This window comes from Macaca nemestrina, chromosome 15, assembly GCF_043159975.1.
Source record: "Macaca nemestrina isolate mMacNem1 chromosome 15, mMacNem.hap1, whole genome shotgun sequence".
NCBI lineage: Eukaryota > Metazoa > Chordata > Mammalia > Primates > Cercopithecidae > Macaca > Macaca nemestrina.
Window position 1 is genome coordinate 66,362,458 of NC_092139.1, and position 144,179 is coordinate 66,506,636.

The 144,179-nt window shown below is 40.9% G+C and overlaps 2 protein-coding genes, 1 long non-coding RNA gene, 2 other non-coding genes and 2 pseudogenes across 9 annotated transcripts; 4 read left to right on the forward strand and 3 right to left on the reverse strand.

The window, feature by feature from the left end:
- Positions 1-1,388: 1,388 nt before the first annotated feature.
- LOC139358909 (uncharacterized) lies at positions 1,389-2,254 on the reverse strand. Its single transcript, XM_071080943.1, has one exon. It carries the CDS (start codon positions 1,932-1,934, stop codon positions 1,539-1,541), a length of 396 nt encoding a protein of 131 aa, XP_070937044.1. The 5' UTR covers positions 1,935-2,254; the 3' UTR covers positions 1,389-1,538.
- A 1,450-nt stretch (positions 2,255-3,704) lies between these two features.
- On the forward strand, positions 3,705-40,942 carry LOC139358593 (uncharacterized). Of its 5 annotated transcripts, none has more exons than XR_011613775.1 (11): positions 3,705-4,046; positions 4,643-4,740; positions 8,083-8,210; positions 12,873-12,940; positions 14,755-14,954; positions 16,001-16,150; positions 19,582-19,660; positions 22,444-22,533; positions 23,426-23,476; positions 27,772-27,895; positions 40,798-40,942. It is a non-coding gene; the product is annotated as an uncharacterized lncRNA (long non-coding RNA). The 5 variants fall into 5 exon arrangements; XR_011613776.1 differs by lacking the exon at positions 40,798-40,942 and adding an exon at positions 40,648-40,787; XR_011613779.1 differs by lacking the exon at positions 27,772-27,895 and having other exon boundaries at positions 40,798-40,823.
- On the forward strand, positions 26,485-26,588 carry LOC139358975 (U6 spliceosomal RNA). The gene has a single exon (XR_011614476.1). It is a non-coding gene; the product is annotated as a U6 spliceosomal RNA (small nuclear RNA).
- Positions 40,943-57,942: 17,000 nt separating the features above from the next.
- On the reverse strand, positions 57,943-59,564 carry LOC139358592 (cyclin-dependent kinase 2-associated protein 2 pseudogene; annotated as a pseudogene).
- Positions 59,565-63,203: 3,639 nt separating this feature from the next.
- Positions 63,204-94,919, forward strand: LOC139358379 (POTE ankyrin domain family member G-like). The gene is made up of 14 exons (XM_071078917.1): positions 63,204-63,973; positions 68,376-68,490; positions 68,650-68,823; positions 71,655-71,761; positions 73,088-73,225; positions 75,676-75,746; positions 81,591-81,661; positions 83,030-83,074; positions 84,107-84,273; positions 91,176-91,299; positions 92,959-93,148; positions 93,681-94,121; positions 94,217-94,383; positions 94,479-94,919. Exons 1-14 carry the CDS (start codon positions 63,324-63,326, stop codon positions 94,917-94,919), a joined length of 2,901 nt encoding a protein of 966 aa, XP_070935018.1. The 5' UTR covers positions 63,204-63,323.
- LOC139358987 (U6 spliceosomal RNA) lies at positions 74,451-74,557 on the forward strand. Its single transcript, XR_011614487.1, has one exon. It is a non-coding gene; the product is annotated as a U6 spliceosomal RNA (small nuclear RNA).
- A 37,201-nt stretch (positions 94,920-132,120) lies between the features above and the next one.
- Positions 132,121-133,135, reverse strand: LOC139358380 (uncharacterized; annotated as a pseudogene).
- Between the last annotated feature and the right edge of the window lie 11,044 nt (positions 133,136-144,179).

A 144,179-nucleotide genomic window follows, 5' to 3' on the forward strand; every position in this document is an offset into this window, starting at 1 on the left:
GGTCTGGCCTTTTGCCATCTTGCATTCTGTCTTGGTCTTCTGCCCTCTGGAAGTCTGACCAGGCCTTTGGCCATCTCACCTTCTTGCTTCCTTCCTGGCGTTCTGCTTGCTGGTCTTCTGGCCTTCTTGCTTCTTGGTGCTCCGGCATGGCCATCTGTCTTTCTTTCAGTGTTCTGTCTTCTGACTTGGCCTTCTGACTTTTGGCATTCTTGCCTTATGGCCTGGTCTTTTGTTTTCTGGCCTCCATCTCTCTGGCCTAGCCTCTGGCCTTCTGCTCATTTGGCTTGGCTTTCAGCCTTCTGTTTTTCTTTCTTCTGGCCTTCCTCCTTCTAACCTTCTGGCCTTCTGGCTTTCTGGCACTCTGGCTTGGCCTTCTTCCTGTTGGTGTTCTCTCTTGTGGTCTGACCTTCTGCCTTCTTGCCTCATTTTCTGTTTTCTGGCTTTCTTCCGTTGTCTACTTTTTTCTGGCCTTCTTCCCTGGCCTTCTGCATTCTTTCCTGGTGTTCTGTTTTCTGGCCTTCTGGCCTGCTGCCCACTGACCTTCTGACATTCTTCCCTGACCTTCTGCCTCCTGGCCTTCTGGCCTGATATTTTGCCTTCTGGCTATGTGGCCAGGCCTCCAGCCCGCTCACCTTCTTGTTTCCTTTCTGCCCTTCTGCTTGCTGGTCTTCTAACTTTCTACCTTCTGGCCTTCTGGCATGGCTTTTCCTTTTCTTCCCTCTGACCTGGCCTTGTGGCTTTCTGTCTTCTGGCCGTCTGGCCTGGCATTCTGTCTTCTAGCATGGCTTTCTGCCGTCTGCCGTTCTGGCCTCTGTCTTCTCTCCTGGTCTTCCGCTTTCTTACCCCTTATAGGTTCTGGCCTTTTAGCCTGGTCTTCTGCCTTCTTACCTTCTGGCTTTCTGCCTCCTGGCCTTTGGCCTTTTGCCTATTTAGCCTTTTTGTTTGTTTTCTTTCTTTTTTTTTTTTTTTCTCCTGGCTTTCTCCCTTTTGGATTTCTGGCTCTCGGACTTTTGGTCTTCTGGACTGGCCGCCTTCTTATCGCCGTTCTGGCCTCCTAGCTTTCAGCCTGCTGACCTCTGGCCACTCGGCCTCGGCTTTTGCCTTCTTGCCTGGCCTTCTGCTTGTTGGCCTTCCAGCCCTCTGCCTTCTGGCATTCCTGCCTTCTTGCCTGGTCTTTTGTTTTCTGGCCCTCTTCTCTCTGGCCTGGCCTCTGGCCTTCTGGCTTCTGTTGTTCTGCTCATGTGGCCTGGCCTTTTGCCTTCTGGCCTTCTGGCTTTGGCTTTCTTTTGGCTTTGGCCTTCTGCTTTCTGGCCATCTGGCCTGTCCTTCTGCCTCCTGGCCGCCTGCCTTCTTCCTTTTGGCCTTTGGCTTAATGGTGCTCTGCCTGGCCTTCCTCCTCCTGTTCTGCCTTCTTGCCTTGCCTTTTGTTTTCTGGTCATCTGGCATGTTGTTTTCTGGCCTCCTGTTTTCTGACCCAGTGCTCTGTTTTCTGGTCTTCTGGCCTGCAACCTTTCGTTCCTCTGTCCTTCTTCTGGCCTTCAGGCTTTCTGGCGCTCCAGCTTGGCCTTCTTCCTTTCAGTGTGTTGTTTTCTGGCCTGGCTTTCGCCCTTCTTGCCTGGCTTTCTGTTTTCTGGCCTTGTGGCCTGCTTCCTATTTACCTTCTGGCCTTCCTCCCCGGTCTTCTGCCTCTGGCCATCTTGCCATCTGCCTTCCGGCTGTCTGGCCGGGCCTTTGGCCTTCTCACTTTCTTCCTTCCTTCCTCTGCTGGCTTGGCCTCCGCTTGCTGGTCTTCTGGCCTCCTGTCTCCTGGCCTGTTTCTCTGGCCTGGCCTTCTGCCTTCTGGCCTTTTGACTTTTGTCTTCTGGAATTCTATCTTCTTGCCTTTGCCTTTCTGGCTCACTGGCCTGGCCTTCTTTCTTCTGGTCTTCTGCCATCTGGCCTGGCCTTCTGCTTTCTGGGCATCTGACCTGCTGCCTTCTGGCCTTGTGTCCTGGCCTTCTGCCTTATTCCCTGGTCCTGTGCCTTCTTACTGTTTGCCTGTTGGCTTTCTGACCTGGCCTCCTGCATTCGGGCCTTCTGCCCATTTGGCCTGGCCTTCTGACTTTGACCTCCTGACCTTCTGTCTTCTTGGCTCTGGCTTTCTGGCTCTCTGGCCTGTCCTTTCTTCTGGCCTTCTGTCTTCTGGCCTCCTGACTTTTTGGAACTCCGGGCCTTCTTTTGTTTGGTGTTCTGTCCTCTGGCCTGACTTTATGCTTTCTTGCCTTGCCTTCTGTTTTCTGGCCTTCTGGCCTGCTGTCTTCTGGCCTTGTGCCTTCTTGCTTTCTGGCTTGGCCTTCTGCTTTCTGGCATTCTGTCCTGCTCTTCTGCCTTCTGGCCATCTGGCCTTCTGCTTGCTGATCTTCTGGCCGTCTGGCTTCTGGTTTGGCCTTCAGGCATTCTGATCTTCTGGACTGACCTATTGTTTTCTGGCCCTATTCCTTCTGGCCTGGCCTCCTGGCTTTCTGCCTTCTGGCCTTCTTGGCAAGCCTTCTGGCCTGGCCTTTTGCCTCCTAACATTCTGGCCTTCTGACCTGGCCTTCCTGCTCTTTCTTTTGGTACAGTACCTGTTCAGGTCTTTTGCCTGTTTTTTTCCCGATTGGGTACTCTACCTTTTTCTTATTGGTAAGTGTTCTTTATATATTCTGGATATTAGTTCTTGGTTGAAGATATTATTGCTAATATGTTCTCCATTCTGTAGGTCGCTCTCTCATTCTCCTAATGGTGATATTTGTTGGACAGATATTCTCATTTGTAATATTATACATTTTATTTCTTTTTTCTTGCAACAGAATAGAATTTTCTTAAGGATATTTAAATGAAGAAAACAGCATCTTCCAGTGGATGAAGGGGTTTGAGCAGAGGGAGGGAGGTGGGAATGTCAGGACCTTGGAGGACACAGGTGTCACCTGACCCTCAGGGATGTGTAAGAATCTGGAGCCGGGGGGGAGGCTGCAGGAGTTTTGGTTGGGACAATCATGGAGGCTTTCCAAAGCCATGCTGTGGAGTTGGTCTTCCTTCCTGAAGTCCACAGAGAGCTGAAGTTTTGAGCAAGGGCTGTCAAGACCAGAGCTGGGGTTAGGATTATTCATTCAACAGCAAATGCCTGATGTGGTGAAGTGGAGTCAGAGAGAGCCCCGCCTAGAAAGACTTGGGGCAGCCTCATAGAGAGGGCTTAGCACTCTTTCTCCCCAAAGGCATATAGGCTGGGGATGGGGTGTGGAGACACATTCATGGATGCTGTGTCTTTGAGGATAATGCCACAGCCCTCTCTGGCTCTGACTCAGTCTAGAGCTGTCTTTCTGCTCTATGGAAAAGCTCAGAGAACAAGCAGATGAGTCAGAGGTTCACAGGGCAATCCTTCATCCATCAGTGCTCTGGTAGCATTGGAGGAGATGGGGCAAGTCTGCCAAACTCCTCTCGCTGAAATCTAAACATCTCAGAACCCAGATAGGGACATGGAAATCATACGTTTTATTTTGAAAAATATCATCACTCTTCTAAAAATATTTAAGGTGACTAACAAAATAATAGCAGTAACATCTGTACTGTATCCTTAGGCCAGACCCCATACTGGTCATTATGGTAGGAGACGCACTTGGAGCTATGCACAGAGAGGATGCCAAAAGCAGAGGCATGTGATGGAAAATAAGGCAGGAGCTCAAAGAGCCTGTGGTGGGGAGTTGTATGTGTCCACCTGGCCAGGCTATAGCACCCAGTTACTCAATCCAACACTCATCTAGGTGTTGCTCTCAAGGGATTTTGTAGATGGGCTAACATCTACTATCAGTTGACTTAAGATAAGGAGATTACCTTCAGTAAACTGAATAGGCCCCATTTGATCAGTTAAAAGGCCTAAAGAGTGGAACTGAGGTTTCTCTGAGGAAGAAGAAATTCTTCCCCAAGACTGCAGCATCATCAGCTCCCGCCTGAGCACTTGCAGCCTGCTGACCCGCCCTGAAGATGTCGGAATTGGCCAGCCCCACAATTTCATGAGCAGATACATTAAAGTAAGTGTTTTTTAATATCTCTCTCTTTTTTTTATGTCTCTCTCTACCTCTACCTCTACTTCTACCTCTTTATCTCCATCTGTACCTCCGTCTTCATCACCATCTCTATCATCTCTATCTCTGTCTCCATCTCTATCTCTAAGTGTGGTTTCATATCTCTGTCTACATATCCTGTTCTTCCTGTTTCTCTGGAGACTGCAGGCGAATACTTAAAGCCAAGGTCAATGGAGCAGTGGACAATGAGGACCAGTTCTCTGACCTTAGTGTCTTCTTCAGTTTCTCTCTCTTACTCTGCTGTAGCTACAAAGACCCTCTTTCTGGTCTTCAAATGTTCCAAGCATGTTGTAGCTGCCAGACTTTGGCACTTGTTCCCATCACCCAGACAGCTCTTCCTCACAGCCTGAGCATCCACTTCATCTAGGGGTCTGCATAGAAGCCACCTCAGGGAGAGGTCTCCCCTGGTGGCTCGAACCTACAATATCCATCACCATCATCCTGTCTTTACTCAGATAGTTTTCTTCCCAGTGCTTATCACTGCTGGCTAGTAGATAGCTTTTATTTATTTATTTATCTATTTTTTATTTATTTATACCCAGGCTGGAGTGTAGTGGCATTTTCTTGGCTCACCGCAGCCTCTGTCTCCCAGATTCAAGTGATTCTCCTGCCTCAGCCTCCTGAGTAGCTGGGATTATAGGTGAGTGCCACCATGCCCAGCTAATTTTGGTATTGTTATTTTTATTTATTTTTTGTTATAATTTAAGTTCTAGGGTACATGTGCACAATGTGCAGGTTTGTTACATATGTATACATGTGCCGTGTTGCTGTGCTGCACCCATTAACTGGTCATTTACATTAGGTATCTCCTAATGTAACATATCTCCTAACATATCTCCTAATGCTATCCCTCCCCTCTCTCCCCACCCAACGACAGGCCCTGGTGTGTGATGTTCCCCACCCTGTGTCCAAGTGTTCTCATTGTTCAGTTCCCGCCTATGAGTGAGAACATGTGTTTTGTTTTCTGTCCTTGTGATAGTTTGCTCAGAATGATGGTGTCCAGCTTCATCCATGTCCCTACAAAGGACATGAACTCATCCTTTTTTATGGCTGCATAGTATTCCATGGTGTATATGTGCCACATTTTCTTAATCCAGTCTGTCATTGATGAGCATTTGGGTTGGTTCCAAGTCTTTGCTATTGTGAATAGTGCCGCAATAAGCATACGTGTGCATGTGTCTTTATAGTAGCATGATTTATAATCCTTTGGGTATATACCCAGTAATGGGATGACTGGGTCAAATGGCATTTCTAGTTCTAGATCCTTGAGGAATCACCATACTGTTTTCCATAATGGTTGAACTAGTTTACAGTCCCACCAACAGTGTAAAAGTGTTCCTATTTCTCCACATCCTTTCCAGCACTGTTGTTTCCTGACATTTTACCATCTGACTGGTGTGAGGTGGTATCTCACTGTGGTTTTGATTTGCAATTCTCTGATGGCCAATGATGATGAGCATTTTTTCATGTGTCTGTTGGCTGCATAAATGTCTTCTTTTGAGAAGTGTCTGTTCATATCTTTTGCCCACTTTTTGATGGGTTGTTTTGATTTTTTCTTGTAAATTTGTTTAAGTTCTTTGTAGATTCTGGATATTAGCCATTTGTCGGATGGATAGATTGCAAAAAATTTCTCCTGTTCTGTAAGTTGCCTGTTCACTCTGATGCTAGTTTCTTTTGCTGTGCACAAGCTCTTTAGTTTAATGATCCCATTTGATATTTTGGCTTTTGTTGCCATTGCTTTTGGTGTTTTAGACATGAAGTCATTGCCCATGCCTGTGTCCTGAATGGTATTTCCTAGGTTTTCTTCTAGGGTTTTCATGATTTTCAGTCTAACATTTAAGTCTTTAATCCATTTTGAATTAAGTTTTGTATAAGATGTAAGGAAGGGATCCAGTTTCAGCTTTCTACTTATGGCTAGCCAGTTTTCCCAGCACCATTTATTAAATAGGGAATCCTTTCCCTATTCCTTGTTTTTGTCAGGTTTTTCAAAGATGAGATGGTTGTAGATATGTGGTATTATTTCTGAGGGCTCTGTTCTGTTCCATTGGTCTGTATCTCTGTTTTGATACCAGTACAATGCTGTTTTGGTTACTGCAGCCTTGTAGTATAGTTTGAAGTCAGATAGTGTGATGCATCCAGCTTTGTTCTTTTGGTTTAGGATTGTCTTGACAATGGGGGCTCTTTTTTGGTTCCATGTGAACTTTAATATAGTTTTTTTTTTTCGGATTCTGTGAAGAAAGTCATTGGTAGCTTGATGGGGATAGCATTGAATCTATAAATTACCTTGGGCAATATGGCCATTTTCATGATATTGATTCTTCCTATCCATACGCATAGAATGTTTTTCCATTTGTTTGTGTCCTCTTTTATTTCATTGAGCAGTGGTTTGTAGTTCCTCCTTGAAGAGGTCCTTCATATCCCTTGTAAGTTGTATTCCTAGATATTTTATTCTCTTTGAAGCAATTGTGAATGGGAGTTCACTCATGATTTGGCTTTCTGTTTGTTATTGGTGTGTAGGAATGTTTGTGATTTTTGCACATTGATTTTGCATCCTGAGACTTAGCTGAAGTTGCTAATCAGCTTAAGGAGATTTTGGCTTGAGACTGTTGGGTTTTCTAAATATACAATCATGTCATCTGCAAACAGGGGCAATTTGACTTCCTCTTTTCCTAATTGAATACCCTTTATTTCTTTCTCTTGCCTGATTGCACTGGCCAGAACTTCGAACACTATGTTGCAATAGGAGTGGTGAGAGAGGGAATCCCTGTCTTGTGCCAGTTTTCAAAGGGAATGCTTCCAGTTTTTGCCCATTCAGTATGATATTGGCTGTGGGTTTGTCATAAGTAGCTCTTATTGTTTTGAGATACATTCCATCAATACCTAGTTAATCAAGAGTTTTTAGCAAGAAGTGCTGTTGAATTTTGTCAAAGGCCTTTTCTGCATCTATTGAGATAATCATGTGGTTTTTGTTTTTGGTTCTGTTTATTATGGATTACCTTTATTGATTTGCATATGTTGAACCAGCCTTGCATCCCAGGGATGAAACCCACTTGGTTGTGGTGGATAAGCTTTTTGATGTGCAGCTGGATTTGGTTTGCCAGAATTTTATTGAGGATTTTTGAATCAATATTCATCAAAGATATTGGCCTAAAATTCTCTTTTTTTGTTGTGTCTCCACCAGGCTTTGGTATCAGGATGATGCTGGCCTCATCACACGAGTTAGGGAGGATTCCCTCTTTTTCTATTGATTGAAATAGTTTCTGAAGGAATGATACCAGCTCCTCTTTGTACCTCTGGTAGAATGCAGCTGTGAATCTGTCTGGTCCCGGACTTTTTTTGGTTGATAAGCTATTAATTATTGGCTCAAAATTTGAGAGCCTGTTATTGGTCTATTCAGGGATTCAGCTTCTTCCTAGTTTAGTCTTGGGAGGGTGTATGTGACCAGGAATTTATTCATTTCTTCTAGATTTTCTAGTTTATTTGTGTAGAGGTGTTTATAGTATTCTGTGATGGTAGTTTGTATTTCTGTGGGATCAGTGGTTATATCCCCTTTATCATTTTTTTATTGTATCTATTTGATTCTTCTCTCTTTTCTTCATTATTAGTCTTGATAGTCTATCAATTTTGTTGATCTTTTCAAAAAAACAGCTACTGGATCCATTGATTTTTTTGAAGGGGTTTTTGTGTGTCTATCTCCTTCAGTTCTGCTCTGATCTTAGTTATTTCTTGCGTTCTGCTAGCTTTTGAATGTGTTTCCTCTTGCTTCTCTAGTTCTTTTAATTGTGATGTTAGGGTGTCAATTTTAGATCTTTCCAGCTTTCTCTTGTGGGCATTTATTGCTATAAATTTCCCTCTACACACTGCTTTAAACGTGTCCCGGAGATTCTGGTATATTGTGTCTTTGTTCTCATTGGTTTCAAAGAACATCTTTTTTTTTAAAATTAATTATTTAATTAATTAATTATTATTATTATACTTTAAGTTCTAGGGTACATGTGCATAACGTGCAGGTTTGTTACATATGTATACTTGTGCCATGTTGGTGTGCTGCACCCTTCAACTCATCACCCATCAACTCATCAGCACCCATCAACTCATCATTTACATCAGGTATAACTCCCAATACAATCCCTCCCCCCTCCCCCCTCCCCATGATAGGCCCAGGTGTGTGATGTTCCCCTTCCAGAGTCCAAGTGATCTCATTGTTCAGTTCCCACCTATGAGTGAGAACATGCAGTGTTTGGTTTTCTGTTCATGTGATAGTTTGCTAAGAATGATGGTTTCCAGCTGCATCCATGTCCCTACAAAGGACACAAACTCATCCTTTTTTATGGCTGCATAGTATTCCGTGGTGTATATGTGCCACATTTTCTTAATCCAGTCTGTCACTGATGGACATTTGGGTTGATTCCAAGTCTTTGCTATTGTGAATAGTGCCGCAATAAACATACGTGTGCATGTGTCTTTATAGCAGCATGATTTATAATCCTTTGGGTATATACCCAGTAATGGGATGGCTGGGTCATATGGTACTTCTAGTTCTAGATCCTTGAGGAATCGCCATACTGTTTTCCATAATGGCTGAACTAGTTTACAATCCCACCAACAGTGTAAAAGTGTTCCTATTTCTCCACATCCTCTCCAGCACCTGTTGTTTCCTGGCTTTTTAATGATTGCCATTCTAACTGGTGTGAGATGGTATCTCATTGTGGTTTTGATTTGCATTTCTCTGATGGCCAGTGATGACGAGCATTTTTTCATGTGTCTGTTGGCTGTATGAATGTCTTCTTTTGAGAAATGTCTGTTCATATCCTTTGCCCACTTTTTGATGGGGCTGTTTGTTTTTTTCTTGTAAATTTGTTTGAGTTCTTTGTAGGTTCTGGATATTAGCCTTTTGTCAGATGAATAGATTGCAAAAATTTTCTCCCATTCTGTAGGTTGCCTGTTCACTCTTATGGTAGCTTCTTTTGCTGTGCAGAAGCTCTTTAGTTTAATTAGATCCCATTTGTCAATTTTGGCTTTTGCTGCCATTGCTTTTGGTGTTTTAGACATGAAGTCCTTGCCCATGCCTATGTCCTGAATGGTACTACCTAGGTTTTCTTCTAGGGTTTTTATGGTATTAGGTGTAACATTTAAGTCTCTAATCCATCTTGAATTAATTTTCATATAAGGAGTAAGGAAAGGATCCAGTTTCAGCTTTCTACTTATGGCTAGCCAATTTTCCCAGCACCATTTATTAAATAGGGAATCCTTTCCCCATTTCTTGTTTCTCTCAGGTTTGTCAAAGATCAGATAGCTGTAGATGTGTGGTATCATTTTTGAGGATTGTATTCTGTTCCATTGGTCTATATCTCTGTTTTGGTACCAGTACCATGCTGTTTTGGTTACTGTAGCCTTGTAGTATAGTTTGAAGTCAGGTAGCGTGATGCCTCCAGCTTTGTTCTTTTAACTTAGGATTGTCTTTGCAATGCGGGCTCTTTTTTGGTTCCATATGAACTTTAAAGCAGTTTTTTCCAATTCTGTGAAGAAAGTCATTGGTAGCTTGATGGGGATGGCATTGAATCTATAAATAACCTTGGGCAGTATGACCATTTTCACGATATTGATTCTTCCTATCCATGAGCATGGCATGTTCTTCCATTTGTTTGTGTCTTCTTTTATTTCACTGAGCTGTGGTTTGTAGTTCTCCTTGAAGAGGTCCTTTACATCCCTTGTAAGTTGGATTCCTAGGTATTTTATTCTCTTTGAAGCAATTGTGAATGGAAGTTCATTCATGATTTGGCTCTCTGTTTGTTTGTTACCGGTGTATAAGAATGCTTGTGATTTTTGCAATTTAATTTTGTATCCTGAGACTTTGCTGAAGTTGCTTATCAGCTTAAGGAGGTTTTGGGCTGAGAGAGTGGGGTTTTCTAAATATACAATCATGTCATCTGCAAAGAGGGACAATTTGACTTCTTCTTTTCCTAACTGAATACCCTTTATTTCTCTCTCTTGCCTGATTGCCCTAGCCAGAACTTCCAACACTATGTTGAATAGGAGTAGTGAGAGAGAGCATCCCTGTCTTGTGCCAGTTTTCAAAGGGAATTTTTCCAGTTTTTGCCCCAAAGAACATCTTTATTTCTGCCTTCATTTCGTTATGTACCCAGTTATGTACTTCAGGAGCAGGTTGTTCAGTTTCCATGTAGCTGAACAGTTTTTAGTGCATTTCTTAATCCTGAGTTCTAATTTGATTGCACTGTGGTCTAAGAGACAGTTTGTTATAATTTCTGTTATTTTGCATTTGCTGAGGAGTGCTTACTTCCAACTATGTGGTCAATTTTGGAATAAGTGCGATGTGGTGCTGAGACGAATGTATATTCTGTTGATTTGGGGTGGAGAGTTCTGTATATGTCTATTAGGTCTGCTTGGTGCAGAACTGAGTTCAAGTACTGGATATCCTTGTTAACTTTCTGTCTCGTTGATCTGTTTTATGTTGACAGTGGGGTGTTAAAATCTCCCATTATTGTTGTGTTGGAGTTTAAGTCTCCTTGTAGGTCTCTAAGGACTTCCTTTATGGATCTGGGTGCTCCTGTATGGGGTGCGTATGTATTTAGGACAGTTAGCTCTTCTTGTTGAATTGATCCCTTTGCCATTATGTAATGGCCTTCTTTGTCTCTTTTGATCTTTGTTCCTTTAAAATCTGTTTTATCAGAGTCTAGCATTGCGACCCCTGTTTTGTTTTGTTTTTTTCTTTTTTTGCTTCCATTTGTTTGGTGTATCTTCCTCCATCCCTTTATTTTTAGCCTATGTGTGTCTCTGCATGTGAGATGGGTCTCCTGAACACAGCACACTGATGGGTCTTGACTCTTTATCCAATTTGCCAGTCTGTGTCTTTTAACTGGAGCATTTAGCCCATTAACATTTAAGGTTAATATTCTTATGTGTGAATTTGATCCTGTAATTATGATGTTAGCTGGTTATTTTACATGTTAGTTGATGCAGTTTCTTCCTAGCATCAATGGTCTTTACAATTTGGCATGTTTTTGCACTGGCTGGTACCAGTTGTTCCTTTCCATGTTTAGTGCTTTCTTCAGGAGCTCTTGTAAGGCAACCCTGGTGGTGACAAACTCTCTCAGTATTTGCTAGTCTGTAAAGGATTTTATTTCTCCTTCACTTATGAAGCTTAGTTTGGCTGGATATGAAATTCTGGGTTGAAAATTCTTTTCTTAAGAATGTTGACTATTGAGCCACCCTCTCTTCTGGCTTGTAGAGTCTCTGCTGAGAGATTCGCTGTTAGTCTGATGAGCTTCCCTTTCAAAGGGAACTTTGAACTTATCAAAGTCATTCTCTGTCCAACTTTGTTCCATCACTGGCGAGGAGCTGCATTCCTTTGGAGAAGAAGAGGTGCTCTGATTTTTAGAATTTTCAGCTTTTCTGTTCTGGTTTCTCCCCATCTTTGTGGTTTTATCTACCCTTGGTCTTTGATGATAGTGACGTACAGATGGAGTTTTGGTGTGGATGTCCTTTTTATTTGTTAGTTTTCCTTCTAACAGTCAGGACCCTCGGCTGCAGGTCTGTTTGAGTTTGCTGGAGGTCTACTCCAGACCCTGTTTGCCTGGGTTTCACCAGTGGAGACTGCAAAACAGCAAATATGGCAGAATGACTAAAGTTGCTGCCTGATCCTTCATCTGGAAGCTTCGTCTCTGAGGGGCACCTGGCTGTACGAGGTGTCAGTTGGCCCCTACTGGGAGACGTCTCCCAGTTAGGCTACTCGGGAGTCAGGAACCCACTTGAGGAGGCTGTCTGTCCATTCTCAGATCTCAAACTCCATGTGGGAGAACCCCTACTCTCTTCAAAGCTGTCAGGGATGTTTAAGTCTGCAGAAGTTTCTGCTGCCTTTTGTTCAGCTATGCCCTGCCCCCAGAGGTGGAGTCTACGGAGGCAGGCAGGCCTCCTTGAGCAGCAGTGGGCTCTACCATGTTTGAGCTTTCCAACCATGTTGTTTACCTACTCGAGCTTCAGCAATGGTGGACGCCCCTCCCCCAGCCTCGCTGTCACCTTGCAGTTCAATCTCAAGCTGCTGTGCTAGCAGTGAGTGAGGCTCCATGGGCATGGGGCCCTCAGAGCCAGGTGTGGGATATAATCTCCTGGTGTGCCATTTGCTAAGATCATTGGAAAAGCTCAGTATTAGGGTGGGAGTGTCCTGATTTTCCAGGTACTGTCTGTCACGGCTTCCCTTGGCTAGGAAAGGGAATTTCCCAAACCCTTGCCCTTCCCGGGTGAGGTGATGCCCTGCCCTGCTTCGGCTCACACTCCATGGGCTGCATCCACTGTCCAACCAGCCCCAGTGAGATGAACCCGGTACCTCAGTTGGAAACGCAGAAATCACCCGTCTTCTGCATCACTCATGTTGGGAGCTGTAGACTGGAGCTGTTCCTATTCGGCCTAATTTTTGTATTTTTAGTAGAGGCGGGGTTTCTCTATGTTGGCCAGGTTGGTCTTGAGCTCCTGACCTCAAGTGGTCCACCTGCCTCAGCCTCCAAAAGTGCTGGGATTACAGGTGTGACCCACTGCACCACACCATAGCTTTGTTTTAATTGTCTCTTGCTCACTGGAATAGAAGCTTCACAAGAGCAGAGATATACTTTTTATCTCTCACCTCTTAGACCTCAGCACAGTGCCTGCCACAGAGTGGGCCCTCAGTGGGTTCCAGATTGTGGTGGGTTTTGACTGGTGGGCTCAGTAATTGTAAGGAGTTGAAAGCAGATTAACCACCTGATATCCTCCTGGCAGCCATGGACTCCTGGAGAGACACCTTGGAGGGAACCTGCGAAAAGATACCAGCAAGAAACAACTCGGAGGTACCTGAAAGTTTTTCCTTATCTCTGATCCACGTTGCCTGGCCACGTTGTTCATAAAGAAGGCCTTATGACACATCTCATAAAAGCAACCCTAGCCTCTCGATCACTTGGCAATTTGGGGGAGGAAAATCAGACACTGAAAATGAAAGTGCACAGTGGTAATATATGGTATCATATCCATCATTCTTTACAGCAACAAGAACGATGGCCTTTGGGAAGCAGCAGTTGCACCTAAAAGATAGGCAGTTTAGACATGTCTTGATAGAGAAGAATTACCCATCTCACCCTCATCCCCCCACATCCCCATCCTGATCCCAAGGAATGGCAGAATTACAAAGAAATCAAATGCAGGGCAGATTTAGTAGGGATTCAAGGCTTTGGTGCTAATAACAAGATGAAGTTTTAGTCTACCAGGTATCAGCATATTCTCAGTCTGGGCGAGGGTGTGGCTGCCCGTTAGACAGGACTTGGTGGGATATGGGAGGACTCACTTGCCTCTAATAGCGCTCAATAATTTGTCCAGGGTGCAGAACTGGGGCCATGCAGGCCTAATTAGCGTTGACAAATAGCAGTCCCAGGTGATGGTTCTTACACTTGGCTTCTGTGTGAGAGTGAGTTTATTTTGAATTAATGAAGCTGGAGTGGGAATAGATATCTAGAAATTACAAACATAAGCTTATGAGAGCCAGTTGATAACATAAGCAAGTGAAGCAAGGTTTAAAGCAATAGAGAGTAGTGGGGATTGTGGTTAACCTGAAGGTGCAAACCCCACCTAAAGCAAGAAGCCACCACTCAGTTTCAGCTGTTTGAGGCCAAGTGGGAGTGTGAGACTGGTGTTTCCAATCAGAATTTATGGGAGGAGCTAAAAAAAAAAAAAAACCTCTTTTATGTGGGATCTCTTGATTTTAAATATTGGCAGCTAATTTTAAAATGTTCTAGACTAATCCCTTATCTTAAGATGGGGAGTTGCAGGCCAGGCCAGAAAGGGGACGAGACTTGCTCAAAGCAGTTCAGCAACTTTGCCACAAGATAGGGATTGTAATTTCATTGCCTGACTCCTAGTTTAGTGCTCTTTCCTTTTCACTTCAGCTTGCTTTCCTCTTTAACAAAAGTCTTTAGTCTCTCATCCCTGGACCCAGAAAAGACAGGGTAAGGAAGAAATTGGCTGGGTCGGGGGATGTCTAAGCAAACAAGTCCTAAATTTTACAAGAGCATGAGATAAACACAATTATTTTAACACACTCTAACTCAGCAAAGTTCTGGATTTAGGGTACAGAAGCCAGGGACTGAGGATATCAGGACTGGAGAGTCAGGGGTGCTTTGCAAAGATGTGTGCTCCTCCTGGACCATCTGCAGTGTTCTGGGGCATCCCTTGTGGAGCACCTCTGAGCTCTGAGCCAAATGCGTCCCTTTTCCTTTTATGCTAACCAAGTTTCACAAGAACAGATCCTGTGGCCTCTGACTTCAACCACAGTAGTTGTAAGCTGTCCTTGTAGGAGTTCTCTGGAGCAGAATAATCATGCAGACCATGGAGAAAAATCCGTCAAGATATATCTGGTCTAGCCACCTATCATAACTCAACAGCGTCTTCCTTCTGCTCCCTGGCTTAGACTCCCTGAGCCCTTATCCTCCAAAGCTGGGCAAATCTTTCACGTTTGGCAATATGGGGGACACAATTTGCATTACACAAATCAACAATGTCATCTCAGAAGAGACCAAATAGGAAATAAGAGGCTTAATGGGATTTATCAATTACTGTCTAGGACCATATTTCTTTGGGAAGTGATTGTTTCACAGAATCTAATGTCTCATAGTTTCAGATTACTTCCAACCAGGACAGCCTACAAGATAGCAGTACAATCGGGAGAATTGGGCAATGTAATTATAGTATGGAAATGATGTTGATCACTCAAGCAGAGTGTAGACCTTGAATCTAAAACCTTGCTCTGTCTTCTCACCCATTTTCCATGGCTCGCACTTGAAGCTGTAGCCACCACACCCAGGAAACCTGGAGGTAAGCTCACTCCTACTTGGAAGCTAGAAGGTGGTCAAGTCCCTGTGTAGGGTGTAATAAGGTGTGGGGCAAGGGATCAGGACCAAGCAGGGACTGAGCAGTTGGGGCTAACAGGAACACCTCAGGGGTGACCCATTGCCCTAGTTTATGATGGTAACAATTTCCCAAGTACTTAATTTCCCAAGCATATACTTATGTGTGTGTGTATGTGTATGTGTGTGTGTGTATGCATATATATATAACTCCTAATTCTTGTTACATATTAACAAGACTATGTATATGTATATATGTGTGTATGTGTGCGTATGTACATATATATACACCTTCCTCCCTCTCATCTTCTTTTCTACCGCTCATCCTTTCTTTCATCCATTCATCTATCCATCATCCATCCATTATTAAATATTTTCTTACTATTTTCCTTCCTTTTCTCCTTCTTTCATTTGTTCATTCCTTCCTTCCTTCTTTCCTCCCACGCATCCTTGATTTCTTGCATCCATCTGTCCATTCATCTATACATTATCTACTCTTTGTTATTAAATCCATCCTTCCTTCCTTCCTTCCTTCCTTCCTTCCTTCCTTCCTTCCTTCCTTCCTTCCTTCCTTCCTTCCTTCCTTCTTCCCTCCCTCCTCCTTCCCTCCCTCCCTCCCTCCTTTTCATCCATTTATTTACTGAGTACCATCTCCACATGAGACAATATGTAAGGTTTTTGACGATACAGAGATGAATTATTTCAACTACTCATTGAGCATATGCTATGTGCAAACATACCTATACGTAGCTTCCAGGTATAGAAAAACTCATTATTCATATTGTTCATCAAATATTTGTGGATGATTGATAAGTTTTTTGGACTTACTACTGCTCGTCAAACCCATTTCCACTTTTACTTGAGCACACAGTTTAAACTACATTTTCAAGCCTTCCCTGCAGTGAGGTGTGACCAAAGTGACTGAATTCTAGTTAAAGGAATGTGAGCAGAAGTGATGTGGGGTAGTTCCTGACCTGGCCATAAAATGTTCCTGCTTTTTCCACAACCTTCCAGCTAGGTTTCAACACCAAGGATGACCCTGGAAGGTCACTTGTTGAAACTGGCAGAGCCATCAGGAGCCTGGGTTCTTGAATGAACCAGTGGAGCAGAGCCCTCCTTCCCTCCCCCATCCTCTGGTGCCCTGAACCTGCATTGCATCGTCAGGTAAGTAAAACCTGCACTGATTGAGTTGAGGAGAAACATGAAGGTTGTCAATTGCAACAGTTAGATAAACTTTATAACAGGTGCTGGGGGAATGAACATTCATGCAGACTTTTTTTTTGGCACCTACTACAGTCCAGGAAACATAGTGAGTGGCCAGAATGAGGCACAGCTCGCTCATTCAAACAACTCTACTAGGCTATGGGGCTGCAGAGATAGATTCATAACAATTTCCACAAACAATCATTAGGTAATTAGTATGCCCCAGTCGTGGAGTTAAACTTTGAGGACACAAAGAATAATTCATTCAAACAGGGATTAAGTTTACTACTACGTGCTTGACACCGGGTTGAGTATTAGGGAATCAAAGATAAACATAACTGTTCTCTTCAAGGGGTTCACAATCTGGTGGAAGAGCCACATCACGTCCTGGTGTTGCAAGTATGGGAAGTGTTCAAATAGAACTTTCCATGAGATTCCATGATGACCCAGGAAATTATCTCTGCTTGAGGCTGAGGGAGAAGAGGAAGGAGCATGGAAGGCTGCAATAAATGGTGGTTTTAGATCTCAGCTTTGAAGGATGAATATAAGTTTTCTAGGCAGAGAATAGTTGGAAGGGAAATCCAGGCAGAGGACACAGCATGTGCAATGGGGATGTGTCCTGGGATCAATGAAGAGTTCTGTGTGTCTGGAGCTCAGGGACAGGGGCAAGGACAGAAGCAAGTGAACAGGATGGCAGCCTGACTGTATGGCAGATGCTCTCCTCTTTCTCCCTGCAGGGTTTGTGTGACTGGACTTAGCAGGGCTAACAGGCTGAGATTAATCCCATCCTGGACTGAGGCGGGAGTAGACATTCTGTCTGATGCCTCTCCCACTGGACAAGGACTGGGGTTCATTTTAAAATGATATCTTAATGAGGAACCTCACGATGTCATCCTGCTAATATCATCCCCATTTTATGAATGAGTAAATTACTCATTCAGATGACACGGCTGTTTGAGCCCAGGTTGGCACTTAAGCCTCCAAGTGAGATTGCATTTATAATGTGCTTGTGGCCCCTGTAGAGTAGGAAAGGGGTTTCCAGATCAAACAATGAGGCAGAGGCTCTGAAAATCTCGGGGTGATTGACTATATTTGGCAGAGGCCAAGGAAGTTCCCCTTCCAAACACTAACCAGAACTAGTTCCACCTGGCACTCGTGTGTGTTTGTGTGTGTTCGTGTGTGTTCATGCGCACGTGCGCACGCCTGTGTGTGTGTGTGCATGTTTGTGTGTATGTGTAGTGTAGTGAGGGGTGTAAAGGTGGGAGAGTCGTAGCTGAGCCAGGTACAGCCTGTGCTGTGCTAGGAAGGAAGAAATCTCTCCCTGAGCCAATGTTAATATAAGCTTGGCAGGTTCTGCGCAGGCCCCCAGTTGATTATGCCAGTGAATGCTGGGGAGGAAAAGATTAAGCTGCCAGAGTGGGGTGTGAATGCACATTACACAGGGTGACTACACACACACACCCACACAGCCACACACCAACCCACACAGCAACACACCGACCCACACAGCAACACACCAACCCACACAACACACCGACCCACACAGCAACACACCAACCCACACAGCCACACACCAACCCACACAGCCACACACCGACCCACACAGTCACACTGACCCACACAGTCACACACTGACCCACACAGCCGTGCACCCACACACTCACACAGTCATACACCCACACACCAACCTACAGAGCTACACACCGACCCACACAGCAACACACCAACCCACATGGCCACACACCGACCCACACAGTCACACACCGACCCACACGGCAACATACCGACCCACACAGCCACACACTGACCCACACACCCGTGTAGCCACACACCCACACAGTCATACGTCCACACACCAACCCACCCACATAGTCACACACTGACCCACACAGCCATGCAGCAACACACCCACAGAGTCATACACCTACACACTAACCCACAGAGCTGCACACAGACCCACATACCTACCCAGCCCCACACACCCACACAGCCATACACTGACCCACATGGCCGTACCAAGGTGATCAGAGTCTGGAACACTCTTTCTATAGACTGACCGCAAATTGGATTTCCTGTCAACTCTCGCACTTGGAGTCACAGCTCAGGGTATTTGAAGAACACGCTTGGTGGGGCTCACAGAGCCATCTCGCTAATTTGGGGCAGCCCAATCTGTAGAGTTATAAAGTGTTGCTTTTCACAAGGTTACTTCGCTGGATGGGTTTTGTGCAGCTTTGAAAATAAGACTTATTCCTAACAGAGCTTTCCTCTGGGGCTGTTGTTCCATTACTGTTTTTATTATTTATTTGTATGGGTGTGACATGGTCGGGGGAGGAGAAGGGGCGTGTGTGTGTGTATGTGAGAGAGACAGAGAGAGGGAGAGACCATGGAAGCTGGTTGGCCCCATCTAAAGCATTTGTATGAAGTCTCTTCCAGAAATGTGTTTACGTGACAGACTGTATCAGATCCAGCAAGGAGAGGCTGCTTTTTGGCGAATATTATCAATTCCAAAATGTGTAATAAATACACATTTCACAAAAGCAATATGTGTTTTAAAATATAATATGTGCAGACAATCTTATAAATCACTAGCTTGACACTAGTCAGCTGGAGAGGTTTCTGGGGCAATGGTGATGTACATGTGCGTGTGTTTTTAATAATGTCAGCGTATGCATAATCTGTTTGAAAAACAACAGCCAAGCCCTTTCTACCTGCCACCTTTACAATACGCATTTACCCGGAGCCTGCTGTATCCTAGACTCCCAGGCAGATAACAAGGGGGAAAGGAAAGGAAAGGAGAAGGGAGGTGAGGAGAGGGGAGGGGAGGGGGAAAGGAAGGGGAGAGAGAGAGAGAGAGAAGAAAAGAAAAGAAGAAAGTATAAATATGAATAAGATGTGAAAGTTCCACCCATCTCAGGATATATTTCCCGGATGGACTTGACCAGCTGAGGCTTCAGATGTCAAAAAGTATGCATTTTATGGTGTTCACGCAGAGGTTTGTGTGATAATATTACATGAGGCAGAGCCACAGACTGCAAGAGAGGGGAGGGTTTCATCCGATCCCCCATGCTGACACACCCATGGAGCCTCATGCTGTCATGGTGTGTTAAGGGCTAAATGTCAACCTAGAGTATACATTTTCTGCCCTTTGTCAGTTGGTGATACCCTTTGGATTTTTTTCATGCCCACTTTAGTGTTTCATGGTTGAATGTCACTTTCCTGGTATAGGTAGTAGTGGTCACAATGGGATTTCTGACTCACAGTTATCCTCTACTGGATCCCTTAACCTCTTCAAGGAGTTCCATGGGCCTCATCACCTCGTGGGTACTGCCTCACAGAGCATCAGTATTCTAACCCTAACCCACGGTTGTCTACCTATCCTCCCGCCCCACCAGAACTAGCAAAGAGAACCAGCATTTCTCAAGTGTTGCAACCAAGTTTTCAACATAAAAATGAGACCAGTGCCCAGAGGAGGTAAAGTATATTTATAAATAAGAATTCTATTACAAAGTGCAGGTTATAAAGTGCAGCCTGGGCAACAAAGTGAGACCCCATCTCTACAAGATGAAAAATTAAAAAAAAAAAAATAGCCAGGTGTGGTGGTGCATGCCTGTAGTCTCAGCTCCTCGGGAGGCTGAGACAGGAGGATCCTTGAGCACAGGAGTTTGAGGTTACAGTGAGCTGATCACACCAGTACACTCCAGCCTGAGCAGCAGAGAGAAACCATCTTCAAAACAAAAACAAAAATAGCAAGTACGGGAAAAAAAGAATATATGCCTATATTTAGGTAAAAGGATATTCATTTAAGTGTTGGTCATAATACTGAAAAAATCAAAGCAAATTAAATTCCCAAACAAGGAGAGATTATTTAAATGAGTTATGGTACATTTGTGCAGTGGAATACTATACAACCATTGCCAAAAAAAAACCAAAATAATTTAGAGACTTAGAAAAGGTTTCATGATAGTAAATGAAAAAGCAGGTTATAAATCAGGCCAATTTGAGAGTATTTTATATTCTGTTACATTTGTTATTGCTGTCATGTGTTACTTATGGAAGGCTGCAAAGTGCTACATATTCAATATGAGTTTAATGTTTTAGTATATAACGCATTCACATATGTTAGTTTTATATAGGTTTATATTTGGAAGATATGTCTAGAAATGTTAACATTCGTCATATTGGGAGAGGGGATTCAGGATCATATTTATGCTCTTTGCCTATTTGCATTTGTTTCTGCAATGAATAAAAACTGTTTTGTTTTGTTTTGTTTTAAATTAGAGGGTTTTTTTTTTTAAGAAAGAGTCTCATTCTGTTGTCCAGCATGGAGTGCAGTGGCACAATCATAGCTCACTGTAAACTAAACTCCTGGGCTCAAATGAGCCTCCCGTCTCTGCTTTAAGTAGCTGGGACTACAGGCATGCAACACCATGCCTGGCTATCTTGTATTTGTTCGTTTGTTTTTACTTTTAGTAGAGACAAGATCTCACTATGATGTTGAGGCTGGTAATAAGAATTAAAATGTGTTTTTAAAGTATTTTAGTGTCCTAGGAAAATAAGCTGACACTTAAATGTTTAAGTCTACCACGGGCATAAAAGAAATCAGGCAGTAGAAGAAAATACTAAGCAGCAGGTGCCATTACAACTTGACCTCTTACTCCTTTAGGGAACTTCATTGGTGGATGTCCATGTTTTCTCATTCTCTGGGTGCCCCATTAGTTGGTAGTCACCCCAGTAGCAGGCCTGGATAGTTGCAGGATGAAGCCAGTATCAGATTCCAACCTTTCCGTTCTTTCATACAGACAACCAGAAATGGGTAGCGGCCAGAAGAGAACAAAATGACCCCTTCTCCTTTGTCTTAAAGTAATTGTAAGTGAAGGAAAGGGCTCAACGCATGTCCTTGGGGATGGTCATCATCCTCTTTTTTCTCTACTGGCCCACCCAGAACCTTATACCTGATTGTCATAATATCAGTAAGTGGAATGACCTCAGAAAACAATACCAGAAAGAGGATGAGAATAACATTGATAAATGCAAATAGCTGCCTGAAAGCAGGTGTCAGCAAAGTTTTATGGGAACACAGTAACACATATTAGTTTACCTATTGTCTATGGCTGCTTTTTCATGATAGTGGCAATGGAGGAATTGAGAGTTAGGCCAGGAGCTCACAATCCCCCAGTATAGACTATCTTGATGTTTTATTATAGATCTATTATTTGTTGTCTGACTTCTGTATCTGAAATGTAATATCCATGAGGGCAAGAATGTGGTTTCCCTAACAGGCCTTTCCTTAGTATTAAGAATAGTGCCTGACACATAGTAGGCACTCAGTAAATCAATATTGAATGAATAAAACTGAACACAAAAATGACAAGTGAAGAACTTAATCATAACTTAAGAAAACAGAAGGCAAGGAAAGGAAGACAATTTTATGCAACTGCACCATGTTGCTAAGGAATGAAATAACATATATGTTTTTAAAGGAAATCAAAGATTATTAAACAATGAAACGAGAAGAAAGACTGCAAAGCAAAAGAAACTGAGAGCTAAAACACCACCACCATGGAACTGACAGATAATCTAATTAAAATAGCAATGATTGAAATACTTAGCTAAACTAAAATTCTGATATAAAGGCTTCATTTAGTCATGATGAGTGCAGAGAATAAAAGACAAAGCAATAAGAGACAATATAATCAATAATGGAGGACAGTCAAAAAGTGATCAACTTAAAAACAATTGATGTTCCTGAAGTAGAGAACCCACCAATGAAAAAACCTGTTAAAGATAGAATAGCCAAAAGATATGAGATAACAACATTATAGATAATTAGTGATAGATTCATAGAGAAACATTAACTGTAAGCTATGTTCTAGTTAAATTTTTTAACTTTGAAAACAAAAATTGTTTAGATTTCTAGGCAGGAAATGCAAATCACCAGCAAAGGGTCACCATCGTTTTTGGATGAAAATTAGATAATCTCTTGGCTTTGCCAAACCAATGTTTACTGGTGGACAGGGGAGTAAAAGGCTACTTAGGACTTGGTAAAAGAAATGGAACTGTGGAATGATGGGAAAATATGAAAGGAAAAATTTGTTAATTTTGCAAGAAAATATCTGAAAAAATAAAAGATGCACACAAATGGGCACATACACACAATCTGACTTCAGAAGTTTTCTTCAGAATTGCAATAGTTTTTTCTTTTTTTTTCATGTAATGTGTAATTTCGGCGTATCTACTGGATTCCTTTGAGGTAGCTTTGTGCTATGAGTTGTAATGAATTCTCATTTGGTTGTTCCTAAAGTTGGCTTCCCCGTGTCTGGCCCCAAATCAGGCCGAGTAATCAGGTAAGCTGCCTCTGCAACTCCCTGATGATGTTTATATTGTCTGATTAGTGTATTCCACAAACCTTTGTTATTGTTATTGTTTTTCTTAAACCACTTAATTGATGTATGATTGACATATAAAAAGTGGTACATATTTAACATATATATCTTCATCAGTTTGGGGATAAACAAACATCCCTGAAACCATCACCACCATCAAGGTTATAAACAAACCTGTCACATCTCAAAGTTTCCTGCCACCCCCTTTATTATGATTGTTGTTGTTTTGATAAGAGGACTTAACAGAAGATCTACCCTCTTAGCAATTTTAGGTACACAGTACAGTATTGTCAGCTATTGGCACTATGATGAAACTTTGTACCCTGTAACCATCACTTCCCAATCTCCCGCTTCCCCCAGCACCTGGCAACCACCACGCTACTCTCTGCTTCATATTTTAGATTTCACATGTAAGTAAAATCATACAGTGTGTGCTACCTGTATCTGGCTTATTTCACTTAACACAATGTCCTCTGGGTTCATCCATGTTGTCACAAATGAGAGGATTTCCATTTTGGGGGGGCCGAATAATACTCCATTGTGTGTATACACCACAATTTCTTCATTCATTCATTCATCAATCAACATGTAGGTTGTTTCCATATGTTGGCTGTTGAGAATGCCGCCATAAACATGAGAGTACAAATATCTCTTCAGCATACTGATTTCAGTTCCTTTGGATATATACCCAATATGGGAGTGCTGGACCACATGGCAGTTTTACGTTTAATTTTTTGAGAAACCTGAGTACTATTTTCTATAATGGCTGTAACAATTTATATTCCCACCAGTAATATACAAGGTTTTCCTTTTTTCCACATCATCACCAACAGTTATCTTTTTTAAAAAACAGGAGCCATCTTCATTGTGGATTTGATTTGCATTTTCCTGATGATCAGTGATGGTAAGCATGTTTTCCTATATCTGTCGGTCATTTGTATGTCTCCTTTGGAGAAATGTCTATTTACGTCCTTTGCCCATTTTTTCAATCAGGTTATTTGTGGATTTTTCTGCTATTCAGTTGTATGAGTCTCTTAGGATATTAAACTCTTACCAGATAATATGGTTTGCAAATGTTTTCTCCCATTCTATAGGTTATCTTTTCTTTTTTTTTTTTTTTTTTTTGAGGGGGAGTCTCGTGCTGTCGCCCAGGCTGGAGTGCAGTGGCGCCATCTCAGCTCACTGCAAGCTCCGCCTCCCGGGTTTGAGCCATTCTCCTGCCTCAGCCTCCCGAGTAGCTGGGACTACAGGCACCCGCCACCTCGTCCGGCTATTTTTTTTTGTATTTTTTTAGTAGAGACGGGGTTCCACTGTGTTAGCCAGGATGGTCTCGATCTCCCGACCTCGTGATCCGCCCGTCTCGGCCTCCCAAAGTGCTGGGATTACAGGCTTGAGCCACCGCGCCCGGCCTATCTTTTCATTTTATTGATTGTTTACTGTGCAGAAGCATTTTAGTTTGATATAGTTGCACTTGTTTATTTTTGCTTGGCATTGTATCCAATATCCAGGATCTTTTCCCCTATGTTCCCTTCTAAGAGTTTTATGGTGTCAAGTCTGACATTTTAGTTTTTAATCCATTTTGAGTTGATTTTTGGGTGTGGTGTACAGCAGGGGTCCAATTTCATTCTTTTGTGCGTGGATACCCAGTTTTCCCAACATCATTTATTGAAGAGACGGTCATTTTCCCACTGTGTATTCTTGGTACCCTTATTGAAATTTAGTTGACCATATATGATGGGTTAATCTCTGGGCTCTCTATTCTGTTCCATTAGTGTATGTATCTGTTTTGCACTAGCCTTTCTACCATGCATAGTTGCTATCACAGACTACAAAAACATCTTAGGTATTTTTTAATTTTTGCAGTGTCTTATTTGTGGAGCTAGTGATTGCTTCATTGGCTCCGTTGCAGGACGCTGTTCTGAGAGAAGCAGGATTAATATTTCATGCAACCTCCCGCAAGTTGCAGCTACTATATTCCTAATGTCTTCGGCCTGTTTTGTTTGAGAGATGGGTTCTAGTGCCTGCCAAGCTTCTAAGTACAAAGAATAATACCATTACTGAAAAGGTCCAAAACCACATGAATGAAAAGATCTGATTGCCCTTACAATGCCATATAAGACATGAGAAATGTACAGACAAAACAATCATTCAGGGCTGGGTGCATTGGCTCAGGCCTGTAATCCCAGCACTTTGGGAGGCTGAGGTGGGCGGATCACTTGGGATTAGGAATTTGAGACCAGCCTGGTCAATGTGGTGAAACCCCATCTCTGTTTTAAAAAAATATAAACATTGGGCCAGGCGTGGTGACTCAGGCCTGTAATCCCAGCACTCTGGGAGGGACAGATCATTTGAGGTCAGGAGTTCAAGAGCAGTTTGGCAAACATGGTGAAACCATCTCTACTAAAAATACAAAAACTAGCTGGGGTGGTGGCGCATTTTTTCCCCTAATAATTCCCTACCTCACTCCCTCATAATCTCTAAGCAATATATGTGTTTCTCAAACCTAAAGATGTAAAACCACACAGTATGTAATGAACAGTGTAAAAGTTTTGTGCAAAATCATTGGAGAAGAAGGAAAACTCTGGCTTCCTTAGCTCTCAAAATTAAATAGAAAAGTAATCAGAGATTTTTACATAACCAGGATATTATTAGTTTTGTTTCTTAATGTCAATTTTAAGCATTTAACAAAATACAGACTAGACATCATGTGCATTATTAAATACCTCTTACTATGGAAATGTGATAGTCAATATTATAATTATCCAGGATTGTAATCTTGAAATAGAAATGCTTAATCATATATTTGTTTCCTATATAGTTTTCCATGTAGAGCTTACCATGCAGTATTTTTTCTTCATAATACTTAATACAATTGTAAATAATGAATTATGCTGTAATTACTTATTCACTGTGTGACATCCTTCTAGGCGTCATACATTGTGTTAATGGCTCAAATATTTCACAATCCCTCTGATTAAAGCTATTGCCTTGAGATTTTGCATTTTCTTCCACAAAAGAGGACATTTCTCTGCCCCTTGATTTGGGGTTTGGGCATCTAACTAACTTGTTTTGACCAATGGAATAAAGCAGATCTTATGGAGAGCTAGTTCCAAGGCAAGAATCCAAGAGACCTTGTGTAAAATGCTGTTCTACATGAGCTGATGCCGTCATCATGAGAAATACACACCTGGTCTAGCCTATTAGCCTGTGGAAGAGAATGAAAAACATATGAAACAGAACTTTCCCATCGAAACAAAACCTACCAAATCCAACCAAGAGCAGAACCCACATGTCAGGCATTACTCCTATGTTTGCAGTTTAGCTGCTTACTTGTGCATTTGCAAATACCAACGGGGCTTGCTATAGGCTGCATTTGATGGGGGCAGCTTACTTGATGTTATGGTCTGAATGTATCCCCACACTTCATCTGGTAGAAACATAATCCCCAATGCAAGTGTTGGGAGGATGGGTTTTGGGGAGGTATTCAGTCATGAGGGTTCTGCCCTCATGGGTGGATTAATATCAGTATGAAAGGACACAATGGAGGGAGTTTGCCTCTCTCTCTTTTGTCCTTCCAACCCTTCCACCTTTTCTACTTGGTGAGGACACAGCATTCCTCTTCTTCAAAGGATGCAGCAACAAGGCACCAACTTGGAAAGAGAGATGAGGCCCTTACTAGATCTGAACCTGCTGGTGCGTTGATCTTGGGTTCCAGCCTCCATGAAAAATACATTTCTGTGCTCTATAAATTACCTAGTCTAAAGTATTTTGTTACAACAACACAACCAGAGTAAGACATCTGGTATATTCTGCTCTACAGCCCATCCACCCTGCTTTTGTTGTATTTTAACACAGACATGTTCTACTCATAGTATTGCAGAAATGCTAAAAAGCAAATAGAAATGCATGCAGGTGCTTACCTCAGCAGCACATACACTAAAATTGAAATGTTACAGAGATTAGCATAGCCTCTGCGCAAGGATGACACACAGATGCATGAAGCATTGCAGATTTTTGTAACACAAAGGATAAATGCTTAAGGAGACGGACACCCCATTTCCCATGATGTGATTATTATACATTGCCTGCCTCTATCAACATATCTCATGTACCTCATGAGATATTTAAACATCTGTTATGTACCCACAGACATTTAAAATGAAATATTTAAAAAATGTATGAAGGCCTTTGAAGCCTAGGCTTTGAACAGACATACCTTCATTTCTGCCTCATTCTATTAATTAAAGCAAGTCATATAGGGAGATATATTCTGCCTTTATCAGAGAAACTCTAAAGTCATATGACAAAGAGCTCAGAGAGAGGAGTGAAAAATAAGGATTATTAATAAAAATTCATTTCTAGCTTTTCCCATATCCACCTAGATTAAGAAATAAAGTATTACTAGGACCTTAGAAGTCGCTCTGATGTCCTTACTCAGTTATTATCTCTGACCTTCCTCCTCCATATTAACAATTATCTTGACTCCTAGCTACATAGATCAGTTTTGCTAACTTTTATAAAATGAAATCATAAAATCTGTATTTATCTGTGTTGGGATTCTTCATTTTAATAAAATTTAGTGAGATTCATGACCATTGTTATAGGTAGCCATAGTGAGTTCATTTTCATTGTGATTTAGTGTTACATTTTAGGAATATGCCACAATTTGTTTATTGTCAGTCATCTACTATTGATGAATATTTAGGCTATTTTCAGTTTGGGGATATTATAAATAATGTTGCTGCAAACACTTGGCAAACACCTATAAGCTTCTCTTTTGCCTGCATACTAACAATGGGTTTGCACAGGCTAGAAGACTTCTGACTGCTCCACATCCTCTTTAACACTTACAATTGTTAGTGTTTATTTCATTCTATTTTTATTACTCTTTTTTCTTTTAGACGGAGTCTCACTCTGTCACCCAGGCTGGAGTGCAGTGGTGCGATCTTGGCTCACTGCAATCTCCACCTCCCAGGTTCAAGCGATTCTCCTGCCTCAGCCTCCCGAGTAGCTCGGATTACAGGCATGCACCACCATGCCCAGCTAATTTTTGTATTTTTAGTAGAGATGGGTTGGCCAGGCTGGTCTCGAACTCCTGACCTCAGGTGATCCGCCTGCCTTGGCCTCCCAAAGGGCTAGGATTACAAGCATGAGTCACTCCTTCCAGCCTATTTTATTTTAGTTTATTTTTTTTTTTAGAGACAATGTCTTGCTCTGTCACCCAGGCTGGAATACAGTGGTGAGATCATGGTTCCTGGCAGCCTCGACCTCCCAGGCTGAAGTGATATTCCTGCCTCAGGCTTCCAAGTAGCTTGGACTACAGGTGTGTGCCACCATGCCTAGCCAGTATTTTAAATTTTAGTCATTTTGGAAGATATTCATTAAGTGGTTTATATTATGTACAATTTTTATGCTTTTGTAAGTGGTATGAATTTTAAATATAATTTTACTTCTTTATTGCTCATATATAGAAGTATAATATTGATCCCTGACCTTGCTAAATGTACTTATTAATTTTAAGTTCATATGTGGATTCATTTACATATTTTACATACACAGTTGTGTCACTTACAAATAATGAGTTTCTACTTCCTTCTCATTTTTATACCTTTTGTTTCCTTATTGCACTGGCTAGAACCTGCAATATGATGTTGAATACAATGTTGAAAAGAAATGGTAATAGAAGGTATTCTCATTCATTTCCAAGCTCTCAGGGAAAAAAATATTATTTTCCCAGTAACTGTAACAATTGATGTAGTTTTTGGTAGCTACCCTTTATTGCTTAATTCCATTTCCCTACTTAGCATGTAAGCTCTACGTTCTTTAAATCTCCATTTGGGGTTGTCCTCGTGATTTCAATGTGTTTTCTGACTTGTTAAAATCTAATATATGTTAATACTATTACCACTTTTGAGAAAACATAAGGACTGTATTACTTTAATTTCATTTTTTCTCCCACCTTTTGTGCTATTATTGCCATGTGATGTATATATTGCCAAAATGCTTCTTTTATCATTGCCTTATATAGCCAATATCCATTTCTGTTTACCCATATGTTTACATTTGAATTGCTCTCAGCCTTTCAGCGGCTGCTTTTAAGTGAGCAAATGACTGACGGCAGATGAAGTAGTAGCAAATGTCCACAGATAGCTTCTCCTTGAGAACCTGGGCTTTGCTACTCTGTGGGATTGTGTTCTAATTTCTTGCCACCTTGGTAGATCTGTAATCTCTACCAGTAGCTATAATTTTATGTGTTTTTATATTTTGTCTAGTATCTGTTTGTTTTTAATGGGAAATTTTTCCATAACAAGGTCATCTAGTACTTCTGGAAATACAAATTCTAATATGTGTCTCACTTCCTAAGATTCCAAAAAGCGAGGACTTCCATTTCTAGCCACACTGCAGATTAGATACTAAACTCCTGCTGAAATTGACAAATAATCCTGTGTGTGTGTATGTGCAAAAATGTATATATGTATATATACATTTGTATATATACAGCATACTTATAAGATGCCCATCTGGCAGGAAATCTTCTAATGCCCAACATTCAGTAAAAGAGGAATCTCAAATAAATGGGTGTAAAAGTGAACCAGCCTTCAATTGAATTCATTCGTCAAGTTAAATAAACTTCAACTTTTATGTTCTTAGCGTTATGGTTGTGACCCTGGAGGGTAACCAGAAGGTTAACAACCTAAAATAACATGGTATAGAGTATAAATACAATACAATAGAATAAAAATATGAGACTGCATTGAATAAGGATTACTTCTGACGTTTGTGAAACTTTTGGTTTACTTGATTGCCAAGTAAAACAAATTTCTTGTTTTGTGTTGGGGTCATATATCAGACCACAACACCTGTATATAACTAGAAACAGCCACCTGTATGTAACCAGGAGAAAACTATGACAGTGTTTAAGTAGCGCTGTTTGCATTAAGAAAAAATGGACACATTTAAATATCTATAAACAGGAGAATGATAAATAAATTGTATTATATCCAGAAAATTGAATAGTAGGTCGAAGGAGAACCAGTGAATAATGGCTAAATGGAACAATATGGTCAAATCTTAGAGATAATTAATTAAAGAGCCTATATTTAAAGAATATTTATGGTATGATTTCATTTATATGCATTCAAAAACATGCAAAACTGAACAAAATAGAAACACATGCAGTAAAACTTTTGACATTCTATGGAATGATAAACACAAATTTTAGAAGGCTCAAAAGGCCTGCATTTTTGGGGTCTCTGCTCACCAGTAAATAGTCTCCTGACACAACTGCATAATGTGACCCTGAAAATTCAAAATGACTCACAGCTTGGTTTACTATTGCCCAAGTCTTAAATTCAACCAATGCAGGTGAAATTTTTATGTATTACTTTATTCTTTAATGGCCAGCTGTTACCTGTCTCTTAGTGTTTCTGGTAAAAAATAAAAAATAAAAAAAATAAGGGTTTGTAAATCCCAGTATATAAAAGTCTTTCTTCCTACTTAATGGAAAGTAGTTGTTCCAATAAACACTAGGTATAGAGGGGAAATCAATCAAAATTAAGAAGTTTAGAAGACGTAAAACGAAAGACAGAGTCACATCAAACAAGTGCCTTCTTGTACTCCCCTTTCTTATTATAACTCTAGGAAAAGGCAATAGTTTTATGAATGCCATTTATTCTTTGAGAGAGGCAATAGTATGTACTGGTAATATTGTTCCCCTGCAGATGTGATAAAATCAGATACCATGGTTATCCCAAATAGGAAGAATTATGCCAATTGAGTTTAAGTTCACAGGTCCTGGGTTCTGGGTCATAGCCCTGAACAACTAACATATCAGCAAGCGTGAAATCAAGATTTTTCCTTTTCTGTCTAACCTCCATCCTGCATATAATCTCATGCTCTTTCTCTTTGGTAAATTTTCCTTCTGCGAACCAAATTTTTCTCCAAAAACTGCTTTGTGATTACACAGCTGCTACCAGGTAGAGCCAGATCATGAATCCAGACAGTCAGAATAAATAGTGTGGTAATCATTATATCATGTAAAAATAGATTTTTTTTCAGGGAAAATTTTACTTTAAAGTTCACTTCTTCCTTATCTAATGAAACGAATAGCAGAGATTATGTGTCAAAGCACTTTGATGATATATGAAATTATTAGGCACAAAACAGCTTTTAAAAGGAAGTTATTACAATGATGAGTCAGTTTCAAAAATCTAAGTGTTTTGGTTCAACTGAGTGCAATTACTCACATTTGATAATTCATTATAAATGCTAGGCTCCATATCTCATTTTTCTTCCAACTATTCAAATTTTATGTTCATCCAACAGCTATATTCAAGGTAAATTTGAAAAATGTGGATCATTTTCTGTGCTGCTGGGTACCTGTTTCTAGGAATGATGCTTCCTTGTTTTTCTCTTCAATGGCATTATCAAAACTCTAGTCAGTTAATCATCAAAGGAATTGCACAAACAATATTTTTCAATTGCATCAAACATAACAAAGCTTGTCAAATATATTTTTAAACAAAATTTCTATGACAATAATGAACCAGACACTAACGTCTGTCAGGCATCACAGTTTCTGTGTCATCCCTAAACTTGTCAAAATGTCATGACCATCCCTATGCAAATTTATCTGCTTGAGATTTTATGTGTTCCTTTACCAAAAAAGGATCCTTGAACGATATGCATATCTTTGAACACTCAAACCTAAATGATAACTAAATGTTACAGGGAATAGAAGGTCTGGTTTTTTACATTTTTATGGGTATGTAGTGGGTATTTTTGACTTCATGTGAAATCTCTTTTAAAATACTCTCATCTATTAAGTAATTAACACAGTCTTATAACTCATCCATTGCCAATTAAATTATGAGATATTTCTATGATGCTGTACTTTAAATGAAACCCTAGAAGCATGCCTATGATATTAGAAGAGAAAAGGAAAAAGAAAGATTAAGTGAATTTCTTGCACCGTTTTTTCTGTCCACGAGGCCCCAGAATGTGATCAGTACCTATGATCCACAATAGATTCCAAACTGAAAATGAAAAAACACATCAAACAGGGATCTGAAGAGGCGAAAGAAAGTCCTCAGCTCAGACAGCATCCAAGCCCACATTCTAATTTGGTAACTAAATTGAGGGTATTTGAATATAATAAGGGTCTGTCAACTACTTGGCCCATAGACAAACAACATTGATCTTGGTAAATTGATGCTATTTCTCTATATTTGTGCTCCAAAAGATTATTTCTTGATTTTTCATCCCAACATGAATGAACTCTTCAGTGAATAGTCTTTTTAATTTTTTTTATTTTTATGCTCAAACAATATATGATGTTCCATACTAACTAAATACTAATGTGTTTGTTCTGTTTTGATGTTTTTGTATTAATATTTTCTATTGTAATGCATTATGTATGCATAAACAATATTATACTTAAGTTACCAAGAAAATAATATGAAGCATAACATTAAGGCCATCACTTAGCCTTCAAACAAGACCATTTCCAATAACTTGCATCTACCGTTGTGCCATTCTCTTGTCCCACCCCGCTTGTGTCCTTTTAAAAAGATAACTACAATTCTGCATTCTGTGTTTACCAGCTTCTTGCTCTAGTTTTATCATGTGCCTAAGGAGTATACTGCATAATTTTGGGATTGTTTTTAAATTTTATAGTTAGATATAATAGTGTGATCTTCCAGGACTTGCTAGTTTGTCTTGATGCTTCCAAAGGTTCATCCCTGATGTCATGGTTAGATACAGGCCATTTTTTTTTATGGCTTTGTATATTCAACTGTGTGAATGCATTCCAACTTATTTATTCATTTCTCTGTCAACATGCTTTTGAATCATTTCCAGTTGTAGGAGGCATATTTCTTCCCAGTCCCGTTCTTTCTTTCTTTCTTCACACAAACGTTGCTTCTATGTTCTCTAGGATGTGTGCACAAACTGTTCATTAAATATGTGTTTCTTCTTTATACTGGGCACGCAACTAGACTACATTTTGCAGATCTCCTTGGAATAGTCGTGACCGAGCTGTAGCTGAGGTAATGGTGAGCCAAAGTCTGATACATCTGAGATACAGCTTTCAAGTCATGTGTTTGCCCTTCCAATGACCAGCAGAACAGCATCTCTTTCGTTTGTCTCTTTCCCTGTCCACCAGCAGAAAATAAGGGGCTCAGAATATGTTGGAGACACAATGCACAAATAACCTGGATCTCTGAATGTTCACGTGGAAAAAGTCTCTCATGGCAAGTGATACATATTTGGACTATTATTTGAATGAGAAATAAGCTTCTATATTATAGACTTCATTTATACATTTTGTAATGTAGTTGCTAAAACTATTCATATTCCTCTAACTTAGTGGTTCAGTGAGTAGAATTTTTCTATCGCTTAAAGGAACATTTGACATTATCTGTCACATGGGACCACAGTGAGGTGAGGTACAATCCAAGAGCACATTAAATTCTGTGCCCTAAGCACCTCACTCTTATAAAGGCTTGCTCCTGGCATCTAGTAGATAGAAACCAGGATGCTGCTAAACATCCTAAAATGCATTTCCCCACAGCAAAGAATTATCTTACCCAGAATATCAACAGTGCCAAGGGTGAGAAAACCTGCGCTAATTAATATACAAGCAGATAACAAATGAGAACTTAATGAGTGGTAGTTACCCTAATGCAGCTTAAAGTCAACTCTTTAGATTACATTTCTGTGGCCGTCCAATTGCATCCAATGGTTCAACAATCCAGATTCACAATGGCATGCCAATTAAGTAAAGAACATGGCTTCAATATTTTTTTTTTACTTTTTAAAATTACACACATGCTCCTAGAAAGTACAAAATACAAGTGCATAGAAAAATAATTACTCTCATTTTAGTAGTGTTTTGTTATATATATTTAATCAACCAACAGATCAGGAACTAAAATGTAAATACTAATATTTGATAATCCACAAATTTTTTTTATAATTTTACATACATTCATTTTAATTTTTTAAATTATACTTTAAGTTCTAGGGTACATGTGCACAATGTGCAGGTTTGTTACATATGTATACTGGTGCCATGTTGGTGTGCTGCACCCATCAACTAGTCATTTACATCAGGTATAACTCCCAATGCCATCCCTCTCCCCTCCTCTCTCCCCATAATAGGCCCCGGTGTGTGATGTTCCCCTTCCAGAGTCCAAGTGATCTCATTGTTCAATTCCCGCCTATGAGTGAGAACATGCAGTGTTTGGTTTTCTGTTCTTGAGATAGTTTGCTGAGAATGATGGTTTCCAGCTGCGTCCATGTCCCTACAAAGGACATGAACTCATCCCTTTTATGGCTACATAGTATTCCATGGTGTATATGTGCCACATTTTCTTAATCCAGTCTGTCACTGATGGACATTTGTGTTGATTCCAAGTCTTTGCTATTGTGAATAGTGCCGCAGTAAACATACATGTGCATGTGTCTTTATAGCAGCATGATTTATAATCCTTTGGGTATATACCCAGTAATGGGATGGCTGGGTCATATGGTACTTCTAGTTCTAGATCCTTGAGGAATCACCATACTGTTTTCCACAATGGTTGAACCAGTTTACAATCCCACCAACAGTGTAAAAGTGTTCCTATTTCTCCACATTCTCTCCAGCACCTGTTGTTTCCTGACTTTTTAATGATTGCCATTCTAACTGGTGTGAGATGGTATCTCATTGTGGTTTTGATTTGCATTTCTCTGATGGCCAGTGATGACGAGCATTTTTTCATGTGTCTGTTGGCTGTATGAATGTCTTCTTTTGAGAACTGTCTGTTCACATCCTTTGCCCACTTTTTGATGGGGTTGTTTGTTTTTTTCTTGTAAATTTGTTTGAGTTCTTTGTAGGTTCTGGATATTAGCCCTTTGTCAGATGAGTAGATTGCAAAAAGTTTCTGTAGGTTGCCTGTTCAGTCTGATGGTAGTTTCTTTTGCTGTGCAGAACCTCCTTAGTTTAATTAGATCCCATTTGTCAATTATGGCTTTTGTTGCTGTTGCTTTTGGTGTTTTAGACATGAAGTCCTTGCCCATGTCTATGTCCTGAATGGTATTCCCTAGGTTTTCTTCTGGGGTTTTTATGGTATTAGGTCTAACATTTAAGTCTCTAATCCATCTTGAATTAATTTTCATATAAGGAGTAAGGAAAGGATCCAGTTTCAGCTTTCTACTTACGGCTAGTCAATTTTCCCAGCACCATATATTAAATAGGGAATCCTTTCCCCATTTCTTGTTTTTGTCCGGTTTGTCAAAGATCAGATGGATGTAGATGTGTGGTATTATTTCTGAGGGCTCTGTTGTGTTCCATTGGTCTATATCTCTGTTTTGGTACCAGTACCATGCTGTTTTGGTTACTGTAGCCTTGTAGTACAGTTTGAAGTCAGGTAGCGTGATGCCTCCAGCTTTGTTCTTTTGACTTAGGATTGTCTTGGCAATGCAGGGTCTTTTTTGGTTCCAGATGAACTTCAAAGCAGTTTTTTCCAATTCTGTGAAGAAAGTCATTGGTAGCTTAATGGGAATGGCATTGAATCTATAGATTATCTTGGGCAGTATGGCCATTTTCACAATATTGATTCTTCCTATCCATGAGCATGGAATGTTCTTCCATTTGTTTGTGTCCTCTTTTATTTCACCGAGCAGTGGTTCTTGTAGTTCTCCTTGAAGAGGTCCTTTACATCCCTTGTAAGTTGCATTCCTAGGTATTTTATTCTCTTTGAAGCAATTGTGAATGGAAGTTCATTCATGATTTGGTTCTCTGTTTGTTTGTTACTGTTGTGTAAGAATGCTTATGATTTTTGCACATTGATTTTGTATCCTGAGACTTTGATGAAGTTGCTTATCAGCTTAAAGATTTTGGACTGAGATGATGGGGTTTTCTAAATATACAATCATGTCATCTGCAAAGAGGGACAATTTGACTTCTTCTTTTCCTAACTGAATACCCTTTATTTCTTTCTCTTGCCTGATTGCCCTAGCCGGAACTTCCAACACTATGTTGAATAGGAGAGGTGAGACAGGGCGTCCCTGTCTTGTGCCAGTTTTCAAAGGGAATGCTTCCAGTTTTTGCTCATTCAGTATGATATTGGCTGTGGGTTTGTCATAAATAGCTCTTATTATTTTTAGTTACATTCCATCAATATCGAATTTATTGAGAATTTTAGTATGAAGGGCTGTTGAATTTTGTCAATGGCCTTTTCTGCATCTATTGAGATAGTCATGAGGTTTTTGTCTTTGGTTCTGTTTATATGCTGGATTACATTTATTGATTTGCCTATGTTGAACCATCCCTGCATCCCAGGGATGAAGCCCACTTGATCATGGTGGATAAGCTTTTTGATGTGCTGCTGGATTCAGTTTGCCAGTATTTTATTGAGGATTTTTGCATCGATGTTCATCAGGGATATTGGTCTAAAATTCTCTTTTGTTGTTGTGTCTCTGCCAGGCTTTGGTATGAGGATGATGTTGGCCTCATAAAATGAGTTAGGGAGGATTCCCACAAATTGTTTAATGTTCAAAAAAATGGAAATTACAGGACTAAGAAAATTAAAGTGGATGAAGTGTGACATAAAAGACCAAAACAACCTGCTCTCATAATCTGTCCATATCTTACCATGTGCTTCTAACGTCTTGTTCCATCATGAATTCCTGGGTCAACTAAGCCTTGGATTTGGTGTCTGCCCAAACTGTAATCCGATTTATTAATTTTCCTGGCTGGCCTCAATGTTTGGCTGGAAATCAAGCTCTCTTCCTACTGTTGTGCATCCATTTCTCTGCTTCTAATGCCAGGCTCCATTTAATATTTATTATATTCAGGAAGTCCAAATGGAGGCAATATAGCAAAGTGTTCAGGAACAGAAGCTCTGATTCAAATGCAATTTTTACCACTTTCTGAAATAGAGACCTTAAACTGGATGGAGTCTTCTTGTGACTTACATTCCTTTCTGTAACATGATGATAGTAGGATAATGTGAGGGGCAAAAAGAAGTAACATATGTACAATACTTAGAGCAATAGCTACACATAACAAGTACTCCCAAAAAGGTCATCTTTATTATGCTCAAGTACTTCATTGACTATCTTGCTTTCATATTTTGGAGTTTTCTTATTCTTGTCTGTGTGACTGCTTGCTTGATTTATATTTTACTAACTGATTTGACTTCTAGTTCCTGATCTTTCTTCTTGGCCATCATCTTCTGTTTTACTCTCTGTTCTGCTTTTTGTTCTCATGTTGTATATATTATTGATTCATCCATTTATTCAACAAATGTCTATGGGGTGCCAACTATGTTCTACTCTAGTTATGGCAGTGAATAAAGCAGACAAAAATATCTGCTCTCACAAAACTTAAATTCTATGAACGCATAGAACTGCCCTCATAGAGCTTAAATTTTAGTGGACACTCCATCCATATCTGGAATCATGACAAGACTCTTGATTTCTTCATGGTTACAGATCTTAGCTAAATTTTAAATTCCATGTATCGGTTGGCTGTTCTCACTGTGCCTTCTAGTCCTGTCTGGTATAAATAAATGACAACAGTTGACCAAGTCTTACCATTGGTTCCAATTCCATAAGTTGCAAACATCAGTGCACAGAAATTAAAACTGGGGCAATGCTGGGTGACCATTTCTCTGATTCTTGAGAGATGTTTATTCAATATTTCACTAGGGTTGAAGCAGATAAAAAGTACTAGAGGTAGCAGACTGCATGAAAAGTGCAGGAAATATTCAGGGGGAAGTTTACCCTGGGATTCTAAAAGCTGTGATTTACTTAGATCAAAAGGAGAACTTTTCTGGGCATGCCATTGGTCACAGGGTATTTGGAAATTTCCGCATCATTTGTAGATGTCCTAGAGATATTCTTACACTTCTGACATTGTATTTTTATGTCATTGTTGTCCAGGATCCCAGTAAAAATCCCATTCTGACAAGCGTTTTGTAATTTTATTTTTGGTGATTATATAAAATACAAAAACAAGCTGGATAGAGTATATGTCTGATAAAATACACCAATTCTTGCAAAAATTATGTTTTATTAAGCATCACTTCAACTTGCAGAAAGTGAAAATCCTTTGCTATTATACAGCTATCTAAAAGTTAATTTTCTTTTCCTACCTTGGGTTTTATGTATTTCAATGTTTCAATTTTGAAAAACAACCATAGGTAAATTACACAACTGGCTTTAGAAATGAATAATCATGCATTTTCTACATCAGAGAAATGGGGCCTTAAACATATCTTTGAAGCAAATAGAAGATATTCACTTCGCTACTGATTAATGCTAGATGCCTTTTCAGTACACAAGGGAAGGATTAACAATATGTAGGAACATGTAAATGGGGAAAATCAGTCGCTGGTGCCAAAGGCACCATAATGATTGCCTTCCTATGGAACAATAATCCCAGTGTTCATCAAATAGAGAACGGGGTTCCTCTTTGGAATATGAAAATCAAGTTTTGTAGCAGTTAAGGGCTATTTTGTGAGAAAACTTCGAGTTGATGGAATGCATGCTCCTGTCATTTGTATCAGAACATTTGTGCTTCAATATAAAGATACTGAACATAGAAACCTACCAAGTGAAACTTCCAAATTCTGAACAGGAAATAGTAGAGTCAGACAATGTTGAGCACTTTTTAGTTGCTTCTGATGTGGACAGTATGTGTATTTTCTCTCAAATGTCTTTAACTTTTTGATTAGCTATGTTAGTTTATATGTGGAAATTGTTTTCCAAGTGAATGAAAAGGCTCAAAACCAGTGACTTAATTATACTATATTATCTAATTAAGGTGAAGTACTTTGCAGTTCACACATTTGAAATTTATGTACAACAAGAATTAGACTAACGTTCCTCCCTAGTTCCAAGTAGTTCAACAATGAATTTTATTATTTCTTCATGCAGCAAATTAATGCACTACTGGAAAGGTTTAGTCATGTTAGGGTGCATGTCAGTCAGATGACTGTTTAAGATATGACATGTGAATCTCTTGCTCTGTCAATTACATAAATTGTTTTTAAATTATGCTGTAGATCTGCAAACTATCTTGCAAAAAAACAGTAAAAACACTTACTAAGCACCAGAGGCCACAAACTATGGATTATGCAACTTAGCCTTTAGTAAAAGCAGACACACAAAGGTAGTACATCCAATGCTGTTTTCTGTCTCATATAGAAAACCATATGAATTTAATCTATTTTGGATATTCCTGTGAAATTTGAGGAACCTGTGTTACATATACACCTATAAATCTATCTTTGAAATGGGAGTCTCAATATTTCATTGCAAGGACATGTGAAATCCTAGAATCTTGGTCTATCTAGCGTCTGAACTTAGGCTAATTCTAGAAATTTTTAGAAGTATTCCATCTAGGCTACCACTGGATGCACAGTCTTGGCACAACTGAAAATGACAAATGCAACATGTAAGAGTGTTTCAAGAACCATCTTTGTTTAGTTAGCGCTCCTGTAGGTCCTATATTTCTAAGCACCACAATTTTAAACTTTTAACTAATAATATAGAAATGCAATTTTTCTTAACACAGAGTGGCCCTTTCATTATTTTGCTAAGTGGTTAAAGCAAAGTGATGGAAGGATTCCTCAGGGTAGTGAACTTTCTGTTTCTTAGTGAAAGATTGACTGGATACAGGCTGCTGACAATGAAGTATAAGAGACTGGCTTCATTCAAAAACAGCAGCTGTAGCCAATAAAGTAGTTTAAAATAGAATAAAACTACTATGTCTACCTTTTCATTGCCTTTGATTTGTCTCAATAAAATTCGCATTTAAACATAGTAGGATTATCTTGCTTTGCTATGCTTCATATAAAAAACACTGTTCCCATACAAAGAAAGTTTAATTTCTTTTCCAACATTTATTTTCATTATACTTTACTACTACTATGTATGTTGGCACTTTGTATAAACATTCATTAGCTATGGTACAAAAAAGTATGTGTGTGGTCAATCTAAATAAAAGGTAAATATTTGTTTCAATAATGCTAGTTGCATTTTCATTAAATATTTGTCTTTCATATACAGCAACCAGATGTAACCTAGGGTTAGTCTCTTTCCAGTATGCAGAATTTAATTAGACTGTTGCCTTAAAATCTTATTGTCTGTAAAAAGCAATGTACCTTCCAAATTTAAAATATTTAGATTCCATTATCTAGTTTGTTGATTTATATGTGACATAATTCTGCTATTAGAGCCATGTCAAAGTAACCATATGGAGGAGTCATCATATTATTTATGTTAAAGAAAATCAGTCTTTAAAGTGAAGCTATTTAGCCTTCTCTAATAAAGCAAATATTCACTTCTTAGATATAAAAATTGTATGAAAGGAGTAGTAAGTGTTCATAATAGTATAATACTCATCTATTAGAACATAGCCAATGAATGTATAATAATGACAAAGCAGACCAGTACTGACAGGTTTTACAAGATCAAACTGTGTAACTGTAGAATAACTGACGGAAGAAAAAATATTCAGTTCACTTGGTTATGTATTAGCATTATTTAAATTGTATTATTTAATCTTCATTTTAATTTTAAAAATTGTATCAGGGAAGTCACTTTTCTATAAGTTACCTAAACATATTTTACCGTATTATGAATGTTAAACTGATTCTAAATCCACTAGGATAAAATAAAGACATGTAAATTACATACAGCAAATATAAATTTTGGAGTAACTTATGAATTTAGGTTGTATTTTCAGGTATTAATTGATGCTTTCACTGCAGGAGAAGGGGAGAGATGAAAGGGTATGAAAAGAATGAGTTATTTAGTTTGGTTCTACATGACTGAAATTCACTAAAGGTAATTGACAACTTCTTTGTCATGCCCAGCCTGGATCTCAAATCAGTTAGTGTAAATCGTCCCATGTGGTGAAGTTTATCTATTTATAACACACTTAAATCTGGGAAATCCACAGCTACACAGCATTAACAGCAGGTCAACAGAGAAGTACATCTGAAATTCAAAATAAACAGAAAAAGACCAGTCAATCTTAGGCTTGTTAAGTACATTTTTATTGATTGTATTTTCTTCCTTCAGCATGAATCAAAAGGACAAAAACTGGTCCTGTGGCTTTTACTCTTTCATTATCCCAGACAAGAAAGAAAGGATAGTATAGAAAACAGGAACATAAAATAGCTGTTTCTGCAAAAATGATCACTTTCCTCATAGCTTCATAATTTACTCCAGGTCCATAAGGGCCTCAGTTCCTGTGGTCACAATGATGGATGACTCCACTTCAGCTACAACAGGCAAAGATGCTGCAAAGTATCACTCTGCAGGATACACAATAGAACCAACGAACCAGCAGGACTGAATGACAAGCAGGGGTGCCAAGAAGAATTCTCTTCAGTGGAAGAGTAGATAGTCATTCTCTGGAATTATTGAAAATGCAGCTTGTAAATATTGCTCCTATTGTGGACACATGCATTTGCAACTTGACAGAAATGGGCAATGCTGGCACAGAAGAACGCAAAAATATTTTCCACTTCAGTGCCCGTATTTCTCACATGGCCATATTTTGCATTAAACACAGCTCTAGCTCGATGCCCAGTGGATTGTTGAGAATGTAAGTATACATATTTATATAGCTGGGACTACAGGTGCACACTACCATGCCTGGCTAATTTTTGTATTTTCAGTAGAGACAGGGTTTCTTTTTTTTTTTTTTTTTTTTGAGGCGGAGTCTCGCTCTGTCGCCCGGGCTGGAGTGCAGTGGCGCGATCTCGGCTCACTGCAAGCTCCACCTCCCGGGTTCCCGCCATTCTCCTGCCTCAGCCTCCCGAGTAGCTGGGACTACAGGCGCCGCCACCACGCCCGGCTAATTTTTTTGTATTTTTAATGGAGACGGGGTTTCACTGTGTTAGCCAGGATGGTCTTGATCTCCTGACCTCGTGATCCGCCCGTCTCGGCCTCCCAAAGTGCTGGGATTACAGGCTTGAGCCACCGCGCCCGGCGGAGACAGGGTTTCATCATGTTGGCCAGGCTGGTCTTGATCTCCTGACCTCAGGTGATCTGCCAGCTTTGGCCTCCCAAAGTGCTGGGATTACAGGCATGAGCAACTTCACCCAGCCTATAGTATGACATTTCTAAATAGCTACTCTGAGAATATGAACCATTCTCCGGAACAAAATTGATTTTATTTCCATGAATATACATTTTATTTATCTTTGAAGAAAGTCCTATAATGTACACAAGGGATATATTTAGCCCATAATGAATATTCATGAGAATGCAGGTTATTAATAAACTTACAGTTGTTTGCTTTATACTTCTGAATTATTTTTATATATACTTTTCAAAATATAAGCACTTTTTAAAGGCATTTTTCTACTTTGAATTAGGAAAAATGTTTTAAGATAAAATTATTTTTATCAATTTAGTATCAATTAAAAATAAATATATCAAATAGGATACATATACATCACCTTCCCAAGCCCCTGATACACAGCAGGCATTTAAAAAGTGGAAAAAAAAGTTGTTGTAAAATAAAAATATACATGGATATTACATTATTGTATCATTAATTTTATCCGTTCAGGAAGGGCCAAAATATTATATGAACATCTTCACAGAGACTCACAAATGCTTTTCACTCCAGCTGCAAAGAGTCAAAGTTTTAAAGGAAACTTGTTTTATGTGGTATTTTAATTTAGTTTAACATATTTGATATTTTTTAATTAATTACACATTTTAAGAATTCAAATTACCTAGGGGCTGTGACATATACAAAACTGTGGGAAAATAACATTTATGTTTTTCTTTCCTTGAGAGCATAGGTCTTCCTTCCTCCCACATTTTATTATACATCACATATACACATATGTAAATATATATATCAATGTATAGCATCTAATTGAGTATTGAACATGAGATGGTACTGAGATTTAGCAGGGTCAGAACAACATTAGAAGCAAAATCAGAAATGATCAGGATAACACTTAAGTCATATCTGTTTAACTTTATTCCCATATTCTTGCCATTCAAAATGTTGGACAGGTGAATGGTTGAGTAAACTGTGGTATATCCATATGATGAAATACTACCCAGAAATAAAGAATATACTTTTGACACATGCAATCACTTGCATAGATCGGAAGGGCATTGTGCTTAGTGAAAAAAGCCAATATCAAAAGGACACATAGTATATTACTTCATGTATATAACTTTAATAAAATATACATATAGAAAACAGATTAGTTATTTCCAGAGGTTAGTGATTGTAGAGAAATGTGAGATGAATATGACTATAAAATGTGAGGAAGACACTTTTAGTGATGGAAGAGTTCTGTAACTCAATTGTAATAATGGTCACATTAATGAACACATGATAAAATTGACATAGACCTATGTATTCACATTGTACCAATGTCAATGCCTGGTCTTGATGTTGTACTACATTATACAAGATGTAACTCTTGGAAGAAACTGTGTAGAATGGTACATGAGACCTTTGTATTTGAAACTTCCTATGGATCTGTGATCTTTTCAAAATAAAAAGCTAAAAAATGCTAAATGTTCGATAAATAAAGTAGTAACTACCTTTCATCCAATTCTTACCGTATAAAATTGCTTCACATACATTAACTCATACAATTCAATCTATAGCAGGATCATATTGATGCCATTATTATTCCTAATTTACAGCCTAGTAGCTTGTTCAAGGTCACATAGTTAATAGGAGGAAGGGTTATGATTTTAATCCAATAACCAGCTCCAGAGGATGTGCTCCCAATCGACACATCACAGCGTTTCTCAAAAATAATTCCGGACTGAAGGAAAGAAGGGAGAGAAGGAAGGGAGGGAGGGAGGGAGATACAATAGCCTGTATATTTACTCAAAGTGAAGGCATCATAAAACCCTTTTAACAAACACAGCCTGAGTTTTCAAATTCCCTCTCCATTCAACTTCCTTGACTATAGAGTCCTAATCAGGGTTAAGGGAAGGAGAAATCAAACTAAAGATCATAATGCTGCATGTATGTGGCATTGCATTGCTGGAGTTCTCTGAGTAAACCTTTCTAGAGATGGACATTTTGCACTCTATTGGAAAAGTTATCTTAGTTATAATGTTTCTGAAGATGCATTTGCCATAATGAAAGTAAGCGGTCACATACAATTTGATAGACACCAGCACAACTGACAGGAAAAACTTGGTGAAGTTGAAGGAACTGCCTTTGTTGTATCTAATATTCTGTCACCCCAGATCTATCTTCTTAAATCTCCACATTACTTAGCCTAACCCCATTTTTTTCTATTTTCTAGAAGAACCCACCACATTGATCAGGTGGATTTATTCACATTTTTTCCAAAAATGCTAGGTACATTCCTTCCTAAATCCATCAGTGAGTTACAGTCCGTGTTCCCCATGGATGAACTATGTTCACCAGTTATGACTCTTAGGGGGAACTTCACAAAAGATCGTCAGTGGCATCTATTGGTACCTGTTGGACATTACCTAAAAATTTAGCAACCAACAGATGCTATTCTTATACCTGTTGGTCATCCCCAGGTAGTTACATGTAAAATAATTACACAGAGTTTGAAAATTTCAAGATGTTTGCCCACCTGTATAGTGCCCTTCACTCTCCTCTCCAGCTTTCCAAATATTATCCATAATTCAAAGACCAGTTCAGTCCTACAGGCATATTCCCAGAATAACTTCCCTGAAAATATTGCTTAAATTAATGAAGAACATCTATGGGCAATGCATCTTCAGTAAGATCTAGTGGAAAAAAAGAAACGAAAAAATTTCAATACAATGTGATGAAGATTTTAAATTGTTTCTCTCTTGCGAATTTCCATTGCTTGTTTGAACATTCAGGAGAATAGTACTCCTTTCCCATTAAATGTATAAATAAATGTAAGAATGAAGGTTGGCCCTCCCTCCAAATTCATTAAACATTAAATTTTTTAAAGTAAAAGATATGAGGGCTGTAAAAAAATTAAAATTTGTAATTACTTCCAATATAGAAAATAATTGAAATAGATAAAAACACAACCAAATAGAAATGGATATTGCTTAAAATCACTTTTTTTTTTTTTTTTTTTTTTTTTTTTTTTTGAGACAGAGTCTCACTCTGTGGCCCAGGCTGGAGTGCAGTGGCGCAATCTCCACTCACTGCAAGCTCCGCCTCCCGGGTTCACGACATTCTCCTGCCTCAGCCTCCCGAGTAGCTGGGACCACAGGCGCCCGCCACCTCGCCCGGCTAGTTTTTTGTATTTTTAGTAGAGACGGGGTTTCACCGTGTTCGCCAGGATGTTCTCGATCTCCTGACCCTGTGATCCGCCCGTCTCGGCCTCCCCAAGTGCTGGGATTACAGGCGTGAGCCACCGCGCCCAGCCTAAAAATCACCTTCTTAATTAAATTAGTATCAAAAGTGAAATTACTGTTCTATCCATATTGGTGACATTACTTCTTAAATTATTCAAATGAAAATATATTCTACGGCCGGGCGCGGTGGCTCACGCCTGTAATCCCAGCACTTTGGGAGGCCGAGGCGGGCGGATCACAGGGTCAGGAGATCGAGAACATCCTGGCGAACACGGTGAAACCCCGTCTCTACTAAAACTGCAAAAAAATTAGCCGGGGGTGATGGCGGCGCCTGTAGCCCCAGCTACTCGGGAGGCTGAGGCAGGAGAATGGTGTGAACCCGGGAAAGTGGAGGTTGCAGTGAGCCGATATCGCGCCACTGCACTCCAGCCTGGGTGACAGAGCCAGACTTTGTCTCAAAAAAAATAAAAATAAAAATAAAAAGAACATATATTCTACCTGTGAGTTCAGGAAAAATTGACCATAAAGGAATGGTATCATACACAAACAAATATAGCTCACAGTTTTCGCCTAGCAATGAAGTGTTTACAGAACAAGTTACAGATTATTCTGCAATACGAAACAAATCTAAAGTGTTTTTAATCTTAAAATTCAAATTAGAAGTGAAATGATGTTCTTATTTCAGCAATGAATACAGAAGTGAAATGACTTGATTTTTCTGACGACTGTATTTTTCAGTGTTCATCTGGGTTTAATACTTTAAAGATTCCCTTTTATTCCTTAACTAATATTCTGTTTGTGAATGTAAACACCTTTTTCAGTTCCACTTATTCTGCAGAAGGACCCTTCCACATCAAGGATTAACACAATATGCATCATGGGTTCAAAAAGTTCAATTTGCAGCTCTCCTTAGCAAATCATGAGAACCATCTGGACTGACTGATGTGGAGATTGAAAGTAACTGATCCTGCAATTGAGAAGCTTTTTGAAACATGAAATTAAACAAGACGATATTAAGCATTCTGAAGTTCATCAGAGTGGCACATCAAATGTGTTACTAGCTGTTCATTTTCCTTCGTATTTTTATGAAGACCCTTGACTAGCAGAATGGAACAGAAACAGAAGGTAAAATAGTGAGCTATTGATGCAGTGATCAAAGACACACAGCTGGTTTACTTTGTTATAATAAGCATTTTATGTGGTACATGAAGACTTTGATCCCTTGATAAATGTCATTTGTAGGTGAGCAATTATTAATAGGATTGTAAGACTTAATATGCAAGGATAACCATTAATACAAGTAGACTCTTGTAAAGTGAATTAGCAATCATTTTACTTATGAATAAACACATACTATTTCAGGTCATTTTCTTATTGTTTCTTGAAAAAAGTCTTTTACAAGTCCAGTTAAATGTTATCTAATTTTCGCATCATATTTCATGGTTAACAAGGCTTATTTTCTTTCTTTACTGATTTTAAAAGCTAAATTTCACTGGGGATATATCTTTTGTTTAAGGCTGGGTAACTGATAACCTAAGCCAAGACCCAAAGTTTGTTATTTTCTTTATTTCCAGCACACAATATTTTCCATCATGGTATATAACATCTTGCTAAAGAAGCAATGTTTTTTTAGCAAGACAATTGAAAAGCATGAACATTGGTTTACTAGAAAGATTTTTATTGTTCCATATTATTTACAACTATTTGCTTATTTCCATGTATAAAATGGTATTGATTCAATAGACTTCTTCCACATTTGCATGATATTCAGCTATACCACTAACTCAGGCACTATCCATATGACTCCAGAATTAAAGCAATATCTGACAAGAGGGTCCAGTGTGACCTCCCAACTGAATTAGAAGATAGGCATTTTGTGATTTGAGGAAGACATCCTGTGAATTTACAAATGTCCAGGAAGTGATACAAAAGAAAAACAAAAGACTTCAGTCTAGTTAAAAGTAGTGCCACTATTTGTTGAAATGCAGAAAGCTGTAATAAGTATCATTCCGAAATCTGGGGATAAGGTACAGAAAATGGCATCTCCCAATATAATCTTGGACATATTTGTCATTAAGGAACACAATGAAATATGACAAATTGTACAGCAACTTTTAAAAATTGCTAATAACACCTTCCTTTCTTGTTCAGATGATGCTCTGAGACATTGCCATTTATTTTGACTGCCTCTTTTTAAACAAACTTCCACTTAGGAACTTTAAAACCATCTATAAACCAATAGTCACAAAATAAGTGGGGAACTCAGTGTCTGAGCATTGTTGTTCTGCCAGACACAGTACTGTGCACTTACATAAATGCTATGATTTGAGCATGACAATAATGAAATAGGAATTGTACTTTTATTCCATTTTTACAGGTGAAAGAAATTGAGGTCTATAAAATAAATAATATGTTCAAATTCATAAGGGTTTTGATTTTAGAACTTTTAGATTTTTTGTTTAATACCTATTATTTTTAAATAATTCGACTCAACTCAGAAGTTAAAAAATACTAAAAGGAATGACCGTGTTATTTTCAGCCAGCTTTTCCCAATGATTACATCTAACTTAACCTAGTACATTGCCAAAGTCAGGAAATTGACATTGTTTCTATACTATTAACTCAGGTTCAGACCCTATTCATATTTTGAAGGATTTTACATGTACTCTTGTGTAGGTGTGTGTGAGTGCATGTGTGATGTGTGTATAGATCTATGAAGTGTGGATTTATGTAACCATTACCGTAATCTGGATGCAGAACAGCTCTATCACCACAAAGAAAGTGTAACATGTTTTCAGGTTATTCCGCACTAATCACATCTTCCAACCAACCCTAACCCTTGGCAGCCACTGATCTGTTCTCCATCACTAGGATTATGCTATGTAATTCAGGTATTTTTGAAGCCAAAACTCATGAGGTTGCAAAATAAATAATAATGTTTTATAAAATGTTATTTTCAGTCTTTATAAATGGCACACTGTAGCACATATTCCAATGTGCTATACATGTGTAGGTGGCAAAGTTTGAACATGGATCTAAGTGCCTGAATGTAAAAAATATTGTACGCTTTTATCACAACATCCCCATTTGTAATCTTTTCCCCCAAAAGCTAGTAGTAGTGATGTTTGCTTTCTCTTATTTAAACTATCAGAATTATAGTCATTACTAATTGAAAGTGTGTTTGAATAATGCCTGATTGCACTTACATAAGGTATCTAAAATAGTTAAACTCCTAGAAACAGAGTAGAATACTGGTTGCCAGGGACTGGAAGGAGGGGAAATGGGGGTTGCTATTCAATGGGTATAAAATTCAGTTATAACAGATGAATAAGTTCTGGAGGTATGCTGTCAACAGAGCACCTATAGTTAACAAGATTGTATTGTGCAGTTAAAAATTTATTAAGAGGATATGTCTCATGTTAAACATACCTACTTAATTAACAGAAAAAAGCATGGAATATTTTATGCATAAAAATTACATATATGCCTGAATTTCACATTTCGTTTCACAAATTGAACTGGTGCTGAAAAGGTATTTTTATATTGAAAAACATCTAGCTGAAGGAGAAGTTACAAATGAGGGATCATTCATAAATAAAATATCATCCTAGGGACTGCTGCTGTTTTTCTATTTTGAATGCCCTCCACAATTAGTCTTACTAATTACTTTGACTCAATGCAAAATAATGATTTCTCAAGAGACAATAGAGAGTAGAGAATAAGTCCATTCTTGAGAAAATTTGTAGTTAGTCAAAGTAATTTTTCATCCTCTTTTCTTATTTAAACCTCAAGTACTCTCTGAGACTCTCTGCTCTTCTTTTCTAGTGTAAATTATGCCAGCTATCCAGAGAGTCAGGGCTTTCTCTAACCGCTCCTCCCTAGAGATGTCAACAGACTTTTACTCAGCTAGACTGTCTAGTTGTCTGTCTTCATATCAAATTCACAAGACCTGTGGACCATTCTCTTAGGCCCTTGCGGGGCAGTGCATAATACATTCCATGCTAATTATCTAATGAAGTTCACTAAGTTAATATTTTATTATACCACATAAAATATTCTTAGATCTAACGGTACAAAAATTTCCAATTATGGGCCGGGCACGGTGGCTAGCACCTGTAATCCCAGCACTTTGGGAGGATGAGGTGGGCAGATCATGAGGTCAGGAGATCTAGGTCATCCTGGCTAACACTGTGAAACCTCATCTCAACTAAACATACAAAAAAAGCTGGGAATGGTGGCAGGCACCTGTGGTCCCAGCTACTTGGGAGGCTGAAGCAGGAGAATGGCACAAACCCGGGAGGTGGAGCTTGCAGTGCACCCAGATCAGGCCACTGCACTCCCACCTGGGTGACAGAGCGAGACTCCGTCTCAAAAAAAAAAAATAAAAAAGAAAATCCAATTAAGTCACTCCTTTGAATTACATCTAAAGGCTAATTTAAAGAGGGTATCACAAAAATAGAAATGATAGTGACAGAAAATGGTCCCAATCTTCACTGCACTGTTGCTGAGACCACCTTGCCATTCATGATTATAGAATGCCTTTCAGGTAACATAAAAAGAGCCAGTGTTAAAATGGAACCTTACTACACCCATGTGTAACAGGCAGGACCTCTATTATTATTCATAGTTTACAGATTAAGCAGTTAGATTCGGCCCAGGTCACTGGCTTATTAAATGACAGGCTAAGACAGAACCAAGTTTTATTCTCAAAGAAGACCATAAAGAAGAGGATTGATCCAAATGAATTATAAACATTTCTTACAGCCCCAGTAACAATAATTGATAAGCTAATGATTTCTTTAATAAAAATCTGATAGGACAAGTAGAATGTAACAGAATCAACATGATCTGTTAATCAGATTTGGGTAGTAGTTGGTAGCTAAATTTTGGATACTCATGGACATAAAGATGACAATATTTATGACTTTAAAGATGACCATTCCACAGTTTCAGAATTTCTACAGAGAAAGAGATGAAGGAGCTTTCTGAAGTGATTGAAACTGTGTGAAGATGAATTATTTGATTGATAAACTGCTATCATTCTAAATTGACTTTGATTTCTGAAAAAAAAGTCCATAAGGATGAAATATGTATTGAATGGAAATCATATTTTGTTTTTCCATTTTTTACCTAATAAAAAAATCAGAAAAACAGATTTAAAAAAAAAAAAGAAAAGATGACAATAATAGACAATGGAGACTACTAGAGGCAGTAGGGAGGGCAGCCAGGGTTGAAAAACTACAGGGTACTAAGCTTCATACCTGCGTAATGAGATCCATCATACCCCCAAACCTCAGCATGGCACAAAATACCCAGGAAACAAACCTGCCTGCACACCCCCTGTATCTAAAATACAATTTGAACTTAAAAAAAAAAAAACTAAAAAATAAATAGAGCATATCATTACTATTTGAGTAGGACATTGTTTTAATTTGGGCTGCCATAACATATTTCCATAGAATAGGTAGTTTAAATGAAAGAAATATACCTTCTCACAAGTCTAGAGGCTAAATGTGTCCAAGATCAAGGTGCTGTCAAGTTGGTGTCTTCTCCAGCCTCTCTCATTGGCTTGTAGAGGGCTATCTTTTCCACGCATCTTCACTTCATCTTCCCTCTGTACCTGTTTGTGTTCAAATTTCCATTTTAGCTTAATTTAGCTTTACCTCTTTAAAGATCATGTCACCAAATACTGTCACTGTATTTTAGGTACTGGGAGTTAGGAACTCAGCATATGAATTTTGAGTGAACACATAAGGCAAGGGTGAAATAGAGCGATTATTTAAAAGGCTATTGCATTATCTAAAGGAAAAATGTTTTCTAATTGGACTAGAACACGGGTTATGAGATTCAGTAATTATAAAAGTTATATAAAGAAAGGAATTATACTGCTTATCAATGTTTTTTCATGAACTCCTCCAAACATTTTAGATTCCCTACCGTTTTCCCCCATGCTAACTATAATCCATGCATTAGGTCACCCAACTGGATATTCAAAAGATAGAATTCAATGTTGGTGTGTCTGGTTCCAAAGATCACATTCTGTCCTTCATAGCGTGCTTCCTGGAGGTTGACTTTTATCCTCCTAGAGTTATTTAATAGCAAGTGAATAAATATATGTTAATTAGGAAGCCTTTGATCATAGAGTGATTATATATGTTTTCCTAAAGATTATAATGTATATTTACTTTGCTTTTATATAGAATACATATCAGTAGTAACTAGACTTGAATTGAGGCTTTTTGTACAACAGTTCTTTATTTAGTCTCTATTGTTTATCGGGTTTTATAATAAATACTGGGAGGAATCAGAAGTGACTGTCTTTGCTTTGAGGGAATTTCCCATGATGTTGAGAAGAAAGGTAATATGCACACACAAATATGGTATTTGCCATGAACCAAATGAGTTAGCTGACAAATCGTGCTAGAGGAGTTCAGATGAAGAAAGCAGACAATCACCCCAGGCTTAGAAAAAGGAAAAAAGGATGAAGCTTCACTTCCAAGAATCTACAAATCCAATTTAAAAAAAGACAAAACCTAATAATACCATGTTACAAAAGTAGACTTCTTTTATTCTAGGTAGGCAAGGGTCTTCTTTTCTGAAGTCCTGTGTGAATCTTAGTCTGACAGTTTTAGGTTTCCAAAGATTGCTATTACATAAAAACGCAGAGAGCATCCTGTGTTTTTCCTTCCTAGCAGTCTTCACATTTTCATTTTGTTTGTTTTTTTAACAGCAGCATCAGTTGGTAATTGGCAAGCATCAGGAAAGCAGGGATGACTTATATCTGTTTTCATTCCATTTTCACTCCTTCAGCACATAGAAAATATAGTGAGAAAGAAGTCAGTAGATTAGGTTCAAAGGCATAAAATGTGGCAAGAATAGCAATCAGGTAAGACATTTGCGTAAAATGAGATGATTGCAGGGTAGTTTTAAAAGTCATTTCCCTGATGAAAATATGGACTGTTGTGCACACTATTTCATAGACTTTGTGTTTGTTAAAGGTCTTAACCAAAAATTATCAAAGATTTCTCATATTAATAAATGTCAATAACATCATATTAATGGCTCTATAAAGACCTTATTCTGTGATTGTATCATAATTCAACAAGTGCCCTATTGTTGAACACTTAGACTCTTTCTGATTATTTCTTTACAAAAAATGCTATATTATACATTTTTGTATGTACTTTTAAGATATGAAATTGGTAGGGCAAGAGATGTGAATAAATGTAAGGTCTTTGATAAATACTGTCAGAATTCTCTCCATAGAGGATATGATAAAGCATCTTTTCATTTGAAGGAACAAGAATAACTGCTATGTGCTTCTGAGACTTCCAGTACTTTTTTGGTTTTGAGTTTTATTGTTGTTTATTTGGTTTTTTGGAGGTTTTCTGTTTTGTTTTATAAGTAGGTTTCAGTATTACTTAGTGATCAGTCATGGTGGATATTTGAAGAATAATTTCTCTCTTTCGGATTATTCCTCTAACACTACAAGCAAGTATCACTGTGTTCTTTCTCTAAAGGAAAATATAAAGCATAGACAAATTAAATGCTGCTCAGATTCTAAAACTTTGAAAACACAACAATGGAGAAAACAAATAGAAAGTTTGTAGCTACTCAATGACAAGCATTGAGTGAATCCCAGTATGCCTATTTTTGCATAGAATGAAAAAAGACACAGCAGGTTCCTTTGAAACATCAAAGTGAGAAAATTGACTACAGCTTTAACAGCCTTCAAAGAAATTTTGGCAGAATGAAAAAGTATGCATAATTGAGAAAAGTACCCTAATCTGTAGAATAAAATAGGTATAAAAAGAGGCTAAACAAAAATGCTGCTGCCTGTTCTTTCCACAACAATTTTCCACCTGTCCCTGACTGCTGTGTTTAGGGAATCCAAGTTTAGAGCTGAAAAAAATAGGAGATTGGAGAGTTTAGGACGAAGGCAGTGTAGGGCTGTGTAAATTGCAGAGAACTTGGAGCCGGAAGACTTGAGCGGCATGCAATTGTGGGTGGGCTATGAAATCGGGGAGCCTGGCTTTAAATCCCAACTCAGACATGTACTAATCCTATGATCCCAGGCAAATACCATATCCCCTCTTTGACTCAGTTTCTACATTTTTAAATAGAGATAAAAATAGTGCTTTATGGCTGGGCGCAGTGGCTCAAGCCTATAATCCCAGCACTTTGGGGGGCCGAGGTGGGCGGATCACGAGGTCAAGAGATCGAGATCATCCTGGCTAACACGGTGACACCCCATCACTCTCCTAAAACTGCAAAAAATTAGCCGGGCATGGCGGGCGCCTGCAGTCCCAGCTACTCGGGAGGCTGAGGCAGGAGAATGGTGTGAACCCGGGAGGCGGAGCTTGCAGTGAGCCGAGATCGCGCCACTACACTCCAGCCTGGGTGACAGAGCGAGACTCCGTCTCAAAAAATACATAAATAAAATAATAAAAACAGTGCCTTACTTTCTCAGTGCCCGACTCATATTATTTATTAAATATTAGCCAGTGTTTTATTATATAACTAGATTGGAACTAGACACGTCACCTTACTTTGTGTCTCAATTTCTTCAACTGTAAAATGAAGTAGTTAGACAATGTGAGCATGTGATATCACAACCAGATGTGAAAGTCTGTGGTCCTGTCAGAACAGCTTAGAGTAGGTTTGGAAATTATTTGAAACCAGCAAAGTGAATATGAAAATAAAGAATTTGAAGCACAGTAGGAGAGAAAAGGAGAGAGGAGAAATAAAAAAAGACACTTTTACAGAAGGATTTTTTATATCTGCATTTTTTTTTTTTTTTTTTTTTTTTTTTTTTTTTTTTTTTGAGACGGAGTCTCGCTCTGCCACCCAGGCTGGAGTGCAGTGGCCGGATCTCAGCTCACTGCAAGCTCCGCCTCCCGGGTTCACGCCATTCTCCTGCCTCAGCCTCCCGAGTAGCTGGGACTACAGGCGCCCGCCACCTCGCCCGGCTAGTTTTTTGTAGTTTTTAGTAGAGACGGGGTTTCACAGTGTCAGCCAGGATGGTCTCGATCTCCTGACCTCGTGATCCGCCCGTCTCGGCCTCCCAAAGTGCTGGGATTACAGGCTTAAGCCACCGCGCCCGGCCTATATCTGCATTTATCCTCTGAAACTATAATTATATCAAATATATGATTGATTGCATAGGCCATAAAGTTACTCTAAAATAGTCATTTGTGCACTGCAAGAAGAGTGGCTTTTTCCAACTTCCTTTTGTAAGCCAAAAAGTGAATGAGTCAGATCTCAAGTGATTTAGAGATTTTGCTTTGCAAGGTGGAGGATACTTGCAAAGGGAAAATAGGAGGTTGGAGAGTTTAGGACATAGGCAGTGTAGGGCTGTGTAAATTGCAGAGAACTTGGAGCCGGAAGACTTGAGCGGCATGTAACTGTGGGTGGGCTATGAAATCGCGGAGCCTGGCTTTAAATCCCAACTCAAACATTTACTAATCCTATGATCCCAGGCAAATACCATATCCCCTCTTTGGCTCAGTTTCTGCATTTTTAAATAAAGATAAAAATAGTGCCTTACAGCCCGGAAAAAGAAGCACAAGTCACAAGTAGGCGGTGTCCCGTGCTTTTTCTAAAGAGGGCTTCGGGAACTTCAATATTTAAAGGAGAAAGAGCAAGCAGGCAGGAAATTAAAACCAGGGAGGAAAAGAAAGAGAGAGAGTAGGCAAGGAAGCTAATTGCTACATTCTTGCGAGGCTCTGATTAGTTCTCACTGAGTCTGTATGTTACATGTGGCAAAAAAAAAAAAAAAAAAAAGGAAAGAGTCAGTTGTGCATTCATCCTGGCTCTCAGTAAATCTGCATTTTACGTAAGTTAAAGTAAGCATGTGAAATTACAGCTATCTGTTTGGGAACAAAAGGATGGCAGTTTTTGAATGACTCAGGTTCCAAGCTTAATTTTTCTTTGTCATAGTGAGTTTGGGGTCCCGAGATTTTATTTTCCTTTCACACTTTCTCCCAATATAAAGCTTCCTCATAGACGCCTTCTTTTTTCAAACATTTACAACCCTCATGGTTTTCTCTCCTTTTAAGTACAGAAAAACATAATACTGTGTAATAATCTTATCTGTCTTAAATACAAGACTGCTTAGGATTCACTTAAAATTTAAAAATGGCTCCACATTCCTGGTTTTCAGCTGGATTGTGATTTCCACCACAAATCAGAGCTTTTTAACATTGAGTTTGAGTTTCACAGACCCAGTAAAGTGGAAATATAGACTTTTTCTTAAGACAGTGTTATGACAGTCCAAAGAATCATGGCCAAACTTAATTACCTGTTGTAAACATCATTGCAGTTTTTTACTGAACTATCAGACACTTTCCAGGGCTTATCACAACGTATACTCTAAGTAAATATTATGGGTCCAGGCACACTGGCCCAGGCCTATAATCCCAATGCTTCGAAAGGCCAAAGCAGGAGGATTGCTTGAGGCCAAGAGTTTGAGACCTGCCTGGCCAACATACCACAACCCCATCTCTAAAAAAAATTTTTTTTTTAAATTAGCGAAGCATGGTGGCAGGTGCCTGTAGATCTAGCTACTTGGGTGGCTGAGATGGGAGGATCACCTGAGCCCAGGAGTAAGGTTACAGTGAACTATGTTCACACCACTGCACTCCAGCCTGGGTGACAGAGTGACACCCTGATTCTAAAAATAAAAAATAAATTAAAAACGCATAAATACGTAAATAAGTATTATGGAATCAGCAAATAAATACATTGAATAAACGATTGAGTAAAATTACTTGGTAATGAGGCCTTTCTTGTCTATCCTTACACAAAATAAATCCCCAGGCCCCCACATCCCCCTTACTATTCATGTTTTCCTCCATACCATTCATAGTCATGTTGTACTACATATGTATTTGGTTATGGTCTTTCTCTTGCTGCTAGAATGTAAACTCCATGATAGAAGAGACGTTGTTGGTGTTTTCCTTTGTATTTTTTTCACTGCTTAATTCCCACTGCTTACAGTAAACACACAATAAATATTTACTATATGGATATTTAAGCAAGTCACTTCCCTTGATTTCTTCAAATTATTTATGTCACTTTGAAAGTAAAATCTCTCTTCTATACATCATTTTTCCTTCAATCTTCACTTTTAATATCTGTCACCGGCAAACTTAACACGTCTGCTCTTTGTCCAGGTCAACAATGAGAATTTTTAAGCACTTTATTCAATAAGTACTGAGTGCTCCTCCATAATGGACACTCTACTATACATTTCTGCCTTACTTGTGGAATGTATTCAATGTAATTACGCCACACACATAGACGTCCAGATCCTTGTGTCAAACTTACTTTCCTTGGCTTTGTGGGAGAACATGTACTTTTATGAAGCTCAGTTTAAGGCAAATGTTTCATGAAAATACAAAACTGATGGATATATGTATGCAGGGGTCCTTCTTATACGTCTTTTATAAACAATGAGGTTGTATTTCTCCTTTAGTATTTAATGTGTTTCATCAGATAATGCCCTACAAGTTTTATCAAAGCTTTCTGTCCATGTTTTGAGGTTGTATGAGAGTGAAAAAAAATGCAGTCTGCTGCTTCACTAATAAAACTAGGACAAAGGCCATTTAAACTTAAATATGTGAAAAACTTGCTTTTATTTCAAGCATTTTAAATGTCTAAATTTGGACTGGAGTAAAGACATTTCATAGAAAAACAGAAATATTTGTACTTGTTTATTTTTCAATCTTGATAACTTTTAATAGTTTACAGCCACAGTGGCAGCTTTTACATGTGTACATGTGTTTAAATATAGTTTCATACCATAAATAGCCATGTGGCAAAATACCCGCCTCTAGGCAAAAAAAAAAAAAAAACAAAAAAACAAAAAAAACCTTTGCCATTACATAAACACCTTTAAGTAATACTGAAAATAGATGTGAGGTAACTTTTTATCTAAAGTGACTGTAGCCAACATTAAGACATATTCACTGTAACAATTCAAGTTTTAAAATCCTTGTTTTATAACTCTAAAATGTGCCTTTTTTAAAAAAAAAATCTTTACATTTATTGCTATTGTACATTTATTTGGCAGGAAACAGGGATGTTTGATGTCTTGCAATGATAAAATTATCCTATTCAATAGAATATTATCTCACATTCTGCATGACTTTTGAACATTCTATAAGACAATTACATAAGAGAAAAACCAATTCGTAGATATCTGAGTGAGTACAACCATTTAATAAATGTGAATAAAAACATTTCCGAACATTTTAATATACACTGCATTTTCTGATAGTAAGATTTTAGGTTAAAATAAGATCACAATTTAAAAAGTTTACCATTTTGAAAAAAATCATATCACTGTTTGCAATGCCATTTTCATACTTGAGATGCTAGTCCAACATATTGCTTATCCATTTGCTTTTGTTTGATTTTATTGTTATTAGATTCATGATAATGCTAAAATACACACACGCACACACACAATTACTTCGGTATTTTTTTTTTATTAAAAGCCCAAAGAAAAGTGGTGACAATGTTCAGTTGAAATTTTGAAATTGGGTTTTATAATTCTGCCCACGTAGCAAAGGTTGAAATGGTCGATGAAGATGTAGTTTTTGAAATAATGCAGCAAGTAGTAAAATCAACAAAACCAAGTGAAAATTATACAAGGAAACACAATAATAAGTTAACAAAGGAATTATATATAATACACTTTTTCTTCGTGTTGACAAGACATGATTAAATCCTTTTTAATATTTTCCCATCTCATAAATAAATAAGCTTGCTTGTTAATACTTTGTCTAACTCTAATTTTTATTCTGTTACCAATGTCAGTAATACTTTATTTTTCATTATTTCTCTTATAAAGTGACTTCTGAACCTCCTAGTTTGTTTAAACTATCACAAGGTCAGAAAACCAAACACAGCATGTTCTCACTCATAGGTGGAAATTAAACAATGAGAACACTTGGACACAGGGCAGGGAACATGATACACCATACACCACGGCCTGTCATGGGGTCGGGGGCCGGGAGGAGGGATAGCCTTGGGAGAAATACTTGATGTAAATGATGAGTTAATAGGTGCAGCAAACCAACAGGGCACATGTAAACATATGTAACAAACCTGCACGTTGTGCACATGTACCCTAGAACTTAAAGTATAATAAAAATAAATACATAAATAAAATTAAATTAAAAGGTAAATGCAAACATATTAATCATAAGTAAATGAAATATCTGATGATCTCATTATGTCTGGTAGTAATGTCATCTCTGAGTACTTAAATATTCATCTATATATTCCTTTGCTAAATTTCCCTTTATTTCTCTTTTATATTAAACTTTTTTTTAGAGAGCGCAACTCCAAATCATCTTTTATTAATGGAGAAAGGTCATATTTAGCAAAAGACACAAGGCAGGGAAGTGTCAGACCTGAGGCCTGAGCCCGTGCTGAGGGAGAAGGAGGCTCGGGGCACGTGGGAGAAGTGCTGGGAAGGGCTGAGTGGTGGGGGCCGCAGAAAGTTCCAGTGGGCAACACTGTGGGCAGGTCATGGGTGGGACTCACGGGGACCTCGCTGCTAACTCTTGTTGCGTTGGCAGAGTGGGGTGGGGGGAAGGGAGGATCGTTAGTGCTGCCACCTGGAGTGAGAGCCGCCCCTTGGTTCCTGAGGGCACCATCAAGGGACACAGGACAGGAAGCCCAGGATGGTTAGTGCAGCTAGGGATGAGGGCCAGGGAGAAGCAGGTGCTCTGGAGTGGCCGGGAAAAGTCCAGACACGGAGGCTTAGGAGCTTCCTGTTAAGTGCGTGGGTTCCGCCCTGTCTCTGCCAGGCACTCTGACTAGGGATGGATGATCTCTCTCTTCAGGTGCTCCGTGGTGCTCTTGCTGCCAGCAAAGGTGGTCCGGATCCCTTTGCCCATCTCCCCTGTGACCGACAGCAGTTCCCTGTGGGTGCTCTGGGAGCCCTGGGCGCCAGGTGGTTTCATGGCCTGCATGCAGCCGATGGAGGCGGTCCAAAGTCGTTAAATAGCGGTCTGAAAGGGACAGCAGCTTCTGGCACCGAGCCCGACGGCGACGGGACGCTTCCTGTAGGGACCGGGGTGCCCAGCCCAGGGGTGCTGGAGCCGGGGGTGCTGCTGGGGGCAGGTGTGATGGGTTTGTAGGACATCCTCAACTTCTGGGCACTGCGGAGCCAGCAGGCCGCTCGTCAGGGTTTGGCTGCCTGGCCGCTCAGCTGAGATCTGATTTGCAAGCTGGCTGCACGCCCCCTACTAAATCTGTGTTGAACTTTTTAACTGCAATTTTTATTAATCTAAATACAGTTCAGATATTCTCGATGAAAATTTCACATTTTAGTTAGTTGAGACATACTAAAATGTAAAATACACAATGGATTTCAAAGGTTTCATATGAAAAAAGAATGCAAACTATCTCTAGTAATTTTTACATTGATTACATGTTGATACAGTATTTTGGATATATTGAGTTAAAATATGCAATTATTTTTTTTAAAAAATCTATGCTACATTTTTGTTTAAAAATTTAAATAAACTATGAAATTACTTCTTGGGATAGAAAAGGGGACATTATTAAATATTTACCTAAATTTTTTTCAAAAACATATCTTTAACAAAAACATTATCAAACAAAACGAAAGTATTTTAATTTTGAATAGGTAAAATAAACTTATTCCTGCTGGAATTCAATCCTGGTATGATTTCTTTTTTACGCATTTGAGGACTCTGTTTATAACCCAGATAAAACATAAAGCTTATGAAACTCCTCTGAGAATGTCGAACACAAATTACCTGTATAGATATCAGGGTGCAGATGATGCTGAGGCTGGGCTGGCTGAAGAAGAGCAGGATGAACACGCTGTACTGGCACCGGGGCTGGCCCCAGGTCACCCGCCCTTCATGTACGTGGCGATGGTCACCTGGCTCACCAGCAAAGTGAACAACAGGTTGGTGGCGGCCAGCCGCATACCAGTGTGTAGAAGGCGGTCTCCTTCTGCTCCTCGCGCGACTTGCACAGCAGCACGATGGCCACCAGGTTGCCCACCACTCCAAAAATGGACGGTCCCAGGCTGTCCAGCAGATTGGGCTCCAGGTGAGGGACACATTGACCTGGGAAGGGGTTAACATGACGGTGGCTGGTGGTGTGCAGCCCTGGAGTGTGAAGCTGAGTCTGGGGTGATGGAAGAGAGACAAAGCCTCCATGAGTGAAATGACCACCTGCAGGATGTCAGAGCCACGCCCAGGAAAGGGGATGCTAACATGACAAGGGAGGACCTCAGTCCCACTCTCTGGATTGCAACCACTTACCAACTGCAGCCACCCAAATCTCCAGGCTCGCTCTGCTCCTGCCAGCGGCACACCATTGCTGATCTTAATATGTATAAACTGAGCCTCACATTCCTCTTCCTCCTCCCCGCCCCCCCCCCCCACGCCTATCTCACTACTCTGACAAGAGCCATCTTCAGGGAAAGGTAACTCCCTAGTATTATTCCTGACAGATTCTGAGTTAATAAAATGCTCACGGAAACCCTGGAAGACAATTTGGAGAGTGTTCTCTTTCCTCCGTGGCTCCGCCGGCAGTGCCCCATCTCCATGCCTTCTACCCAATGGCCCAAATCCCATGTCACGTGTAGCGGCCCCAGTGGTGGCCTCTGCACAACCCCCCATGGTCAGCCCTCAGCTGTCCTGGACCAGCCTCCAGCCTGCCTTCACCTCCTCCTGCTCAGCCTGGAAAGTGCCAGGGCTTTGGCTTCTGAGAGCCAGGTCTCAGTGGCTGCGATTTAGGGATCTGAGGTCAGAGTGGCCAGTTTTCAAAAACGTGGGAAACAAGAAGGCCAGCGGGATGGATCTGGAAAGAACAGTGCTGGGTTACTTGTTCGATTTTTTTCCTTCCTTCAAACATGAATACCAGCTTTGCGGTGCCCCCCCTCCCCCCCCCGCCGTGTAGGCTGTGGGAGGACAGCTTCCAGGTGTGAGCCGCACGCACAGGTGGCAGGAAGCCTGGGTCCCGGCTCTGGCCGCTGTCCGCCCCAGCCGCTAGCAGCGTCAGCAGCTACTGATGTTGGTGGCTGCCGCTCACTGGCATTTATAAAGTACTCCACCGTTGGCTGGGTGCAGAGGCTCATGCCTGTAATCCCACCACTTTGGGAGGCCAAGGCGGGTGGATCACCTGAGGTCAGGAGTTGGAGACCAGCCTGGCCAATATGGCAAAACCCTGCCTCTACTAAAAATACTAGAATTGGCCGGGCACGGTGGCTCAAGCCTGTAATCCCAGCACTTTGGGAGGCCGAGATGGGCGGATCATGAGGTCAGGAGATCGAGACCATCCTGGCTAACACGGTGAAACCCTGTCTCTACTAAAAAATACAAAAAACTAGCCGGGCGAAGTGGCGGGCGCCTGTAGTCCCAGCTACTTGGGAGGCTGAGGCAGGAGAATGGCGTGTACCCGGGAGGCGGAGCTTGCAGTGAGCTGAGATCCGGCCACTGCACTCCAGCCTGGGCGACAGAGCATGACTCCGTCTCAAAAAAAAAAAATTAAAAATAAAAAAATAAAAATACTAGAATTAGCCGGGTGTGGTGGCGGGTGCTTGTAATCCCAGCTACTGGGGAGGTTTAGGCAGGAGAATCGCTTGAACCCGGGAGGCGAAGGTTACAGTGAGCCGAGATCAGGCCATTGCATTCCACCCTGGGCAAAATGAGCGAGACTCTGCCTCAAAAAAACAAAACAAAATGAAACAACAAAAACCCCTGCTCCTCCACCCCCTAGCATCAGAATACAGCAGAACATTTAGGTACCCACAGAACATAAACCAAGATGGTCTGTGTCCTGCATTTTAACAAACATTAGCGTTTTAAAAGAACTGAAATCATGTAGAATGTATCCTCCAGCCAAAATGGCATCCAATTCAAAATAAAAAAGTAAGATAACAGCAAAATCTTAAATACTTGAAAGATAAACAGCACACAGTTTTGTTGGTTTTTTCTTTTTTACATTTTTATTTATTTTATTTTAAGTTCTGGGGTACATGTGCAGGATGTGCAGGTTTGTTACACAGGTAAATTTGTGCCATGGTGGTTTGCTATACATATCAACCCATTGCCTTGGCATTAAACCCAGCATGCATTAACTATTTTTCCTGATGCTCTCCCTCTCCCGCCCCCATCCAGGGGCCCCATTGTGTGTTGTTTCCTTCCCTGTGTCCATGTGTTCTCATTGTTCAGGTCCTACTTATAAGTGAGAACATTAGGTGTTTCGCTTTCTGTTTCTGCATTAGTTTCCTGAGGATAATGGCTTCCTGTTCCATCCATGTCCCTGCAAAGGACATGATCTCATTCTTTTTTTATGGCTGCATAGTATTCCATGTTGTATGTGTACCACATTTTCTTCATCCAGTCTATCATTGATGGACATTTGGATTGATTCCATGTCTTTGCTATTGTGAATAGCGCTAAACAGCAAGCACACTCCTAAGGGAAAAGTCTCAAGGGAAACTATTAAATATATTAAACTGAATAAAAATACGACATATCACACTTGATTCAACACAGGTAAAGCCAGTGCTGGCAGAAAATGTGTTTCACTAAATGTGTATGACGGAAAAGTAGAAATTTCTCAAATAAAATTTCAGCTATCACATCAAGAAAGTAGAAAATAGTAGCAAAATAAAACCAAAACAAATATAAGAAAGAAGCCCGAGCTCTGAGCGGCAGCCGTGGCCACCGGCAACAGCACTGCCACGAGTGTCTTGCGGGCTTTCCTCAGAGGAGCCTGTCAGCATCCTCCAGTTCCAGGCGCTCTAGCCCCTGTCCTGCTTCAAGAGGCTTTTTCCAACCAGAGGCCTCTCCTCCATAGCCTGAAGGCTCGGCCAGTTCCCACGAAGTTTGCTGGGAATGCAAGGCTGTCACTGATATTCGTGGCACCAAGACTTGTGCGCAGGTTGCACACATTGGCCACTGTCTGTGCCACGTGCAATGAGCCACCTGAGGCGCGCACACCGCACGCGCACGCGCATAACGGCTTGGCTTGCCTGTAACGAACGGCTAGGCCTGGCTCTGCGTTCCTGGCTTGGCTTGGCGTTCCTCGCTTGGCTCGGCCTTAATCGCTTTGCCTGGTGTTTCTCGCTTGGATTGACGTTTCCTCCATCGCGTTCCTTTGCTGGGCTTGACCTTTTCGCTGCTGGGCTTGGCATTCCCTTGGCTGGGTTGGGTGTTTCCTTTGGGCGGGGCAGGCCGGGGGTTGGCCCTTCCTGGGGGGGGGGCGTGGGATCACCCCGGGTGGGCGTGGGCTTTCCCCGGCTGGGTGTGGGTTTTCCGGGGTGGGGTGGGCCGGGCTCCCCTGCTGGGGTTGGCAAGTTTGGGCTGGGATTGACCTTTCTCTTCAAACAGATCGGAAACCCAGAATTTCCTGCTAGTTGGTGAAACTGGTTGGTAGAGGCGATGTGCTCGCGACTACCGGCCTCCCCTGGCTGTTCAAAGCAGATGGTGGCTGAGGTTTCTTCAATACCTGCTGCCTCAGCTGTGAAGAAGCCATTTGGTCTCAGGAGCAAGATGGGCAAGTGGTGCCACCACTGCTTCCCCTTCTGCAGGGGGAGCGGCAAGAGCAACGTGGGCACTTCTGGAGACCAGGATGACTCCGCTATGAAGACGCACAGGAGCAAGATGGCTAAGTGGTGCTCCCACTGCTTCCCCTGCTGCAGGGGGAGTGGCGAGAGCATTGTGGGCCCTTCTGGAGACCAGGAGGACTCCGCTGTGAAGACGCACAGGAGCAAGATGGCCAAGTGGTGCTGCCACGGCTTCCCCCACTGCAAGGGGGACGGGGAGAGCAACGTGGAAGCTTGGGAAGACTACGACAACAGCGCCTTCATGGAGCCCAGGTACCACGTCCCCAGCTGCAAGGGGCGCGGGGAGAGCAACGTGGAAGCTTGGGAAGACTACGACGACAGCGCCTTCATGGAGCCCAGGTACCACGTCCGTGGAGAAGATCTGGACAAGCTCCACAGAGCTGCCTGGTGGGGTAAAGTCCCCAGAAAGGATCTCATCGTCATGCTCAGGGACACTGACGTGAACAAGACGGACAAACAAAAGAGGTAACCCTGCCTGAGCTGGGAGGAGGTGGGACGTGGGGGGATGATGGGGACATACCCTCCTGGCGGGATCGGGGTCCTGGCTTTCTGTTCCTCCGCAGGCCCCACACCACCCTGGGTGTGGAAACCTCAGAGAGGTCAGGGCACAGGCCCTTTATGAACAACAACACAGAAACAAAACTTTAGCTGATTTCCTATCCGATTATAATTTCCCTTATAGAGCACTAATAGACTGTATGAAAGTGATTTAACTCGCAAAATCAAGTCGATGCAGCAGATTATTTTTAATGTACACATTTTAAAACAATGTTCTATACATTATAGAAAGGTGTATATTGAGAACTAAGTCCCATAATATATCCACTTCTGGGCTAAATATTTTTCAAATAAAATCCAATATGGATTTGATATCAATGTACCCTATGTAAATATGTCCTTTACTGAGGAACCTTACAAGGAAACTGAAATGGCAAGACGGTTTGTGTCCTTGAATAGGAAGATTCGTTTTTCTTAAGATGTGAGCTTTTTCTGTGTTTATCACTTTTACGTAAGCCAAATAAAAATAGCAAAGTTTTAGCATTTTTACACTGCACATCCTGTATTTTATTGCTGTAATAACTTAATTTTTAGTAACAGAATGGAAAAAGACTTGCTTTTCCAGATATCAAAATGTGATGTGCTATTTCCACAAATTGTTTACTAACAACTGAAAAAATATCAATGAATAGAACAGAATAAGAAATCCGGAAATACCCAAATATATGTAAGAATTTAGCACTTGATAATGGTGATGTTTCATATTGATAAAGCAAGATTAATCATTAATAAATGAAATGCATGCTGTTTGGAGAAAACTAGCTAGATTTTTATGTCACAAAAGTAAGTTCCTGGAGTATAGATTAAAATTTTTAAATATACAAAAGGAGAAAAGTACCAGAAGAAAACACAAAAGCCTATTTATATATGCAACTATTTATTTATTTATTTATTTTTCTGGGACAAAATCTCACTCTGTTGCCCAGGCTGGAGTTCAGTGGTGCAATATCAGCTCACTACAACCTCCGCCTCCCGGGTTCGAGCAATTCTCTGCCTCAGCCTATTGAGTAGCTAGGATTACAGGTGCCCGCCACCACACCTGGCTAATTTTTTGTATTTTCAATAGAGGCAGGATTTCACCATCTTGGCCAGGTTGGTCTTCAACTCCTATCCTTGTGATCCACCCGCCTCAGCCTCCCAAAGTGCTGAGATTACAAGCCTGAGCCACTGAACCAAGCATATATATGCAGATATAATAAAATAAGCTCAATTTAAGATTGGGCAAGGTACTTTTTTGCATATCTACCAGTGACCTGTGCACATAGGAAAATGTAGTGTTCCTGGCAAGAGAAGGAATATAAGTTAGAAGAGGAATGAAATACTGTTTTCTATTTAAGTTAGAAGAGGAATGAAAGGTCGGCTGCGGTGTCTCACGCCTGTAATCCCAGCACTTTGGGAGGCCAAGGCAGGTGGATAACGAGGTCAAGAATTTAAGACTAGCCTGGCCAGCATGGTGAAACCCCATCTCTACTAAAAAATACAAAAAATTAGCCAGTCATGGTGGCATGCACCTGTAATCCCAGCTACTCAGGAGGCTGAGGCAGGAGAATTGCTTGAACCAGGGAGGTGGAGGTTGCAGTGAACTGAGATTGCACCACTACACTCCAGCCTGGATCATGGAATGAGACTTCATCTTAAAAATAAATTAATTAATTAATAATAAAAATAAATAAATAAAGGAATGAAATACTGTCTTCTATCCACAAAGTTTGTGAGGGTGAAGAACAGTGGTACTTATGTAGTTGCTGAAAGTTTAAGCTGCTGCAACTTTTCTAACACACTTCGATGATAAGAACCACATGTTAAAAATGTGTATGCCTTTTACCTATCAACTCTATTATACTGAAATATCTATATGAAATAGACACATATGTTTTTCTTAGTATTGCTTAAAATAGCAGTGTATTGAGAAGAGCTCACATAAAGATTTTATGAAAAACTTTCAGTGCATCCATAGGATGGAATAATATGTAACCATTGAAGGTGTCAGTAGATACAGAGATATGTTGACGTGCAAAGATGTGCTTTGCTATATCAAGTGAGGAAAAAATCAGTTTGTTATACACCTACACAAACAGAATCTGCTCTTGTGTTACCTGAAAACATGTAGAAAACATAATCAAACTTATTTCTGGGGATTTGTAAGTGAAGTTCTTACCTTTCTCTTATCTGTGATTTCTGCAATGAATATCTGAAAAGTTTTAGTTAAATTTCACTAGTAATGAAATAATCCTTGGGAAGAGAAGGAATGTGCTACTTGCATAGATACAAATAATTTCTCACATTTTATTATTTATTTTTATTCCTGTGGATAGCTATCTTCTGTGAACTTTTACCCTCTTGAGAAGTAGAGGGTTTCTGTTTACCTGTTCCTGTAGATTTTATTGTATATACATTTTATTATAAAATTATCTTTTCATTATATATATAAAATGTGTAAAAAGTATGAATTAATTATTTTATTTTAGTTATATATTTATGGAAACTAAAATAGCAAATATAAATGGCCATTACTATTGTAAATGCATTGCTCTACTCAACAGGAGCATTCTTTAAAAATATTGAACTCCCAAGCTGTGTTTATGCATTCTTTCAATCCGTTTAGTCATCAAACATAAGCCAGACACCTATTATGTGGAAGGCATATTCTACCATCTCCCAGGATCCTTCCGTCTTTGAAAACTTCATATTTACCTGCTGGGCCTGAGCAAGTTGAGAGATTTAAAATTGGGGCATTAGGAGGTAATCTCAATTGAAACTTTTCTTCCCTCCTTTCAAACAAAAGCATTTCTGAAGGTAGACAATAGTAAAAGATAACCCTCAACTACCCTTCTGAAAATGTATAAGTCTTGGGTAAAAACTGTTTTAGTACTTTTAAGAACTAAAATGTGGTACACAAACAGCATGGAATACTATGCAGTCATAAAAGAAAGAACGAGAGCATGTCCTTTGCAGGGACATGGATGGTGTTGAAGGCCATTATCCTTAGCAATCTAATACAGGAACAGAAAACCAAATACCGCACGGTCTCACTTATAGGTGGGAGCTAAATGATGAGAATGCACAGACACCTAGAGGGAAGCGACACACACTGGGGCCTATCAGAGGGTGGAGGGTGGGAGGAGGGAAAGAAGCAGGAAATAGAACTAATGGGTACTGGGCTTAACACCTGGGTAATGAAATAATTTGTACAACCAACCCCCTTGACATGTTTTTACCTATGTAACAAACCTGCACATCCTGCACCTATACCCCTGAAAGTAAGCGTTGAAAAAAAGCTCCACAAATAGTTTCATAAATTCATTTTAAAAGGAGAAGAATTATAACAGTCTTAAATCCTAATATGAATGATTGGAAATATCTAATGTACATACATTGTATAAATCTAAGTATTGATAAAAATGAGCCCATGCTATTCATTTGAATTTCAAGCTTTCTTTGGCTTAAAGTTTTTGAAAACCAAAGTAAGAAATAGATTATTTTAGAAATTTGTTTGTGTTTTCACCTCAGCCTTCTTATTCCATACTTCTTTTAAGAACTAAAATTTATCTAAGTGCTAGTCATCTGACTGGAACCGCCCCAGACGTGTTATATTGTAACATATTGTACTTAATGTAAGGCACCAGGGATTGTATGATGCCCCATTATTGTATGTATCAATAAGAGAATTATTTAAATGCTGCCAATTATAGTTATAGTAAATCATGAATTATAAGTGGTATTTCAGTGTGAGAAATGGTGAAACATAGAGACAATGATCATCTTAGAATCACTAAAATACATCGTTACCTGTAATCTTTAAAACATACCTGAAAGTGTAGGTATAATTGTATCATCTCACTGAATTCAAATGTTGTCTTTAGTGGTATTAGTAAAAATTATAATATCTTACAGTTACTGAGCTGTTATTTGTGTTAGGAACTATTCTATATCTTTCGTGTAGAGTCTTATTTAAGCATTACTGTGGTTTCCTCTGAGAAATCGACTCTTTTCATTCCCATTTTATTGATGAGGAAATTGAGAGCCAAAAAAGGTAAGCAACAGCTGGGAAGCATCAGAGCTTCAAGTAGGATTCCAGCCCACGTTGAATGCCATTCAAGGGCTCTGCTCTTCCTATTCAAATAGGCTGCTCTTTCATTCATACAGTGAGTCATGAGGTAATAAGTAGTGTGCTTTCTTCAAAGGGAAATTAAGTTTGTTTTGAAGGCAGAGTAATAGCAGGCTATTCTGTGTTTGCTATTGCATGAATCATTGATGTAGCTGTAGATAGTGCACTACAATTTCCTAAAAAGTCTTCTCACTCTCATAGGACTGCTCTACATCTGGCCTCTGCCAATGGGAATTCAGAAATAGTAAAACTCCTGCTGGACAGACGATGTCAACTTGATGTCCTTGACAACAAAAAGAGGACAGCTCTGATCAAGGTATGCAGTAGTCAACTATATCAGCATGAGATGGCTTTGATTTCAATACATAGCGTAAAAATGAGTTTTCTCATTTAAATGGAACTAGTTGGTGAAAGCTGTGGAATGTTAGTTTTAATTCTCAGGACTTATAATTTATTTTTGGTCTAATGCTGACAGGCTGTACAATGCCAAGAAGATGAATGTGCATTAATGTTGCTGGAACATGGCACTGATCCAAATATTCCAGATGAGTATGGAAATACTGCTCTACACTATGCTATCTACAATGAAGATAAATTAATGGCGAAAGCACTGCTCTTATACGGTGCTGATATTGAATCAAAAAACAAGGTATAGGTCTACCAATTTCATCTTCAAAATACTGAAATGCATTCATTTTAACGTTGACCTGGGTAAGGGCCAGTTTTCCATATTTGGAAGCTCAAGCATAACCTGAATGAAAATATTTTGAAATGAGTTAATTATCTAAGACTTTATTTTAAATATTGTTACTTTTAAAGAAGCATTCGAGGGTACAGTGTTTTTTTTTTTTTTAATGCTCTTGTGGTTTACGTTTTTTTAAAAAACACTGAATTTGTAAAAGGTAATACTTTGTTTTTTTTCATGCCAGGGTTTTTTTTCCCCTAATAAATGTAAAATGACAAAATTTGCCCTGGAAATAGGTTTTACATTAAAACTCCAAGAAAACTCAAACACAGTTCAGTGAATAGTAATCCTGCCCCTTTGGCAAGTTCCCCAAAAAACAAAACAAAACAAAAAACAGTAATAGATATGAGGTGATGGATTTCTCAGTGACAAGTCTTTTTCTCAGTGACAAGTCTTAAGATATTTCTGATTGCACATGAGGCAGAAGCGGAAAGGGAAAAAGAGAGCAATCAGAAATATCAAGGCCAATTTGGAAATTAGGTAATGGAGGGAAAGACCATGAAGAGGATTTCTGTGTGTGTGTGTTGCTGTTGATCATTCATTTGTTTCCTTTGGTGAGACAAGGTTCTTTTCAATTTTAGAGAATGACAGTTTTCAGTTTGGGAGAGGGAGTTAGTGGGTTGTAAACTGCTTAGAGATCAATTTCAGGAAGCCTCTGAGGATCCAGATAGGCAGTGAATAGGTGGTAATGTAGTGGGAAACACTTGAGCAGAGGGAACGACAAGTAATTAACTGACTTAGTGTCCTATTCTGGTAAAAATGGCCAATTGGAGTCTCAACTCTGCTTTCAACTCTAGAATATCTTGATGGGAAGGTGGGTGATAAGGGGCTTATAAGGAACAAGATCAGGTTGGATTTTGAGTTTACTAGACCTTGTTCTACTCTTACCAGGGAAAATTATGTGATGTTTTCAGCAAATGAGTCTCTCTCCTACTCTTTCCTCTTTTTGGCCAAATCCTCAAATGATAAAGGGAATTGGTTATGTGGATGAGCGCTGAGACTGAAGTAATCATCTATTGCACTAGCTTCCAGCTAGAGTTGTGCATTCCAGTTACCTCAGGAAAATTTTTAAATAATCCACAAGTCTAGGCTTTCCCCTGAAGGTTTTGATAGAGTAAGTCTAATATGTACATTTAAAAATGTTTCTTTGAAGCCAGGCGTGGTGTTGCATGGCTGTAGTCCCAGCTGCTGGAGAGTCTGAGGTGGGAGGATTGCTTGAGCTCAGGAGTTCGAGTCTAGTCTGGTCAACATAATGAGACCCTGTCTCTAACAACAACAACAACAACAACAACAAATTTCTCAAAATCTGGATACACTTCTGCTTAAGAACCATGAATACATAAGTGTAATATGTAAATTCTTATGTCTCAGAAACTTAAGATATTTCTAGAAGAGTTGGAGTTGGATATGTGCTAATTCCTTTCAATCTTTCCTTTCCAATAACATTAATCTAACTTTTTGTTTGTTTGTTTTTGAGATGGGGTCTCAATCTGTTCCCCAGGCTGTAGTGCAGTGGTGTGATCACAGCTTACCACAGCCTTGACCTCCCCAAGCTCAGGTGGTTCTCCAATCTCAGTTTTATTTGTTGTTGTTGTTGTTTGTTTGTTTGTTTGTTTAGTAGACACGAGGTTAATGCCATGTTTTTCAGGCTGACCTTGAACTCCTGGGCTCAAGTGAATCACCCACCTCAGCCTCCCAAAATGCTAGGATTACAGGTGTGAGCCACCATTCCTGGCCAAGTCTGACTTTTATATGTGGATGAGACATTAAAATGAATATTATTGGCACTATCAGCTTATGGAATAATACCTTTTCCTTTATACCTTCAGTTCTTCCCTGCCATTCAGAAGGTCTTTAGAAATTTGCAGTGAGTAGTCTTTCATTAAGTAGAGAATGGCCCTCTCAGGATTTTGTGTCTCTTTGTTCACTTATTCAAGTGCTTAGGTCAGTAAGTCATTGTTAAGAGCAGAGTTTTCTCAATTAGAATTGTAGCAAATTCTAAACCTTTTTTTTAATCAATTGAAGCTGTATTGTGGACTATCCATTATGTCTCTTATGTTTGCAGAGCTTTGACATAATCAAGATGGCAGGTTTAAACACTAAAAACCATGGAGTTATTAAGAATACAGACGGGAATTCTGTTAGTTTCAGTAATCCTATGAACTGATGATTTAGTTAACAATCTGGAAAAAGTAAATACAAATAGATTTTAAATGAATGAATGGAAAAATTCTTCAAATGGGCAGTAGGAGTATTAATAGCAATTTTTATTGCACATTGGAGCTTGAACTTTTGGTAAAACATGTGAAACTTAAGAAATATTTTACATTCAAATTCTTGCTTTATACACAAGAATTTTGTCTTAGGGTTGGATAATATAGAGATAAAAGATACATCCCCTGCCCTCAAGAAGCTCTTTGTTTAAATGGGAAAAAAATCGTCATCCAAAAGTGCCATGCCAAATGCTGGGTTAGAAGCAAAGAGTCTTGGAAGCAGTAAATGTTGAAAGTGAGTTTTTGAGATGATCAGAGTTGATGTGGTCAGGCAGCGAAGGGGTGTTTCCAAGGGAAGCAGCAGCATGTGGGAAAGCACAGAAGAGTGAGATGGAAGCAGCTACATTTGATTTACTTTCTGTGAGTGTAAGTCCATGGGATCTTATATAAAGTTTCCAGTTCAGCTGAGAAATACATAATTTTTTGAATTACATATTGTTTTTGTTTTATATTGTTTTACAGCATGGCCTAACACCACTTTTGCTTGGCGTACATGGACAAAAACAGCAAGTGGTGAAATTTTTAATCAAGAAAAAAGCTAATTTAAGTGCACGTGACAGATGTGGAAGGTATAGTTATTTCTTTTAATCTGTGTGTTGTTCGAGATTGATAGCAGTCACTCAAGTCATAAATAATAAATTAGTAAGATTAAATTATACTTATTGGGACATAGTGATGAGTATCAACACAAATCAGTTAAGTAAAAAAACAATTATTTGGACTGGGCAACATGAAGAACAGTTTTAGTAGGATTCATCTTCTCTTATTATATTGACTGATGTTATTTGTTGTATGATGTTTTTGGTTAGATGATATTATGTTAGCTAAAGGGATTTCATGTTAATTTTATGAAATGTGAACTTTAGCTTTTAGTTTACTTTATGACCCAGTATTGAACTTCTTAACCTTTTCTAGTAGTTTTTAACCTCTGTGTCGTATACGCTTTTCTGCTAAATATGCTGCATGAAACATAAATAGGAGTTGAAAATCCTTTTTTCTATTCAATGACTCTGCTTTAAGTTGCCTTGTTTGAAGAATATTAATGTTAGCTTATCCCTACTTGACAATTAATTGCTATTCCCACATACTGTGGGTCCAACAGCTTTTCCTTTTTTATTTCCAGTGTATTTTGATGGTTTTATTTTTAACTGGTATGGAGAGAGGGAGTGAAGATAGTTTTTAGTGGATACACTTTTCCTTTAATGAAGGCAAGCCGTAGGTGGGTGATAAAGAGAAAAGAGCTAGGCTTTGGATTCACACAAGACTGGGTTTAATCCCTAGCTTTCTTACTTGGTGTGTGACCTTGGGAATCTTATTTACCACCAAAAGTGTTGTCACATATGAAAAGTAGGAGAATATATCCTTCAAATTGATTGTGCATAAGTAAGGAAGATATATATGGCATTTAATTCAGTGCCTAGCACATGCTTATTGGCATCATTAACTGAAACTCTTGTGACTATTCTTACCATTATTATTAATATTACTGCTTTCAGCAAGCAGAGAGCTCTTACTTATCTTACCCTCTAGCTGATTTTCTATTACAGCATATCAGTCTAGGGAAGCTGTAAGGAAATCTTCACTTATAACTTTGTCCACTTCAGATAAGTGGCCCTAGCATTGTTTCTTGCCCATTGAAAGACTTTAAATTAATGTCTTCTACTTTCCAATACCTCACCGAGATAAGAGGTTTCCTTGTTGTCCCTTCCTTTAAGCCTTGTTGGTATTTTACAAAGATGAACACTTAAGCACCCAAGTGCTTATGTGTTTTAGTGCATGTAAATCTTTAATTCTGCATGGACAGGCAAGATGTTAAGTTGATAAAGTATATTAAATTAGCTTTTAAAATAAGTTTATTACAGTTCCTAAGGGAGAAATTATCTCTGTCATTTTAGAAATGCTCTCATACTTGCTGTACATTGTGGATCAGCAAGTATAGTCAGCCTTCTACTCGAGCAAAATATTAATGTCTCTTCTAAAGATCTATCTGGACAGACGGCCAGAGACTATGCTGTTTCTAGTCATCATAATGTGTAAGTGTTTACATTAAAAGGCGAGTTAATGCTAAATTGAGGTTTAAAATAATTATAACAATAGCATCTTACATATCAGGTGAGATGTCATAGTGCGGTTCAGCTAGTTTTAGAGTGGCAGTCAGTTAGTCCCCTGCATCAGCCAGAAATCAGAAAAAAAGCAAGACAATTTATAAGTACCAATGGATACAGGATTCTTTATCTCAGGACTTTTAAGACCTTGATACTTAGAGATCCCAACATTGTTCATTTCATCCAAGTATAACACCTATGGATGGGATTAAAAAACAGTGTCATATCTTTTATTTTTCTGATTAGTTGTTTGGGTCTTGAAATGTCCAGCTTAACAGAAAGCCTTGTACTGTCTTCTGGAGACTATTTCCTACATACTTCTTGAATTTTTCAATAACTGAAGGGATTCACTAAATCTAAGGAAGACAGTCCCTTTTATCAAGTCAGAAGGAGGAGAATAAAAAGGACATTCCAATCATTCTGATGTTTCCCTTGTTTCTGTTGCTGCGTTGTTGCCACTCAAACTGGTACTGCTGCCTGGTAATGGTTGATCTTTGACACCAAGATGCCCTTACTGATTCAGATCCCTCAAGTCTTTAAGTTCCCATATCTATGCTTCTATGCTCAGCCATTGTTCCCAAAGCACCAACACCCTGCTCTGGCAGCTGGGCATCCTGACTTGATCTGCAGACAAAGTGAGCAAATTGACACTTCCCCCCATATTCAGAACCTAATATGGAAACCACATCTTAGCCAAGAATTAGCTGAGACCTTCATGGTACGAGATCCTTTGAGGCGGTTGTTGGTCTTTTCTCTGGTAGATATTAATTGGGCTTGTTCTAAAGGGTCAGAGGGGTTCAAATAATGTGACAGAAAGGGATCAGTGTTTGTTTCTTCTTCTTTGCTATCAGATCTGTACTTTGAGGCACCTTTATATTCTGTATAGAACCTTAGGCAGTAGAAAGTCCCATATGAACCTTCTCTGAGCAGTGGCTCCCAGTTGTGGTTGGCCCTTGAGTGATCTGTTTTACATGATAATGAAATTTGTCCAAGCTACTTTCATCTGTAACTCAAGATTTTAAAATATTTTCAAATTCTACCTCACAGGGAGCCATTGAAGAGAATTCTCAGAATCTCAAGTAGGTTAGTTGGACTTAACAGAACCAAGCCCTGTGCATGACTCATCACTAATCATGTGTAAAAGTAGGACTTTGTGCTTGCTTCTGCAGCACATATCCTAAAATGGGAACAATACAGAGAAAATTAGCATGGCTTCTGTATAAGGAAGCAGCACAAATTTTTGAAGCATTCCATATTTTGGTCAGACACTGGAAGGTCATTTGACTATTTGCTGACTAGCTCTAAGGAAACAGTGTGAATCAAAGCAAAATGGGTGCCACCAAAATATTGAAATTGTGATTTGCACTAAAAAAATAGTCATGTAAGATGGTCTATGAGGTGACTCAGAGCTGAATAAAGTGCTTGGTGCAAAATATGTTGTTAGTGTGTATGTCAAAAATTAGAGAATGTCAACTTACAACTTCTTCATGGAAACTAAAAAACATATAGGTAGAGTTTTGGTCTCCATGTCAGCTGGAATTGAACATCAATATAAACCATTATCCTAAGAAATATCTGCTGGCTCAGAGTTGGAGTCGGTAGAAAAGGATCACTGGTCCAAGCCAGGTCTTAACATCCATTGGTTTTTCTGCCCTTGGTGTGATTGGTCAACTCCGTAACAGTGGACACTCACATTATCTACTTTAATGAGATATTTATGAGTAAATTTAGTTACAAACTAAGACGTAGTTGAGATGCCCAGAATTATAAGCCCTAAGGAGCAGGAAAACTAAGAAGCAAAATTAAGACTTAATAACATTTGCTGAAAACTATAACATTTGCATATTAGAACCTATGAACAAAATATGCATTGGGTTTTATTTAGGATTCCAAGATAATTTTAGTTATAATGTTTAGGAACAGATTATTCCTTTGCTTTAGTATTTCTCTGAGCATTTAAAAAATGTTATCTTATTAAATCTTTATAACAACCTAGTGAAAGAAGGCAGCAAAGTCCTCACTTTGTTGAAGAAGATATTGAGCCTAAGACAAGCAAGTCGTCCAAGAACAAATAGCTGTTCATTATGGAGCTAGGACTTAAGCAGGGTTGGAACACTTTCTATTATGTCATGCTAATGCAAGCTAATTTACTGGGTAACACTGCTCTCGATTTATGAGCATTTCACCCTACATTTTTGTCTTCTTTACTTAGAAGTTTCAAGAGAAGTTTGTAGAATGTACTCATAAGTGGATGGGATAATACTGTTAAGTTCTGATATTATGATATTGTTTGAAATTCTCTTAAGAATTTTACATTTGGTAAGTTTTTTACATCAGTATTAAAATAGTAATTTGGTTTATTACATTTTTATACATAGAATTTGCCAGTTACTTTCTGACTACAAAGAAAAACAGATGCTAAAAATCTCTTCTGAAAACAGCAATCCAGGTAACACTTGTGATAGTGAATTACTTTAGGTCAGTTGTCCCCGATCTTTTTGGTACCAGGGACTGGTTTTGTGGAAGACAGTCTTTCTATGGGCTGGGGGAAGGTGGGGATAGTTTCAGGATTATTCATTCATGTTACATTTATTGTGCTACTTTATTTATATTATTATTACATTGTAATATATAATGAAATAATTATACAACTTACCATCATGTAGAATCTATGGAAGCTCTGAGCTTATTTTTCTGCAACTAGATAGTCTCATCTGGGGGCAATATGAGACAGTGACAGATCATCAGGCATTAGATTCTCATATGAAGCACACAACCTAGATCCTTCGGATGGGCAGTTCACAACAGGGTTCTTGCTCCAATGAGTATCTAATGCTATCAATGATCTAGGAAGGGGCAGAGTTCAGGCAATAATATGAGCCATTATTATTGGTTGGCTGTAAGTACAGGTGAAGCTTCCCTGGTTTGCCTGCTGCTCACCTCTTCTTGTGTGGTGTGGTTCATAATAATCCATGGACTGCTACCGGTCTGTAGCATGGGAGTTGAGGACTCCTGCTCTGGGTGGTCCTACCATAGATAAAAAAGTAAAAGTAAGGAACTTTTGATCTCAAAATAATGCTGAAGCAAAGTTATGTTACATATGCTTGTCCCAACAAGGTCTCACTATTACTGACTTCATTCCTCCTCATTTGAAGTTGGAAAGAGAGAGACATATTTACTTTGTTGGAACAAGATGTGCTCTTCTACGTGCTGGTTAGTTATCATGATAACAGCAATTTTGTTAGAACAAATGCTCTGCTACCATTTGCCAAAAGATTGTCATAATAAATATACAAATTGCTCAACTCTAGGCTCAGGAGATTGTAATAAAATTAGAAAAATGTTTCACAATAACAAAAATGCTAGTATGCTACCTGGTTGTGGACACCTAATACATTGTATAACCCAAACAGTATGAGGACACCTTCAATTTAGCCATCAATTTATCAAAGAACTTTTGTAAGTTGGGTTTTGTAAGTTGCAGGAGATAAAGATGGAGCAGATGTAGTTTTGATTCTTAAGGTGCTCATAATAGAGCTGTCTCTATTTCATTTCTGTGCTTTTTCAATAGAATTTACAAAGAAAATATTTCCATTTATGTTTTCACTTCACTTAACAAATAACTATCGAATGTCTTTTAGATACTAACCATTTTTCTAATGCAACAGAACACAACAGAACACAATTAAAAATACAGACAGGAGCTTGTTATTATCATTGTCATTATTTTTTTATTTTACTACTTTATTCAGTTCTTACTGTGTGCTAGATGCCCACTGGAAGCTTATAATTTATTATTGATTGTGTGCCAGACATATGTGATGAAGAATGAAAGTTCTGGTTAAAAAAAAAAAAAAGTAGGTATGATTCAAGGGAAGCATGCAGAGTGAGAAGAATTTTTCTAGGTAAAGAAGCAGAAGAATAATGTTTGACAGAAGGAACATGCAACAAGATTGTGTGTTGGCCAGAAGGAACATCTAAGGAGATTGCCTGTTTGGCAGGAAGAGCAGCAAGTGCAAAAGACAAGATGCTTGAGTGAACTTTGCAGGGTTTCTGAGCAGTTCACTTTTGCTAGCACCAAAAGTGTGAGATACCAGAGGTTGGGAATGAGGTGAATACTTAGCTAAGGCAAGTTTATGACAGACTTTTTAATACTACAGAAATGAGTAGGTTTTATCCTGTGGGCCATGGGAAGTTTACCAGGTGGAATGCTTTGGACTGCAAATACTGATGAGCAGTGGTGAAAACAGTAGGAACCAGAGTTGTTTTGTTTGTTAAGTGATATCCTAGGGATCCCTCTTGTCCCTCTTTCTGTGCTGTCGACAGTGTTTTATTCATGTCTCCTTTCATGGTTGGGTAATCTGCAACAGCTCCAAACATCTTGTTCTCACAACACAACATCTCAAGGGCTTCTTTTCTTCACCTGTGTTTTCTAAACAGGGAGAAAACTTAGAAGCACACAAGGGGCTTCCTGTAACATTTCATTGGCTGTGTTACACTACCTGCTCATTCCCAAACCAGGCACTGGGAATGCAAATACGTGATTAGCTTAGAATTAACGTTTCTCTTTCTGAGGCTGAGGAGGGAGATTCGGATAATAAACATCCCAATAGACTTGTGTTTCTTCTGCAAGAAAGAATAAGGAATGTATTGGTAGGGAGCCGACAATGTTTGCTGCAGGGGCTCAATGGAGACATGGGAGCAGGGGAGTCACAAGATTAAATGTGAGTATTAAGGCATTCTGGTTATGGTGTAAAATGGGTTAGCAAGCTTTTCCTGTAAAGGACCAGGCGGGAAATATTTTAGACTATGTGGTCTCTGTCATAGCTACTTACCCCTGCTGTTGTCTGCTGTTGTAGAGTGAAAGCCACCATGATTCTATGTAAGCAAACAGGCATGACTGAGCTCCTATAAAATTTTATTTACAAGCCATAAGGCAGATTTAATTTGGACTGTGGCCTATAGTTTCCTGGGATTGGTGGAAGGTTACCATGGAAAGAAACCAGGAGACAAAGGAAGCTTTTGCAATAGTCAGCTATAGTTTCTGTCACACATCCTTGGACTAGTATCAATGTATTATAAGGTTTTCACCCATCCATGGTGGAATAAAGTTAGGAATCTCAGTTACTCATTTTAATATGTTGGCCTTTGTTTTTATGGTGTTATGCCTTTTTATTTGTTTTGCTTAATTTTTTTCATGTAAGAACTAACATTAGTAGTTGACGGTTTTCTTTTAAATAGAAGCCATTTTGTAAATGTTTGTGTTCCCAGTGGCAGTGGGAATATAAAGCAGAGACAGAAGAGAGGTGTAGTCTATATGATTTAGTGATAATTGAATGAGAAAGGCTTGGGGGACCGAGAGAAATGTCAGATGATTTACAGGTTTCCAGGTCTTACACTAGTATTTAACCTGGACATGAGGAAGGAGTAGGAAATTTTCTGGTGAATACAGAAAAGCAAAGAGCTGCAGGTCAGCAGAAATGACCATTTTTTTCCTATGCATGTTTAATGGAATATTCATGTAGGATATTTTGAGTAGGTAATTGGATAACCAGCATTTATAACTCACATCCTACTAGTTTGACTCTCAGTAACAAGACTTGTCAAAGATCAAAGAATCTGAAAGTTGATGAAAATGTCCATGTGTATCACCATCAGTGACCAAAAGTCAGCATCCACAGAACACAGAATTGGGACAGGTGAACTTAATAGATAAAGATGACTATCAGAGTTGTGTTCCTCTTAGGGAATGATAGTCTCCATGACCTGTGTGAGTCATGGCTGCCAGAAAAGAAAGAGAGCAAGGAGTGTATTAAAGAAGCAAAGCAAATTCAGTCCTAGAGTGCCCTGCTTGACTTCATATCATAGTTCTGATTTCTAAAATACCATTTTCTGCAAAATATGCTTTCTGTTTTTCCCCTCTTGTAGCCTGCAACCAAACAGAATCCCTTCAGTGGGGCATTTTTGTGTTCTTCCTTTAAAAACAGCAACATATAAACAACAAAAAGAAGTAAGAGAAAGAGTGATTTTTTATAGGCTAGTATTTAACGTAAACTTGAGAGTGAGTATCAACATTATACTTAGAATTTACAGACTGGGTAGGAAGACGAGATAGAAATCTAAAGATTACTGACTCAAACACAGTGTCCTTTCATTGCTTTATTGTCGCATCTCTGAATTCACAACTATGAATTATATTCGTATGCACTATAACTTTAGAAAGCACCTTCCCAAACCAAATATTAAGTGATTTATTATAATTTCTTTGACTTATTACAGAATTGACTTTCCAAGTGCTCATGAGAATTATTGAGAATTTGCTACATAGTAACATCTCAGCTGTGTCCACAAGAGCTATCTGTCTCCTTGTCTTAATGACTATTGGCTCACTAGGAATATTGGTTTTGGCATTAAAATGATATTTTTCTAAATGCAGATAGTACCAGGGATCACTCTTGAACATTAATGTCCAAGCATCTTAAAATTACACATCAGGTTTCATAATCTGACTTCTGTCCCACTCTCCATCTTTAGCCCTTTTCCCTGTGCGCCCTTTCTCTGGCATTACTGAGCTGCTGGTAATGTCCTACTCACTCGTTCACTCTTTCAGGCCTCACTCCTGCTCTTGCTGCTGTGTGGAATGCTGTTACCCTTTCCTGCCCTCTACTGCTTTTAATCTGGCTAGCCTCAACATTTCAGTCCTGCTTGGGCGTGTGTTCTAGAAAAGCCATCCCTGATATGCTTTATTTTCATTGTTTTTAAACCCTAATGCCTAGCATGTATGTAGCAGGACTCAATAAGAAATTTCTGAGTAAAATAAAGACTGTTTTTACAAAGATGATGTGCAAGACTGTTCTCTGCAGTCTTGGAGCAGAGGGGACAGACATGTGGGGGAATAATGTACAGTTCAGGTGGTAAAGATGCAGTAGAAAAATCAGTGAAGTCAGAAGGCAGCCTCAAGAAGGAGGTACTTTTTTATCTGGGGAAAGACATGCAGAATCAAGGAAGACTTCACATATTGTTTTAAAAGATGAAAATAAGGTCAGTTGTTGTGTCTCACAACTGTAATCCGAGCATTTTGGGGGGGCTGGAGGAGGTGGATCACAAGGTCAAAGATCAGGAACATCCTGGCCAATCATGAAACGCCATCTCTACTAAAAATATGAAAATTAGCTGGGCATGATGGTGCATGCCTGTAATCCCAGCTTCTTGGGAGACTGAGACAGGAGAATCACTTGAACCAGGGAGTCAGAGGTTGCAGTGAGCTGAGATTGTGCCACTGCACTCCAGCCTGGTGACAGAGAAAGACCTTGGCTCAAAAAAAAAAAAAAAAAAAAAAAAAAAAAAAAAAAAAAAAAAGAATAAGAAGAAGAAGAAAAAAGAAAAATAAATTTGTCAGAATAGTGGAGGGAAACATTTTAGATATTAGGAAGACATTGTGCACTAATAAAGGTGTCAGTAGTAGTTTTGGAAATCATTTATAAGGTACTATTGTTGCAGAAAACAGGAGGCAGGAGAGACCCAGTGGGTGAAACAGGAGGATATTATTTAGGTGCACAGCAGTTCAGTGGATTTGCATCCAAATGCTGAGTCCTGAACAAAGACAGAGCCTGGCTTATAAAGGCAAGCTTACAGAAGCAGAACAAAGGCAGTTAATCATATAGTGACAGTTTTGCAACCTCAGCATAACTTGTGACTTTGCAACTACATTGAAGGAAAAGAGGAACTTGCAAAATATATGCATTTGTACAAAGAGCTATGAGTAAATGCTGAGGGGAAGGGGAGACGGTAAAGGAATTTGTTTTCTTAACCTTGCTCTGGGATGTCTGGACCCATACCTGTGGGCTCTGGCTTCTCAGACAGGGTCAACACGACCTTACCTGGGCCCTGCCTGTTACTATCCTTAGAGTCAGAGTAGCTAAGTGCAGGAAAACTTGTTTCTCTTTAAAACTAAATTTCCTTTTCATTACGTTTACTGCTTCATGATTAGGAAGTGGAGAACAACATACTGTGTTACCTTATATGTTTCTACTGTATTTTAAAGTTGTGTTTCTGGTGGTTTTGTTCATTTATGTTGGGTGGATGAATTTGTGAGTGAATCTCATCAGGTGTCTCCCCAAGTGGTTTGTTGAAGTCTTAGAGAATGATTTCCTAAGTAACTATTTCATGAAACACTAAACACTCAAGTTATGAGATAAAATAAAATGTTGTCTTAAATCTATTTTTATAAAGGCAATAGTTTTTAACTGTTCTAAGTGGTTTATTTTAACTGAACATATGGATTTCTCAACAGAACAAGACTTAAAGCTGACATCAGAGGAAGAATCACAAAAGCTTAAAGGCAGTGAAAATAGCCAGCCAGAGGCATGGAAAATTTTACATTTAAATTTTGGATTTAATGTTGTTTTCTTTGCTTTAATAATATTAGGTAGTCCAAATGAAATTACCTTTCAGACTAGGTTTTGAGAGTCAATAGATTCTTTTTTCTAAGAACTTTTTAATAGATTAATAAAATTTAATAAATTCAGCAATCTCATTAACAGAAGAAACAATAGATTCTAAGTTAGCAATTGAAACTTAACTTAAGAAACATAACCACTATAAAATTTAAAATACTCTTACTTTACAATATTCTTATTTAAAATATTCTTATCTGCCTTTTTGATTAGCTTATAGGTAATCTTTCCTTTTGGAATAGAGGCAAAAGAAATTCCAGAACATTGTTCTTTTATTCTTACAACACCCTGATGTGATAAAGAAACTAACATCAATTATTGGATTATATTATTAAGCAATGGAACTATGAACAATGCAAAACTGATGGTCCCTGAGCTGGATTCGTGGTTGAAGAGTAATCATGGCCAGTGATTGAAAATCTGCAGTTTTATATTGCAGTCACTGATAGCAAGGTGAAAGATATATTCTGCCTTGTGATCTCTCATTGACCTCAGCGTTTCTCTTCAGGGAGGGAACCAGGTCATAAAAGCAACCCAAATGCCTATTACAAGAATCATATCTTGCAGAATGGGACCTTTGGTGTTAGTGCAGAAACACAATAACATTCGCACTTACTACAGTTGCAGAAAATCAGTACAGGTTATTAAAATTTTTATCCACTGTCATTAGTACACGTTAGACTATATTAGAACTGGACTTAAGCAGATAAACTAGATACATAACACTATCATATTACAACATATAATTTGAATTAAAATTTAAGAATTTGCATTTCTTTCTTTTTGGTGTTGATTTCAGCTTCTAATAATTGAAAGCATGCCTACAATCCAGTTAGTAATCTGTAGAGGCTCACTGGTTAGGGTTTGGTGAGGTAAACTCTTTTCAAGTGAGGAATTGCAACACTACAAATCATCTGCTGATGCATTTTTGGCAGATTTAACACATAAACAATTAAGTTGAGACCAAACAAATGGTGACAAAGTTAAGTTTGCTGGTTCATGTTTTTCTTCTTCCATTGGCTAAGGTGAATTATTTTTCCCATGTTAGTCAGAAGCCAGTGATGTGGCAGTAGCTGAACGTAGATTAAAAAGTTAATTTTTAATTTTAATTAATTATTTATTTTAACAGTTAAATTTTAATTTTAATTATTTTCTAATTTTTCATTGTCTATACTTGATTACTTAAAATAAAATTATTTTAAAAACATGCATTCCAAAAGAGGAGACATCACAGAAATACAACAAGCAAATTAACCTTCTATTTTTGCATTTGCAGGAAATGTCTCAAGAACCAGAAACAAACAAGGATTGTGATAGAGAGGTATACCATTATATTCAAATGTTTCTGTTGAATTAGATTTTTACATTATGTTGTTGAATAAAGTGTTGTAAGTGTAGGCATACATGATCCTATCATGTAAGTAGCATAAATCATCAGTGAAAAATTTAATACTCAACTCAGAAAGAATTCTGTAGATTGAGTTTTAAAGAGATACAAACCCCAGAGATATTCTTTCATTATTATGGAATAATCCTGAATGGTGCCATAAAGTGCTAGGTCATGCCACTTTAGGAGCTTTGGATCCATCATTTTATCTTTCTTGGTTTTAGTCTGATTATCAATAGATAATGTGGCTAAAGAAGATAATTTCTTATTCTGTGTATCTTCCAGCTAGAAAATTGTATGGCTATCGAATGTGAAATTTGGGGAGCATCTTATTTTCTGGGCATCCACGCTTGTACCTCAGCAGTTTCACTCTGCTCCTTGTGTTGTGGCGAACTTTGGTTCCCATGTTTCAGTGAGAACCATCATGTTTTTGATATCCCAGGAACCAAATGAAAAAAGAATGATCAAAAGCAGTGGGGGAGAAGAATATCTCAGTGCAGAAAAGGGCAATCTTCCTTTCTATTCCTGAAGCCCCACAGTGTCTCATCCTGTAAATCTGACTGCTTAATGTGAGATCTAGGTGGTAAAGACAGAAGAAGACACATTTTACATCCTTGTCTTTTTATTTGTGTGTTCCCACGAGTCAAATGGGATAAATACATATATAAGATTCTGAAGAGTGGTTGGGAATAAAAGCACAAAATGAAGGAGGGCCCTTTTTGAATTTTGGAAAATTCTATTTTATTCAGTCAAACAGAAATGAAGCAAACTTTACAATGATATGATAATTACATCTTAAAATTAGAGGGTAATTGTTCTGTATATATGATCAAACTTAAGTGTGAAATATTTTTAATGACTACAATAATGACAAACTGAGTCAATTGATAAAATCCATTAAAAAGGTTCTTTTTATTCAATAAAGTGAATATCCTTAATATCCTTAATATCAAACTTCCATTCAAGGCTGAAGAAGACATGAAGAAGCACGGAAGTAATAATACGGGATTACCAGAAAACCTGACTAATGATGCCGCTGCTGGCAATGGTGATGATGGATTAATTCCACAAAGCAAGAGCAGAACACCTGAAAGTCAGCAATTTCCTGACACTGAGAATGAAGAGTATCACAGGTAAGCCTATGGCAACATTTAATAGGAGATAGCCATATGCTGTCAAACTAATCCTAATTTGGACTAATATTCATGATTAAAAATTTTATATTTTTCCTAGGATATTCAGCCTTGCCTGGTAATCAGAAAAATGAAAATCAGAAAAAATGAGTTACCATTTTTTCCAGTCATTAATTTATTTGAAAAATAACGAGTATTAGCAAACGTGAGGAGAAAGGAATTTCTTTACGTTTTAGTGAACTTTTATTTTAGCTTCAGAGGTACATGTGCAGTTTGTTATATAGGTAAACCGTATCATGGAGGTTTGGACTACAGATTATTTCATCAGCCACATAATAAGCAAAATACCCAAAAGGTAGTTTTTTGGTTGTCTCTCTCCAGCCATGCTCCACCCTCAAGTAGACCCTTTTGCCTGTTATTCTCCTCTTTGTGTCCATGAGTTCTCATTGTTTAGTTCTCGCTAATGAGTAAGAATATGTGGCATTTGATTTTCTGTTTCTGCATTAGTTTGCTTAGAATAGTGGCCGCCAGCTCCGTCTGTGTTGCTGCAAAGGAAATGGTCTCATTGAAAAAGACATGTCATACACTGTTGGTAAATGCATTTGGAACATTAATTGAGTAGCATATTCACACACACATATATAACATAGTAAGGATATATATGTATGTTTAGGATACTTTTATAGATTTGTTACATATATACTTACATATAAGAACATTTATTACAGCATCATTATATCAAAAGATGGATCCTTATCAGTAGGAATTTATGATTATTAAAAGTAAATCCTTACCAATAGGAAATAGCTCAATTTTCATTCCCAGAAAATAATGTAGTATGGAACCATTTTTTACAAATGAGGTTAGATCTAGAGTATACTGATTATTTCACAATTAAAATGTATTTAAAACCTTTACTTTGATAACATATCTTAAGATAAATTTTTTAGAATTCTTGTAATATCTGCTGTGTTGCAAATGGAAGCTACATGCTCCATTGACACTGTACCTTGATTGCTAGTTATTAAATTTTTGTTGTCAGTGCCTGAGTGCTGAAATATTGGATCTTCAATCTGAATATTGCCAAGGGATTGTATGGGGATCTATATTTAATATAAACATTTCAGTATATTGGGTAAAACTTTTATTAAAATGTATCAAAGGATCTTTCATCTACTAAACCAGGATTTGGCCAGATTTTTCTGCAAAGAGCCAGTTAGTAAATATTTTAGGCTTTGCAGACTATGTATATATTTTTGAGACAGGGTCTCTGTTGCCCAGGCTGGAGTGCAGTTGTGTGATCACGACTCACTGCAGCCTCAACTTTCTGGGCTCTAGTGATCCTCCCACCTCAGCCTCTCTGCTAGCTGGGACCACAGGTGTGCAACATCACACCCAGCTAATTGACTCTGTGAACTGTAGAGTGAATAAGCGTGGCTGGGTTCCAAGATACTTGACTTACAAAAACAGGCAGTGGGATTTGGCCCACAGGTGCTAATGTGCTGACCTTGTGCTAAAAGGAAGTTGCTGCTAATGCAGTAACTCTTATTCATAAAAGTGTCCTGCATGTGTGACATCATCCTTCCTTTTAGAAAAGGATATATTTCAGCATTCACCACACCACATTTTTCCACAGTGACTTCATATAATTTTTAAATTTGCATTTATAAAATAAGACTATTTTCTGCATTTCTGCCCCTTTATTCCTATGAATAGAACTCAGTAGTTTACTGTGATCAATTACTTTGTATATTTGATGAGTATCAACTGTTCTAGAATTGGCTGATTTTTATCAAGCCAGAAATACTCTCCTTGAAACGTTTAGTGTTTCTTGGTCTTTATGTATAAGCATGAACAATGTGATATTCAGCTTATGGAGTCTAGAAATGTTTAAGGTGACATTTAGTTCTATAGTTTTAAGAATTTAACACCTCAGTCTGGCATTTTTAATGCCATATGTGTATAATTTTATAATCTTTAAAATATATAATTGTTATGTAAAATTTGAAGACTACACCTGTTATATATAAAATTTGATATTAATTGTCTATTGCTGTTCCATGACTGTGGAAGAAAATTACAACATTCTCAGCCATGAACTCTAAGTTTGATGTCCTTAACAGAACTGTCTACACTCACGAACTCAATTTGCTTTTCATTCACTCTTGATCTCACACCAGTAAGTCTTCAGTTTCAGTACTCCTCCAACATTGTTTTTCCTCAAGATTATCACTAATTTTTTTCTGTAATAAATCTAGGCATTTTTCTTACACATTTTATTTAATCTGTTAGCAGAATTTGAGCCAGTGGAGGACATCTCCTCTCTAACAGCGTCTTCAACTTGGCTTTCAGGACCTCACTCCCTCAAGCTTTTCCTCCTGCCTTTCTAATCCATTCATCATGGCCTCTTTTACTTGCTCCTTCTCATCTTTCTCCATTTGGACATTGTTTTTTCCCAGGGCTCAGTCCTCAATCTTCTCTCTCGTGACTTTTTCTTTTTTTGAGACAGAGTTTCACTCTTTCACCCAGGCTGGAGTTAAGTGGTGTGATCTCGGCTCACTGCAACCTCCACCTCCTGGGTTCAAGTGATTCTCCTGCCTCAGCCTCCTGAGTAGCTGGCATTACAGGTTCGTGCCACCATGCTCGGCTAATTTTTGCATTTTTAGTAGAGACAGCATTTCCCCATGTTGTCCAGCCTGGTCTCAAACTCCTGACCTCAGGTGATCTCTCTGCCTTGGCCTCACAAGGTGTTGGGATGACAGGCATGAGCCACTGCACCCAGCCCCTCGTGACTTTTTCTACCGTGTATATGCTAGTGATTTCCAAATGTATGTCTCTGGCTCAGATCTCTCTCCCTAATTCCAGATTTCCATATGAGCCTGCCTACTTGACATCTCTATTTGGTTAGCTATTGGGTATCACACACTTGTCAGACTCAAAATTGGGCTACTGATGGCCTTCCTGAAATCTACCCCTCATGTAGTCTTTCCTACTTTGGTTAAGGGCAACTCTTCCAGTTGCTCTGCCAAAAATCTCATTGTCATTCTTGATTCATCTCTCTCTCCGTCTCTGACACCTTACATCTATTCTCTCAGTAAATCTTGTCAGGTCTATCTGAAGAATATGTCCAGAAGCCAGTCATATCTTCTACATCTGAGCCACCCTCATCTGCAGTCTACATGAGTGTCATAGACTGGTAATTGATAGTCCTGGCTTTTAAAAACTTCCCTTTTCATCAATTCTTAACTCAGTGGATGTACCTAAAATATAAGTCAAATTGTGTCAGTCCTCTGCCCCAGCCCTTCTGATTGCCTCCCATTTCACTCTGAGTATGTGTCAAATTTCCTCCTAATTCTCTCCCTTGCTCTGCTTTAGCCACACTGAACTTCTTGCCATCCCTTATCTACCCCTAGTGCTTAAAGACTGCAAGCACACCTCTGTACTTGGCAGTTCCCTGTGTCTGGAATGCTTTTTCCCCAGATATCCTCCTAGCTTACTCTTTCCATTCCTTCAGTTCTTTATTTAAAACCTCCTTTCGACTAAGAAGTAGAAAAAGGGTAAAAAGAATCACATTATTGAACAACCACTTTCTGAGGAAGAACCATGTACTACCCAGACGCATCATGCTTAAGATTCAACTGGGAGCATACCAGGGAGGCTCTCTAACGTAACCAAGGGAAGGTTCAATGAAACAAAGTGATTTATCATCTCTAACTTCAAACCAATTTGTATCTTGACATCAACGCTCTTAACCTTATATCATCATTTCTTAGAGTCTTTGATATACAAATAAAAGGTTTTTGTATTAGAAAGAAAAAATCTCCTTTCTCAGCAGAGACTTTTCTGACCATCCCAACTTTCCTACCACCCTCCCCATCAAACACGTAAACATTTCATTTTCCTGCTTTAGTTTTTCTCCTCTAACGTACTGTATATTTTGTCTTCTCTGTCTGTTGTTATTGTGTGTTTATCTCACTCTCATGAATAGGGATTTTATTTTTCACTACCATTATCCTTACTGCTTAGAAAAAGGCCTAGCATATTGGATGTAGCTACCTAATAAATCCTTATTAAATGAGTGAATGGAGTTTATCTTGGGTATATTGTTTGATTGATTCTCACTTTAAAATTTTGACATGAGTCATTCTAATAGTTTTGTCTGGTAATTATACGCATTTTCAAATTTGTTTTGGCTTTTTATAATAAGCTACATTCTTTATATTAATTTTTTTTATTTAGGGAGAAAAGCCCAATATTGCGGTTATTCATTATTTATTCTTTTACTAGTAATCATAATTGTAATTACGGTAAACTGAGCCAGAGGAATTGCAAACTTTACTAGTATTTGATTTGATTTGATTTTTGAGATGGAATCTCACTCTATCGCCCAGGCTGGAGTGCAGTGGAGGGGTCTCATTTCACTGCACCCTCCGCCTCCTGGGTTCATGCATTTCTCCTGCCTTAGCCTCCTGAGGAACTGAGATTTACAGGGGCATGCCACCATGCCCGGCTAATTTCTGTATTTTTAGTAGAGACTGGGTTTTACCTTGTTGGGCAGGCTGGTCTCGAACTCTTTACCTCAGGTGATCCACCCACTTCGGCCCTTCAAAGTGCTAGGATTACAGGCATGAGCCACTGCACCCGGCCACCTGCTTGAAAAAAAAAAAAAAAAAAAATTTGGGTGGCACATTTAATGGACTTACAAATTCTTTTCAGGGGATTATGAACCTTTAGTATTTGAAATAAAAAGACAGAGTTGGAAATTTTTTGCTTCCTATAGTAAGAGGAATACTGGTCAAGCACTGGCTATTCTGATGGAGCAGGTGCTGCTGCTTGGCTGTATTTCAGAAGCAAGCTGCTCACATCTGTATTGGTTGGTGAGCAAGACCAGTGGTCATTGATTGGTTGACTAGATTTCAAACTGGCTCTGGGTGGCTTCTTGTTACCATTGGTACAGGTCATTTCTTTCCTAAGTTAGACTCAACTTTAACCGAACATTTTTGGTTTAAAAGTTGCCTTCAATTAACTATGTTCAAAATGAAACTATTTTGTATTCCAGAATTGTAGACCTCATTTTAAAATTGTGGTCACGATGAATTGGTTAATAATAGCTCTCAGGAAGATCTGTTTACAATTTTAAAATAGATATTTCTCTGCATAATTTATTCCTTAAAATTAATTGTCTTGTTTCTGCTGTTGGTATTTCTAGAAGCTTTTGCTCAAGTCCTAACATAATCTCCAGTAGGAGATTTTAGTCTCTTTGTCAGTTAATGTATGTATATGGTAGTGATATTCTCTTTTTAAATTCCTTTTCTTTTCTTGTTCACTGTCTTCTCTGTACAATAACAGTGATATTCTTATACATTTTTACCTCATTAAAAATAATTACAGTTTTCAGGTCATGTGATGCCAACATGTTTGTTCCTTTTGCTTGGTGTGTGTGCTGCTATTCAGGCTCTGTTGTGGTTCTACATGAATGGCAGCTTTTTAAAATAACTCTGTGAAGAATGACATTGGTACTTGGATAGAAATTGTATTGGATCTGTAGACTTCTTTGGGCACTATGATCATTTTCACAATATCAATGCTTTCAGTCCAGGAACATAGGATGTATGTTCATTTATTTGTGTCATCTCTGATTTTCTTCAGTGGTGTTTTCCAGTTATCGTTTTATAGTTGACTCACCTCCTTCGTTACGTATTTTCCTAGGTATTTTACTCTTTTGCAGCCACTGTCAAAGGGACTGGGTTGTTGATGTGACTCGCAGCTTGGTTATAGGTGGTGTATAGTGGTACTACTCATTGGTATTTGTACATTTTGTAGCCTCTGAGACTTTACTGAATTCATTTATCAAGTCTAAGAGTGTTTTGTAGGAGTCTTTAGGGTTTTCTAGGGATAAGATCATATCATTGGTGAAGAGATAATTTGACTTTCTTTTTTTCAATTTGGATGTCCTTTATTTCTCTTGCCCAATTGCTCTGCCTAGGACTTCCCAGTTTTATTCTTAACATACATGAAATAAAAGTAAAATCAAAAGTGATTAAGGATTACTTTATTTCACATCTCTGTCGCATACACAGATAAAATTAATTCAAAGTTGTATGTTAAAAACACAATATTAGACCTTGTCTTGTTTCAAAAGGAATTTCTAAGTTGTCTATAAAATACAGAGGAATCAAGAATATAAGTGGAAAGTGTTTCCCAAAAATAAATATAAAAAGTATGGGTTAACACAGGGCTTCCCAATCCCCAGGCCATGGACCAGTACCAGTCCCCTGGACTGTTACGACCTGTGCCACAGAGTAGGAGGCTAGTGGCAGGTAAGCTAGCAAAGCTACATCTGTTTAAAGCCACTCTCTGTCACTCACATTACTGCCTGAGCTCCTCTTCCTGTCAGATCGGTGATGGCATTAGATTGTCATAGGAGTGTGACTCAAACCCTGTTGTAAGCTGCTTACACAGGGGATCTAGGTTGTTCACTCCTTATGAGAATCTAGTGCTTTATGATCTGTCACCATCTCCTGTCACCCCCAGATGGGACCATCTAGTTGCAGGAAGACAAGCTGAGGGTCCCACTGATTCTGCATTATGGTGAGCTATGTAATTATTTCATTATATAAAAGTAATAATAGAAATAATGTGCACAATGAATGTTATGTGCTTGAATCATCCTGCAACCATCCCCCAACTCAGGTCTACAGAAAAATTACCTTCCACAAAACCAGTCCCTGGTGCCAACATGGTTGGGGAGAGCTGGATTAAGAGATGTGAGACCCCTTTGCCTTGTCTTGGATTAATGTGCAAATATACATTGTGTGAATGACATCTGAGGGCACCATCTTGCCCTGTAGATCATTTTAGGCACACCTCCAGTATTTCATGAAAATCAAAATTTCTTCTAGTGATGAACAAAATGATACCCAGAAGCAAGTTTCAGAAGAACAGAATGCTGGAATATCACAAGAAGAGATTCTGACTGGTAAACAAGATCAGATGGAAGTGGCTGAAAAGAAAATGAATTCTGAGGTATTTTCTTTAGTCATTTTCAAATGTTTTAATATGTGTATTTATTTAAAAGACAACTCTATGTATTTTGGAAAGTATAAAGGATTTTAAAAACATATATATACACACACTCCATAGATCCTTTATCATATATCTATATATGTACATACAGGATAAAACCATGTTCTTAATTCAACTGCATTTGCCTGCAACTGTAGAGTAGTGATCTTCACAATGGCCTCAATCCAAAGGAGAAGCATTTCATATGTTTCATAAGAATTGATGATCTTTCCAATATCAAAAATAAGTTTTGCTACTAACAACAGATTTTCTAGTTTTTGGACATTAGTTCATCTTTTTAAAATATTGATAGAGAAATCAGTTTGTTATTTTCACTGATAGGAAAATAGGAAATGTATAGCTGGGTCAGAGGCCACATTGTGGATGTCATTATCCTTGCTTTTAAGGAGAGTAACAGTTTGCTCCAAGAAGTTTCTCATTTCAATGCAAAGAGTTTTGAATACAATGGCGTGCCATGATATACATTTAGTGATAATTTATTGATAAGCATTTTGTTCCCAGAGAAATATTTCAGTATATTTCCCTTATTTCACACTTATTACTATTTCAAACATTATAAAGAGGAAAGAAAAGTTATTGCAATGGCAAATAATCTCACGATTTCTAAGAAAAGCTTTGTAAGTTGTATCTTATTTACCATTTGTATTTTGAAATATAGGGCTTCTTTTGTATTAATATATTTACACCACAAAAGTAACCGTGATTTTATGAAGTCGCCCATGCTGGCATGCAATGGCACGATCTCAGCTCAGTGCAACCTCTGCCTCCCAGGTTCACACGACTCTCCTGCCTCAGCCTCCTGAGTAGCTGGGTTTACAGGTGCACACCACCACACCCAGCTAATTTTTTGTATTTTTACTAGAGACAGGGTTTCACTATGTTGGCCGGACTGATCTCAAACTCCTGACCTCATGATCTCTGCCCACCTCAGCCTCCCAAAGTGCTGGGATTACAGGTGTGAGCCATTGCTCCCGGCTGCATTTATTTTCTGACCTCTCCTTTTAAGAATCATGATCTTAAATGAGTTCAGTGTTGTTTGTAGAAGTGCAATGCTTAGATGCCGACGTGTACATTGTGGAAGGGTACAATGCTTAAACAGTTATGAATAAATGCAATTCCTATAACTGACTGTAAAAATATTAGAAAAGCAGTATATTGATAAAACTTTCTTCAGGAAAAGGAACTTAAAGAACTTTAAGAAATTGCTTCTGTCCAAATATATGCATAGCTAAGGTTCTTACAATGGTGTGGTTGATAGGTTAGATATCAGAGTATAAACCCAATTTAAAAAATATATGCAAGCATATTAATCTTACATTTTATGCATCTGGTTTTTTTATAATTCAGAGAAAGGCTTTTCCAATTCTGAAATTCTAAAAATCCTCCAGTGACTTATTTTTCATGGTCTTTAAATAAGTATTTCAACTTTTTGGAATTTACACATTTTTAGATTTGAAGTTTTGTCCAACTTTTTTCCCGTTAAATATCCACTATGGGAATTCTTTCCTTATACAAATAAATGTCATTCTTCAATTTCAGAAGAAATCACGATATGTCATTCTCTTGAGTGCTAATTAGAAGTTCCCTTTGTTTACTTAGGTTTCTCTTACCAATAAGAAAGAAAAAGATCTCTTGCATGAAAATCGCATGTTGCAGGAAGAAATTGCCATGCTGAGACTAGAAGTAGACAAAATAAAAGAGCAGAGCCAGCTAAGGGAAAAGAAACTTTTGGAGGAAATTCAAAGTGTGAAAGCAAAGAATGATAAACTTCTAAAGGCTGTAAAATTGAGTGAGGAAACATTAACAAAAATTAGTATTTAAATACAGTGGACAGCTTAGCATTTTGACAACTGAGAACAATGATAAACTTCTAAAGGCTGTAAAATTGAATGAGGAAGCCTTAGCAAAAATCAGTATTTCAGTAGAGTGGACAGCTTAGCATTTTGACCGCTGAGAATGCTCAGTTCTGAACTGCAGAATGTAAGACACAGCTAGGAAACACTGGAAATGGAAATCCTATCATGTCGTTTTAGACTGACTACTGCCCTACAAGACTGTGATCAATGTCAAATAGATGAAAGAGACTTCTTTACAGAGAACAAACATGAACAGGTTTATTTACAGGAAAAAATGAATTCTCATATATCTAACCTAAAAGATAACAGTGAGATTCTTTCTAAACAACTCTAATGTTGACAGCAAAATTAACAGCCTAAACATTAAGCTGCATCACACAGGATAAATTCTGAGAGACAAGATGGGGCAGGCCCCCATCTTTCCTGTTCAGACAACTTAGTCATTCTACTGTGTGGGCTTTGTAGACTACAAACCCATCAAGGGCAGAAGAGATCCTGTGGCACGGCACAGCTGCTTTACCAAATCATGGCCAGACTGCTTCTGTAAGCAGGCCCTGATCCTGTTCCTCATCACTGGACAGGACCTCCCACCTGAGGCCTCTAGCTACCCCCACCAGTGTTCCCTGGCCAACGGAGATTTGAAACCTTCCTGGGACAGAGTTCCCAGAGAGAGGGGAGGGCCACCACCTTTGCTGTTTGGGTACCTAGCCGTTCTGGCCCATGGGCTTTGGAGAGCCCAAGCTGACCAGGGGTGGAAGTGGTGTCTCAGTGCAGCACAGCCACCCTCCAAAAATGTGGCCAGACTCTTGTTTAAAAGTCGGTCCCCGACCACATTTGTAATCACTGGGTGCAGGCTTTCAACCAGGGTCTCCAGCGACCTTCACTGCTGTTCTCTGGCTGACAGAGGTTTCAGACCTCCCTGAGTCAGAGCTCCAGGGGAAGGACCAGACTGTCATCTTTGCCGTTTGGACAACTTAGCCATTTCAGCCTTCAACTTTCAGAGTGTCTGAGGCAACCAGGGGCTGAAGTGAACCCCCAGCAGAGCATAGCCACTCTACAAAAACGTGACCAGACTTCTTTTTTAAGCAAGTCCTTGTTCCTGTTCCTCCTGACTGTTCAAGACTTCTCAACTTGCCTCCAGCCACATCCTACAGGTGTGTACAGATTGGTGACAGGTTCATACCTCTGAGGTGCAGAGCTCCCAGAGGAAGGGGCAGGCTATCATCTTTGCCTTTTTGCAGACTTCACTGCTGATACCTTCAGGCACTGGAAAATAGGAGGCCATTGGGGACTGGAGTGGACCCCCGGCATACCACAGCAGCCCCACAGAAAAGTGGCCAGACTGTTATGTGGGTGCCCATTTCCATATCTCCTCAATGGGTAGGCCCTCCTGGCAGGGTCTCCAGCCAGCCCCCCCACTGGAACTATCAAGCCTGTAGCAACTTGGCAATTCCCTGGACTGAGCTTCCAGGAGCAACTGAAATCCTCTCTGCCGCTGCCTCTGCAGTGGAACTGCCCTTGCTTCCCTCAGAATATCAAGGGAGCAAAGACCCTAAGTGCCATATCGACACCTCCAACAAGCTGCAGTTGACCCAAGGAACACACCAGTCCATCTCCCACAGGTACCACACACCCTGCACTGTTCATCACCAGACAGGGAACCCTGGCTTGGGCTCACAGCACAGACCCTCCATCCTGGGGTGATTACATTAAGTAACTGCTAACTTACATCTCTCTCAGGTGGAGCCTCCAGGAGACAAGGAAAGTTGTAGAGCAACAAGTCAGATGATATGCAGCCCAGAGGGCAGGGACAGCTATCTATCTAGCTCTGCTTGCTCTTATGAGACACTTTATCCCAGCACTTAAGGAGTGCTGCGGTCAGACCAGCCCTGTCTCATGTGCAATATTGCCCAGCACAGATCAGGTCTAAGAGTTACCTTCTTTAAAAAGGGGAGTTGCTTAAAAAAGAAGTCTGGCCATGTTTGTGTAGAGCAGTTGTGCTGTGCTGGGTTCACTTTTGAGAGTTCTCTGAGACCTGATCTCTGCTAGGCAGTTTTGCACATCAGGTGAGGCTGGTCTGACCTCAGCACCCCTTAGTCAGCTTGCCTCTCCCAGGACCCCAGCCAGGCCACACCTGCTTACAGGACACTCTCGGGTGCACACACCATAGCTTCTGTACCAGTGGACCGTGCCTGATTAGTGGAGAGCTGCAGCAAGGTGGCCCCTACAGCCATGCACCAGCCTGCACATCACCTCTCCATACTGCAGCCCTTTATATGGAAACTTCTCACATCCCTTTGCTGTGTGTGTTTACACAGGTGGGTTTTTCTGTACTTGCCCTGGTAGCACATGGGAGTGCAGCACACACCCCAACCCACACCAACTGCCACTGAAGACGAAGCTGTGGTTGGAACAGAGCCAAAAACCCCACCCCTGTCAACATCTCACCCTTGAGGTAATGCTGTGCAGAGAAAAAGGGACCTTCTTATATCCTGAGCGACCACTGCTGCTTTGGGGGAGGGGGGGCTCAGAGAAGGCACCCAGACGTGCACTGGCCAGCAGTCCACCCCAAATCAGCACTGCCTCCAGTGTAACAGCACACAGAGTCAGCAGGGGCACCCTGGCCCACACCTCAGCTGTCTTGCCTCCACCTCTAGTCAACGCTCGCAGGAAGGCAGGGACTCCTGCATCTGCTAGCATTGCGCCGCAGCTGCCACACTTGGATCCCCTCAGTGCAGTGGACTCCAAACCTCGAGGAGCCAGAGAACAAAGATGGGGCTGAATACACGTTCCCCAGAGTTAAAGAACACAGTTCAGGAATTGAGAGCTGCGTGTTGGCCCCTAAAATCCTCCAAAACCAAAACCAGTTGGCTGAGTCTGCCTTACACCACAATCAAATCCTCAAGGTCATCAGATATAATAAAAGAAAAATACCCTGTCCAAAGGTCAGCAACCTCAACGACTGAAGGAGGATAAGCCCATAAAGATGAGAAAGGATCTGTGCAAGAACACTGAGAACTCAGAAAGTCAGCATGCCTCCTTTCCTCCAAATGACTGCATCAGCTCTCCAGCAAGTGTTCAGAACTGGGCTGAGGCTGAGATGTCTGAAATGATACAAGCAGAGTTCAGGATACGGGTAGGAATAAAGTTCACTGAGTGAAAGAAGTACGTTTTCATCCAATACAAGGAAGCTAAAAATCATTGTACAACACTGCAGGAGATGACAGACAAAATAGGCAGTACAGAGAAAAACATAACTGACCTGATAGAGCTGTAAACCACACTACAAGAATTTTCATAATGCAGTCACATGGTGATTGTGTGTGATGGCATTATGAAAATTATTGTAGTGTGTGTGGGCACCCGAGAGTGCCCTGTAAGCAGGTGTGCCCAAGCTGGAGTCCTGGGAGAGGCAAACAGACTAAGGACAGCAGAGGTCTGACCAGCTCCATCTCATGTGCAAAACCACCCAGCAGAACAGACGAAGCAGAGGAAAGAATCCCAGATCTTGAAAACTGGCTTTCTGAAATAAAACAGGCAGGCAAAAATGGGGAAAAAAAAGAATGAAAAGCAATGAACAAAACATCCGAGAAATATGGGATGATATAGATGACCAAATCTGTGACGAATTAATGTACCTGAAAGGGATGAGGAAAATGGAACCAACTTGGAAAACGTACTTCAGAATATCATTCATGAGAATATCCCCAACCTAACCAGACGGCCAACAATCAAATTCAGGAAATCCAGAGAACCTCAGTAAGATATGCCACGAGAAGATCATCCCCAAGACACACAGTCATCAGATTTTCCAAGGTCAAAATGAAAAAAAATATGTTAAAGGCAGCTGGGGAGAAAGGCAAGGTCACCTACAAAGGGAATTCCATCAGACTTAGCAGACCTCTCAGCTGAAACCCGACAAACCAGAAAAGATATTCAACTTCTTAAAGAAAAGAAATTTCAACCCAGAATTTCATGTCCAGCAAAATGAAGCATCATAAGTAAAGGAGAATTGAGATCCTTTTCAGACAAACAAATGCTGAGGGAATTCATTATCACCAGATCTATCTTACAAGAGCTCCTGAAGGAAGCACTAAATATGGAAAGAAAAGACCACCACCAGCCAGTACAAAAACGCACTGAAGTACACAGTCCAGTGATGCCAAAAACCAACCACATACACAAGTCTGCAAAATAACCAGCTGACAGCATGACGACAGGATCAAATCCACACATACCATGACTAACCTTAAATGGAAATGGGCTAAACGCTCCAATTGAAAGACACGGGGGCAAGCTGGATAAAGAATCAAGACCCATTTGAGTATGCTGTCTTCAAGAAACCCATCTTGCATGCAGTGCCATACATAAGCTCAAAATAAAAGAATGGAGAAAAATATTTCAAGCAAATGGAAAACAGAAAAAAGCAAGTGTTGCACTCCTAGTTCCTGACCAAACGAACTATAGCAATAAAGATAAAAAAAGACAGAGGGCCGGGCGCAGTGGCTCACGCCTGTAATTCCAGCACTTTGGGAGGCCGAGGTGGGCAGATCTCGAGGTCAGGAGATCGAGACCATCCTGGCTAAGACGGTGAAACCCCGTCTCTACTAAAAATACAAAAAGTTAGCCGGGCACGGTGGTGGGTGCCTGTAGTCCCAGCTACTTGGGAGGCTGAGGCAGGAGAATGGCATGAACGTGGGAGTCGGAGCTTGCAATGAGCTGGCATCGCGCCACTGCACTCCAGCCTGGGTGACTGAGCGAGACTCCGTCTCAAAGAAAAGAAAAAAAAGAAGGAGATTACAAAGGTGGTCCTGACCTTTGATAAATCTCATTATTGATTGATACCAACCTGGGCTATCTTTATTGCTCAAACCAATAGGATAATTTGCTGAGGTTGGGGAGTTTCTCCCCTGCAGAGAGTTCCTAATCTCCCAAAATTTGGTTGAGATCTAAAGTTGATTTTGCTGTACAAGTCCTTTTCTGAAGTTTTACTCATCTCCAACAACGAAGGCAAGTTTTACTGCTTCCATGGCGATGGAGAGCAGGCACCTCCTTTCCTGAGTTTCGGCTTGCTTCTGACAGGAAAGGTGAGTGTCAGTTTTTTCCAGCTTCTAAGATGGCAGAGAACGATCACCAGCCTGAGCCTTATTTCCAGGTAAGTAGCTGAATTAGAATTTTGTCTTAAAATTTTTTCTAATGACTAAACTTTAAGATTATCCACCAGCTGCTTTTAATTTCTCTTTACCACGAGAACACTCAGTAATCATATAAATGGTGCATTTGTTTGTTTTGCTCAATTCTTTGTGTTTGTTTGTGTTTGGGGTTTTATTGTTGTTGTTTCACTTTTCTCCCATCTCTTCCTGACTTGGTCGAATCCAAATGTTCCAAATCCAATTTGGAACATTTCCTTGAACAAATCCAAGGAAATGTTCCAAATTGTGGGGAACAAGGCATCTGAATTGGCTAAAAGCCCTGTGGCTGCAAAAATGAACGAAAAAAATCCAGTTATCAGAAAATATTTTTTATGTGTTTTTTTTGTTTGTTTGTTTGTACATAAGCGGGCTCACCTACATAACAAGGCCATCTTCTGCTAGCCAAGGCCAGGCTGAAGGAGTAGTCTTGGTGACCCAGTGTTAAGATTCTGCCTGTTAACTACAGAAATCTGAGTTTGGTTCCTAAGTCTAGTTCTCTCTGTTTGATGTTTGTGTTACCTTTAAAATATCAGAAGTTTGTCCAAGCTATGATGTGGTAGTATAAGATTCAAAAGGATTTTTCTTTTAAAGTTCTATGATTAAAAGTTTACTTAAAAGCAAATTTCCTTTTTTTAAAATTATACTTTAAGTTCTGTGGTATATGTGCAGAACATGCAGGATTGTTTTATGGGTATACACATGCCATGCTGGCTTGCTGCATCCATCAGTCCGTGATCTACAGTATGGATTTCTGCTAATTCCATCCCTCTCCTAGCTCCCCACCCTGACAGGCCCTGGTGTGTGGTGTTCCCCTTCCTGTGTCCATGTGTTCCCATTGTTCAACTTCCACTTATGAGTGAGAACATGTGGTGTTTGGTTTTCTGATTTTGTGTTAGTTTGCTGAGAATGATGGTTTCCAGCTTCATCCATGTGCCTGCAAAGGATATGAACTCATCCATTATTGTGGCTGCATAATACACCATGGTGCATATATGCCACATTTTCTTTATCCAGTCTATCCTTGATGGGTATTTGGGTTGGTTCCAGTCTGTGCTGTTGTCAACAGTGCCTCAATAAACATACATGTGCATGTGTCTTTATATTAGAATGATTTATAATTTTGGAGGTATATACCCAGTAATGGCATTGCTGGGTCAAATGCTATTTCTAGTTATAGATCCTTGAGGAATCATCACACTGTCTTCCACAATTGTTGAACTAATTTATACTCCCACCAACAGTGTAAAAGCGTTCCTCTTTCTCCACATCCTCTCCAACGTCTATTGTTTCCCGATTTTTTAATGATGGCCATTCTAACTGGCATGAGATTGTATCTCATTGTGATTTTGCTTTCCATTTCTCTAATGACCAGCGGTGATGTGCTTTGCTTCACATGTTCGTTGGTTGCATAAATGTCTTCTTTGGGAAGTGTCTGTTCGTATCTTTGCCCACTTTTTGATGGGGTTGTTTTTCTCTTGTAAATTTGTTTAAGTTCTTTGTAGATTATGTATATTAGCCCTTGGTCAGATGGAGAGATTGCAATAAATTTCTCTCATTCTGTGGGTTGCCTGTCACTCTGATGATTGTTTCTTTTGCTCTGCAGACACTGTAGTTTAATTAGATCCCATTTGTCAATTTTGGCTTTGGTTGCCATTGCTTTTGGTGTTCTAGTGATGAAGACTTTGTCCATGCCTATGTCCTGAATGGTATTGCCCTACTCAAGGACATTTCTGTGCCTGAGTGCCATACCACCTAAAGTAATTTATAGATTCAGTGCTATCCCCATCAAGCTACCACTGACTTGCTTCAAAGAATTAGAAAAACTGCTTTAAATTTCATATGAAAACAGCAAAGGGCCCACACAGCCAACAGAATCCTAAGCAAAAAGCACAAAGTTGGAGACATCACAGTACCTGACTTCAAACTATTCTACAAGGCTACAGTAACCAAAAGAGCATGGTACTCATACCAAACCAGATATATGGACCAATGGAACAGAACAGAGACCTCAGAAATGACACCACACAACTAAAACTGTCTGATCTTTGACAAACCTGACAAAAACAAGCAATGGGGAAAGGATTCCCTATCAATAAATGGTGTTGGGAAAATTGGCTAGCCGTATGCAGAAAACTGAAACTGGGCTATTCCCTTACGCTTAATACAAAAATTGTATTAAGATGGATTAAAGAGTTAAATGCAAGACCTAAAACCATAAAAAACCTATAGAAGAAAACCTAGGTCACCAACTGCAGAGAAAGGTACTTGCAGTGAAATGCATGGTACAAACACGCATTCCCGGCTTCCCTGAGTGGGTCAGGTTGACGAGTGGTCCACCTGCTCCGGGCAGATCCCTGCAGACATGGCTGGTTGCTCTTTGAGCCAGCTTGGCCTTGCCTGGCATGCACAAGCCGCAGTGCAACAACTGTGTTTCAAACGGAGCCACACAGAGAAAAGCAGCAGCAGGATTAGGAGCAGGGTGTGCGCTGCCTTCAGGGTTCCAGTCCATTCCTCAGGGCTCAGATGGCACTGTGGGCTTCTTCGTTGCAAAGAGGGAGACCACAGGCCATCTTGAGGAGGACTTTATGTTCAAGTGCAGAAAGCAGCCAGGAGTTCCACCGAGTGGACTCGGCCTTCTGTGCCCCTGGCTAGATTTAGAATTTGACCCGAGGCAGGACAAGCTCACTCAGAGTAGCATGGTGGTAGCGGGGTCTATGCATGCCAGGCAAGGCCAAACTGCCTCAAGGAGCAAGCAGCCACGTCTGCAAAGGTCTGCCTGGAACAGGTGGAACAGCTACTGACCTCACCCACTCAAGGAAGCAGAGATGGCCAGGTTTCAACAGCCAGACTGGCTGCCACCTGATGGCTGATGGAGCTGAGGCCTGAGTAGAAGCAGATGGCGCTGGGGCCCTACCTCTAGGGTAGAACTGATGTACCATGAGCGGAAGTGAGTGAGGTTGGTGGCTGGTCCACCAGCTCCTGGCACACCCTTGCAGAGGTGGTTGGTTGCTTTTTGAGCCAGCTTGGCCTTGCCTGGCATGCACAAGCCTCAGTGAAACAACTCCCTTACACATGGAGCCACATAGAGGAAATAAGCAGCAGGCTCAGGAGCAGGGTGTGTGCTGCCTTTAGGGATCCAGTCAATTCATCAGGGCTCATATGGCACTGCGGGCTTCTTTGTTGCCAAGAGAGAGACCACAGGCTGTCTTGAGGAGGACTTTCTTCTCAAGTTCAGAAAGCAGCCAGGATTTCCACCCAGGGGCCTAGGCCTTCTGTTACCCTGGCCAGACTTAGAATTTGGCCCTAAGCAGGACAAGCTCACTCGGAGCAGTACTTTGGTACCTGTGGTCTGTGCATGCCAGACAAGGCCAAGCTGGCTCATAGAGCAACCAGCCACCTCTGCAAGGGTGCGCCCAGAGCAGGTGTAGCAGCCACCAACCTCACCCACTCAAGAAAGCAGGGATGGCCAGTTTCCAACAGACTGAGTGACTGCCACCTGATGTCTGGTGGAACAGAGGCATGAGGAAAAGCAGATGGCACTGGGGCCCTACCTCTAGGGTAGAGCTGATGTACCATGAGCGATAGTGAGTGAAGTTGGTGGCTGCTCCAATGGCTCCAGAGGCACTCTTGCAGAGGTGGCTGGTTGCTCTTTGAGCCAGCTTGGCCTTGCCTGGCATGCACAAACCTCAGTGCCATATTGAGGAAAAGAGCAGCAGGCTCAGGAGCCGCATGTGGGCTGCCTTTAGGCTCCAGTCAATTCCTCAGGGCTCAGATGGCACTGCGGGCTTCTTCATTGCCAAGAGGCAGACCAGAGGCCATCTTGAGGAGGACTTTATGTTCAAGTGCAGAAAGCAGCCAAGATTTCCGCCCAGGGGCCTAGGCCTTCTGTGGCCCTGACCAGGCTTAGAACTTGGCCTCAGGCAGGACAAACTCACTCAGAGCAGCACTTTGGTACCTGAGGTCTGTGCATGCCAGGCAAGGCCACGTTCGCTCAAAGAGCAACCAGCCACCTCTGCAAGAGTGCCCCTGGAGCAGGTGGAGCAGCCACCAACCTCACTCACTCAAGGAAGCAGGGATGGCCAGATTCCAACAGACTGTGTGGCTGCCACCTGATGGCTGATGGAGCAGAGGCCTGAGGAAAAGCAGATGGCACTGGGGCCCTACATCTAGGGTAGAACTGATATATCATGAGTGGCAGTGAATGAGGTTGGTTGCTTGTCCACTGGCTCCTGGCACAGCGTTGCAGAGGTGGCTGGTTACTCTTTGAGCCAGCTTGGCCTTGCCTGGTATGCACAAACCTCAGTGCAACAATTGGCTTACAAATGGAGCCATATAGAGCAAATGAGTAGTAAGGTGTGGGCTGCCTTTAGAGCTCCAGTCAATTCCTCAGGGCTCAGATGGCACTGCAGGCTTCTTGATTGCAAACAGGGAGACCGCAGGCCCTCTTGAGGAGGACTTTATGTTGAAGTGAAGAAAGCTGCCAGGATTTCCACCCAGGGGACTCGGCTTTCTGTGGTCCTGGCCAGACTTACAATTTGGCCCCATGCAGGACTAGCTCACTCAGAGCAGAATGTCAGTAGCTGGGGTCTGTGCATGCCAGGCAAGTCCAAGCTGGCTCAAAGGGCAACCAACCACCTCTGCAAGGGTGTACCTGGAACCAGTGGACCAGCCACCAACCTCACCTACTGAAGGAAGCAGGGAAGGCCAGATTCCAACAGCCTGAGTGGCTGCCGCCTGATGGCTGATGGAGCAGAGGCCCGAGGAAAAGCAGATGGCACTGAGGCCTTACTTCTCAGGTAGAAGAAGTGATGTACCCTAACCGGCAGCGAGTGAGATTGGTGGCTGGTCCACCGGCCTCTGACACACCCTTGCAGAGGTGGGTGGTTGCCCTTTGAGCCAGCTTGGCCTTGCCTGGCATGCACAAGCCTCAGTGCAACAATTGTCTTACAAATGTAGCCTTATAGAGGAAATGAGCAGCAGGCTCAGGAGCAGGGTGTGCGCTGCCTTTAGGGTTCCAGTCAATTCCTCATGGCACAGATGTCACTGCGGGCTTCTTGGTTGCAAATAGGGAGACCACAGGCCATCTTGAGGAACACTTTATGTTCAAGTGCAGAAAGCAGCCAGGATTTGAACCCAAGGGACTCGGTCTTCTGTGGCCCTAGGCAGACTTAGAATTTGGCCCAAGGCAGGACAAGCTCAGTCAGAGCAGAATGTCGGTAGCTGGGGTCTGTGCATGCCAGGCAAGGCCAAGCTGACTCAAAGAGCAGCCAGCCACCTCTGCAAGGGCGCACCTGTAGCAGTTGGACCAGCCTTCAACGTCACCCATTTAAGGAAGCAGAGATGGCCAGATTCTAACAGCCTGAGTGGCTGCTGCCCGGTGGCTGATGGAGCAGAGTCCTGAGGAAAAGCAGATGGCAGTGGGGCCCTACCTCTAGGGTAGAAAAAATGGTGTACCCTGAGCAGCATCGAGTGAGGTTGGTGGCTGGTCCACTGGCTCCTGGCACACCCTTGCAGAGGTGGTTGGTTGCTCTTAGAGCCAGCTTGGCCTTGCCTGCCATGAACAAGCCTCAGTATAATTATTGTCTTACAAATGGAGCCATATAGAGGAAATGAGCAGTAGGCTCAGGAGCGGGATGTGCACTGCCTTGAGGGCTCCAGTCCATTCCTCAGGGCTCAGATGGCACTGCGGGATTCTTGGTTGCAAAGAGGGAGACCACAGGCCATCTTGAGGAGGAATTTATGTTCAAGTGCAGAAAGCAGCCAGGATTTAAACCCAAGAGACTCGGCCTTCTGTGGCCCTGGCCAGACTTAGAATTTGGCCCAAGGCACTACAAGCTCATTTGGAGCAGCCTGTCAATACCTGGAGTCTGTGCATGCCAGGCAAGGCCAAGCTGGCTCAAGGGCAACCAGCCACCTCTGCAATGGTGCGCCTGTAGCAGTTGGACCAGCCTTCAACGTCACCCATTTAAGGAAGAAGGGATGGCCAGACTTAGAAATTGGCCCCACGCAGGACAAGCTCACAGGCAGCAGTGTCTGTTTCTGGGGCCTGTGCATGCCAGGCAAGGCCAAGCTGGCTCAAAAGCAGCCAGCCACCTCTGCAAGGGTGCATGCAGAGCAGGTGGAGCAGCCACCAATCTCACCGCTCAAGGAAGCACGGATGGCCAGATTCCAACAGACTGTGTGGCTGCCACCTGATGGCTGATGGAGCAGAGGCCTGAGGAAAAGCAGATGGCACTGGGGCCCTACCTCTAGGGTAAACTGATGTATCATGAGCGGCAGTGAATGAGGTTGGTTGCTCGTCCACCGGCTCCTGGCACATCCTTGCAGAAGTGGCTGGTTACTCTTTGAGCCAGCTTGGCCTTGCCTGGTATGCACAAACGTCAGTGCAACAATTGGCTTACAAATGGAGCCATATAGAGCAAATGAGTAGCAAGCTCAGGAGCAGGATGTGGGCTGCCTTTAGGGCTCCAGTCAATTCCTCAGGGCTCAGATGGCACTGCAGGCTTCTTGATTGCAAATAGGGAGACCGCAGGCCCTCTTGAGGAGGACTTTATGTTGAAGTGAAGAAAGCTGCCAGGATTTCCACCCAGGGGACTCGGCTTTCTGTGGCCCTGGCCAGACTTACAATTTGGCCCCATGCAGGACTAGCTCACTCACAGCAGATTGTCAGTAGCTGGGGTCTGTGCATGCCAGGCAAGTCCAAGCTGGCTCAAAGGGCAAACAACCACCTCAGCAATGGTGCGCCTGTAGCAGTTGGACTAGCCGACAACGTCATCCACTGAAGGAAGCAGGGATGGCCAGGTTCCTGCAGCCTGAATGGCTGCCTTCTGATGGCTGATGTAGCATAGGCCTGAGGAAAAGCGGATGGCACTGAGGCCTTATCTCTAGTGTAGAAGATATGATGTACCTTGACCGGCAGCGAGTGAGATTGGTGGCTGGTCCACCGGCTCCTGGCACACACTTGAAGAGGTGGCTGGTTGCCCTTTGAGCCAGCTTGGCCTTGCCTGGCATGCACAAGCCTCAGTGCAACAACTGTCTTACACATGGAGCCACATAGAGGAAATGAGCAGAAGGCTCAGGAGCAGGGTTTGCTCTGCCTTTAGGGTTCCAGTCAATTCCTCAGGGCTCAGATGGCACTTCTTTGTTGCCAAGAGGCAGACCACAGGCCGTCTTGATGAGGACTTTATGTTCAAGTGCAGAAAGCAGCCAGGATTTAACCCAAGAGACTCGGCCTTCTGTGGCCCTGGCCAGACTTAGAATTTGGCCCAAGGCAGGTCAAGCTCACTTGGAGCAACATATTGGTACCTGGAATCTGTGCATGCCAGGCAAGGCCAAGCTGGCTCAAAGGGCAACCTGCCACCTCTGCAATGGAGCTCCTGTAGCAGTTGGACCAGCCTTCAACCTCACCCACTGAAGGAAGCAGGGATGGCCAGACTTAGAATTTGGCCCCATGCAGGACAAGCTCACATGGATCAGTGTTGGATTCTTGGGCCTGTGCCTGCCAGGGAAGTCCAAGCTGGCTCAAAGAGCAACCAGCCACCTCTGCAAGGGAGCGCCCGGAGCAGGTGGAGCAGCCACCAACCGCACCCACTCAAGAAAGCAGGGAAGGCCAGATTTCAACAGACTGAGTGGCTGCCACCTGATGGCTGATGGAGCAGAGGCCTGAGGCTCCTGGCACAGCCTTGTAGAGTTGGCTGGTTGCTTTTGAGTCAGCTTGTGCTTGCCAGGCATGCACAAGCCTCAGTGCAACAACTGTCTTACAAATGGAGCCATTTAGAGGAAATGAGCAGCAAGCTGTAGAGCAGGCTGTGTGCTGCCTTTAAGACTCCAGTGAATTCCTCAGGGCTCAGATGGCACTGTGGGCTTCTTTGTTGCCAAGAGGCAGTCCACAGGCCATTTTGAGGAGGACTTTATGTTCAAGTGCAGAAAGCAGCCAGGATAGCAATCCAGGGGACTAGGAATTCTGTGGCCCTGACCAGACTGTGAATATGGCCACAGGCAGGACAAGCTGACTCAGAGCAGCATGTTGGTACCTACGGTCTGTGCATGTCAGGCAAGGCCAAGCTGGCTCAAAGAGCATCCACCCATCTCTGCCAGGGTGCGCCCAGAGCAGGTGCTGATGGAGCAGAGGCCTGAGGACCCTGCCTTCTGTGGTCCTGGGCAGATTTAAAATTTGGCCCCAGGCAGGACAAGATCACTCGGAGCAGCTGGGGCATGTTCATGAAAGGCAAGGCCATCCTGGCTCTAAGAGCAACCAGCCACCTCTGCAATGGTGCGCCTAGAAAAGTTGCACCAGCGTCCAACCTCACCCACTCAAGGAACTAGGGATGGCCAGGTCCGAAAAGCCGGACTGGCTGCCACCTGATGGCTGATGGAGCAGAGGCCTGTGGAAAAGCAGACGGCACTGAGGCCTTACCTCTAGTGTAGAAGAAATGAGGTACACGAGCGACAGTGAGTGAGGTTGGAGGCTGGTCCACTGGCTCCTGGCACACCCTTTCAGAGTTGGCTGGTTGAAAGCCAGCTTGGCCTTGCCCTGCATGCACAAGCCTCAGTGCAACAACTGTCTTACAAATGGAGTCATATAGAGGAAATGAGCAGCAGGCTCAGGAGCAGAGTGTGTGCTTCCTTTAGAGCTCCAGTCAATTCCTTGGGGCTCAGATGGCACTGCGGGCTTCTTCATTGTGAAGAGATAGACCACAGGCTGTCTTGAGGAGGACTTTATATTCAAGTGTAGAAAGTAGCCAGGATTTCCACCCAGGTGCCTAGGCCTTCTGTGTCCCTGGCCAGACTTAGAATTTGGCCTCAGGAAGGACAAGCTCATTTAGAGCAGCACTATGGTACCTGCATTCTATGCATGCCAGGCAAGGCCAAGCTGGCTCAAAGAGCAACCAACCACCTCGGCAAGGGTGCCCCTGGAGCAGGTGGAGCAGCCACCAACCTCACCCACTCAAGGAAGCAGGGATGGCCAGATTCCAACAGACTGAGTGGCTGCCACCTGATGGCTGATGGAGCAGAGGCCCGAGGAAAAGCAGATGACACTGAGACCTTGCCACTAGGGTAGAAGAAATTAAGTACCTTGACCGGCAGCGAGTGAGGTTGGTGGCTGATCCACCGGCTCCTGTCACACCCTTGCAGAGTTGGCTGGTTGCTCTTTGAGCCAGCTTGGCCTTGCCTGGCATGCACAAGCCTCAGTGCAACAATTGTCTTACAAATGGAGCCACACAGAGAAAAGGAGCAGGAGGCTCAGGAGCAGGGTGTGCGCTGCCTTTAGGGCTCCAGTCAATTCCTCAGGGCTCAGATGGCACTGCGGGCTTCTTCATTGCCAAGAGGCAGATCACAGGCCGTCTTGAGGAGGACTTTATGTTCAAGTGCAGAAAGCAGCCAGGATTTCCACCCAGGTTCCTAGGGTTTCTGTGGCCCTGGCCAGGCGTAAAATTTGGAGCCAGTCAGGACAAGTTCACTGAGAGCAGAATGTCCATACCTGGAGTCTCTGCATGCCAGGCAAGGCCAAGCTGCCTCAAAGAGCAACCAGCCACCTCTGCAAGGGTGCGCCCAGAGCAGGTGGAGCAGCCACCAACCTCACCCACTCAAGGAAGCAGGGATGGCCAGATTCCAACAGACTGAGTGACTGCCACCTGATGTCTGGTGGAGCAGAGGCCTGAGGAAAAGCAGATGGCACTGGGGCCCTACCGCTAGGGTAGAACTGATGTACCATGAGCGGCAGTAAGTGAGGTTGGTGGCTGGTCCACTGGCTCCTGGCACACACTTGAAGAGGTGGCTGGTTGCTCTTTGAAGCAGCTTGGCCTTGCCTGGCATGAACAAGCCTCAGTGCAACAATTGTCTTACACATGGAGCCATATTGAGGAAAAGAGCAGCAGGCTCAGGAGCCGCGCATGGGCTGCCTTTAGGCTCCAGTCAATTCCTCAGTGCTCAAATGGCACTGCGGGCTTCTTCATTGCCAAGAGGCAGACCAGAGGCCATCCTGAGGAGGACTTTATGTTCAAGTGCAGAAAGCAGAAAGGATTTCCACCCAGGGGCCTAGGCCTTCTTTGGCCCTGGCCAGACTTAGGATTTGGCCTCAGGCAGGACAAGCTCACTGAGAGCAGCACTTTGGTACCTGCGTTCTGTGCATACCAGGCAAGGCCAAGCTGGCTCAAAGAGCAACCAGCCACCTCTGCAAGGGTGCACCCAGAGCAGGTGTAGCAGCCACCAACCTCACCCACTCAAGGAAGCAGGGATGGCCAGATTCAACAGACTGAGTGACTGTCACCTGATGGCTGAAGGAGCAGAGGCCTGAGGAAAAGCAGATGGCACTGGGGCTCTACCTCTAGGGTAGAACTGATGTACCATGAGGGGTAGCGAGTGAGGTTGGTGGCTGCTCCACCGGCTCCTGGCACACCCTTGTAGAGGTGGCTGGTTGCTCTTTGAGCCAGCTTGGCCTTGCCTGGCATACGCAAGCCTCAGTGCAACAATTGTCTTACAAATGGAGTCACATACAGGAAAGGAGTAGCAGGCTCAGGAGCAGGGTGTGCACTCCCTTTAGGGCTCCAGTTAATTGCTCAGGGCTCAGATGGCACTGCGGGCTTCTTGTTGCAAATAAGGAGACCACAGGCCATCTTGAGGAAGACTTATGTTCAAGTGCAGAAAGCAGCCAGGATTTAAACCCAAGGGACTCAGCCTTCTGTGGCCCTGGTCAGAGTTAGAATTTGGCCTATGAAGGACAAGATCACTTGGAGCAGCTGGGACCCGTGCATGCAAGGCAAGGCCATCCTGGCTCAAAGACCAACCAGCCACCTCTGCAAGGTTGCGTCTGGAGCAGTTGCACCAGCCACCAACCTCACCCACTCAAGGAAGTAGGGATAGCCAGGTCCCAACAGTCGGACTGGCTGCCACCTGATGGCTGACAGAGCAGAGGCTTGAGGAAAAGTCGGTGGCACTGAGGCCTTACCTCTAGGGTAGAAGAAATGAGGTACACTGACCATCAGTGAGTGAGGTTGGTGGCTGGTCCACCGGCTCCTGGCACACCCTTGCAGAGTTGGCTGGTTGCAAGCCAGCTTGGCCTTGCCTGGCATGCACAAGCCTCAGTGCAACAACTGTCTTACTACTGGAGTCCTATAGAGGAAATGAGCAGCAGGCTCAGGAGCAGGGTGTGTGCTGCCTTTAGGGCTCCAGTCAATTCCTCAGGGCTCAGATGGCACTGCGGGCTTCTTCATTGTGAAGAGGTAGACCACAGGCCGTCTTGAGGAGGACTTTATATTCAAGTGCAGAAAGCAGCCAGGATTTCCACCCAGGGGCCTATGCCTTCTGTGGCCCTGGCCAGACTTAGAATTTGGCCCCAGGCAGGACAAGCTTACACAGAGCAGTGTCAGTTTCTGGGGCCTGTGCATGCCAGGCAAGTCCAGGCTGTCTCAAAGAGCAACCAGTCACTTCTGCAAGGGTGCGCCTGGAGCAGGTGGTTCAGCCACCAACTTCACCCTCTCAAGAAAGCAGGGATGGCCAGGTTCCGACAGCCTGAGTGACTGCCGCCTGATGGCTGATGGAGCAGAGCGCTGAGGAAAAGCAGTTGGCACTGTGGCCCTATGTTTAGGATAGAAGAAAGGATTTACCATGTCTGGCAGCGAGTGAGGTTGGTGGCTGGTCCACCTTCTCCTGGCACACTCTTGCAGAGGTGGTTGGTTGCTCTTTGAGTCAGCTTGGCCTTGCCTGGCATGCACAAGCCTCAGTGCAACAATTGTCTTACAAATGGAGCCATCTAGAGGAAATGAGCAGCAGACTCTGGAGCAGGGTGTGCGCTGCATTTAAGACTCCAGTTAATTCCTCGGGGCTCAGATGGCACTGCGGGCTTCTTCGTTGCCAAGAGTCAGACCACAGGGCGTCTTGAGGAGGACTTTATATTCAAGTGCAGAAAGCAGCCAGGATTGCAATCCAGCGGACTAGGCATTCCGTGGCCCTGGCCAGACTTAGAATTTGACCCCAGGCAGGACAAGCTGACTCAGAGCAGCACATCGATATCTGCGGTCTGTGCATGCCAGGCAAGGCCACGCTGGCTCAAAGAGCAACCAGCCACCTCTGCAAAGGTGCGCCTGGAGCAGGTGCTGATGGAGTAGAGGCCTGAGGACTGTGCCTTCTGTGGCCCTGGGCAGATTTAAAAGTTGGCCCCAGGCAGTACAAGATCACTCGGAGCAGCTGGGGCATGTGCATGAAAGGCAAGGCCATCCTGGCTCTAAGAGCAACCAGCCACCTCTGCAAGGGTGTGCCAGGAGCAGTTGCACCAGCCGCCAATCCCACCCACTCAAGGAAGTAGGGATGGCCAGGTCCCAAAAGCCGGACTGGCTGCCACTTGATGGCTGACGGAGTAAAGGCCTGAGGAAAAGCAGATGGCACTGAGGCCTTACCTCTAGGGTAGAAGAAATGAGGTACACGAGCAACAGTGAGTGAGGTTGGTGGCTGGTCCACCTACTCCTGGCACACCCTTGCAGAGGTGGCTGGTTGCTCTTTCAGCCAGGTTGGCCTTGCCTGGCATGCACAAGCCTCAGTGCAACAATTGTCTTACAAATGGAGCCATATTGAGGAAAAGAGCAGCAGGCTCAGGAGCAGGGTATGAGCTGCCCTTAGGGCTCCAGTCAATTCCTCAGTGCTCAGATGGCACTGCGGGCTTCTTCTTTGCCAGGAGGCACACCACAGGCCGTCTTGAGGAGGACTTTATTATATTCAAGTGCAGAAAGCAGAAAGGATTTCCACCCAGGGTCCTAGGTCTTCTGTGGCCCTGACCAGACTTAGAGTTTGGCCTCAGGCAGGACAAGCCCACCTGGAGCAGGTGGAGCAGCTGCCAACCTCACCCACTCAAGGAAGCAGGGATGGCCAGTTTCCAACAGCCTGAGTGGCTGCCACCTGATGGCTGATGGAGCAGAAGTCTGAGGAAAAGCAGATGGCACTGGGGCCCTACCTCTACGGTAGAACTGGTGTACCATGAGCGGCAGTGAGGTTTGTGGCTGGTCCACTGGCTCCTGGCACACCCTTGCAGAGGTGGCTGGTTGCTCTTTGATTCAGCTTGGCCTTGCGTGGCATGCACAAACCTCAGTGCAACAATTGTCTTACAAATGGAGCCGTATAGTGGAGAGGAGTAGCAGGCTCAGGAGCCGGGTGTGCACTGCTTTTAGGGCTCCAGTCAATTCCTCAGGGCTCAGATGGCACTGCGGGCTTCTTGGTTGCAAATAGGGAGACCACATGACATCTTGAGGAGGACTTTATGTTCAAGTGCAGAAAGCAGCCAGGATTTAAACCCAAGGGACTCGGTTTTCTGTGGCCCTGGCCAGACTTAGAATTTGACCCCAGGCAGGACAAGCTCTCTTAGAGCAGCACTTTGGTACCTGCGGTCTGTACATGCCAGGCAAGGCCAAGCTGGCTCAAAGGGCCACCAGCCATCTCTGCAAGGGTGCACCCGGAACAGTTGGAGCAGCCACCAACCTCACCCACTCAAGGAAGCAGTAATGGCCGGATTCCAATAGCCTGAGTGGCTGCCACCTGATGGCTGATGGAGCAGAGACCCGAGGAAAAGCGGATGACACTGAGGCCTTGCCACTAGGGTAGAAGAAATTATGTACCTTGACCGGCAGTGAGTGAGGTTGGTGGCTGATCCACTGGCTCCTGGCTAACCCTTGCAGAGTTGGCTGATTGCTCTTTGAGCCAGCTCAGTCTTGCCTGGCATGCACATACCTCAGTGCAACAATTGTCTTACAAATGGGGCCATATAGAGGAAAGGAGCAGGAGGCTCAGGAGCAGGGTATGGGCTGCCTTTAGGGCTCCAGTCAATTCCTCAGGGCTCAGATGGCACTGCGGGCTTCTTTGTTGTCAAGAGGCAGACCACAGGCCATCTGAAGGAGAACTTTATGTTCAAGTGAAGAAAGCAGCCAGGATTGCAATCCAGGGGTCTAGGCTTTCTGTGGCCCTTTCCAGACTTAGAATTTGGCCTCAGGCAAGACAAGCTCACTCAGAGCGGTATGTGGGTAGCTGGGGCCTGTGCATGACAGGCAAGGCCAAGCTGGCTCAAAGAGCAGCCTGCCACCTTGGCAAGGGTGTGCGTGTAGCAGTTGGACCAGTCATCAACCTCACCCCCTGAAGGAAGCAGGGATGGTCAGGTTCCCACAGCCTGAGTGCCTGCCACTTGACGGCTGCTGGAGCAGAGGCCTGAGGAAAGCAGATGGCACTGAGGCCCTACCTCTAGGATAGAAGAAATGATGTACCCTGAACGTTAGCGAGTGAGGTTGGTGTGCTGGTCTACTGGCTCCTGGCACACCCTTGCAGATTTGGCTCGTTGCTCTTTGATCCAGCTTGGCCTTGCCAGGTATGCACAAGCCTCAGTGCAACAATTGTGCTGCAAATTGAACCAGACAGAGGAAATGAGCAGCAGGCTCAGTGGCAGGGTGTGTGCTTGCTTTAGGGCTCCAGTCCATGCCTCAGGGCTTGTATGGCACTGCGGGCTTCTTGGTTACCTCCACAAGCCATCTTGAGGAGGACTTTATGTTTTAAAATGCAATTCAAATTAGCATAAAACATTTACAGCCTAGGGAAAGGCTTATGGCATTAGAATCCTTATTTATATGATTGTTTTATGTTTTTTTGAGATATGGTCTTTGTCTCTCATTCAGGCAGAAATACAGTAATTTTGTCGTAATTCACCACCGCCATGAACTCTGAGTCCAATCCATCCTTTTGCCTTGGTCTCCCAACTAGTTGGAGCTGCAAGCATAAGGCACCGTGCCTACCTAGTTTTTTAAATGTGGTTTTTCTTTTGTTGTTGTTGTTGAGAGTATGGTATCACTATGTTGCTCTGGCTGGTCTCAAATTCCCGGCCTAATGTCATCTTTCTGCCACAGCCTCCTAAAGTGCTGGGATTACAGGCATGAGCCACCATGCCTAGCATAGAGTATTACATTATTTTCAAAGTCTTATTCTAAGATCCATTTGTTGACTTTGGCCTAAATAACTCAATATAATATCTCAGAAACATTTTTTTGACAAATTTTGGGGCATGATGATGAGAGAAGGGGGTTTGAAACTTTCTAATAAGAGTTAACTTGGAGCCTTTTAAGGAGGAACAAACACAAATTATCAGAAAAATAAAAGAAATATCAAGTGGAGAAGTTCTGTGGCAAAAATGATAGTAAAGAATATACGATTGTGACTCATGGTGGCTTTTACTTTGTTCTTGAATTTCTGAGTAACTTAAGGGTTAACATTTAAAGAATGTATGTTATAGATAACATTTTATTGCAAGTAAATATATTTCAAATTTTGTTACTGGTTTTGTATGAGATTATTCTCAGCCTCCATTATCAAGCTGTATTATTTTATTAATGTAGTTTGATGATATTATAATACAGCTGGGAGCTGTATCTTCAAAATATGTCTATTTGACTAAATAAAATATTTATTTGACTAAATAAAATAAAAATATGTTGGAAGAAGAAATATTAAATCTTAAGATGCTTATGGAAAGAACACACTGGTGAAGACAAATTGGTGATGTACAAAATTATAAATTGGATCTAGAAGAAAGGGCAATGCAGGCAATAGAAAAATGAGTAGAAATCCCTTTACAGGTTAGTTTGTAAAATCAGGTAAGTTATATTTAAAATGTGCTTCCATTTATTTCACTGCAAATTATATTTTGAAGATATATAGATATTTCCTCTGCCTCTCTTATAGCAATTTGCCTTGTAGAATTCTAGCAATAAGGTGGCATCTGTTTTTACTTTCAAATATTTAAATTTCCTTCATTATAACAAAATTGATTTTTCAGAGTAATGATTCTCACTGTGGAGTCATTTGATTAATAAGACCCATTGGCATAAGATTACATCCTCTGACTACAAAAATCCTGGAAGAAAAACTAGGAAATATTCTTCTGGACATTGCACTTCGCAATGAATTTATGGGTAAGTACTCAAAACCAATTGCCAGAAAAATGAAAACTGACAAGTGGAATTTATTTAAACTAAATAGCTTCTTCTGCACAGCATGAGAAAATATCAAGGGATTGAACAGACAGCCTACAGAATGGAAGAAAATATCCACACACTATGCACCATAATCCCAGCTACTCAGGAGGCTAAGGCAGGAGAATCATTGGAACCTGGGAGGCGGAGGTTGCAGTGAACTGAGATCATGCCATTGCACTCCAGCTTGGGCAACAGGTCAAAACTCCGTCTCAAAAATAAATAAATAAAATAAAATAAATAAAAACAAATAAATAAAAGCTAGAAGTTCTATGGAAACATTAATGCACATATAATCTTTTAAAAATGTTCATTCTCTAGAGATTTCAATACCTATTCTAGCTTATTACAGTAACCTATAATTTGTATTATATTGACTATGGTATAAAAACCTTAAAATGTATATTTCTCTTTCCTCCCTCCTTTACACTATATATGTCATGCATTATAGTCTCAAATATTATGAATTCCATGATGTGAAGTTACTCTTTTTTTTAAAAAAAAAAAGTAGACAATCCATGATCTTTAGAGCAATGTAAAATAATTGGGCTACATATCTTTATATCTTCCCTGGCACTCTTTATTTCTTTGTGTAGTTTCAACTTTCATCTGCTTCCATATTCCTTTTGCCTCAAAAAATCATTTTGACATTTATTTTAGTGCAGACCTGTTAGCAAGGGACTCTTCCAGTGTTAATCTGAAAATGTCTTCATTTTAGTTATATAGTTATTTTGTTATTTTAGTTATATAGTTAATTAATATAAGATTGGGGACTGACTTTTTTCAGTTATTTAAAAATTTGTATCATTGGTTTCTGACTTTTAGAGTTGCTGACAAGCAGTTCACTGTAATGTTTGCTTCTGTTTATCTCTGTACACAATGTGTCTATTTTTCTGTGACTGAATTCAAGATTTATGCTAATCGTTGGTTTTCATCAGTTAGACTAGTGTGATTATTCTAGCGTTCTTTAAATTTTGTATTAATCCTTCTTGGAGCTTTTTGAGGTTACTTGGTGTCCTCAGTCATCTTTTTCAAATTTTTCTTCTCTCACACTCTGTTTTTAATCTCCTTCTGGGATTCCAATTAATTGTATTTTAGTTAATTTCATATTACCAGAGAATTCTTGGATGCACTATAGTATTTTATTTGCTTGGTTCATTGGATTATTTTGTTTTTCTCTTTCCTCCCTTTGTGCTGCCATTCAAATAATTTGTGTTGACCTATTATAAAATTTACTGCTTCTTTCTTAACTCTGATGACCAGTCTGCTAATCAGCTTGCGGATGTAATTCTTCATCTCTGTTCTCAAGCTTTCACTTATTTCTAGCTTTTGCCTTTTACTGCTCCCATCTCTGCTGAAATTCCTCATTTTTCCATGCATGTCTTTTTTTTAACTAGATCCTTTAACATTTTGATCATTATTATTTTAAATTACTTGCATTTAGTTCCAACATCTGAATTATCTCTGAATTTGATTCTGTTGACTTTTTATCTTTTCAAAATATTATAACTCATAACTCAAATTTTAATTTCCTTTTATGTGTCTCCCAATTTCTAAAAAAATGCAAATCATCAGATGTACAAAAACAGTAGCTCATGAGATGATTATTTATATCAAGATTGTTTTATGTTTCTGTTTCATTTTGGTTTGTGTCATGCTATTAGTGTGGGCAGGAACAAAGGCTGGTTTTTGCTGTGTTGTCTGAAACATTCAGTGAACCATGTAACTTCAATTTCTCCAGCAGTAGGCTGCCATACCATGTGCCTTGTGTGGGGCCTTAGGCTCTGGAGGGCATATGCCAATGCTCCTCTTCCACAGTTACCTTCCGGTAGTCCTTACCACCTATGACACAGAGAGGGTCTCTCTCCACTTTCTTGTTCCTCTCTAACTGCAGAACATCATTTCTTGTGTGTGTGTGACTAGGCAGAAAATTGAGGTTGGGAGCAGAGGGATGATTCATGTTATTTTTGAGCCACTTTCATCATCAGACTCTCAGAGAAGGGCTATTTTTAGCACTTCGCGACTCTTATTCCAGTGGGAGTCAAACTGTCACTTATCTGTGTTGGTTTTTGAGGAAGAAATAATACCTTGCCTCCTGCCACCTCAGGGGTAGAAAACCTTTGATTTATATCATTGAAAGTTTTCAAACCCACAATAAGGGCAAACTCTTTTCTTTCTCCTTCCATAGGAACAATGCACCTTTGTCTGTGGTCACTAGATGGAGACTTTCCAACCCTTTACCACAGTAGCATGACTCTGCATTAGTGCAAAATCCTGGGCCCCAAAACAATCCTTGTTCCTCTCCTGATGGAGAAGTATTTTTGCTCCATCCATCCCCCAGAAGCAGTGATCCTTTGCCTAGTCTCAGGTGGGGTGGAGTAGGGTGTGAGAGGTTTCTTAAACCTCTCTGAAAGCTGATGTGTTTTGCTTCTTCTTATCTCCCAGAAACAGTAGACTTTTGCATGGCTTGTGGACCTAGATGCTTTTATGCCACAGCAAATTAAGAGTTTTGATTCTTAGGAGAGAAGCAAATGTTCACGTAGTCCATGTTTTTCTTATTTATTTTTTGCTTTGTTTTCTTATTTCAGTCATGATGAGTTGAATATGATCATGATTTTCCAGTTAAGCCGCTTGCATTTCTAAAATTTTATCAGTCCCCCTTTGGCCTTTCAGCACTAAATCAAATGCAGATAATCATCACTTGTGTGAATAAAGTGTTTTTATTGAGAACAGAATTGTTCATATACACATGAATTTGGATTTTATCTACTTAGCACAATATGTCATTGTTTCAAAATGTAAAATCCACTTTAGGCTGAACAAAGAATGGTTCTTGAAACTATTTTCCCTTTGTGATCAATTAAAAAAACCCAGTGCTTTCTATCTCATGGGTAGATTATTAAAATAATTACATACCTGATCTTCATTTTAGGTTCTCTCTCTTCAAGATATTCCCTTCAAAACTACTTTGACTGATTAGTCTTTCTTGAATTACGTTATACTCTGTATTTTCTTCACAAGCTCATCAGGGTAAATCCTGCCTTTACATTTGTTAAAAAAATTATCTTTTTTTTTCAAGTCTTATTTGAGCTGAAAGCTTTCCACCGAATGTCTCCTATGCCACAAAGCCTTATTTTACTGATCTCTCCTGTCCTCCTTGTTCAAGCTCATTTAGAAATTTTTTATGAAAATATTCAAGCAATACTTTCTTAAAAAAAAGTATGAACATATAGTATTTTCAATTTGAACACAAAATACTGCTCTACTTGAAAACAAGTTTTAGAAACAATTCAATATTTCTAGAAGGAGAATCAACGTGTAATAAATATCATAATCCAATTTTCCTGTTTGTACTAAAGCATTAGCAAATATTTACTGAGAAATTGCTATCTGCCTGAAAGTATAATGCTTTTGATACATGTTATATGATAAAAACTAGGTACTATTACTAGTAGTATTTTAAGAGTAAAAATATCGAGTCTTAGACATGTTAAGCAATGTGCACAAATAGCATAGGGAAAGTTGGAGTTCTGAAATTCTGACTATGCTGTATGTGTGATAGGAGAATCATTTATTGTCAAAGGTAACTGTCAAGTCATTGTGGGGATTCGGAGGTCTCTGATTGCTAGGGTCAGTACACTTAAATTGTGTCACAACTTAGTTAAATCTATTTCATTAAAGCAAAATTCCACGTATAATTTCACAAAGATTATTGGCACCAAAAACATTATTTTTCCTTCCTTCCTTCCTTCTTTCCTTCCTTCCTTCCTTCTTTCCTTCCTTCCTTCCCTCCTTCCTTCCTTCCTTCCTTCCTTCCTTCCTTCCTTCCTTCCTTCCTTCCTTCCTTCCTTCTTCCTTCCTTTCTTCCTGTTCTCTTGCTTTCTCTTGTTCTTTTGTTCTCTTTCTCTTTCTTTCTTTGAGACAGGGTCTCAGTCTGTTGCCCAAGCTGGAGTGTAGTGGCACAATCATGGTGCACTGCAGCCCCAGCTTCCCCAGGCTCACGTGATCCTCCCACCTCATCCTCCTATCTGGGACTACAGGCAAGCCACCACACCTGGCTTTTTTTTTTTTTTTTCTTTTCAAGATTGGGTTTCACTATACTGCCGAACCTGGTCTGCAACTCCTCAGTTCAAACAATCCACCTGCCTTTGCCCCCCAAAGTATTGGGATCCCAGATGTAAGCCACATGCCCGGCAAATAATATTATTCAATAAGTTCAATTTAACTATTAGATTTTGGACAATGAGAGATAGAATTTTCTATATGATAATTCATCTTGTGTTCTTATTTGAAGTAATATATAAGGATTTCAATTCAACTGAAATATATTTATTAGCAAATTAAATTTCTTTTTCAGGATTCCAAACTTTTGTTCAAGACATGAATGCTAAATGATGTCATGAATTTTAATTACATTAAATTACATTTAATTACATTTAATTACATTAATATATTTATGGGGGATAAATATAACTTCCACTGTTTTCAGAATTATTGTATGCAGTCAGTATGAGAATGCAATTTAAGTTTCCTTGATGCATTTTCACACTTCTATTACTAGAAATAAGAATACAGTAATATTGGCAAAGAAAAGTGACCATTCAATAAAATTTTTCCAGTAAATCTGATTTAAAATAAACATTGCCTATGGCTTTCTTACATCAATATTTTTATGTCCTAGACTACCTTATATGAAATTAAGGCTTTGAAATTCTAATTATGTGCAAATGTGTAAAATATCATCACCTAAAGCTATATAACATGTTCTATTTCTATACTGTGATTGCAGGTTTATAATTCTGAAAAGATATACAGAACATAAGATTTACCTTTTTAATCACTTTAAGTGCACGGTTTTGTGGCATTAAGTATATTTGCACTGTTATGCAACAGTCACCACCATAGACCTTCAAAATTTGTCTTCTTCTCCAACTAAAACTCTGTACTCATTGAACACCACCTTCCCATTCCTCTCCCTCCTCCTCCGCATAGCAATCACCATTCTACTTTCTGTCTCTACAAATTTCACTAAGTAACTCACAGAAATGGCATGATATAGAATGTCTGAATTTCTCGAACTGGCTTATTTCACTTGGCATATCTTCAAGTTTCATCTATTTCATAGTATGTTCAGAATATATTTTAAGGCCGAATATTATGATGTTGCCGTATATACCACATTTTTTTAACTACTCATCCATCAATATTCACATGGGCTGCTCCCTCCCTTTGATTATTGTGGATAATATTGCTCATGGACACGCTGCGCAAACATCTGTTTGGTCCCTGCGCTCATTTATTTTGGATATGGATTTGCATTTTAATACAAAGGAGAAATTATGCAGCTTTTTAAAAGTATCCAAATAAAAAGGAGCACAACATCAGTAAAATATTAGAAAGTAGATTAGGGGGAAAAGTAGGGAGAGAATTGAACCAAAATTTAATAAGCAGTGTAAGAGAGTTTCAAGAGGAGGGAAAAAATTGACAATATAAACATAGAATTAAATAGCGAAAGGTTGATATTTAGAAAATTGTCACATGTACCCATAAGTCGCCTGTGAGCTGATATTTACATTACTGTTTTATTCCAGGTTTCCAAAAGTAAGTGCAATGTAGGAGTTTCATGATGCTAAATAAACTGAAACATGATACATATTTTGATGTATTGTCCTTGAGAGCAGGCTGGTGGTAATTAGTGCAATTTTAAATTATGATATGATAGTGGAGTCAATCTGCCAAACTGAAAAAAATGTATATATACAATATGTATACGTTTCTCAAAACCCCGTTGTATCATACAATTAAATTATGATTTAAAGCTACCTGACAATTACTGGAGGAAAAAATAAAACCTTTACATTAATATTACCATAATTTTGATATTATTGCAAATATCAAAGCGTGTAGTACTTAGGGATAAACCCGCAAAAAAGAGAAACGTTTGAAAACTATGAAACTACAAAATATTGTTAAAATAAATAAGAGACCTCAATCAATGGAATGTATGAGTCATAAATCTCAATACTGTTAAAATGTCTATTCTTCTCACATTGATCTATAAGAATTCCAATCAAATCACAGCTGTATTCCTTATTTTAGAAATTGAGAAACTAAAATTCTGAAATGTATGTCAATGGGTAGAGGACCTATAAGGCAAATTACTTTGAAAGGAAACAATTACTTTGAAACCAGGTGCTGTTGGATAATTAACAGCACCTGGTTTCAAGACTTATCAAGTTACAGTACTTAAGACGATGTAGTACAAATATAGATATACACATGTATATCAGCTTTCAGCTAGTTTTTAATAAAGTTCTTAGAGCATTCATGGACATAACATTTTCAACAAATGCTTCTGAAACAATTAGATATCCCTGTGTGTGTGTGTGTGTGTGTGTGTGTGCGCGCGTGCGCGCGTGTGTGTGTGTGTGTAGCTCAGTACTTCACACCTGAGAGGTATGAGCGTGCATTACCAAGGGGAACTGAGAAACTTTGAGAGTATTGGATATGCTCACTGAACCCTTCATGGTGATTGTTTAATGGGCACATGTATACATCAAATTCATCTCATTACACTTTAAATATTGGTAGTGTGTTTTATGTTCATTAGACACGAATAAAGCTGTAAATGTTATCAAAATATTCAATTACTATGCTTTTATTCATTTTACTCTCTCTCTCCACAGACCTTCAGATAGAAAATGCAGTTCAAAGATATTTCATAAAGAAAGAAAAGAAGTACAAATACCGGTGAGAGATGGTACTCAGATTTTTTTTTTCAGTGCAATCCTGGTCTTTTGTGACTAGCAGTATTTTTATGTGCAGAAGTAGTAGAAAAGATAAATATTTTGTACAGTAGAAAAACGCATAATTTCTGTGCCATGGAAGAGATAACTCACAAAGATGACAGATTCTGACTATGTTGGATACTAACCAGTATTGTAACTAACCCACGATCTGACCTTAAGGTTGGCTGTAAAGTTACTTTAATGTTCCTTGCAATGATTTGAACCTATTACTTGAAACTTCATTGCTTACTGAGTTGAATAACACTGTTGATACGTGTTTATCTTATATTAGCACTAGAGTCATAATTTTTCTTCTTAAAAAGTTAAAATTAACACTTGAAATTATATATTTTTAATGTTTCAACTGTGATATCACTCCACATGCATCTTTAAATTCTTATTTGACAAAGGATAGCAAATACAGAAAGAATTCTTGTGACAACAAAGAACACAGAACTGTTGAACGGTGTTGAAGCTGAGCTGGAGAGAGTCACCAAAGCTGGCGCGGAAACTGGCAAGGTCGGAGAGTTTCCTGCCTGGGCACAACTTGAGCTCTCCCCTGCACCTCCGCCAGTGGCGGAAACTGCAGACCCAGCTGGGACCTGAGGCCTCCGCCCCATCCTCCTACCCGCCAGGAGCTGTGCTGAGGTCGCAGATAGGCGACCCTGGAGGGGCGCGCCTGAGGGAAGGCGGCCCATGTTCCGGACAGCAGCAGGACACCAGGATCCAGGGACCCACCTCCCGCCGCGGGAACCCCAAACCTTGCCTGGAGCCCCTCGCTTGCTCCGCCTGGCCTCCAGAGGCCGGTGTGTATCCTGGCCATGAGGATGCACAGCAGGTGCCCGGGAGTCCCCCTCCGCCATGGCCTACCGCTCTGCCAGCCATCACGCCTGGTTCGCGGACCGCAGCCTCGCCGCCTCTCCTCCCGCCAGGCCAGGACCTGTCCTCCTCCTGGGCGACCAGCAGCGGGGATGCACACTGCCCGATGAGCTGCACAGCCCCTGGCCGCCCATCCCCTCTCGCCACTCCGCCCCAGGCCAGGACCTTCCTGTAGCACAGAACCCACCTTCCTTCCCGCTGTAGAGCTGCTCCGCTTCCGCCACCCACAGGGAAAAACTCAGATCTCCAAACAAACAGAAATCCGCGTGTGACTCCTCTGCTTGGATACTGCCAGTCCCCACATTTACTTCCAGGAGTTTTCTTGGCAGAAGGTGTCCGATGTTTGATGTTTCACCAGCAATGAGGCTGAAAAGTGACAGCAATAGAGAAACACATCAGGCTTTCCGCAACAAAGATGACCTTCCCTTCTTCAAACCTCAGCAATCTCCAAGGCCCACAAAGGACTCAGGACAAGATGACTGAGCTGGGGTACTCGGCCCAGGAAATGCAGGCCCAGAGCGGGTCACCTGCTTAGGGCAGGCCCAGGCTTGTCCTGGCTGCCTGGGTGCTTTTCTCCTCACTCCCACCCAATGCAGGAGATCCCACAAACTCGGCTGTTGGGGCTCCCTGCACCTCCCTCCTCAGGAGCCACCCCCTGCCCGCCAAGCTGGGGCCTTCTGGGGGCATCCTGGGCTGAGAGGGCAGGGTGCCAGCACTGCACGCTGGGGAAGGAATACCGCCACACTGTCACACTGACACACCGCCACAGGAAGACACCACCACACGGGCACACCACCACATGGCCACATGGACAGACACACAGACACATGGAGATGTCACCATACAGACACACAGACACACCACCACACAGTCACATGTACAGACACACGGAGATATTATGACACAGACACACTCCCACACTGTGATATGGACGGACAGACAGACATACGGAGAAGTCACCACACAGTCACAGCACCAGACTGTCACACGGACACAGACATATGGAGATGTCACCATAGGGACACAGGACCACACTACCACAGGGACACACAGACACACAGACACATCACCACACTGTCACAGGGACACACCATCACTCTCACACGAACAGACACACTGCCACATGGACACTGCCACACACACAGACACACCGCCACACTGTGACATGGACACACCTCCGCACTGTCAGATATCACCACACAGACACTGCCACGTGGACACAAGGACACACAGGCACATTGTCACATGGATACACAAACCTGGGAAGCCACATCTGAAGGAACTGCCAGGTGACTAGGGCCATAAATCAATCAAAGTAGACTTTCCCTGGCTTGCATACAAGTCATTTAAACTGTGGTGAGATGATATCTCATTGTAGTTTTAATTTGCATTTCTCTGATGATCAGTGATACTGAGCACCGTTTCTTATACCTGTTTGCCATTTGTGTGATCCATTTGTCCATTTGTGTTTTGGTTGCCTGTGCTTGTGGGTATTGCTCAAGATATTTTTGCCCAGACCAATGTCCTGGAGATTTTCCTCAAACTTTTTTTGTACTAGTTTTATTGTTGGAGTTTTAATCAACTTTGATTTTTTTTTTCATATATTATGAGAGATACTAGTCTGCTTTCATTCCTCTGCATATGGATATCCAGTTTTATAAACACCATTTACCACCAGTGTATGTTCTTGGCACCTTTGTCAAAAATGAGTCCACCATAGCTATGTAGATTTGTTACTGGGTTCTCTATTCTGTTCCATTGATCTATGGGTCTGTTTTTATGCCAGTACCATATTCTTTTGGTTACTATAATTCTGTAGTATAATATGAAGTCAGATAATATAATTCCTCCAGCTTTATTTATTTATTTATTTTTGCTTAGGATAGTGTTATTTCTTATACTGAAAGCATTCTATGTTATTTATTATTAGTCTACTTTTATAGTTTTACAATGCTATCCTCTTTTACAAAGCTATGATCAACTCAAGGTGTCCAGATCAGGGTTAATTGTAGCTATTTGAAAAAGTAGCAATATTCTGGCTGGGCATGGTGGCTTATGCCTGTAATCCCAGCTGTTTGGGAGGCCAAGGTGGGCAGATCACCTGAGGTCACAGGTTCAAGACCGGCCTGGCCAATGTGGTGAAACACTGTCTCTAATAAAAACACAAAAATTAGTTGAGGATGATGGCAGATGCCTGTAATTTCAGCTGCTCAGGAGGCTGAGGCAGGAAAATTGCTTGAACCCAGGAGATGGAGTTTGCAGTGAGCCCAGAATGTGCCATTGCATTCCAGCCTGGGTAACCAAGACAGACTTCATCAAAAAACAAACAAACAAAAAAGGAGCAATATTCTGTGTAATTGTTGACAGCTTAATTCACTATTATGTGGATCAGAGAGCAGAGGATTCTGAATGCATGAACATATCTTTAACATTTCAATACATTACTTATAATTACTAATGAACTAAAGAGAAACCAAGAAATTATGGTGATAGTTATATTGACCTGGAGAAATGTAGACATAAAAGAACAGTAAGATGAGAAATGTGTTCACACGGTCTGTAAGAGCACACAAGAATAAAATAGGGAAGAAAACATGAGAGTTTTCAACAGATTTCTGGTCATGTAAGCCAATTTGTATCAGTTAATTTTTAAAAGTTTTATTTACATGCAATAAACTGCACATAATTCAATTGTACATTTTGATTATTCTTGGTATTTGTAGCTCTATAAAGCCAACAACATATTCAAATAAAAAGCATATCCATTACCTTTACCACCAAAGTTTTCTTGTGTTTTTTCTACTCACTTTCTCTTGCCTATCCCCATCCCATCCACAGGCAACCACTGATCCACCTGTAGTCCCTGTGAGTTTTTATTTCCAAATACATGAAATCATAGGGTGGGTATACTTTTTCATCACTCAGCATCACTATTTCGGGATTTATTCATGTTGCTACATCTATCAATTCTTCTGTTCTTACTAGGGAGTATTATTTCATTATATACATACACCATAGTACATTTTTCAGTCACAAATTTACCTGTCCATGGACATTTGGACTGTTTTCAGGTTTTGGCTGTTGCAAGTAAAGCTGCTATGAAGATTCATGTAAAATCCATTGAATGGGCATATGCGTTAGGTTTTCATCTCCACTGGAAGTGGAATAGATAGATATATGGCTATCATGTCTGTAACACGAAAACACAAAGCCTGACAAAACCCATTTCTAAAGTGGAAACTCCACCAGAGAACCCTGACTCCAGCCTGGCTTTTGAGACTATCTCCTATGTCTGGTGCAATGACTGGTCCTGGGGTAGCCACATGACCCAAGGAGGACCCTGTTTAAACTTCTGAGTTTTCACCGAGATTAATATGCATTTGTTGAAAGAGAAGCCCCTTTGCCTCCTCCCCCAGCTGCAAATGCTTTCAGGGATCACATCATGCTGGAGCATGTGGTTACAGTGTTTCCTAAACTTTGCAGGGAAAAATTGTTCAAGCAGGTAAAAATGGAGCAAATATAAAGAGCAAAGCAGTCCAGAAATATCAAATAAAAAAGAAACGGCCTCCATAAAATCATTTGAACTTATGATTAATTCAATAGTCATTAAAACCAGTTTAGTGTACAAAGAATCATCCCCTCCACCACCCTTTATTCCTTCACCAGGTTTAAGGTACATTTTTTAACTTGCAAACAAAAGTTTTGTCATTGACTTAGACATCAAAATCCCTTGTCTCCAAGAGCAATCATTCAATTCTGTCCCTCTCATTGTTAGAATAATATGTTCACTTTATTCTGCATACACCTCTCATTTGCCCTTGTTTCCCTATTCTATTAAAGTTATATCCACACATTTATTTCATTTTATATCAAAGAAACTGTATACATGTTCTTAATCTTACAAAAAGTTCTGAGTAATTTTTTGCCTCATATTTGATTTTAACCTACCCAAGAAGCATTATTTTCTCATTTAGTATTTTAACTTTTCTAACCTAGGACTTTTATAGTAGATATTATGTCTTTTTCTAAATGCCTTGCTTCAATTTACATTTTAAATATAATTTTTAAAAAGTGTATGTTTTAAATATTTGCATCCTGCAGCTCAGGCCTAAATATCCCTTAATAACAAATATTGTCTTTTTTTGGTATGTTTTTCACATATTTCAATTGTGAGGTATATTGCCACAATAAAAGTTTTTGTCAACATAACAGAACACATAGGCAAAATATTGTTTCCAAGTGATTGATGATGTGATGCTTTCAGTCTAGCGACAATCCCTTGAAGTAATCATCATCTCTACATCTAATGAAATACGAAATAAATATTTCACTTTGTTTCTAAAATTCAGCCGACAAATATATAGCCTGTCACATACAGCCTGTAACAGCAACATATAAAAATTAAAGCAGTTCCTTCTCCACTCCCACTGCTTCACTTGACTAGCCTTAAAATGTAATAACAATAATAAAAAATAAAAGCAAAACTGTTCCTTAACTTAGGTTTGAAATTTAGTGTATAGACTATCATAAAAGCACTTATATGTATGGAGGGCCTCTGTAAAATATAGACTCTTAACAGAAAAGTAGACATATATGAAAGTTAAATTAAAAACACAATTATATGTAGTACCATCACAAACGCACCAGGACTTGTTTTAGAATGCAAGATGTAATTGACTAAACCATTTAGGGCTAGACCTCTGAAACAAAAGGCATTCACACTTTGCGATTCTAGGGGGACAATATTATTCAAAATAGAAGCATGCAGAACCTTTACCTGATCATGATAAAAATCTTTCCTACTTGTTGTTAATCCGCGGCAGCTTTTACAAGGTCAGCAAAAAGAGATTATCCCACAGTATAAGCTGATGGCCAAAATTATCCGCTTTACTTTACGTAATATAATATCTATTAACTGTAAATTTATTCTGAAAGAAAACAGATACATTTTTCTCAGAAATGTCTTTAGATGAAGATCTGCCACAACTGTTTTGCTCGCTTTTGAAAATTTTGTTTTTATTGATATATAAATATATATGGATACAATGTGGTACAATACATGTAAATATTGTGAAATGGACAAATTAGGTTAAATAACATATCCTCCACCTCACATATTTATTACATTATGGTGAAACATTTGAGTTGTAGTATTTTAGCAGTTTTAAGATACGCACTTCATTATGAGTAACTGCTGTCACTTTGCTGTGCACCATATCACCAGAATGTATCTCTCCTTGCTGAAGCATTATCCCATTGAATAGTTCCCCTTTTCCCACCCCCCACTCCGCCCTGATCAGCCTGTGATAAACCGCCATTCTAATCCTAACTTCACCCCCGCCCTGCTCAGCCTCTGATAAAGCACCATTCTACTCCCAACTTACCTGCACCCCGGCCCTGCTTAGCCTCTGATAAACCACCATTCTACTCCCAACTTCCCCCCGACCCCGCTCAGCCTCTGATAAACCACCATTCTACTCCCAACATCCTCCCCCACGCCGCTCAGCCTCTGATAAACCACCATTCTACTCCCAACTTACCTGCACCCCGGCCCTGCTTAGCCTCTGATAAACCACCATTCTACTCCCAACATCCTCCCCACCCCGCTCAGCCTCTGATAAACCACCATTCTACTCCCAACATCCTCCCCACCCCGCTCAGCCTCTAATAAACCACCATTCTACTCCCAACATCCTCCCCACCCCGCTCAGCCTCTGATAAACCACCATTCTACGCCCAACTTCCCCCCCTCCCCGCCCTGCTCAGCCTCTGATAAACCACCATTCTACTCCCAACATGCCCCCCTCCCCGCCCGGCTCAGCCTCTGATAAACCACCATTCTACTCCCGACTTCCCCCCCAACCCTGCTCAGCCTCTGATAAACCACCATTCTCCTCCCAACTTCCCCCCTCCCCCGCTCAGCCTCTGATAAACCACCATTCTACTCCCAACTTCCCCCCCCAACCCTGCTCAGCCTCTGATAAACCACCATTCTACTCCCAACATCCTCCCCACCCCGCTCAGCCTCTGATAAACCACCATTCTACTCCCAACTTCCCCCCCCACCTCCCCACTCAGCCTCTGATAAACCACCATTCTCCTCCCAACTTCCCCCCCACCCCGCTCAGCCTCTGATAAACCACCATTCTCCTCCCAACTTCCCCCCCACCCTGCTCAGCCTCTGATAAACCACCATTCTACTCCTAACATCTGTGAGTGCACATTTGTGGATTTCACATATAAGTGATATTATGAGATATTTGTCTTTCTGCGTCTGGTTTATTTTACTTAGTATAATATCCTCTAAATTCATCCATGTTTTTACAAATGACAGAATTTCATTCATGTATAAAGATAAGTAGGATTTTTGTATGCATCCTACATATACTTTTAACTTCCCACAGCTTTATTGAGATATTATTCATACATTGTGTAATTCACTCATTTAAAGTACAAACTTCAAATTCTTTTAGTATATTAACTGGGTGGAGGAATAATCATCATAGTATAATTTTAGAACATTTTAATGTGCCTTAAAGAGACTTGCGCCCATTAGCAAACTTTCCCCATTTTCTCCAGCCTTTCCTAAAGCCCTCCTAGTCTAGGCAACCACTCATCTACTTTCTGAATATGAATTTGCCTATTCTGGACATTTCACATAAATGGAATCATCATAACACATAGTCGTTTTTTACTCACTTCTTGCACTTCACATAGTTTTAATGTTCATCCATTCTGGAGCATGCATTAACACTTTTTTCCCTTTTATTGCTAATAAGATTATATTTTATGGATTCATTTGATTTATCCACTCCTCAGTTGATGAACATTTCTGTTGTTTTCTACTTTTTGTTGCTATAAACATTTGTGTACTACTGTGTGTAGCATTTGTTTTGTTTTCTTTTTGGTAAATACACAGGAGTGGAATTGCTGCGTCATGTGCTTAGTCTATGTGTAACATCTTGAAGAACTGCCAGACTGTTTTACATTTTGAAGTCTCACCAGTGGTGTAGAAGGGTTCCAATTTTTCCACCTATTTTTATCCATTCTTCAGTTGATAAGCACTTAGGTTGTTTCTAATTCATGGCTATTATGAATAATGCTGCAATGAACATGAAATTGCAGATGTCTCTTTTTGACATCCTGATTGAAATTCCTTTGGACATATATCCAGAAGTGGGATTGATGGATCATAGGGTAAATATATTTATAATTTCTTGAGGAAGCTTCATACTGTTTTCCAAGTTGGTTGAACTAATTTCCATTCCGACCAGCAGTGTACAGGGTTTCTTTTTCTCTACGTCCTCATCAACACTTATCTTCCATCTCTTTTTATGATAGCCCTAGTAAAATGTGTGAGGTGATATCTCAGTGTGGCTTTGATTTGCATTTCGCTGATAATTAGGAATGTTTATGATTTTTTCATGTACCTGTTAGCCTTTGTATGCCTTAGGAAATGTCTATTCAGGTTCTTTGCTTATTTTTTTTAATAGGCATAATTTTCTTCTTATTTTTGAGTAGGTTGAGTTACTTATATATTATTATATGAGCCCCCTTATCTGATGTATGGTTTAAAAATGTCATCCCATTTGTGGGTTCTCTTCATTCTATTATTGCTTTTTTCTTGTGGAAAAGCTTTTTAGTTTTATGCAATCTCATTTGTGTGTTTTTGCTTTTGTTGCCTGTGCTTTCAGAATAATCTACAGAAAATCACAGCTCAGGCAAATGTCAGACAGTCTTCTTCTCTACCTCCTTGTAGTAATTTTACATTTAAGTTTTTAATTTGATGCTTGTATGAAGAGAAAAATAAAAGTCAAATTTTGTTCTTCTGTAAGTGAATATTCTTCAGTTTTTTTCTATACCATTTATTGAAAATAATTTTCTTTCTTCTTTGTGTATTTTTTAGTTATTTTATCAAAAAATCGATTGACCACAGACATGCGGATTTATTTATGGGTTCTATATCCCTTTTCACTGTTCTGTGTGTCTCTTTTTATGCCACTGCTATGCTGTTTCAATTACTACAGCTTGGTCATATAGTTTGTAATTGGGTCGTCTGATGCCTCCAGCTTTGTTCTTTTTGTTCAAGATTGCTTTGGTTAGTTGGGGTCTTTTGTGGTTCCATACAAATTTCAGGAGTAATTTTTCTATTTCTGTGAAGAATGACATTGGAATTTCGTAGCGCTTACATTTAATCTGTAGATTGCTTTGGGTAGCATTGACACTTTTACAATAGTAATTTTTGAATTCATCAATAAAGGATGTCTCTCCATTTATTTATGCTATTTTAATTTTGTCATCAATGTGCTATAGTTTTCAGTGTGCAAATCTTTCACGTTCTTGATTAAATTTACTCCTGTCTTATATATTTATATATCTGTTTTGATTCTATTATAAATGAAATTGCCTTATCAATTTATTTTTCAGGTAATGCTTTGTCATTAGCGTATAGAAACAAAAATGGTATTTGTATATTGATTTTGTAACTATTAACTGCATTGAATTTCTTTATCAGCTTTAACCATTTATTTTGGTGGAGTCTTTAAGATGTTCTCTATCTTAAGATTATATTTTCAGAAAACAGAAACAATCTTACCTCTTCCTTCCCTATATGGATTTATTTTATTTCTTTGTCTTGTGTAATTGTTCTGGCTAGGCAATTACACATAATGTTTTCAGCATTTGTAATTTTACATCAAATCCATTCATTGTAACACATTGATTGCTACTTTTCAACTTGTAAACCTGGACATTTATCACTACTCTTCCTCCAGTACAGGAGTCCATGAGGTGGTGTGGGCCCTACTGGGCCACAGTCCAGGGCAGGCTTGGTGGAGGTTCTCTCCTGCAAGAGTCCGCGGGCTCTACGGAGGAAGAGTTCTCCAGTGCCTTAGTCCAGGGTGAGGCAGGGGTTGGGCTCCTTCAGTAGCTCAGTCCAATGCACTGCCCTGCAAGGGTCTTCCTGTGCAGGAGTACACAATGTGGCCAGAGTCCTACTGTGCCTTAGTCCAGGACGCAGGGGTGCTGGGTCCTCCGGTGCCATTGTCCAGGGCGCGGGGGAACAGGAATCCTGCGGCGCAGTAGTCCAGGGCGCGCTGGAGTGTGGATCCTCAGGTGCCACAGCGCAGAACGCCACAGGGCGGAATTCCTGCCTTGCTATATCCAGGGTGCAGCGGGGCCGGGGTTCTCTTGTGCAGGAGTCCAGGACGGGACTGTGAAGGAGCGGGAGTCCTCCGTGTAGGAGTCCTGGGGTGCTGGTGTCCAGAGCGCAGTGAGGCTGGGTACTCTCGTGCCATACAGTAGGGCACGGCGGGACAGGGATCCTGCCCTGAGATAGTCCAGTGCTTGAGTCCACAGTAATGCAATGGTCTTCCAATACTGGAGTTCATGGCGTGGTGGGGTCGGGGTCATTGCCTGACTTAGTTCAGGGCATACCAGGGCGGGGGTCCACAGTTGCCACAGTGAGGACCTCCGAGGAGTGTGGTTCCTGCCTTGCTGTAGTTCGGGGGAGCAGGGGGCAGGAGTCCTCTCTTGTCAGAGTCTCTGGCACGGTGGGGCTGGGGGTTTTCCTATGCGATAGCCCACGGGGCGGTGAGGCTGGGTCCTCCCGTGCCTTTGTCCAGGGCGCAGAGGGGCCAGGGTCTTCAGTGGTGGAGTCCGTGGAGCGACGGGATTGGGGTCCTCCAGTGCTGTATTCTGGGCACGGCGGACTGGGGGACCTGTCCTGTGGTGGTCCGGGGCATGCGCGAGTGGTGGTCCTCCTGTGCCATAGTCCGAGGTACGGAGGGGCGGGGGTCACCTCGTCCCGTAGTCCGCCACACACGAGGCCCCAGTCCTGCTGTGCCTCAGTCCAGTGCGCTGGGGGACGGCTGCCCTGCTGTGCTGTAGGGCAGGACGCAGTGGAGCAGGGGTAGTCCAGAGAGCGCCCTGGCAGGGTGTCCTCCAGTGCTGGAATACAGCCCATGACGGGTCAGAGGTGTTACTGTGCCAGAGTCGGTTTGCAGGGTCCTCCCCTGCCATAGTCTAGGGGGAGAGGGGACAGGGTTTTCTAGTGTAGGTGTCCAGGGTGCGGCGGGACAGGAGTCCTCTGGTGCAGGAGTCCAGGACGTAGCCTAGTGAGAATCCACCAATGCCAGAGTCCAGGGCTCTGCGAGGCCGGATTTCCCATGCCAGAGTGTAGGACGCGTTCAGGCGAGGGTCTTGGGGGGCGGTAGTCCAGGGTGCTTTGGGGCAGGGGGGGTCTTATCTCCATTGCGGGGGTCCCTCTGTGCTGGAGTCCAGTGCTCAGCGAATCGGGGGTCCTTCCGAGCTGTAGTCCAGGGCAAGGCAAGGTATGGGTCCTCTGGTGCCCTAGTACAGGTGGTGTAGGGTCCTCCTGGGTCTTGGTCTAGGGCCCGGTAGGACTGGGTTCCTGGAGTCCACGAGGTAGCCCAAGTTGCCGCAGGACCAGGTCCTCTGGAAACACAGTCCAGCGCGCTGAGGGGCAGGAGTAGTTCAGGGCGAGCCAGGGCCGGAGTCCTCCAGAGCCAGAGTCCAGAGTGTGGAGGGGCGGGGGTTCTGCAGTGGCACAGTCCAGGACACCGCGGGGCGGGGCAGGGCGGGGATCCTCCGGTGCCTTAGTCCAGGGCGGAGAGGTCCTTCAGCAGCATAACCTAGCTCTTGGCATTGCAGGGGTCCATGGAGCCACCTGTCGGGTCCTCCCGTGTTTTAGCCTAGGGCTGGGAGAGGACGGGGTCCTCCTTTGCCCTAGTCCATGGCATTGTGAGGCCCGGCTCCTGAACACTTACTGTCTGTGCCACTACCGCGGCGGGGGAAAACTACACCATCTCAGGCAAGCCTAACAGAGCAGCTGTCCTTAAAAGATTCCCAGTTGAGCGTGGCTTGGAGCAGGCCTGAGAAGTGTGCCCTTAGATGGCTTCAAGGGCTCTGAGCAGTGTTTAAGGAATCCAGCTGACCTCAGTTACTCCAAGCCCTTTTCCACTCAGCAGAACTTCTGGCCACGGGGTCCCCCATCTGCGGAGCCCTTTCATCATCCCAGATCCCCACAGGGTGGACTCCCTCATCCTCACGATCTGAGCTCAGGCCTTATTCATCACCCCATTCTAGGCACTAGGCCTGTCCCCGAAGAAATGGGTCAGATTAAGAGCTAAATATGTTTTCTTGGTCACTTTTCTTCAGCCCTCCTTTCTTTGTGCCGACATCTTTGGGTTTCCGGTTAAAGTTTTCAGCAGCTGCATGCAGCTCCATTTTTCTTACCAGGTAAGAGACTGTGCTTGAGTCCGCAGTAAGGCAATGTTCCTCCAATGCTGGGGGACTCCAAAAGTCTTCCTGAAAACAAAGGCACAATGCTTGTGACCAGAGAACTCCCAGTCCTCTCCCTGTATAGGAAAACTGGACTTCTCCGGAAGGCTCTAGTTCCTGACAAATCTCTAGGGCCACTTAAATGGGCTGTCCCCCACCTTTGCTTCTGGTTCTGAAGGGACTGAAGTTGGGAATCCTTTCTAAGTCTCTACACACGGAGCCCTTCTTTCGTGGGAATGTTTTGCCTTACACTAGGATTCTCATTTACCTTTCAGGGCCTTCAAGAATCCTGATGTGTTTTGACTTCTGTTCCTGGAAGGGAGGCCAATGAACTGCTCTGGAGCTGAAGTTCAAATATTCATCACTGTTATTAAACCTTTATATAGCATGTTCTTTCTTTCTGGCAGGCTCGTGGTTTGCTTGTATGTAGATGGGCTTGTATGTAGATGGAGTGGTTTGCGTCCTCATTAGGTAACACCCTCAGTCTTTCATGCTGAGATTGGCCATTTTATTTGTAGCTCACTGTACAATCCATTTGTTCTTCCAGTGTCCCTTAGAAGGATGCAGAGTCTTCTGTAGAATGCCATAGAGACCTGGGCTTAGGGAAAATATTTGACGCAAAGTCCGCCAACTCACATGAGTATCTCCCCACAACTTATACAGGGCTAGTCTCTGGGTATATAGGAAATGAAACCGTGCCTGAGCAGATGTTACAAACACCCTCCCCTGAGAGACTCCAGGGCTGCTTTACTCAAGCACAACAGCAGTGTGCTCTAATAAGCTCAGAATTGAGAGAAACAAGTTTTCATTCCATCTTTCTTAAAAACTCCCTTTGTAACTTTAGACATAATAATAACACTGCCTAGGTAGTGAACACCTCTGTGCCAAGAAGTATGATGATCGTTGCCTGAGCTGTAATTCTCACCATCGACCTGCAGGAGAGCTGCTATTACCTTATTTGGGGAGGACTTTACTGTTTTTATGGCTGAATAGTATTCTATTGTGTATATATACCACATTTTCTTTATCCATTCTTCTATTGATGAGTACTTAGATTGGTTTCATATCTTGGCTATTGTGAATAGTGCTGCAATAAATTTTGTGTGTTAATTTAAGTAAGCCAGAGAGTACCCAGATTATGTACTGTTTCTGGGTATGTCTGTGACAGTAGGTTCTGGGTGATACTAGCATTTGAGGTGGTGACCTTAGTAAAATAGAGTGCCCTCCCCAAAGTGGTTGGGTATCAATCTGTTGAGGGCCTGAACAGAACAAAATGTGAAGGAAGGAGGAATTCACCCCTTGTCCCCCCGCTTCCTGACTGAGCTGGGATATCTCATCTCATCTTTTCTAAACCTTGGACTGAAATTTATGTCATCAGTTCTCCTAGTGATGGTAGCAGTAGGCTTTCCGGAGCAGCTGCTGTGTGGACACCAGCTGCAGCAGGGGAGGTGCAATCAGGCCTAGGACTAGGTGGGAACCCCCTCAACTACTGAGTTGGCAGGGTAGGGCCCCATGCTCCCGGGTGTAGCTACAGCCACCCAGCTGCCGCTCTAGACCCAGCTCTCACTGTACTCTCAGGGACCCAGGAAGTCCCCTGCCCCTGCAGGCTTGACAGTGCCTGCTCCCTCTCCCTGGCCTCTCCCCACTCCCAGTGCCTGCTCTGGGGCAGAGCAAAGTCATGGCCAAGTCTGAGTGCCGTCAAAACCTGACCAGGCGTGCATGAGCTCAGGGCAGTGCTGACATACCAGCCCCCTGTCACCTTGACTCTTCTGGACTTTGAGCACCGAAGAGCACAGGAGTGGGGCTAAAGGGGCTGAGGGTAGCTCAGCACAGGCCTGTGGGCTCCTCTCTGTGTGGACAGCCTGGGCACCATGGATGGCATGTTAAAGGCAGACAGGTTCCTAGGCGGGAAGGAGTGGGTCCCTGTTGAAACCTCAACGTCAGGCCACTGAGGGCCTGAAGTCTAGGGGCCAGGCTGCCAGTCCTGGGTGAAGTCCATGGCCCAGAATGAGAACTTCATTGATGACCAATTAGCCAATCAGATCTGCTGGTGGCTGCCCATGGACCAATCACCACACGCTTCCTCCATTTTGGAAACATAAAAACCCCAGAATCAGCCAGACTCATACTCTTGCTAGGATGACATGCCCATAGAAAGGAGCTGCCCACTTTGAGTCTCCTGAGAGCTACCTGTTGCTTGGTGAAGCTTCTCTTCATCTTGCTCACCCTCCAGTTTTCTGCTTACCTCATTCTTCCTGGTCACAGGATAAAAACTTGGGACCCACCAAATGGTGGAACTAAAAGAGTTGTAACACAAACAGAGCTAAAATATCCCCCCACCACTACCACTTGCCATGTTGTGGGCAATGAGAAGGAGAGAAAAGTTGTGGCCCTTCTGGGATCCCAGACCTCAGGGCTTCCTAAGCCAGGGCTGTGACACACTGTAGATCTTTCGAACTCTGCAGATCCTGGCATCTCTGAGCTCTTGGGTGCCATCACATCCCGCTTGTCCAGATGCTGGTGCCAGCAGCAGAAGCCACTTGCAGTACATCTGGTCCAGCGGCAGCCTCACATGGAGCCAGTGCCTGTGCTGGGGCCTGGAACTGCCAACCCCACCAAGCCAGCACACTTAGCTGTGCATAGTGGCTGGACCGCACGTTTGCTTGCTCACACACCCCCCATCACTCTGTGCCTGGCTCACCCTTGGCAGACATGGGATCTAAGTTGGTAGTGTGAACCGAAAGCAGCCTGCAAGGCCAGGTGGGCAGAACAAGCCCAGTGGGCACAAGCAAAACCCAAGCAGAGGTGCCTCCGGCCACAGAGGTTTCTAGCTGGTGAAAAGACACCTTAATGATCCCATGACACTAGTTCTCAGTCCTTAGATGGTGACCAAATTAAACCACTGGCTTTCATGAGTTTCTAGCTTGCAGATGGCAGATTCTAGGACTTTTCAACCTTTATAACTGCGTGAACCAATTTCTTAAAATAAATCATGGGAGAAGATAGATGGATCTCACTCTATCTAAACACACACACACACACACACACACACACACACACACACACACACGCATACATACAAAAACACACACATCTTATAGCTGCGGGGTCTGTTCCACAGACCTTGACCCAGTGATGGATGAATAACAAACACTGACACAGATACTCTGCCTGTCAGTTCGGCTTAGGGTCTGGATCCCTCACAGACATCAAGGAAGGTGCTGTAAAGAGTAGCAGCCTCCACCCTGTTCAGCCAGCGAATTTATTCAGTATAGATTAAATGATAATGATATTGAGTAAACACCACTAGAGGGTAATTGACCTGGTTGCCCATCCCCCAAGTAGAGAGCAATTATGCACCTGCGGTTGATCAAAGTTTGGTCTTACGACCACATCAGTAAACGAGCTATTTGGATAAACTACTCTGCATTCCTTTGTACCTACTTTAAGCTCTTTACTCAAGGTAAGGATTTAGGCTGCTTTCAACCATAACTCTATCTTGAGACTTTTACAAAACCTTCTGGCCTTCCAAGAAGATTTGTCTCTATATCCTATAATTTCATCTTAAAATTTTTCCCACCAGCCTGACTGAACTGCCCCCCACACACACCACAAACAACACCCTGTTGTTTCTATTTCTCTTGAGAACTCTGGCTGATATAATGATGCAGGCTACACAGAGAAGTGAGGTAGACCAACACCCCAGGAAGAGAGAAAGGTGATAGTGTCCAGATATGCACATGAGCAGCAAGTATAGAGGACATTGCAGCAGATCAAAAGACTTTAGGAAAGACTTAGGAAAGACTTCTTTAAGAAGAAAGTGGTAATTAATTGGTGTAAATGAACACCTAAATATAAGATTTAGTGAACAGTAAAGAATTTGTGACTGGAATATTGGTACACAGAAAGTTAAGCAAAAGCAGCTATAAAACATGTATTACATGCAAGGGAAATTAAACATATGCAGATATGACAAAGTAAGACTATCTACCGTGTGGCTGTTTTGTGAATAGAAGTTACTACCTTTTAAGCTCGATAGTCAATATTAGCCTCGCAAATATAATTATATTCTCACTTATGTAGGATCACAGGTGGACAATTTATGTCTGTGTACTAGGGCTGTGGGAAAGAAAGAAAGTTAAGTCTTCAACTTCTGTGGTGAAAAGTCAATAGATAATGCCTGAAGGACCAATTGATGCATGTCCTCTGGAGACATGGAAGTAAATCACAAGAGCTAAATTTTTGTAGATTTGAAAACAGTTAACTGAGGAAGAGAAAATAAGAAATGAAAAACTGAGGTGGCCTACAGCCTGCTTTATTTTTTAAATAAACCTTATAAAATATTTGTCTCTTTAAATTACATGGAAGCATAACTTTGATAAATTGAATTATTATAATAATTCTAATCAGAAAGTATAGAGAATCACATAAGCATAGTTATATACAAATCATGAGTTGTACATAATTTTTCAGAGAAGATGTGCCATGTCCAATCAAGGTAACAATTATCAAGAAACTAGATGGAATTAAAGACTAATAAAGTCAACTTTAACTTGCAACTAATTCATACGTGTAATGAAAAAATGATTATTCAATGAGAAATGTGGTTGATAAATCAGAGAGAACTGAATATGCTTGTAAATTCTTTGATGATACATGGATATTGTATTTGGCCTGAAGTAGTGTTAATAAGACCACAAGAGAAATGTGGTGTGTAGAATTCCCTTTTAAGTACCAAGTGAATTAACATTTGATTTTTTTGATTTAGTCAATTCCCTCCTTTGTTCTTTTCACAAAATAAATCAATTTGTTTCAAATAAGGCTTAATATATTTTTATACGGTAAAGGTTTGTTTTTGGAATTTCTGTTTATCCTACTCTGTTTTTTGGCTTTATGAATGCAATAGATGGAAGTTTCTTTTTACCCTCTATTTCTAACATCAAAATATGTGTTTTATAGCATTTGTGGAGTTACATGTTAATCAGCAATTTAATTTAAAAAGATAAGATTGCTTGGTTAGGTGGAAAAGTAATTAATATACCTGAGGGTGATACATTTGGGGGGCTTATATTTTCACCAGAAAAAAATCATTTGTATCTCTACCAAAACAAAATATATAAACAAACATGAAATTTCCCTACATTGGAGTTCTTTAATGAATTTTATGACCATCACGGAATCTTTTAAACCATTAACAAAAAGGGAGTTTAGATATTTGATACCTTAACTGTTCTTCTATTAATATCTATGTATATTTCTACTCCCCATTAGAAAGTTTCTTCACATCCAAGTTAGAATGAGAACATTTCTTTTATGCTGTATTTTGAGTTATCTATATTCTATAGTAAAAAATCTAGAAAAATGCTTTGCAGATTAAAAATACCTTATTTTTCAGAATATGTCAACTCAATAAATCTCTTTTTTTTTTCATTTTCTTAACTTTTGTATTTTGAAACTTGCCGAATTGTTTCATAGAACTGATTTTTTGGTATGTTTTGAACAAAGATAGAAACTGACCCTCCAAATCTTAAAAGTTGAGAAAATTACTTTTGTCTTATCTGAGTTCCTTTCTCAAGAAACCAACCATCATACCTCTCATGTAGTATCAAGGAACTGAAACTTACCAGATCATCACATCTGAACAGTGAGACCCCAGACCCCTCACCTATCATGCCTGAGTAGCTGAGCTTATAGGTGTGTATCACCATTTCTGGCTATTTTTTTTTTATTTCTAGTAGAAATGGGGTTTTGTCATGTAGGTCAGGCTGAACTTCAACTCCTGGGTTCAAGTGATCCATCTGCCTCAGCCTCCCAAAGTGCTGGGATTATAGGCATGAGCCACTGTGCCCAGCCTATTATATTTAAATATGAAATTCCCTACAAAAGTTTAGTCCTGTACCTATGATTATTGTCATTCCTATTAGTGAAGAATTATTACTTATTTCACAGATAAGAAAACAGAATAAGATGAAGTTGTAATTGAGAAAGAAAAGAATTTTTGTCTGAGTAATGTAAGCCTTCTTTAATTATCAGTCACAGAGAGGCATTAAAATGTGATAGCATGTGACAGCAGTCACACCTCACTTTCTCCCTCAAGCTACAACCCTTTGAAACCACTTACCATGAGGGCACTAGATTAACGAACACCAAGTTGCCATAAAAGGCCATATGCTGGACACCAGAACTCATAACCTTGAGATTCAACAATGTATATCCAATCACTATACAATGTTATTTCATAAAAATACATAAATAACCTTATAGTTCAACAATGTATAGCCAATCACTAGTTAATGTTATTTTTGTAAATTAATAAAAATTCTTATCAAACAACTTTGTATCAACTCACTCCTTGCTCTCTTCTGCCTTTAAAAACATGCTTTAAGGAAGGATTAACAAAACACTTTCCAAGGCAACATACAAGTGTTTCCCAGGCAGCTGTCCTTACTTTGGCTCAAGTAAGCTCTTTACAATTATATCTTGTGCCTCATCTGCTTCAAAAAGATTCTAACAGGAAAGCCCCTGCTTCCAATAGGTTATGCTTATTTTCAAAGGACCTGTTGATTCCAGTTGTCAATGTGGCATGTGGCTGACAGAATAAGTTTCTTATCTTCTTTTTTTTTTTTCTGATCAGTGCTTTCTGACTTAGTAGTAATATAGGCTGTATGAAGAACTAAATAAACAGAAGCAACAACAACAAAAAATCAAAACTCTACAGAGAGTAGGAAATCTTATAGCTATTATCACTTATCTCTGAGAGGTTATCTTCCAATATGATAGTAACTAATCAGATTTCCACTAAATACCTTTTGTTGGAGTGCATAAAATGATTACTCAAAATATGGCACTTGGGCATATTGAGTGCTTTTGAACATCAAAAGGCCTCAGAAATAAGCCTCAGGATCCCTCTAACTTTGACTTGTTTCCCTCTCTTCCCCCACAAGCTCAAGGAGGGACACATTTTTTGGAATGTCTTTATTTGACCAAGAAATCTTTTACCAAAGGAAACACAATTTTCCTCTATCCCCTCCTTGAAATCTCGTTATTTCACTAAAGAATAGTAAAGAATGCAACCACACCTGGATGGAACTTATTTTCACAAGACAATGTCTGTCTCTTGGGTCATTCCAATTATTTGCAAGTTAGTTTCTATCTCTCTCATCTATTCATTCTCCCTAATAATTATCTCCTGCACCTCAACAGAATCCTGTACATTTTCCATCTCCTCCCTCCGCTATGGGAAAGGGTATACAAGCTTCCACACCCCATTGAGGGTGGGGGTAATTAACCCGTGATTCTGCTTGTGTACATTCATATAGGTATATGCCTTTGCTTGTATGCTTGTTACCCATTGATTTTTCAGTGAGCTTTCAGAGGGCAAAGGGAAAGTTTTTTCTTCAACCCAACATTTTGCTATGTTGGTAGAGGAGTTAATTTAAAAAGGTCAACACACTGACTAAGTTTTATTACATGAATTTATTATATGAAATACTTAAACTGAAATTTTATTTAGCTGGCAATAAAAAGTATTGGCATGAGTCAACTAAATGATGAATAATCTCAATACGCCTACTAAATGACTAGCACAAGTTTAGAAACTTTATTAAACAATTTTCAGTATGCGTATTGATAATGTGATGAAAATCTCTTATGCTATAAAACACTAGCATAATAGATTTATTTTACCACCTCTTTAATTTTATTTTAATGCTATTTACAATGTTATTGGAGACTCTGAGGTGTCCTCCAATTAATAGAATTCCTCCTCTGCACCTATGTTTTAGGTAACTGAGAAAGCTAATACTGTACACAGTACATGGAAGCCCACATATCAATTTTGGAGATCATAGTTTAGTGTGGAAACCAAAAGTGTTGCTAAGTGGACTACAGAATTGTCAGATGTGTACTATTCCTAGACAAAACCTTATTTAGACAACCTCCTTGTGTAGACAGTCTTGAAGAATGGAAGGGTGAGACAGAACTCATGCTGATTGCAGGTAAGCCAATTTTGACAGTTCCAAATGTATGAAGAAGTCGTGTCTACAAACTCCCAAGAGAATGTGAAGCTCATCTAAGTCTCAGGAAACATTTCATGGAAATAAAAAACTGGGAGAGTGCATTTCCCCTGAACACATCAAGTATTTATTTACTTAGATTATTATATAATTATAAGCATCATTAATTGCATGAAGCATTTCTAACCAAGACTTGGATTTAAAAAGCTTCTGGTAAGAGGTGTGCGCAAAGCCAAGGGTTAGCCAAGAGGTAATCTAGGTGACATGGTTTGGCTGTGTCCCCACCAAAATCTCATCTTGAATTGTAGTTCACATAATCCCCAAGTGTCATGGGAGGGACCCAGTGAGAGGTAATTGAATCATGAAGCAGTTACTTCTATGCTGTTGTACTTGTGGTAGTGAGTTCTCACTAGATCTGTTGGTTTTATAAGGGGCTTTCCCCTCTTTGCTCGGCACTTCTTCCTGCCACCATGTAAAGAGAAGCATGTTTGCTTCCCCTTCTGTCTTGATTGTAAGTTTTCTGAGGCCTTCCCAGCTCTGAGGAACTGTAAGTCAATTAAACTTCTTTCATTTATAAATTACCCAGTCTCAGGCAGTGCTTTTTAGCAGTGTGAGAACAGACTAATACAGTAAATTGGTCCTGAGGTAGTGGGGCACTGCTGTAAAGATACCCAAAAATGTGAAAGTGAATTTGGGAGTGGGTAACAGGCAGAGGTCAGTTTGGAGGGCTCACAAGAAGATGGAAAAATGTCAAAAAGTTTGGAACTTCCTAGCAACTTGGAGGACTCAAAAGACAGGAAGATGTTTGAAAGTTTGAAATGTCCTAGAGACTTGTTGAATGACTTGGACAAAAATGTTGATAGTGATAGGGACGAAGAATTCCAGGTTTGAGGTGGTCTCAGATGGAGATGAGGAACTTGTTTGAAACTGGAGAAAAGGTCACTCTTGCTATGCAAAGGGACTGGTGGCATTTTGTCCCTGTCATAGAAATCTGTGGAACTTTGAACTAAAAAAAGAGATGATTTAAGGTGTCTGGTGGAAGAAATTTCTAATCAGCAAAGTGTTCAAGAGGAATCACGGCATAAAAGTTTAGAAAATTTGCAGCTTCATAATGTGATATAAAAGAAAAACCCATTTATCTCAGGAGAAATTCAGGCCCTTTGAGAAATTGGCATAAGTAACGACGAACTGAATGTTAATCACCAGTTAACACCAGTTAATCATCTCCAGGGCATGTCAGAGACCTTCATGGCAGCCTCTACCATAACAGGCCCAGAGGCCTAGAAGAAAAAAATGGTTCTGTGGGCCAGGCCCAGGGCCCCCTGCTCTATGCAGCTTAGAGATACTGTGCTCTGCATTCCAGCTGTTCCAGCCCCAGCCATAGCTAAATGGGGCCAATGTACAGCTCAGGCCATTGCTTCAAAGGGTGGAAGCCCCAAACCTTGGTGGCTTACTGTGGGTGCACAGAAGACATGAATTGAAGTTTGGGAACCTCCACCTGGATTTCAGAGGATCTATGGAAATGCCTGGATATCCAGGCAGAAGTTAACTGCAGGGGCAGAAACCTCATGAAGAACCTCTGCTAGGGCAGTGCAGAAGGAAAATGTAGGGTCGGAGTCCCCACACAGAGTCCTCACTGGGGCACTGCCTGGCAGAGTTATGATAAGAGGGCCACCATCCTTCTGACCCCAGAATAGCAGATCCACCGATGGCTTGCACTGTACACCTGGAAAATCTGTACACACTCAATGCCAGTCTGTGAAAGTGGCCAGGAAGGGGATTGTACCCTGCAAAGCCACAGAGGTGGAGCTGCCCAAGGCCATGGGAGCACAGCTCTTGCATCAGTGTGACCAGGATATGAGACATAGAGTCAAAGGAGGTCATTTTGGAGCTTTAAGATTTGAGTGCCTGCTGGATGTCAGACTTGCATTGATTGGGCTTGTAGCACCTTTGTTTTGACCAGTCACTCCCATTTGAAATAGCTGTATTTACCCAATGCCTGTACTCCTACTGTATCTAGGAAATAACTAACTCACCTTCAATTTTACAGGCTCATTGGCAGAAGGGACTTGCCTTGTTTCAGAATGAACTTTTGACTATGAACTTCTGAGTTAATACTGAAATGAATTAAGACTTTGGGAGACTCTTGGGAAGGCACGATTGTGTTTTGAAATGTGAGGACATGAGATTTAGGAGGGGCCAGGCGCAGAATGGTATGGTTTCACTGTATTCCAACCAAAATCTAATCTTGAATTGAGGTTCTCATAATTCCCACGTGTCCTGGGAGGGACTCAGTGGGAGATAATGGAATCATTCGGGCAGTTACTCCCATGCTGCTGTTCTTATGATAGTGAGTGAGTTCTCAGGAGATATGATGGTTTTATAATGGGCTTTTCCCTCTTTGGCATTTCTCCTTTCTGCTGCCATGTGAAAAATAACATGTCTGCTTCCCCTTCTGCCATGATTGTAAGTTTCCTGAGGCCTCCCAAGCCCTACAGAACTGTGACTCAATTTAACCTCTTTTCTTTATAAATTACCGAGTCTCAGGCAGTTCAGTGTTTCATAGGATTGTGAGAATGGACTAATATACTAAGGTAAACCAGTGAATGCAACAAAATTTCCAAAATAATTAAACATAATTGCAAAGAGCTGTAAATCAAGTTAGTATCTGTTATAGTCCATTTTATTCTGCTATAACAGAAAACCTGAGACTGAGTAATTTATAATGAGCAGAAATCCATTTCTCACAGTCCTGGAGAATGGGGATTCCAGGATTGAGGGGCTGGCAACT

Excerpts from the sequence above, each read along its gene's own strand:
- LOC139358909 (XM_071080943.1), bottom strand. The coding sequence starts at position 1,934 with ATGGCAGAAGACCAGAAGAAAGAAGGCCAGGCCAGTGAGCCAGAAAGG.
- LOC139358379 (XM_071078917.1), top strand. The coding sequence starts at position 63,324 with ATGTGCTCGCGACTACCGGCCTCCCCTGGCTGTTCAAAGCAGATGGTG. Across the intron at positions 71,762-73,087 it reads GCACGTGACAGATGTGGAAG|AAATGCTCTCATACTTGCTG; the intron begins GTATAGTTATTT and ends CTGTCATTTTAG. Across the intron at positions 94,384-94,478 it reads CTACAGGTGTGTACAGATTG|GCACTGGAAAATAGGAGGCC; the intron begins GTGACAGGTTCA and ends TGATACCTTCAG.